The 144,179-nt window shown below is 39.2% G+C and overlaps 2 protein-coding genes and 1 long non-coding RNA gene across 30 annotated transcripts in view; all 3 read left to right on the top strand.

Annotated features, from left to right (window-relative positions):
• The window catches only part of vti1a (vesicle transport through interaction with t-SNAREs 1A), a 134,234-nt gene extending 129,019 nt beyond the window's left edge, over nt 1-5,215 (top strand). For all 4 annotated transcript variants that reach the window (XM_082151311.1, XM_082151309.1, XM_082151312.1 and 1 more), the window contains one exon: nt 4,256-5,215. Coding sequence is in view for 2 of the 4 variants with exons in the window: in XM_082151309.1 (XP_082007435.1) it covers nt 4,256-4,349 (94 nt within the window). In the remaining 2 variants the exon portion in view is untranslated. The remainder of the gene's footprint in view (nt 1-4,255) is intronic.
• Nucleotides 5,216-22,829: 17,614 nt separating this feature from the next.
• On the top strand, nt 22,830-33,496 carry LOC309484792. Of its 2 annotated transcripts, none has more exons than XR_014200969.1 (3): nt 22,830-23,027; nt 24,024-24,199; nt 32,774-33,496. It is a non-coding gene; the product is annotated as an uncharacterized lncRNA (long non-coding RNA). The 2 variants fall into 2 exon arrangements; XR_014200970.1 differs by lacking the exon at nt 32,774-33,496 and adding an exon at nt 26,543-26,624.
• A 5,108-nt stretch (nt 33,497-38,604) lies between these two features.
• tcf7l2 (transcription factor 7 like 2) lies at nt 38,605-125,240 on the top strand. 24 transcript variants are annotated; one of them, XM_082151292.1, is made up of 16 exons: nt 38,609-39,151; nt 39,293-39,359; nt 39,508-39,632; nt 67,722-67,823; nt 74,835-74,894; nt 108,489-108,621; nt 110,225-110,327; nt 111,514-111,600; nt 115,634-115,774; nt 115,860-116,022; nt 116,347-116,455; nt 117,491-117,553; nt 118,211-118,261; nt 119,341-119,413; nt 120,525-120,585; nt 122,802-122,963. In XM_082151292.1, exons 1-15 carry the CDS (start codon nt 38,963-38,965, stop codon nt 120,565-120,567), a joined length of 1,509 nt encoding a protein of 502 aa, XP_082007418.1. In that variant the 5' UTR covers nt 38,609-38,962; the 3' UTR covers nt 120,568-120,585; nt 122,802-122,963. The 24 variants fall into 24 exon arrangements, with proteins under 24 accessions (XP_082007416.1, XP_082007418.1, XP_082007420.1 ...); XM_082151303.1 differs by lacking the exon at nt 120,525-120,585 and having other exon boundaries at nt 38,613-39,151; nt 115,649-115,774; nt 116,347-116,454; nt 117,505-117,553; nt 122,802-125,240; XM_082151301.1 differs by lacking the exons at nt 119,341-119,413; nt 120,525-120,585 and adding an exon at nt 119,908-119,980 and having other exon boundaries at nt 38,613-39,151; nt 115,649-115,774; nt 122,802-125,240.
• The last annotated feature ends 18,939 nt before the right edge of the window (nt 125,241-144,179 follow it).

Raw genomic sequence — 144,179 nt, 5'->3', positions numbered from 1 at the left:
CAGTGACGTACAGTAAGCACGCGTGAGTCCGTTATATTGATGCGCAAACAAACTGTGTATGTGTGCGCTCTTGATGCAGTGATTGCACACTGGATCTATGCACAGACATATTTCAGTACATTCACATTGTTTCCACACACATTCAGGATAATGTTTTGATTTGTCATGTGCCATGTGTCATGTTGCTGTGTTTAGTATTTCTGAATGAATCCGTGTACTGTAGTTTTTTTTTTTTTTTTGCCATCTCCATGTGGTCCTGTTCGGTATCGCAACTTGACTTCTGTTGCACTGAACACATACTATACACTGTGAAGGTTTCTTTTTTTTTGTTTGTTTGTTTTTTCATGGGTGCTTTGGTGTGCATACATTTATGAATTATATGGATTCCTTATATCACTTGGTTATTTGGTGTCATTTTGGAGTCTCCAAGTGTCTTTTTTTGGAAAGACACCTAAATTTACCTTGAAAAAAGCGAGCAGAAAATACAGTTTTGTGAGAATCACCTTTCAATCTGATACAATAACAATACAATAAAAACAATAATATTATGAAATATTATTAATTTAAAATAGCTGTTTTCTATTTTAATTTATTTGAAAATGTAATTTATTCCTGTGATGGCAAAGCTGAATAATTTTTTTGCATCATTAGTCCAGTACTCAAGTTATTTAAATATACTGTATAATGAGGGGGGAAAAAAAGAGATATTTTATATATATATATATATATATATATATATATATATATATATATATATATATATATATATTCATTATACTGTATATTTATTCATAGTACATGATTACAATTAAATTCCTTTGAATGTCAAAAATGTGTTCTCAAAACTAAGATCAAGGAAACACAGACAGTATTGTGGCATGTTTGTTTGTGGACAGATTATTTAGTAACAGTCAGTTACATCATCATTTGGCTCTCAAGTATGCAGACTGGTTCTGAGAGAGGTGCAAAAGGTGTACAAGTAGTGTTTCGGTTCTTCTGTTCTTTGAGATCCATTCGTGGTTATATTTAGTTGAAGTTGAAAGGGACTGCCATAAGGCAAGATTTTAAAGTTAACAGACAAAAGTTCCCCTCCATCAGTGAGTATTTGAGCTCTCGTACATGACAGGATGAATTACTTCCCCAAACATGTTCCTCAAATTACAACGGTACTCAGTGAATAGATTTGTGCACTTTCCAGTGCTTTTTTCAGAGTGTTTTTAGGCCTGGTGTTGTTGAAGTGAAGGAAGCGTGGCTGCTCTCTGTGATGACTGGGCCACTCACTCACTCGCTCTGGATGTGGGGCTGCCCGGGGCCTCTCCGCCCACCCTCAAGGGCCTGTCAGAGCAGCCTTACCAAAGGCAGATTAATCTACATTACTGCTAACAGCTCAGCCTGGCCCCTGATCCACTCACACACACACACACACTGTATTTAATCTCTTGCACTTCAGTCAAAAATATACAGCTGGGGTTTTGGTCAGAAAATTAAGGTTAGTAGAAATTGATTTATGAGTCCATGAATTTTCTAGAGGTTGTGTGTTAAAATACACAGTAAATGACGATCCTGCCTAATCCCTTTTTACCAGGGTAGAATCATTGTGCAGAACAGCTTCAATTGGCTTATTGATTTTATAAATTCATTTCATGGTAACAATATGTCAAAAGACAGTAATGTTCATCAGTTTATATACAAAGTTTGTAGTCTTTTTAATGTTTTTGGAAGAAGTATTTAATGCTCACCAAGGCTCAATTTGTTGGATCAAAATAACTTTTTATATTTTAATATGTAGTTTATTCCTGTGATGGCAAAGCTTAATTTTTAGCATCATTACTTCATTACTTGTGATTTCAAGTATAATAATAACAGAAAGTATCACAATAACAGAAAAAGAGTAACAACAACAAAAATACCGTAAAAACAGTAACATTGTGAACTATTAATGCAATTTAAAATAACGGTTTTCTATTTTGATATACTTTAAAATGTAGTTTTTCCTGTGATGCCAAAGCTGAATTTTCAGCAGCATTACTCCAGTCTTCAGTGTCACATGGTCCTTCAGTAATCATTTTAATATGCTGATTTGCTGTTCAAGAAACATTTCTTATTATCATCTATGTTAAAAGCAGTAATGCTGCTTAATATTTTTGTGGAAACCATGGCACATTTATTTCCGGATTCTTTGATGAATAGAAGTTCAAAAGAACAGCATTTATTTGAAATTGAAATATTTTGTAGCATTAACAAATGTCTTTGTAGTCACTTTTGATCAATTTAATGTTTCCTTGCTGAAAGCATTATTATTATTTAATTTTTTTAAATGTACTGTCCTGAAACTTCTGAATAGTGTACTTTATCTTTATATTGATTAACAGGAATTGGAAAATACGTAAGGGTCACATGATCTTGACATAAGCTTACCTCCAGTAGCACTGAGCACAGAATCAGCCCTACCATCTTTTAACACACATTCTTTAAACAGACCCAAGAATTCCCATTCGTCCCTCTCCCACGGCTGTTTCCTGTCCCTCTAGGCACCAGCACATCTCTGAACATCATGAACAGTCTGTCCTCTTGCTTGGAGTTTGTTTGTTTGTGTTTGTGTGTGTGTTTGTGTGTGTGTTTGTTTGTGGGTGTGGGTGGGTGTGGGTTTAGGGATAGGGTTAGGGGATAGAATATACAGTTTGTACTGTATAAAAAACATAATGTCTATGGAAATTCCCCACTAAGATACCAAAACCTAACGTGTGTGTGTAGCCAGTGTAAATAATGAATGTTACTTAAAGAGACATGTGGGAGATCTGGCCTTGCTAAACATGCTCTGATTAATGTCCTCCGTCAAGCATGCACTCCCAATTATGAATTATGCCAGCCTAGCATCCAATCAGAGCTCACCTTTCGTCAGTGCAGTGAAAAAAGCCTCTGATGGTTTATCGTAACAAAATAAACATATCGGAGGATAAACATATGAATACTAGTCAGTTTTGTGCAGCAGCATTGAGGTGTGGATTGTAATGCTATTTTGCTTTCTTTACTGTGTGTGTGTGTGTGTGTGTGTGTGTGTGTGTGTGTGTGTGTGTGTGTGTGTGTGTGTGTGTGTGTGTGTGTGTGTGTGTGTGTTTGGATGGGGAAGAGTGCTGCTCGGCTGCAGTGGTGATGAATGGGTGTGTGTGAGTTATTCATCTCCTGCTTATAGGAGTGGACAGTGGTCCTGCTCTCTCCACATGTCAGCACATGGGATAATTCTGTCATTTATCAGGAATGACACTGGAGACAAAAACTCACCCCGAGAGATCATCCCAGGGTCTCAACTCCTGCTCTCACCCTCACTGTACTCATCCACACACCCACTTTGTCACTTTTCAAACAGTTTGTTTTTCTTAGTTCTGACCAGACAGACATTTTTCAGCATTTTCTGTTTTGGGGGAAAATTCTGGTGTATGATATGATATGGATGGTAAAGTGTATGAAATGTTTCTTGAGCAGCAGATCAGCATTTTATAATGATTTCTGAAGGATCATGTGACACTGAAGACTGGAGTAATGCTGCTGAAAATTCAGCTTTGGCATCACAGGAAGAAACTACATTTTAAAGTATATCAAAATAGAAAACCGTTATTTTAAATTGCAATAATATTTCACAATGTTACTGTTTTTACGGTATTTTTGTTGTTACTCTTTTTCTGTTATTGTGAATTTTACTTGAAATCACAATTAAATTGGGCATAATATGTTTAATAAATAAATATGCTACTGATTTGTAGAACTTTGTAAATTACTGAGTGAATCTATGGAGTCTTGCAGGCACGGATTGCCTTTTTTGTTTGGTCATGTGATAATAGGAAAGTGAGTTTTATGGAGAATTCCTTCAGTAAATATGTGAATTTTATTAGCTGGAGGAATGCCACAAGCTACTCTTTTTACTTTTTAGAGAGAAATAAATGCTCTGAGCGTGTCTGCAGACAGATGGTGAGGAAAAAGGCAAAGTTGTCATGCCGTTGTGACATGGTTTGCACAATAGTATGTTTTTTAGGTTTTTTTTTACAGATCTGACTGAAGTGAAATCTGTTTATCGAGTTCAGTCAGAAACATTTTTTTTTCATTTTTGATGCGAGGCATGTACTCGATCACATGCATGTTATTTTGTGTGAAGATGTTAAATCGTAGTTTTTACTACTGTCTCAATTAATGTCCTTAACATAAAATCTCTTTCTCTTGTCTTCTCTTTCTCTCCATCTCTCCCTCTCCTCACCCACAGGATCATTCAGAATCGTGTCCTGGTCTTCATCCTGGGAGCCATCATCCTCCTCACCATCGTCTTGGCCATCTATTTCAATTTGCGAGGGCACTGATCTCCACTGACTGGCCCTATGCGTGCATGTGTGAGTGTGTATGAGCGTGTGTGTAAGATTAATAGTGACAAAAGTGTTGGGCTGGAGTAATTAGGACAAATTGTTCACATGAATCATTCCTGGTGGGCAGTGACAGGGGGCCTCTCCTCGCTGCTCTCGAGCGGAGCGGGACCGTGTCTACCCTCTCTCTCCTTATATTTATGCTGCGTCCATTACTTTTAAAGCTTACTGACCCAGAGAGAAACCCGGCACGGATGTGTGGACACAAGGACCATGATGAGAACATCAGATGGATGAAGAACAGGAAGACGAACATCAACCTATGTCATAACCTGCTGTTTAATGTTTAGTTTTGGGGCGTTTTGTAGATGGGAAAAGGGCATGAGAGCCAAAAGGTACTGGAAAATCCTATCCATCAGGTATATGTATGTGTGTGTGTGTGTGTGAGCCGTACACAAGGCAAGGCCCCCGGAGCAGTACCATTTAGCACACGGTGCAGAATCACACACTACACACAGCCCAAAGGTCACACGCCCGTCTCTCAGTCCCCCTTCATCCAGGATTAGTAGCTTCTCACGCTGTTCCTCTAAGGTCAGCAAAGACCTCGCATGTGTTTAGTTAAACCAGCAGGACTGCTTTGAACAAGAAAATATCCATGTCCACTCTTACCTTTACTAATCAAATCTGACAGCATGATAGTAACTGTAGTCAGTCGTACTAATAAGAAATGTATTTCCTGTATTTATTTGTCATTTCAGATGAATTGTACTGTATTTTTCGCTGTATCTTTCTTTCAATTTATCTGGAATTTGTTTTAGCCATTAATGTTTGACATTAAAATCACATCATTTGTCTCTACTGTGCAATGTTGCAAATGTGCTTCATTATTCCTATAGGAGGACCAACTAGCAAGCATCAGTATGGAAATATGCGAAATTTGGGAGTCTGCTCCAGGCTTTCACCTGCTGTTTGCGTATTAGGGTAGAAGAAAGAAGGTAAAGATGACTATGTGCTAATAGTTCATTGCAGTTAGTTTGTTATTTATGTGAGGATTCCTTTGTTTACTTTTATATATTTATGTGTGTATCGCCATACACTCCGGCTCAGTTCCAAAATGCAGTGAGTTCCCTTGATGTCTGATGCCTACATAGGCAGCTGACGTCCAAAGCAGCATCACTAGCTGAAATTATACCTCATAAATAACTGATTTGGGACCCTTTACACTGTCAGCAACTTTGAAGAGACTACAAATTTGAAAGAGTTTGCTGTAAAGCTAATGATAAACGTTGTCGAATACACTTTTAGTGAATCGATTATATTTATAATCAACATTATTTTGTTCATCGGTTTATTTAACAAAAGAGTAAGCTGTCAGGGTATTGCTATGCTAATAACAATGTGTTAAGCATAAAAACAAATAATCAATGTTAGTGATTGTTAGTTGAATGTATTCGTAATCAACATTTCGCTTTGCTGTCTACGATCTATTATTTTAAAAACAAAAGTTAACTGTTAGCTTGTTTCTAAGCTAATGACAATATGTTAAACAGACAAATAATGGTTCAGTTCAACGATGCAGTCGAACAACATCAAGTCCCATCCTACGTCTTGTTCAAGAAGCCATTTCTCAACTTCCATTTAATGTCGACTTTAAAGAGTTAGCTGTTTGCATGTTGTGAAGCTAAAAGCATAATGTGTTAAACAGTCAAATAATAAATTTTATATTTATATTTGTATGTATATTGTTATATATTGTATATATTTTTATATTATGTTTATCAACATTTAATTTTGTTTGTCCTTTTTTAATAAATTGTTTTTTTAAAGTTCGCTATTAGCATGCTGTTAAACTAATTAAAATGCGAAGGATAAATAATCGATGTTTGTGAAGGCGCCGATTGCCTCGTGGGCAAGTGCTTATAGTGCCGTTGTGCTTCGGGCGACCCGAGTTCGAGTCCCAGCTCGTGGACCTTTCCCGATCCCGTCCCCCCTCTCTCTCTCTCTCTCTCTCTCTCTCTCTCTCTCTCTCTCTCTCTCTCCCACCTCACTTCCTGTCAAGCTACTGTCTTATCCTAATAAAAGGCAAAAATGCCCCTCCCCCCCAAAAAAACATTAGGCAAAATGAAATACATCTGTTTTTGGTGTTGAATCAGCTATATAATGGACATTTTTCTTAGTTCGTCTTGCATCTTAGTTTTATTTCTTTTAAATTTGCATTCTGTGAATTCTTTTTTCCCCACAAAGGATGCTTTCTTAAAATTTGGCCAAAGAAGGTGTCTTAAAAGGCAGCATATTATTAGGCCTTCACCTCTTGGCCTTCACACAGGGAGCGCTCCTGTGATGATGCCTACGTAGGCGACTCACTAGGTTTTGGAACTAGGTTTTAACACACGTGCCACAGCTCTTCCTATCACCTCACACTCAACAGCCCTGCCACACGTGACGCATGCGCACACACCTCTGCCAATCGAGGTGCCTGGTGGACAGACAGATGGACCGTCAGACAGACAGGCAGACGGCATTTGATATTCTGTTTCAGGCCGGTGGATTGTCTTATTTTGGAAGCAGCCTGGTGGGGGGTTTTCTCTGCCTCTACTTCACAGCTATGGCTTCAAAGCGCCAAATTAATGGCCAACAAAATAGTGCGGCTCCGCGTGTCCCATGTGGGGCCAACCTATTGAGAGTTATCATTAAGTTGAGGAAGGAAGAGAAAGGATGAGGGGGAGCTGAATCCCGCCAGTTTAACAAACCTCATCAGATAATGACCTCTGTGATTGGGTTTTGCATCAAATGGCGAAGAGAAAGAGAGTGTGCGTTTAAGTGCGATAGCAATGAGATTTGTTTGTCCTCGTTTTCCTCACATGCGTGTGCGGAGCCACGCGCTTGTTTCCCACACCTGCGAGTGTGTATGCGAGACATCAGTCGGCTGTACATGTAATGACTTGGATGTGTATTGGTGTCTTTTGCTGGCTCAGTATCTGTGTGTGTGCGTTATCTGTCTCTCGCTCTCTCTCTCTCTCTCTCTCTTTCTCTCTACTTGGGCCTGTCAGATCCTCTCAGCAGCGTGTGGCTGGTGGAAAAGCAGCGTGGCTGCGGCTCTATTTGAAGTTGTAATGGTGTCAAAAAGTCAGAGCTGACTGACAGCCGTCAGTCCCACTGGGGCTCATTAAATCATAACAACTTGACAAGGAAATAATTGAGCGCTGACGATAAGTTGGGGCCCATTTAGATGTTTTTATTTTCTTTCATTATTAGTTGTGGCTATTATGTTCATTAAGAAATTGCATTAAACAACCTTCGGGGGGGCTAATGATTTGTTTATATCCCCTTTTTTATTATTTAAACATTAGGTGTGTCACGTGACGCCTTCGGCTGGCTGGCGGTATCATCTGCTGCATCTATTTTTTCTCCTCTTTTTTTCTCTTCCTTTCTTTTCATCCTTTTTCACCCTCTATGTCTCCCTGTCTCCTTCCCTCCTTTCTCTCTCTCTCTCTCTCTCTCTCTCTCTCTCTCTCTCTCTCTCTCTCTTTCTCCAAGCAGCGGGTGCCTTTTGGAATATGAAATAGATTATTCATTACCCTGTTCTCTGTAGCTGATTTGGTTTGCGTGTAGTGTCTTCTATGTGAGGAGGATGAAAACTTGTCAAAAATGGGTTATATCTTATTCCGAGGGGCAACAATAGTGGCAGTTACAGACAGACTTTAATATTTCATTATGCCTGACGTTAACCCTGCTAAGTGACTTCAGCTACCAGGCCTTTAGTGAGAAAGAGATTCTGATTAGCTCCTATCACAGAACAGGCTACGAAGAGGCAGGAAAGACCCACTGCGGTCATGGCAGAGATGGGCGCTTGCTCTTGATTTACAGACATCTTGCTGGATAGATGCAGGATATATATATATATATATATATTATATTATATTATATTATATATATATAATATTATATTATATATATATATATATATATATACACACACACACACACATATACACTGAACAAAATTATAAACGCAACACTTTTGTTTTTGCCCCCATTTTTCATGAGCTGAACGCAAAGATCTAAGTCTTTTTCTATATACACAAAAGGCCTATTTCTCTGAAATATTGTTCACAAATCTGTCTAAATCTGTGTTAGTGAGCACTTCTCCTTTGCCGAGATAATCCATCCACCTCACAGGTGGGGCATATCAAGATGCTGATTAGACAGCATGGTTATTGCACAGGTGTGCCTTAGGCTGGCCACAATAAAAGGCCACTCTAAAATGTGCAAATGTGACCAGAGCCGTTGCCTGTGAATTGAATGTTCATTTCTCTACCATAAACCGTCTCCAAAGGCGTTTCAGAGAATTTGGCAGTACATCCAACTAGCCTCACAACCACAGACCATGTGTAACAACACCAGCCCAGGACCTCCCCATCCAGCATCTTCACCTCCAAGATCGTCTGAGACCAGCCACCTGGACAGCTGCTGCAACAATCGGTTTGCATAACCAAAGAATTTCTGCACAAACTGTCAGAAACCGTCTCAGGAAAGCTTATCTGCATGCTTGTCGTCCTCATCGAGGTCTCGACCTGACTGCAGTTCGTCGTCGTAACCGACTTGAGTGGGCAAATGCTCACATTCGATGGCGTCTGGCACTTTGGAGAGGTGTTCTCTTCACGGATGAATCTCGGTTTTCACTGTACAGGGCAGATGGCAGACAGCGTGTATAGCGTCGTGGGTGAGCGGTTTGTTGATGTCAACGTTGTGGATCGAGTGGCCCTGGTGGCGGTGAGGTTATGGTATGGGCAGGCGTATGTTATGGACAACGAACACAGGTGCATTTTATTGATGGCATTTTGAATGCACAGAGATACTGTGACGAGATCCTGAGGCCCATTGCTGTGCCGTTCATCCACGACCATCACCTCATGTTGCAGCATGATAATGCACGGCCCCATGTTGCAAGGATCTGTACACAATTCCTGGAAGCTGAAAACATCCCAGTTCTTGCATGGCCAGCATACTCACCGGACATGTCACCCATTGAGCATGTTTGGGATGCTCTGGATCGGTGTGTACGGCAGTGTGTTCCAGGTCCTGCCAATATCCAGCAACTTCTGGAGCCATTGAAGAGGAGTGGACCAACTTTCCACAGGCCAAAATCAACAACCTGATCAACTCTATGTGAAGGAGATGTGTTGCGCTGCTTGAGGCAAATGGTGGTCACACTAGATACTGACTGGTTTTCGGACCCCCCCAATACAGAAAAACTGCACATTTTAGAGTGGCCTTTTATTATGGCAAGCCTATGCCACACCTGTGAGGTGGATGGATTATCTTGGCAAAGGAGAAGTGCTTGCTAACACAGATTTAGACAGATTTGTGAACAATATTTGAGAGAAATGGGCCCTTTGTGTACATAGAAAAGTCTTAGATCTTTGAGTGAAAAATGGGGGGCAAAAGCAAAAGTGTTGCGTTTATAATTTTGTTCAGTGTATATGCATTAAAGGGGTCATATAATGCCATTTTTGTGCAAGTTAATATGATTCTTTAGTGTCTAAATGAAAAGTTTGTAATATACTTTAATTAAAAATTTTCATTAGTATTGTAAGAAAACACGAATTTTACCTGGTCAAAAACAGCTCTGTTTTCAGCACGCCATTTAAGTGCATGTGTCTTTAAATGATAATGAGCTTTGCTCACCCCGCCCCACAGAATAGAGGGGCGGGGTGAGCAAAGCTCATTATCATTTAAAGACACAACGTGTGTTGACACAACACACGTGGAGTGTTGCCTTGACAATAGTTGAAGGGTATATTTTGGAGAAAGAATGGCAGCGGGAGTCTCTGAGGACACATCTGTGCAACCGTATCAGTGTGAACTTGAGTCGGACCCGGAACAAGATGACGGCCCCAAAGAAGTTAGACAATTAAGGCTCGAACAGGACGTTTCTGAATGGTTGGTTAACGTAATGTCACTTTGATCTATCTTTGTATGTACTGGAAGGGTAGAGTAGTGAGATACGAACGCTATGTGTTTACTGATGTATACATTAGTTCATTGACAGATTGATGTTACAGCTAATGGTCATGAAAAACTTTTTACTTTAGCTTTATACTGACCCTCGTTCATAAAGCAGTCTGGTGAGAAATGATTCGCTCAAACATGAAAGCATTGACATTGATCGTGGGTAATATTCCCTTCGAAAACAAAACTCAGCCACTGCGTCTTCAGCGGTTCGGATTTAGGAACATCAAAATGACTGCTGTGTTCGTTATTACACCCAAGAACAGAACACCACAATCGCTTAGACGCCATTCTGCTCCAGCGTATCAACATTGGCGGACTATGATGACAGCTCGCTCATGGCGGGTGTGTGTTGAAACGCTGCTGTCAATTAACAGTCGTGGGAGGGGTGTCCGACCGTGTGACGTCACACGGTCAGACGGCTCGATTTGAGACGGGAAAACATATAAGGAGATTTTTTTTAAAAAAAACACACTGGATGGATTTTTATCATTATATGATGGTTGTGTACAGGCACTGCCAACACACATTTCAGTACAATCAACTTGTAAAACTGCATGTACCATTATATGACCCCTTTAAGCATCATCGTGATTTATTTTGAGTAACCCTGTAAGCTCCCTTGAGTAACTCTTGACAACGGTTGCTAAGTCAGAGGAGCTTTATAAAACATTCCATGGGAAAGAATTGGAGATTTATGTGAACAGTTAATTTTTATGTTCTGTACAATTTGCTCAAAGTGATAAAAAAAAAAAAACTCCTTAAAGTTTACAGTATTGTGACTTTAAAAGGCTGTGAATCTGAATCAGTGTAAAAATAAAAGTTAATATAAAGTTCTTTGCAACAAAGTTTTATCATATTTGAGTAATTTTTTTTTCTTTTTCTTAAATTCATCTAACTATCAAAGCACCCAGAACATCCATGGACTTGCATGAATAAGCTTGTCTAGTAATATGGTGAACAGCAAAAATTGCTGAGTACGTTTTTTTCAGTAACAGTTTCAAGGTGGGCTTAGTGAAAGAGTAATTCAAATTTGAATCTTCGTGTCTTTAAATTGACACTAAAACTGATGTCACATTAGCAGATGCAGCCTGCAGAAATGATCACCAGTGTTTGCTGACTGCACTTTTTCTGAGGTTGCTGGAGAGCATGATAGGAGGTCCACATTTAAACTGTGCATCTCTCTCTATTTTTACTCGTTCACACATCCAGGGATAATATTTCACCCTATAGATAATACAAGTGCGTGTGTGTGTGCGTGTTAGTATAGGGAGATCTTTGGCCTCTCTTAAGCACAGTGGGATAATAGATTTCCTTTTATTATTATTTTAATTTATTATCTGGGTAACTGTGTGCAATTGTACAAACTTGTTGCACAAATGCACATGACAATATCCTCATTCTCCTGTGAATAATGAATGCAGTTGATGTGACATGACATCCATCAATTATGTTTTCTTCTGGTGTGTCCCATTATGTGAGTGAATGCCCATCAGTGGGAACCACGGATCTGATACTGTGTTTGCACTGTGGACTATTGTGTGTCAGTGGGTGTGACTTTACATGTGGATGTTTGCTCCAGACCGGAGGCCTAGCAATGATCAGGACCCTCTGAATGCTTATGTGTGAATAATCTTATATTTGTTCAAATGGTGATTACTTTTCTACATAAAACACTATTTATACATGTTTGTCTAGTTTTAACACTGTCATTAAAGCAGTATTGCATTTCACCATGTAGCATGTCCTTGCTTTCATTAGGCATGTAGTGTTGAACACTTTTCTTGACATTTTGTCTTTTGAGCCCAGTTCACTGGCTGATGTCTTAAAGGATCCTTGTGGACGAATGGAGTAGAATCACGGTATATTTTACTTTTTAATCAGAGTCAAACCACCAGCCATGTGCTAGTCACTCTCTCCCTTTGTCTCATCTGTGCTGCTGTAGTGTAAGTATGTGTGTGAAGGCAGAAGTTACACCCTAAAAAAAAGGAGCAGGCCTGACCTATATCACATAATCTAAACTGCTCACCTCCACCCTGCACTTCTGCTACACTGACCTACTCTCACTTAAAAGCTTCTTTTTAGAGAAGAATAGAAAGATAGATAGAAGATAGACAGACAGGTAGATAGATAGAAAGATAGATAGGCAGATAGGCAGATAGATAGGCAGATAGATAGATAGATAGATAGATAGATAGATAGATAGATAGATAGATAGATAGATAGGCAGATAGATAGATAGATAGATAGATAGATAGATAGATAGATAGATAGATAGATAGATAGATAGATAGATAGATAGATAGATAGATAGATAGCACAGAAGGCACTCCCCTTTCCCAAATCTAACTAAATTGATTTGATCAAACTTAAATAAATGTCAAAGATGTCACTATTTAAATATTTTATGCTAGACTTATTAAATATAAATACATATTTCTCCTTATCAAAAATGTTTAAATAAAGTGAACAAAATTTAAATGTTACAGATCTGTGATGGGCCTAAATATTTTTTTTTCAAGATAGATAGATAGATATATGTATTTATTTTGATAAACCGTATAAATATAGGTATAGTATATGCATATATTGTGATGGATATAAACATCGTTTATATATTAAGATGGGTGTAGGTATGACAGATATGGCTAATTTTCATATAGTATGCCGAAATTGCTATATAGGCTACCTAACCATATAAATATTAGTGTGTATATTGTGGTATGTAAACACTATATACAGACAGACAGACAATGGACTATGAAAGTGTTTGAAAGAAGTAGAAAAAGAGATCAGTTATTATGTGATGGGTGCTTTGGCCTGACTGTTGGGTTGCATGGCATGACTTACTTTGCATATGGTGTCTTACCAGACAAGATTCTAAATTTCCAACTGGGAGGCATCAGTGGAAAATCACTGTCTTCAAAAGGCAGCCTGCCATTCATGTTCCCCATAGCAGGAGATCTGAGCGAGCGGTGATACCCTGCGACATCTCTCTGGAAAACGAGAGTCAATCAGCTTTGATGGAGCACATCCTCTATGACAGGCTACTGAAGAGCACACTAATGAACTGGGAAGGGGGGGGGCATCGCTTAGCACATCCGTATGTAGATGGCCCGGACTGAAGGGGGGAGCACTGGATTCTGTGGATGAAGCATGTGTGTGATGGTACTCTGTAAACACCCGGGTGGGGAGAGGCATGTGTTTGTGTGTGTGTGTGTGTGTGTGTGTTTCATTGTCTTGACGCGACGCCTGGAAAAGGGCATAGCGGTGGGCCCCCCCATGTCTGTCTCTCAGTCCCCCTCGGCGATACCTCCTCCTTAGCTGGGGGAATATATTAAATATTCATGAGCGTGCATCCAATGGCAGCGCTGGTCTGGCGTTTTTCTCCCAGGGCAGGAAATGGAGGCAGATTCATGCATGGGGGTCCCTGCAGGTTGGCATACAGGGTCAATTGAATAGATGGTTCAAAGGTTACAAAATCTGTATGATGTCCCTCTTCTCTTCCATGCTCGCCTGCCCCTGCATCAGAAGAGGAAAGATGACCAGAGAGTTTACCAACGGCTCCTTCAGAAACGAGAAGGTTAAAAACTGACTCTGCACCCAATTAGAAACTGTTGTTGTGTGGAACGCAAACACATCATATCCTGATGTGTAAATACACACTCACCCACCTGTCTCACCAGCTAGTTTATTTTTAAAGATGTTCTGAGAAAGATGTATGGTATTGGCAACAAATTTCACAACTTTTGTTCGTTTCAAGGATTCTGGATGGCCCAGGTGAATTGAGAGAAGTATTGATTTTCTTTTTTCCCATGCAGTGACTCTGGGATTACCGATTTTCTCATTTATTTTTAAAGACAAGCTCATGTGTTTTTTCCCCTTACCTCTTTTCTTTCCTTTCTTTTTTTTTTTTTTTTTTTTTTACAGCAATTGTTACCCATCCCTCACCGTATCAGAATCTTACTTGACCCTGAAAATTGTAATTCTGCTATAGATCACAGCTGCTGAATATTAGCTTTTACAAAAAATAAAATAAAATAATAAATAAAATATGGTCAAATCGCTGGATCCCCAAAGGCCAGGGCAGACTTTCAAATCAGTGTAGGGGGCAGGAGGAACGGACGAGAGAAAGGGAAATGCACCTGCCCAGAACTGAACAGATTCAAAGAAATAGCAGAAGGTGGATAAATGATCATCTGGAAAGTGGATTTTTGTCTAAACGGGAGAAAACCAGTAATTAGTCTAAAAATAATTCTGTGATTAAATGTTGGACTTTGTCAGATCTACCAGAATCCCAAAAGTTGGCTTCAGCTAAATACACAAAATCCTTTTAAAGCAGATGAATGACTTGACTCTAATTAAGTCTTTTGAAAAATCTAACAATTCGAGGAGGAGAAAAAAATGCTTCCTACTACTGTATGAACAGACAGGCTTTTAGCAAGACGATCCCTCAGTATTTGTTGTCAAAGGGAAGCTTGACAAAAGTCCCTCTGCATGGCGACCTTTCTGATATATGCCGTCCATAATTCATAAGGTTTAACTGTATAGCCCAGTAACAGAATTAGGTAATCAAATAATAAAAAATTAAAATAAAATTTTACTGAACAAATTGACTAAAACGGGCCTTTTATTAGAATTAAGTCTTAACCTTATGAGATGTTAGTTGCAATTTTGTAATAAAATCTAAATTGCCAGATTGAAGTTAAATCTTAATAAATATTTTTAAATATAAACTATGATAATATAATACTAAAGTAAATATCAGTATTAAGTTTATTCTCATAATTTTGACTTTATTCTCAAAATATTTACTAGTTTAATAAGTTAAGACCTTTTTCTTAAAATCTTCCGCAGTATAAACTGTGTTTCTAATGCTTGTTCTCTTTTCTAGCCTCCATCCAAAAGCTTTACAGAAGCCACCCACTTAAGAAACTACATTCAAGGCTGTCTCAGTGACCTGAGTGATTGTTGTTTTATTCCTGTGTGCTTTTAGGTGAGTGTTTTATGCTCAATCGCCCTCTCTAACACAAACCCAGAATTCACTGGCACCTCTCACAGGCATGACTGACAGAACACAGCCAATATTCACAGTTGGCAGCAACTCTCCAAAAGAACCATGCTGCTCTGGCTTACGTTTTATTTATAGCACATATCTGGTAATGAATATCTAACCACCGTGAATTACCTGTAATTATTTGCTAAACATGTAAAGTGAAGCTGCTGTAATTTTCTAGATGAAGTTATTTAGTTCGCTGCATTATTATTATTATTTTCTGAGTGGTTGTTTCAGTCACCATGTGGCCAATAAAGAGCAAGGCATCCATGGCAGGAAGCTAAACCTCCCATCATACCGTGCAAATATGAGCAGGAAGGAGGTGAAACCGCTTGACACATTTAGAGATTTTCTTCCAAGCCAAATTATCACATGTTTGCACCTTTAAACACCAAATTGAAAAGAGAATGATCTGGCAGAGCAGGACTTTACCTCCAGGGATTAGCTCTCTGCCTTGCTGCTAAAAGTTTAGCATTCGATCTTACTGATATCTGCATCCAATATGGACAACCAAAGCGACATTTAAAGTCTTCCTGTAATCAATAATCCCTTAAGACTCATCTTTGATCACCAAAATGACATATTTTCAAAAAAAAATCCTTCAAAAAATTGTAGCTTGAATGTAACTCTACACCCCTGCCTCATTTAGTATACGCAGTTCTATGAATATGCAAATTAGCCCTGCCTCCACTCACTCACACCAGCTCAGAGATCCATTCGTTGACGATCACGTTGACATAATTGGTTACAAGGTAGTTTGTGATGTCAGAAACACCAGCGTTTTCAAACCGTGTTTTTGAGACTGTCTTTGGTTCACTGCAGTTTTAAGGACTATACTCAGCAATGGTGTTGACTCGGTTTGTCCTAAAGCATATTAAAAACACCACATAGACATATAAACAACATTTAAAGCTTGATTTTCACCACAGTGGGGACTTTGTATCAAGGTGAATGAGTCAGTGGAGGATGTATATAGTTGTAAGAGGATGGTGTGCACAATTGAGGAAGCATATGAGAAGGATTGTGAGTTATTCCTTGCGAGCATCTTTTAAATGCTGTGAAAGTTTCACATACCTGGTTGAAGGACATAGCTCTTGAGAAATGTGTTTCGTTGAAACTTGACAGCCAGAATTATAAGGGTCATTTTCAGTGGTGTGTGTGTTTCTATGCAAGAAAAACATTCGTCAACTGACAACAGAGGAGAAGAAGGGAAGTAGATGAAAGTGAAAAGAATGGAGAACAATTTAAGCAGCAAGAAGTGCAGCTTTTAAAAAAAAAAAAAACATTAAACTTGCTTACTTTCTGCTTGTTGTATTTTTACAAACAACTCATAAGAAGAAAAAAATGCATTTGTGCTTCTCAGTTTAGCCTTGAGAATTCAATGCAATGAATGAAAGTGTTCCTAGTTTCAGGTTCAGTAAGTCTACCCATCATTTGTACTCTTGGGTGTCTGGCCATCGGTGTGATGAAGAGCATCTTCATGTGGTCAAAGGCAAGGTAATGGACTGATCTATTTGTATACGGTAAAAAAGTTATTTGTAACATGTAAGTTGTCTTCCACTATATTTGTCCCTTATGATTGAAATGGACTTATTATGTAGCTACTGTATACAGTGGGGATAACAAAGAACAAACCGATTTTGCAGGTTTTCCTACTTACAAAGCATGTAGAGGTCTGACATTTTTTTCATAGGTACACTTCAACTGTGAGAGATGGAATCTAAAACAAAAATCCAGAAAATCACATGTGATTTTTAAATAATTAATTTGCATTTTATTGCATGACATAAGTATTTGATCACCTACCAACCAATAAGAATTCCGTCTCTCACAGACCTGTTGGTTTTTCTTTAAGAAGCCCTCCTGTTCTCCACTCATTACCTGTATTAACTGCCCCTGTTTGAACTCGTTACCTGTATAAAAGACACCTGTCCACACACTCAATCAAACAGACTCCAACCTCTCCACAATGGCCAAGACCAGAGAGCTGTGTCAGGACATCAGGGATAAAATTGTAGACCTGCACAAGGCTGGGATGGGCTACAGGACAATAGGCAAGCAGCCTGGTGAGAAGGCAACAACTGTTGGCGCAATTATTAGAAAATAGAAGAAGTTCAAGATGACGGTCAATCTCCCTCGGTCTGGGGCACCATGCAAGATCTCACCTCGTGGGGCATCAATGATCATGAGGAAGGTGAGGGATCAGCCCAGAACTACACGGCAGGACCTGGTCAATGACCTGAAGAGAGCTGGGACCACAGTCTCAAAGAAAACCATTAGTAACACACTACGCCATCATGGATTAAAATCCTGCAGCGCACGCAAGGTCCCCCTGCCCAAGCCAGCGCATGTCCAGGCCCGTCTGAAGTTTGCCAATGACCATCTGGATGATCCAGAGGAGGAATGGGAGAAGGTCATGTGGTCTGATGAGACAAAAATAGAGCTTTTTGGTCTAAACTCCACTCGCCGTGTTTGGAGGAAGAAGAAGGATGAGTACAACCCCAAGAACACCATCCCAACCGCGAAGCATGGAGGTGGAAACACCATTCTTTGGGGATGCTTTTCTGCAAAGGGGACAGGACGACTGCACCGTATTGAGGGGAGGATGGATGGGGCCATGTATCGCGAGATCTTGGCCAACAACCTCCTTCCCTCAGTAAGAGCATTGAAGATGGGTCATGGCTGGGTCTTCCAGCATGACAACAACCCGAAACACACAGCCAGGGCAACTAAGGAGTGACTCCGTAAGAAGTATCTCAAGGTCCTGGAGTGGCCTAGCCAGTCTCCAGACCTGAACCCAATAGAAAATCTTTGGAGGGAGCTGAAAGTCCGTATTACCCAGCGACAGCCCCGAAACCTGAAGGATCTGGAGAAGGTCTGTATGGAGGAGTAGGCCAAAATCCCTGCTGCAGTGTGTGCAAACCTGGTCAAGAACTACAGGAAACGTATGGTCTCTGTAATTGCAAACAAAGGTTTCTGTGCCAAATATTAAGTTCTGCTTTTCTGATGTATCAAATACTTATGTCATGCAATAAAATGCAAATTATTTACTTAAAAATCATACAATGTGATTTTATGGATTTTAGTTTTAGATTCCGTCACTCACAGTTGAAGAGTACCTATGATAAAAAATTACAGACTTCTACATGCTTTGTAAGTGGGAAAACCTGCGAAATCGGCAGTGTATCAAATACTTGTTCTCCCCACTGTATGCGTATACCTTTAGAGCAAATAAACACACACAAATAAACGTGTGTGGATGGGTGGTCCAGATTAACTTTGTTATGAAGATAAAATGTCCACACAAAGATGACAATATCCGAAATCCTTGTCCTTGTGGGGACATTGTTGGTCCCCATGAGGAAAACAGCTTATAAATCATACTAAGTGATGTTTTTCTGAAAATGTAAAAATGCAGAAAGTTTTCTGTGATGGGTAGGTTCATGGGTAGGTTTAGTGTAAGGGGACATAATATACAGTTTGTACAGTATAAAAATGATTATGTCTATGGAAAGTCCCCATAAAACAGGAAAACACAACTGTGTTTGCGTGTAAGAGTATTATAATAAATAACATTTATACATTTACATTTGGCTACAGTAGTTCCTTCTGAATAACCAATTTATTTAGGCTAAATATGTGACCGTGTTTCAATTCTTCTGTAGTTTTATGTTTATTATTATTATTTTAAACATTCTCTATTTTCATGTTTAATTAGGGGCCAAACACTGAAAGTGCGTAGGCACCTCTTGAAATCGTTAGCGTTCTTATTATTATTCTTCCGTTTCTTCTTCTTCTTCTTCTTCTTCTTCTTCTTCTTCTTCTTCTTCTTCTTCTTCTTCTTCTTCTTCTTCTTCTTCTTCTTCTTCTTCTTCTTCTTCTTCTTCTTCTTCTTCTTCTTCTTCTTCTTCTTCTTCTTCTTCTTCTTCTTCTTCTTCTTCTTCTTCTTCTTCTTCTTCTTCTTCTTCTTCTTCTTCTTCTTCTTCTTCTTCTTCTTCTTCTTCTTCTTCTTCTTCCGTATGGAAGTCTATGGCAGCCAATAGAACCGCTTGCGGTAAAGTTATGAAATTTGGCACACTGATAGAAGGCAGTCTGAACAGTCACCAATCCAGCGGCACTAATTGTCCAAAGTTTCACTCATGTTTATGCAAATAACTTTTGAAGCGTAAAGAAAAAAACAAAACATAGTGTTTCCTCTGATTCCTTGGCTCAAGCCGATTCGATTGCACCGTATGACGTCATTTTCTGTCATGGAAATCTTTCCGCAATTTAGAATTCTCAGAAAAACCTATTTTTTCGAAATCGTCCTAGACGGTTGCTCCGATTTTCACGAAAATTGAAAGAGATCATCCTCAGACCATGCTGACAAAAAGTTATGGAATTCAAGTTGATTCGTCAAACCGTTCTCGAATACCGCGCAAACTAATTTTACGTAGTGCTTGCGAAAACAGACTTAAGGCTGTATCCCCGCAACACTTTATCGCATTCAGAGCAAACTTGGTACAAGTCATCACAAGCATGACTTGAGGCTACATGCTGTGTATCGGAGCAGTGCCACCTACTGGACCGGAGATACGAAAAATTGCTATTTTTGCTTATAACTTCTGAACGGTTTCGTTAGATTCAGGGTGTCATGCCGAGTCGACTGATATCCAATTTTCCCATATCGACCATTTTAGGCATCAGCCATTTTGAATTTTGGACAAAAAAAAATCTGTATTTTATGAACGCATGAACGTATCGTTACGAAACTCTGTATGGGTCACCAGTACGATGCCTTAAAGGAGCCTGAGAAGTTTCGAACCAGTGCCACCTAGTGGCAAAAATTATTTCAAATGCTTATAACTCTGGGTGTCGTTGACTTATTTTCACGGGAGTCATCTCCTTAGGTTTCTGAATCCTCTCCGAGTCCAACGATACTAAACATGCTAGGTTTGGCCTTACTGTTTGTGTAGCGTTGTGATTTAGCGCTTAAAAAAATATTTGCCAATATCTTCAAAACCGTAAGACCAATCAAGACGAAACCACCGTCAGAAGTTTGGAAACATAGGTCGTTGAATATATGTTAATACCCAAATGTCAACATTTTGATTGTAAGTGGCAAAAAAAATCCAATCAAAGTCGCCCATGGTTAATTTTTTATGCTCTCATACATATAAATGTCTATAACTTCAAAACGAAATGAGAAATTTTCACCTAATTTGACACACATATGTATGGGCTCTGAGAACACATAAAAAAAAGCGGTGGAACTGCACCCCTTGGTGGCGCTATAATAGAACAAAACAAGGACATTGCCATTAATTACAATATAATATCATAATATTAAATGCTACACTTTACGAATGCATTGTGGCCCTTCAGCTATCAGGTTAACCATAAACTACATTAGCATTAAGATAGCTTAGCATGCTTTTGTGTGCTGATTCTTACTCTGAAGCCTCTCCTCGGCAGTTTGGTAAATCAGTGTCAACTGAGTGGTGCAAGCTGCTAAATCACGTGCCATGAGGCCCCGTACCATTCAGGTCGTGGGTTCGAATATTGTGTGGCACATGCCCAGACTGCAATAGGTACTGTGGCCAGAAGTGGTGCAAAGATGCTTCAGTTCCAGACATGGTGTCTATCTGAGAAGCAACTCAATAAATAAGACATGTGGCATGTGATTCTCACTTGAATTATGGAGCATCTTGGTTAATGCACGTCTTCCCAGTGGCACAACAAGATAAGTGACAGGCATCTGATCCAGAGATAGTGGGTTCGAGTCCCGTGTCGGACGACTATAGAAAAGTTGTGTGGAATATTGTCTCATTTCAATTCCTTTATTATTCAAGCGTTGTACTAATCTTTCTTTCTCTTGGATTAGAAATATATATGTTTTTGTTCATTCTGTGTTCATTCTCATCTGAAATTCTGTTAATTTTGAGTTCATTTTCACCTTTACTTCTGAACCAGCTGTTTTTTCATGTATGTTCAATTTCTGCTGTTTTTGTTCTTCCTGCTCTGCTCTGCTCTTGCAGCTGCTTCAGGGGCTTGGCCTTGTATCGCTGCTTGCAGCTATATTTAATATTTATTTCAGTAACACTTTATTTTGATATTTCCCCAAAAAACATTCTACTGACTAGAAGTAACTTTGCAACTACATTTGAACTTATTCTACTAACCCTAACACCTAACCCTAACATTCTACTACAGTCTACCAATACTCTAATGAGAGTTAGTTGACATGTAGTTGAAAAGTTGTTTATAAAGTGGACCATCAACAAAGTGTAACCTTTACTTCTAGAAAATAAGAAAACCACAGAATTTGGGTTTTAAACTACTGTTCAAAAGTTGTGGTTTTTTTGTTGAAAGAAAGAGTTAATTTTTTAATTCACCAAGAATGCATTCAATTGATCAGTTATGTGTAAATTAAACTTTCTATTCATCAAAGAATCATGAATATGTCACAGTTTTCACAAAAATATTAAGCAGCGTAACTATGGACTTTGATAATAATAAGAAATGTTTCTTGAGCAGCAAACCAGCATATTAGAATGATTTTTGAAGTACCATGTGACACTGAAGACTGGAGTAATGATGCTGAAAAATCAGCTTTGCATCACAGGAATAAAATATATTAAAATAGAAAACAGTTATTTTAAACAATTTTACAGTTTTTACAATATTATTGTTTTTACTTTATTGTTTGTCAAATAAAAACAGCCTTCTTTCAAAAACATTAAAAACAAAACTTACTGACCCCAAACTTTTGAATGGTAGTATATATTAATAAAACATTTGGAAACAGAGTCCACAATAACATTTCAAAAAAAAGTTGACCTAAGTGTGCATAAAATAGTTCATATTATATTTAGTTTGACTTCCGAGGGTGACAATCAACATATTTTAAAGGTTAAGCACCTCTTTATACTGAGGATGACTTTTTTTTTTTTATGTTCAGGCTGTATTTTGTACTTTATAAACTGTGCCATAAATCTTTTTTACACACATCTCTGTCCAGGTACTCGCAAAGCCTGATGAAATCGGTCTGGCGGCGATGCGACTTTAAAGGTGTTCCTGTAGTAGCAAAAGGAGGATGCTGGGAATGGGAGGTCAGAGGTTCAGCCGTCAAAGAGGTTAACTAGTGATGGATGGCAGTCTGTGCTGTGCACAGCACATCTACTGTAGCTTTAACCGCCGAAAAGGCCTGCACACAACACAAATAAATAAATAAACATGCACATCAAAGGGATTTTCAAAAAGAAAAACAAAGCCAGAGCACGTTCGCAAACTCACACTTACACACACACACATACACACCCGTGCCAGAAAAAAAGCAAGCAGCCAAAGGCCTGAAAATGCACACATAGTTAACTGCCTGATAATGGCAGGCTTGAAGAACATGAGACAAAACAAAACAGAATGGCGAAAAGTATGTGTAATTCTGGATTCAGTTTGAAATGCTGTGATGCAATTTCTTGCTTTAACTGATTGATGCCATTCTCTCTTGAAGGATAAGTGGACCTTTTTGCATCCTCTTCCCAAAAAGTGTCTATCATTGCTGGGGTCGTGACTCGGGACACAAGGAATGAAACGGTTGAACCACAATTTGAATGCCATCATAGTGACGGGTAAATTTGATTTATTGAGTTACAGTACATTCGGTCACACTTTAGATTAGGGTCCAATTCTCACTATTAACTAACCATTAACTAAGATTTTTGTACTTAACATATTTATACATAATACATTTATATGTTATACATAATATTTAACTCCTAATTACTGCTTATTAATAGTTAGTAAGGTAGTTGTGTGTAGGTATTGGGTAGGATTAAGAGATGTAGAATATGGCCATGCAGAATATCGCATTAATATGTGCTTTATAAGTACTAATAAATCGCCAATATCCTAGTAATATACATGCTAATAAGCAACTAGTTAATAGTGAGAATTGGACCCTAAACTAAAGTTTTACCAAACATTCTCTTAATGCCTTCTTATTGAAAATTATTTCTGCTTTAGAGTAAAAAAAAAAGAGAGTTTAAAATAAATTCTTAGTCAGTTATGAAGCAATTACTTTTTTTATTGTCGGAAGAAACTGAATTACATACTTCTGTCTGTTTCAGTGTTTGTATTGTGATGTACAGGTATATGTCATGTTTACATTCTTTTCTCAGATTCTCCTTAATGAAATCATGCTGGGGAAAAAACATCCAGAGATTCTGTCTCGACCTGATCATAATGTCACACACACTTTTAGAGATAATGTTTCAATGAGTAGTGCATTATGGGATCACTATTGTCTCTTAGGAATAAACTGTGGTTCTGTGCGCTTTCCAGTTATCTTTCTAAAGCAACTGCAAAGCAAACAATTCCCTTATGGTTTGTAAATGGTGCTCCTGCATGTATTTGTTTTCCTTGACCAGAGAGAATCAAGGCCTGGCTAACAATCTCATGTAGCAGCATTTAATTTCTCACAGCATGTCATTTCTAAGCATAGCATGTTAAACTATAGCAGAGACAGAAAGTTTGCATACAAAACTTGCCGCCCAACATGTGTCGGCAGAGATGTTAGCTGCTAGATTACAGTCTATGTTTGGATAAAAGTGTTTTGATTTTGTCAGACCAGGTTGAGATGTGGTCTTCAGCAGCTCTGGCCTGCAGGACAGGATGAAATATTGAGTGTGTCCAGCGCCGTGGACGAAGGGCCCCGACTCTTTGTCCACACCGCAGCCGAAGGACCAAAGGTCTAACGTCCCTTCAACAACCACTTTGTGCTGAATCTCCAATGGATCAGTCGGTCAGTGCTTTATTTTTCATAATGCTTGCCTTTTCTTTTCTCAACTTCTCTCTCTCTCTCTCTTAATCAGGGCAGTCTAGGCCACACTTCTGTGACCTGGACTCAGTTTAGTACAGTTGAAAGAACACATCAGGTTGTGCTGCTCTCTCTGAGGGGCTGATATTATGGTACCTTTTACCTGTTAGGAGCTAGTGAGGCATCTTGCCCCTCTATAAATGAACTTCAGAGGGATGTGACTGACAGAAACACACAGTGAGCTCACCTATTTGACTGGCGGCTCTCTCAGACCCTTACCTCTCTTTTTTTTCCACTCACTGACTCTGGAGCTCTTTTTGGTCTTAATGGCGCGGTAATGGTTTAAGCAGACCGGCCTACGCCACACTCACATATTCACCGGCTGAATACAAACACACCAACACCTGGCTTGTTAAACGGGCTCTGGACTTGAAAGGTGGAAATCTTACATGCTTTTGCTCCATTTAATGAGTTATTAAATGAATACTTCACTGTAGACTGGTGTGGGTGAGAGGGTATGTTTGTGGGAAAGGGAAAGACAAAGAAATGGGGGCTCATGTGAATACTAAAGAAGGCTGAAGCACTGTTCAATTATTTTTTTTTTTATTGTTTATGTCTTCTAATTTTACTCCATACTTCTTATATTGATTGATTTTAGTCACTTTGACTATTTTATTTTGGTCGATAGATTTGAGAAAATTAAAACAGACGTGCAAACATTTAGCTATTCATTATCTGTTACAGAATTTACAACATGGCTTACACATTAGCATGTGCATTAGCATGTTAATGTCATGATGTGTTTGGGTGAGTTAATTAACCTGCTAGCAACGTGTTTCAGTTTAGTGGTGTGTTACGAAGCAGTCAATCTTGGCATTATTGACAATGATTGGATTATCATTGTTAGTGCGTTGTTAATATTTTTTGGTGTTATTTTTTTTCTTGTCATATTTTCATTAACAATATGTTGTAATAAAACATTTAAATAGTTTAAATAGTCATAATAGTGACAAGAAAAACTTAATTTCGTTGATGAGATTAGGGCCAGAAACATACTTTACAAGTACATGAACACAGGCCAACGCTCCGGCACTGTGCAGTCCAGTTGGTCCGGCAGTAACTGGTCTCAATATATATGACGAAACAGAGTAGTGCAGGTATGATGTCAAAACCCGGAAGTCGAATTACCATAAAGCCTGTGGTAAACATAAGTTGACAATACTTGACTTTTGTTCTACAATGTACACTGCACACACTCACACCCAAATCTAGTTCCTTATTAAAAACATACGTTTTCAGAAATGAACATAACTGCTGAACATTTGGGCTGAAAGAGAAATCTGACCATAAAATTACACATAGTTGTATGGAGTATGCTTCAGCTTTAACATGGTAGAAAAGTGAAGTAAGAGAGCGTTCCGCTCGTTTCTTGTGTTTCCCAGGCTTTTAATGGTAATGAGAGTCAGAGGGAGTCTTTCTCAGCTCTAATAACCTGTATGATGACACTTTATCTGTAGTTTGTGCATATAATCACTAAACTAAAGGGGGCGACCCCAGGGGCAGAGGTTCACTGCCTGACATTTGACATCTTCATAATTAACTGGGAAGGTCTGATCTCTTCCTTCAAATGACGTGCATATCTACTCCATTTAATATGCTTATAAGCACTATGTATTATTCAAACATGCAAATGAAGGCTGGTCAGAAAACAGACTTTTTGACACAGGTTTCACAGTTGTCGGCAGTAGTTACCCCAGCCTGATAATGAACGCTAGTCCATCTGGAATTACCCAACCACATAATGACTGAGGCAGTTTAACCCCTTTATAAAAGTCAAAACTGTCAATGAACTGACTCTTCCATCTTTTTTCCCCCTATTATAATAGAGGATTAGTAAATTATGTACACAGGTTAAGTGTTTTGACACTTTTGTTTACTTATGTTCAATGAATATTTTGGTACTTTGTTTGCTTGCTTCAGAGCCACTAAGGCGACATGATGATGGGAAAACATGAGATTGAGAATTAGATGAGAATTATTTTAATGCTTTTGCGTTTGCTTACAAAACTTTTGCGTTCTCCCAATAAACATTACATTCAATGTTTGTCGCAATGTCGCAAAACTATTGCGTTCCACAGTGAAACTTTCTGTTCTCTCGCAAAATATCTGCGTTCTCTTGCTAAAGTATTGTGTCCCCTGAGAAATATTTTGTTTCGCATGTAGTTTTTCTTCGCATATAGTTTTTTGATAGAGTGCAAAAGCACTGAAATATATTTGTTAACCCCCATCTCTTTCTTTAATTTTTTTACCATCACTATATCTCTTTAGGGGCTTCGTAGGTTGCCAATTGACATCCAATAAAAAATCTGGTTACTGAAGCGAAACCAGTTGAGAACCACTGCACTAGAGGTATGTTTATTTTGGATATAAAATACAATACATCTCTGCATGTGTGCCCTTACAATCTTTTTTAGTTGAACGTAGTCACTGTCCTCAGAGTGACTCCTCATTTAGAGTCCGAGCATGGAGATGGTCAACCACTTCTATGGTCTGAAGTGTTTGGAGGAGTCTGCAGTTGTTTTTTTTCTAAAGCCCAGCTTTTTTAAAGATGTGGTTTTGAGTCGGGGCAGAAAGAAAGACTCTTTAATGTGCTTTTTTTTGGGTTGCGTTAGTGTAAAGCACAGGCTGCTGGCTCGGCTTTGGCTTCACTGAGCCGGTAACCAGTACATGAGCCTCTTGTCCTCACCTCAGCCTTCTGAAAGCTGTCTGTCTCCTGCTCACACTCTAGAGGTGAAAAAGACACGGAGGGTTAGAACACAAGCACACGCTCTATTGCCTCTGCCAAAAGGGTCTTTCTGGGACAAATTATTGATGAAATATAATGTATTTAATTATTTATCTTTTCACTAACAACATTATTCATCTAATTCCATTCAAACTAAATAATTTGTTGATAATTGATCCTTATTGGGAAAGAGCATTACACTTCTACACATTGCTCATCCAGCGTAGTTTGTGCTGCAGATATAAATGAGACTATAGATCATTTGTTTACAGAAATTATTGTATGCATTATTAGGCATGATAACAACTTACTGCTAATTTCTGCGTAATTGTTGCTTAGTAATATATATATATATATATAGCTTTGCCAAATCAGCTTTCACAATAACTGTTTGGTAGTGTATAGTGTAGTATAGTGTGTGTGTGTGTGTGGCCTGGTAAACCCTTCATTATGGGGACAAAATGTCCCCACAAAGATGGCAATATCCGAAATCCTTGTCCTTGTGGGGACATCTTTTGGTCCCCATGAGGGAAAACGGCTTATGAACGTTTTCTGTGATGGGTAAGTTTAGGGTTAGTTTAAGGGGATCGTTTCTACAGTATAAAAATCATTATGTCTATGGAGAGTCCCCATAAAACATGAAAATGTGTGTGTGTCTCTAATAATACTATTAATGATGTCTAACAACAGCTGCAGTAAATATTATGTTTTTTAAACCATTGTTTTATGGTGATATTTCCTTTGGGCCGAACCAGCAACTGGTTTCTCCTTTTTTCAGTAGTTAGTCCATAAAAAGAACTACCACTTCATTGTCAGTGTCTTTAAGATATTGAGACAAGCCATTCTGTATTGAGTGAGTGCATCTCAATATCGGCTCATGTGACAAACTGAATAATTTACTTCCAGGGTCTTTTAAATAGGAAAAAAGGGGTGTAGATGGAGAATGATGGGGAAAAGAAGCAGGCCGTAGAAAAACCGTCCACATTTTGTTTACTTCTGGAGCTCATTGCAAATATCGAGCAGGATCGACAGCTTCTCCTCTTTTCCTTAAAGGATGTAAACATTTGTAAATTTGGGCTCACATGTGTCGAGGTGGATCAGTTTCCCCCGTCCACGGGGGTTTATTGAGTGTGCTATTGTTGATCTGCGAGTAAATCCCTGCATGCCCCCTCAATGCCTGGAGCCAGCCCCCAGCCCCTGATGCTCCCCGCTGCGCCCCCTCTCTCTTCCCTCTCTCTCTCTCTCCATGTACCTGGCCAGAGCTCCTCTGTCTCGATGCTTCCGCCCTTTTCTTTTTACGCTTCTGACGCTATCTGTCCGGCCACTCATTTGGTCGTATTTCCTATATCTGTAGCTCTGTCCCATAGTGCGAGATAGGCATAGCACATTTCAGATGTGAAGGCTGTTCCAAAAGGTAGGCACCTTCATTACGCTGCCTCCTGAGATACCTTGTCTAATCACGTTCATCCTTAACAAATGCAATCCCAGAATGCATAGCAACAAAGTAAGTGAAAATAATAAATCAAAGATGGCGGACAATGTGCGTGAATATAATTTATAATTATAATTACGAAGTTTATAAAATTTATAATAATAAAATATATTTAATTTATTATTTTTAATACACTAGAAAGCATTAATAAAAATATTTAAAAGCAAATGTATGTGTATGTTTATGATTTATTTGGATTGTAAAATAAGTTAATGAAATATATACACTACTGTTCAAAAGTAATATTTTGATATATTATTACAATTTGATTTTTTTTAAATACTTTTATATGTTTTAAAATGTAATTTATTCCTGTGATGCAAATATGAATTTTCAGCATCATTACTCCAGTCTTCAGTGTCACATGAGCCGAATATGCAGATTTGGTGCTCATGGAACATTTCCTATTATCATCAATGTTGAAAAAAGTTGTGCTGCTTAATATTTTTGTGGAAAAGTGATACATTTTTTCTTTGAATAATGAAATGTTCAAATGCATTAATTTGAAATAGAAATCTTTTGCAGCATTATAAATGTCTTTACTGTCACTTTTAATCCATTTAATGCATCCTTGCTGAATTGTTTTATTATGACTTTATTCCTCTCAAGTCTCCTGTATTGAAATCATTTGAGTCCCTCGTGCGATCCATATGAGAGGAGCGTTATTGAATGGCTCTCAAAGTTTCTGTCTTTATAGACTGTTCCGAATGAGTTGCTTATGATGTTCCGTTTCAGTTTGGAGGGAGTAAGGTTTTGGAACCGAGCTTATTCGTCTCAGTAGTGTTCTGTCTTTGTCTCCCCATCTTGAAGTGATCATTTCATACCGTTTGCGTGAATCTGTGAATCCCACACTGTTCTCATTGCTGCAGTATTTGGAGTTGTGATGACACAGTGCCCATGGGAACTGTGGGAAAGCTCATGCGGTGAGTATCATCACCATGATTGAAAGCTGTTACATTCGTAGCATGCCCAACACAACTATACATCATTTCGTCTGGTTTGGGCGGACCGTATTTTACTATCTTTTGTTATTTTACCAGGTGAACTGATTTTATCTCATTTAATCGAATTTCCTTTTAAGCCAGAGTTTTCTTTATATGTGCTTCACAAGGAGACGTCGTTCTGCGATAAGTATAATGTCATATTGCTATCTTCCCATTACATCTCACGTCTTCTGATCTTAATGCAAAAAACCCACTTGTGTTGTCATGAGTGAACGAGGCCATTTTGGTCTGGCAGTGTTCCATTAGACTTTTCCCCTCCTCTCTCCTTTGTCTTTGTCTTCTCCCATCTCTATTTGTGAGTCAAATCCCCCTCAGGTTTAGCCTAGGCTTTGTTATCCTGGATACTGTGCCCTCTCCCCATATATTTCAACTACAGGTTGGCAGAGACTCCAGTCACCCGAGGGAACTGCTGCGGCCAGTGGAGGTTCACTCGTAAAATAAAGGTTCTTAATTGCTGTTGATGGTTCATTGAAGAAGCCTTAACATCCATGGAACCTTTCCATTCCACAAAAGGTTCTTTATTGGGGATAATATTAAGACGTTGTACACACTAAGAAAAACATGGTTCAACTGTTCACTGAAACGTTCTTTGGGGAACCAAAAATGGTTCTTCTATGGCATCACTGCGAAAACACTCTTTTAGAACCTTTATGTTTAAGAGTGGGGCATATACCTCTTATTAGAGGAGTGACGATAAAGGAATAGTTCACACAATAAATAATATTATGTCATTATTTAATTACCATCAATTCTTTCTAAACCCATATGACTTTCTTTCTTTTGTAGAATACAAAAGTTTTTTTATTATTATTGTATTCTAAAAAAAATGGTTTTTTCTCATTAGCCTATAGCGTTGCTTGAGATGTATGGGGGTTTTAGTGTATGAGTTTTATTTGTTTTATTTGTTTTACTTCTGTGAGTCTGTTTTTTATTCTATTATACTTTGCTAATTTTATCTAATTCAGTTTTTTTCCCGTTTCTTTTACTGTATTTGTCTAATTGTACAGCACTTTGATACAACATTTGTTGTTTTTAAATGTGCTTTATAAATAAACTTGAATTAATGTTATGTTTTAGTCAGATCTGTTTAATGAATCAATTGATCTTTTTCATGAATCTGAACTGAATGATTTGTTTACAAATCAGACTGATTCAGTTCAAGTTCAAATCAATGACTCCAGTTGCAGTGGAGGGTAAGATTTTTAGTGAATACAAATTTAAATATCAGTGGTTTTTCTCACTCAACGCTATTATATAACTTCAGAAGACTTTGGGTATAGCACCTAGGTCTACTTTTATGGTGCTTTTGAATTCATTATAGCTGTAAGTAAAAAAAAAAAAAAAAAAAAGGATTAGTCCATTAATAAAAATGTCTTTCTCTGTGTTCCTTGAATACAGATTGGAAATGACATGAGAGTGAGTAAATGATGACAGAAATGTCATTATTTGGTTAAACCGATCCATTAAGGAGCTTGGTTTTAGGTCCCAGAATATGTGCTTGTTGTGACGTTACTATAGCAGTATGTGTTTTGGAACAGGAATGTGAAATTTGAGTCACATCGAACAAGCAAACCCCAAACCAGATTTGTTTTCCGTTAACACTCAGACCTGCCGGCCACTTTGGTCCAAGTTTGTTCTATTTTGAAACCCCGAACCTCTGCGGTATGGGAGCGCATGGGTTTTGCATCTGTTTGTTAGTACGTTCAGCTGGACACATTGTCTCGCCAACACCTTCCAACGTTACCAAAACACAAACAAGAGAACCATTCTTTCTCTGTTCCCCTTCCTCTATTCCTCTCTCCCTCACTATTTCTCCTCCCTTCCCTTTCTTTCCCGCCATTTCATCTTATTAAAGCGCATGGATTGTCACCGTTATTTACCAAATATAGTCTGACAAAGAAGAAGTGGGAATTTTTACTGATTGAAGATCAAAGTGGCAAAGTCTCCTCCTCAAATCCCACCCTTTCTATTAGAGCCCCTTAAGAACAGAGGAAAACATCAATTTCTCACACATCAATGGCGGCTTCATAATCAATTGAAAAAGACACTTGTATGGGGATGCAAATCTTATCTTTGTCTTATTAAAGCTTTTAGAAGATACATGCCAGGATTTAATGTTATTAAATAAAAGAGGTCGGTTTTTTAATCTAAAGATGCAGAGGCGTTAGTAATGGTCTAAATCAAAGCCTGGGGAGTCTCTTAATAACCAGTAGAGTTTTCCTATCCTTATTAATATTGATAAAATATACTGTGATGTGATCTCTGTGCTTATGATGCATTTTGGAGATGGTTAATGAACAAAAATAGGATGTGGGATTCATTTCCCAACTAGAGGACAGCACGGGCGACCCGGGTGGAAAATGAGTTTTTGCTCTGGACATTGAAATGAACAAAAGCTTTTGCTACTAATGTTGCTTTAAAGTGAGCACAAACCTCACTGCTTTTCAACAGCCGAGCTTCATTCTGGAGTGGTTTGTATATAAATATGCCTTTGTGTGTTTGTTCAAATATATAAAAAGACAACTGCTTTGCCCTCTGACTCGCCTTTTGTTTCGGGTCATGAATTGCTTTCTGGAAGTGTAATGAGTCGATTTTGTAAAAACTTGAGCTCAAGGTTGTTGCATGCAGAAAAATCATCATTAAAGATCCAAGGTTGACACGTTCTCATTAGTGAATCACACTCATGATGCTCCTAGCATTATGCGATTCTTTGAGACATTAAATTCACATGCACACATACACAAAAGCATCAAATGATGTAAGGAAATGCCATACAGAAATAATAAATAAATAAATAAAACGATCAGGGTCTTTACTGTTGTTCAAGTTCACAGTCACTGACATAAATACACTTAAAAGATAAAACACAATCTACTATTTAGATTGATGAGGTTTAGTATCCACCTGTACAATGGCACTGAAATGCATTTGAAAAAAAAAAACTTCAGTTATAGTATCAAAACAAAGCAATTGACGTGATTTTTGAATGGTATTTGTTTAAAGCTGTCTGAGCTAAAATGCTAGCCAGATTTTTTATTTTTTTGCATTAATTTCAAAATTAAGCCCTAGTATGAGGAACCCTGCTAGGTGTATCTATAGGGCTCAGCAGAGAACCACATTTGAGATTAAATGGACTACAGACTTTCCCATCCCTGTAAAAGAATCCCTGTAATCTCAAATGTGTCTCCTTTAGAGTTTCAGAAAAGATCTAGCCTGTTTTATCTACATTAATCTCTATACTATATGTCAACAATTGTCATATCTGTTTCTATTTGAAGGAGTTTCAGAAGACGAAGCTGAATACAACTGAACTGAGACCTCCATCAAGTCTCCTGAGGTATGAAAGAGCAACCTGTGTATATTTCATTATGGATTGTTTAAATGCATTTAGAGCATTTAATCTTGTTATTTAGAATGGAGCAGTTCATGATGTAAAACGCATCCTTCTGAGACTAATATCCATATACAGTTCAGACCCACATGCACTATGATCTATGATAGCTGTCAGCCATTGCCTCTACTACGTTGAAAACTTTTCCTGCTCTTTCTGCCTGGGAAACTGCCTGCTGTTTCCTGTATCTTGCTCAGGAAGAAGCTTTTCAGATGCGTCCTTGAACTTAAAAAATGAGAGGGCCTCTGCTAGAACAAATGTTCTGCAAATAATACACCCATATGAGGTCACCATCAGAAAATAGGTTTCAAATAACAGCATTTGTCTTTTATTTTAGGTTTCCTATCTTAAAACTAAAATTCTCACAATTGTAAAGCCCAGTTATATTTAATTTTCAGCATTCCGCTTTAGAAGAAGCGGAAATTGAGCTTGCAAGCCTTTCAATGTAGACTCCATCGACTGTGAGTGTGCCACTGTATAGTGGACCTTTCTTTACAAGAGCTAAAATCGATAGCATGTGCTTTGTTGTCAGCTCCGTTTAAAAAATTGGGCTGTGTGAGCGGACGGAAAATACATAATTCGGACTGGCCGCGAGTTCGAGCGGAACGTGAACAAGGGAAATATAGGCTGAAATATTCTCCATGTTGTCATTATCATGTGATCTAGTGTCAGTTGCGTCGTTTAACTGCTATTCATAAATCCTCTCCTGTGGCCTCATGGGATAGTAAAGTGTCCATAGTATTTTAAATGGTTCTAGGCTTCACATTTGGAACCCATAAAAGGATGAGTTCAATCAAATTCTTAAAAAAATTTTTTTTTTTAAACAAACATTTTAAGGGTTTCAAACATGGTGTTTTTGTTATCATTGCAATCAGATTTCATGCAAATGTGAATTAAATAGTTAATGTGATACTTTACTCAACAATATCCATAATACACAAATGTTATCTAACTGAACATAAAGAATTATTTCATATATTCAGTTTGTTAGTGTAAAAAACTTTTTGTGCCAATAATTTCTTTATTATTAATATAGGTTTTTTATACTTTCATTTTTATTATTGGAATAAAGTAATTTGGAGTTCTATATAGAACCCAAATGAACTTATTAAGAGTGCCAGCTGGTGTTTGGCCCCATTTTGCTCCAGTTTCTGTGCTTCTCTAAAGCCAAAAAAGATATCTACTCAACAAATTCAACTAATCTATTATAGAGAAGCACTCATAAATGGTAAATATTTGGATAACAGAGAGTACGGCAAGCTAAAACACAAGCATTGCAAAGATCACGATGACTTTATGTAATCATACAGCATTAAGGTTTTTGTCTTTACGACAAGCTGTTGTTGACATTAGTATAATTTATACAGACTTTATGAAAACTGTGGGCAGGAATCGACTGTCTGCTGAGAGAGAGAGAACATTTGATCCAGAGGCTGTACTCAAGAGATAACTCTAAGGTCATAGGTTCATTCTCTGAGTAATGTAGGTTTGGTGTGATGTCAGAGAGTTTCCTCTGTGTGTGCCTTGGCTCCAATATTCGACGTGACTGCCGAGTTTAAGAAATGTGAGCACATACATACACACTGATGCACTGCTTCAGGTGGATACATGTTTGTATTGCTCCAAACCCAAACCTTGATAAATGTCTGTCGCGTCCATGTATGAAAACGGCTGCTGTTTGTTTTGGAAAACAGATTCAGTGCTCCTCCTTTCCCAAATATTTCCCACTATGGAGTATCTGACAGACTCCAGGGGTGAGAGACATGTTCAGATGTAGTTAAAGCCATGGATGGGACTACAATGTTTTAATTTGCAAATGCATCATGTTTCCATCCACCTCTTTTTATGCAAAATTTGTGATATTGCATAAAATAACAACGGATGGAAACAGCAAGATGCGCATAACTTCTAAAAATACATACACACTCAGTTGAGTTGGATAATTTTATGATGGAAACACATTTACCAAATAAATCTCTCGATGAACAAAAAACTCACATGACTTTGCCTCAACAGAGGATGTGATAACTGGACTAACCAGTGGACCAATGTTGCCAGAGCCAAAGTCTGTCGTCAAAATGATTTGGTTTAATTCCCTCCCTGAACTGTTTCACATGATTGCGTTCACAAACACCTTGCTGAACGCAAGATAGCATGACAGCATTTCATCTGTGCGCTCTAAGGCACAAGTCATTTATGATGTAGGATAAAAGAGCCACAGTGGCTTCCTTTTTTATTATAGATATTTTGCGCCAATTTCCCAAGAAGTGATGATTTTGTTCTCTTGAACACATGGGATGGAAACTGGGTTTTATTCGCAAATGTTTTGTGCGATATTCCAATTTTGCGCATAAGTTATGGAAACACAATGGGATGGAAACATAGCTAGTGATGTTCTCTGGAATACAGGTTTATAAGACTAAATGTTAATGTGGCAATCCAAGATTCTCAGAGCCAAATAAATGACACATCTCTTAGTCAAATCCTGTGTTTCATAAAATAGAAAAGAAAAGAAAGATGCACTGTTTGACTTTGTTTGGAACTTTAATAATCTATTAACTTTTCCATTCCATCAAAACTGATTTACTCGCACACAAATGATCAGCGTGACTTTGTTCTGACTGTAATCTTTTCAAAATGCTGAGGATAACTCAATTAGCTTGATTCTGTTTTTCAGTCTGCCCTTAAAATATACATTATAAAATGAAACTTTGCATAATGTTGTAAAGAAAATAATTTCCCTATTGTTGGTCTGAGCCTGCAAAACATGAAGATCCATTAGAATCGCATAATTGTGGTTAACCAACTCATTATTCACAGGATAAAATTCAACTGAACTCCTACAGGAAAAAAATGCTAAAATGGTGCGCAGAGGCTCTCTCTCAATGGGGAAATTTGCAATTGACTAAATGCGAAAAGGTTAAATGCCAAGTTCCACTTGTAAAAACTAAAAAACTTTTTTTTTCTCTTCCTTTTTTGTTTTATTCAACTAGCTTAGAGGGGATCTGGCATAAATCAAGTTGTATTCACTATTAACCCAGCTTTTAAAATGCACATATTGTTACTCTGAAAACAACCGGGAAGACCATTAAGAGAGCCCATAATATGCTAATTAAGAACAGAGCCATTTCATCCAGTGCATGAACACACAGGCATTGTGGGTAATTAACTGCTTGCACAGACGCAAAATCCTACCAGGTAACATTTTGCACAGAACACAGTATAGAGATAAGGGCAATGCACATAAATCACATTTTGTACGGAACAAATTATTTTCTATTTTTGTTTACTTAAACCTGATAAAATATTGGCGCAGAGAGAATAGGTCAGTCTGAACCGTGTTTTAACACCTGGATTGACCATAGGTTTAGGTCCAGCAGGGGACTAAATAGAGCAAGGCTTGGCTTAGCAAGGCTGATAAAACGCACCCAATCTAAGTGAACTCTCAGTAACCTGCTGAGGCAATCCAGGGAGATGCTAGCTAGGAGCTCAGCTGCTTTGGTCTGGTATCTGCAGGCTCCAGACTTCTGAAGTCAAAAAGCAATGGGGCATCTTTCAGCTGCTGACAGCACATTTTAAATACTGAGCGTTATTGTTCAATCATATTGACACTATAAGGATGTCTATGCCATAGATCTTATATTTATAAATCATTTCAAAGAGTTTGAAGATGTGTCATGCTGCATTTTCTGCATTTTGGGGGATTATTATCCCAATTAATTCATATATAATCTGTGCTATGATTTGTGAAATGTGATATTATTTATATATTCTGTTGCCGGTTGTTATATTGCTGTTTTTGTAATATATGGTTGCTTATATTAAAATAAAATGCTCTTCTTGTACCGAGTGCAAATTTTATTTGCATACAATGTATATTTATATTCCAAAAAACAAAATGAATATACACTGTTTCTCCCCCAGTGTATTATATTATAAGGGCTACACTGCAAGGTCAGTTCAAATGACGTTTCTACATATTTCCACCAGTGAAATTCAGGTAGGAAAATGAATGAATCTTTCTATTCACATTATACTGTGTGACTGACATTGTTAAAATGGATGTAAGGAAATAGCTCATTTAAAAAATAAACCAATACGTAACCAAATAATGCTAAATGGGGGGAAATACTATGATGAGCACTACTAATCAAAACACAGAGGGATGTCTTATATATATATCTTTAAAAAAGGTTCAGTGAGGAACCCTAGGGTTCTTGACTCAATTTAAAAAAAAAAAAATGCTTTATGCCAAAAAGGTTCTATAAAAGAAATGTCTTAAATGATTGCATAATACATTCATGTTTAATGCGTTATTTACATTTTTTTTTTACGAGCTATATTATTAAACTCATACAATTAAATTAAAAGCGCCTGACAGAACCTTTTATGGTTCTAAATAGAACCTTTTCTTCCAAGAGTGTATTTCATTCAATTTTGGGAAGCCACTTTTACCATATAGTTTTGTTTTAATTTTATAATATTTTATTATTTGTATATATACTTATGTATGTATATGCTTTATTTCAATCCAAAACTTACAAAACATTAGCTAGAAATGCTAAAAAGTTTGCCCTCGCATTTTTGCTGAGAGGAGACGTGAGAGAAAGGATATTCAACCTACACCCCCCTTGTCTTTATTCATAATGAATACAGGTTATCTGGCCTCAATTAGCCCGTCTGCGCACACCCCAGCCTGTCTCAAAACCAACCCATTTCTAATACTGGTCTGGCCTATATATATATATATATATATATATATATATATATATATATATATATATACACATATATATACACACACACACACACACACACACACACACACACACACACACACACATTATATATTATATATACATATATATATATACACAATATGATACAATGCAGAAATAAATATTAGGTTTTTTGTGTCTACAATTACACAAACACACACACACACACACACACACACACACACACACACACACACACACACATATATATATATATATATATATATATATATATGCCCATTTTAGGCACACAAAGCTGTGTTTTTTGTGTGTGTAAAATCAAAGTGTCAAGCTGCAGTGACAGGTTACACTTGTTGACCATTTTCAGTTTAATCACTGGTGAAGTGCAAATGGATGGATGGATAGAAACAAAGATGTTGACATAAAGAAAACATTTCCGTGTAGGCTATATGATTATACTGTGTTGAATAATGTCAGCCTGTTCTGCAATTAATCACATTTTAAAACACCGATACAAACTACGTCATTTAAACGATTTCTTCATATTTTCCCTTGCACAGTAAATCTTTTTAAGTAAAATAGTTTTGAAGTGATTGTGATGTTAACATAAATAGGTTTGATTTCGAGCAGTGCAGAGTTTATTCTCATTTGAGTTGAAGTTTGATATTTCAGCCCACTAGCACCTCCTAAAAAAACTGCCGAAAATAAGGAAGCCGATATGATTCTAGCTGTGCACAGTTTCACTGCTCAGATACACACAGACTACCGCACAAGTGTCTTCCGCCTATTTTTCCATTCATTCCTGTACAAAAGCAAACAGGGGCGACTCGCTTTAACTGTCCTGCTCTTCACCAAAAGCTCTTTTCCTCTCCCTCTCTCTGTTTCTCGCGCGCGCGCTCTCTCTTTCGCTCTCGTTCAAGCCCTTTTCCCCCTCCAGTACTTTTTCCTGCCCCTCTCTATTTATGAAAACGTCACTTCAAGTCCCTCCCTGTTTGAATCTCATTAGTTTTTTTCTTGTGTGTTTCTCCCTGTCAATAATCCCGAATCCAGACTCTCTCTATTTCCATCCCTCTCTATCTGTCAATCAGCGCCGCCTTTGAACTGAAAACCACTCCGACCAACTTCAACTCCCTCAATCCGAGCGCCTCAGCTCCGTCTCCGGCTTCTGTTTCTGCCAAGATTGCCCTCTTCTTTTTGAGTTTTGAACACTCACCCAGCCAAACGCCACTGCGAGTCCCTAAACTTAAAACTCGGGATTCGGGGATCACACCAAGATCAAGGGTTTAAAAACTTTTGGGTGTTTTGGCCCCCCGCAAAATTAGCGCTCCTCGGGAAAAATGCCGCAGCTGAACGGCGGTGGAGGGGACGATCTGGGTGCGAACGATGAAATGATTTCCTTCAAAGACGAAGGCGAACAGGAGGAAAAGATTTCGGAGAACTCTTCAGCAGAAAGGGATTTAGCAGATGTCAAGTCTTCTCTTGTAAACGAGTCGGAAACGAATCAAAACAGCTCTTCGGATTCGGAGGTAAGTGACAAATAACCGCAAATCCGCGACTTGTCCAGAAGTTTTACTTGCACATTTCTTGTTTAAACACGCTGCTAACTAGCTAACGATCTCCTCGCTGTGATTATTCAATGCATTCCCTGTGTTTCGTTGCATTTCAAGGCGGAAAGACGGCCTCCGCCTAGATCTGAAAGTTTCAGAGACAAAACAAGAGAAAGTTTAGAGGAGGGTGAGTGCTTGTTTTCTCTAAATCATCTTTTTGCACAGGACAACAACACTGTGCATCGGTTCCGTTTGCCTCTGCACGTACGTACAAAGTTTTTGGGAATGTAACTTAAACTAAAAGTTTTCCTCTTTTTTCCCCCCCGCCATGTTAGCTGCGAAAAGGCAAGATGGAGGGCTGTTCAAGAGCCCACCGTACCCGGGCTATCCATTTATAATGATTCCCGACCTCACGAGCCCGTACCTCCCGAACGGATCGCTCTCTCCCACCGCGCGCACAGTAAGTGTTTTTAACGTGTTTCTGCAGCCACATGCACGTAGCTAAAGCACCACGTCCATGTTTAGGAATTGCTTTGGTAGGCTAGTGAACTTCTGCCACAATTCACTCTGAGTCTGAACTGTACAGTGGCATGCCGCTCGCGCGGATACACTGTCGCCCTGAACGAGCGCTGCCCGCGAGGCGCGAGCGCGTGGACAGACCCGCGCGAGCGGCAAGTACAGTGGAACGCATAATGTGCTTTCATGACGTGCACAAACACACAGCCACAGCTACTTTTAACTCCGTTGTTATTATTTCTTAAAATTTTCCTCGACTATATGTGCCTTCTCGCCAAGTAATCTTTGCTTTATATTCTGCAATTTTACAGTAGGCTATTATTAATTTTAATGGTCTGTGTAGCCCACTTGAATAACTAGTGGATTAGCTCGTTTGCTTTAAACGGTACATTTAATGTGCAGTAGCGTATGTTCCTGAATTTCTAAAACTGAAACGTACGAGAATGTTTGAACGATTTTATTAATAATAATAATAATAATATCATCTTCCCTGTTTTTGTTATTATTATAATCGTTGTTGTTGTTGTTAAAAAATAAGGCGTTTCTGATATTTAACATTTAACCCTACAAAAATGCAAAGCTTAATTTTAATTGAAGCTTTAATATTTTTTATATAAAATCAAAGTGATACCATAATTATGATCTGCGTTTTTTTTTTCTGCCACTTTGAATTGAAAATCGAGTAAAAATGATAAAGTATTGTCAGTTTAAATGATAGAAACAAAGATGCTGTTGTGACATGATGATGAAAACATGTCATGTGTTGTACAATGTGCCACATACAAACCACTTTTTTTTTTGTTGTCATTTATCTTAGCTAATTTATGAGTAATTTATCCTAGCTTAACAGAATGTCGATTTGTGTTATTTAAAGAAGTCAATGCACATAAATGTTAATGCCAAAGAGCATCGTGGGAAATGTTTATGGTAATTAGTGGAAGTCAGTCAATGGATTTGTGATCGTCAGAATGAAAGCACAATATTGCTCATACCACCCTTGACATGAGTGTAGTACAATATTAGACAGCAGTAATATTTAAAAATGAATAAACATTTGCATTAAATATAATATATTTTATGTTTGCAGTAACATTTTGTCATGGCATGATTGACTTTTTGTTTAGAGCATGCAATAGGTTGAATAACATGTAATGTGCATTGTACAATATTTCAGTGTAAATAGAGATTGTTGTTTATATCAGCTTTGCATGGTTGTCTGGCACTAGGAATAATTTTTGCTGATTTAGTAGGTACATTTTTTATTTTTTATTCACAATGGATTAAAAAAAAAAAATTTTAATGTCATTGTTGTAGAAATAACATAAGGACAGGGGAAATTGTGCAGTAGGTCATTCCTGATGTTCATAATCAGTTCTAGGTTTAATCTGAAACGTGAAGGTGCGCTTTATGACAATGACATGTGGTGTAACCTAAAATTAAGTAAATGACTACATTCAAAATGTACTGCTCTGAAATTTTGGATTCAGCTGTTAAAAAAAAGAAGGAAAAAAAGGCATTCTCCTGTTTCTAGCATCAGTGTGACATTTTTGAAGAAACATCTCTGACTGTTATCGCGTGCTTCTCGAAACATGCCTTTTTGCTGAATCTGTTTTTCACCTGCTGATAATTTCTTTACTGATGCACATTATAGAAACGTTCACATATAAACTAAAGCACAGAAAATTATCAAAGCATCAGTATGACCACCGCAAATGTGCATAAATTAGAAGGAATATGAAGAAAGTATTTGACACATAGCGTGTTAGGTCAGAATCTCAGAGATGCTTTTACCAGAGCTCATAGTCTGATAGTTCCTCTTCCTGCAGAGATGGAGCCCTGTCTAAATCGCTGGCTTATTCATTTTTGGCTACCAAGAATATATTTAGGAATCTCCCATGGAAGTAGGATCATTGTTTGATATCCTCCCCTATAGTATGTAGCTGGATGTACAGTGCAGGTCTGTTCTGGCCTTTTATCCAAAATATTTTACCCATAGATATAATGCATTTCTTTATAGTTGTATGTTGTAATGTTTGATCTCTTACTGTAACAAGGCCTACAGATCTCAGTCTTTGACATGGTGCTGTAGTCCTTCACCCCGCTTCTTTGCCATGAGGTCTGCTTCCTATGAGCTGCCTGGGCGTCCGACCCATGCCGCTTTGAAGTTGAATGCCGTTGTATTCATAAACGCATTTCTTAAGTAGAGGATAAATAATTCACCTGAGCATCGATTAGCTGTCGCTCCGTTTAACGAATTCGCAGGGCTTGTTGTGGTTTGCTGCCGATGATGTGCTTTTCAGGATTTGTTTGCTTTTTCCTTTTCTCTCTCTCTCTTTTAAAAAAAAAAAAATAAATCTCACTAGTATTAATCAAGCAGTTGATACAATCCAGTTTTATTGCATTTTAAATATTCAGATGTATTTCCTGAACCAGTGTTTTATTTTCAGGATAAATTTGCTACTGCCACATTATTTAAGCCTGATGCTTAATGGTTGATGTGACTTTTTTTATTTATTTTTTTATGTTATTTTATTTACATAGGCCTTGTGTCAGCTGAATTTCCCTGATGGCCCGCTCTTGCAATAGTGATGAAATGCTTTTCCCTTAAAGTGTGTTTGAGAGAGAGCCAGTTTAATTCGTCTGACCTCTGAGAGCTGTAATAATGAGGAGTCTGTATTTCCAACCACCTCAATCGGAGAAGCTTTATGATGATTTGGTAGCATTTAGCAATTTGATCATGCCTGTGCTTTCTTTTGTTTTCCACACTAAAAACTGCAGACAATAGCTACTCTTCCCCCTTTCAATGAGAGCAGTTTGCGTGGCGGATGCACGGCTGCGGACACACTCTACGTGTGTGTTGTGGTTGGAAAGGTGCTGGGTTAACTGGGTGGCTGTAGGCTAAAATCACACCTCAACAGGTCTGTGGAGGGGGGGAAAGCGAGGTAGAGCAGAGGTCTGGCCGGCTGAGTTCTGGCAGGGGGCTTTATGCCCGTAAATCCGCTGGGTTTATTTACTGCCTCTCTGACTTATGAATGTTAAGATATTTGACGCCACCCCTGGCCCCATAATTCCTTAGGCCTGCAGACTTTTGGCAGAGGTTTCAGGTTTCAACGTATAATTATGCGTAGTTTAAAAAAAGAACAAAATATAAAAAAAGACAAACTTGCAACACCCAAATGAACTCTCCGCTATTTGAAGCAAAGAAATAGAGATGCATGGAGGAGGCCTGGAATATTGCTTAGAATTTTTTTTTTTAATAGTGTATTTTAATATGAAATTGAATGTATCATTTAATATAAAATGTAATACATTGATTTTGTGTTTTAAATCAATTAATCTTTTTTTTTTCTTTTTTTACTCAAGATGCATTCATCCCTAGTGTAGCCATGTATGTACATATTTTAATAAACCATGGCTGAATCTTTTTAGGCTAACACGTCAGTAACAATGGTTTATCGTATGGATTATGTGTGCTGAATAGCCTGTCGTGTGAGGTGCAGGAGATAGTTTAATGCGGATTTACAGGGATAGACTCATACCTTATCAAATTGGCTTTACATGTTAATGGCCCCTAATTGCTATCCGCAGGGGGCTCACCGAGCTACGCGCTCGCGTTTTGTGCCGCTCTCCACAAAATACACTCCCAGTTTATTTAGAAGGTTGCCATCCTTTTGTTTTGCAAATCACTTTTGTTTACAAAGAATGGCGGAAGCAAAATTCTCTCTTTCTCTCCCTCCACCACTCTTTCCTTCTCCTTTTCCTTTTTTCCCTCCTCCTCCCATCCTCCACACACACACACACACACACAAAAAACCCAAACGGTTTCTGTTTGCAAGAGCTTGATAAACACCCATAAAAAAAAAGTGCAATCTGTTTTGGATTTGTGCGAGTTAAGTTGGGGAGCAAAGTTTGGCACCATTAAACTGAAAGCGGGGCCTGTGAGACATTAGCGGCGCACAGCACATTCTCAGGGCTTAATTAGTCCAAACTGTAATTGTTCATGGTCTGCCAATAGGAGTAATGCTCAGGAAGAGTGGAGTTGCACTAAATCGGCCCATGGTTTTTAAAACAATAAATCACTCGCATATTTGTGTCGTGATTCAGATAGAGTCCCGACCTCTCCCATCTCGACATGTGGTAAATTGTAAAGTCAATGAATCGCAGATGTGGGTGGGGGGGTCGGAGGGGGTGGGCCGTGAAAGAGTACAGTACGGTTTTGTTAGTGCTTGGTAAATGAATGGAAAAAGGTTTGTGCTGTAAATATTTACAGAGCCTGAGATGTTTTTTTGTTTTTTTTTCTTCTGCTTGCTGTGCTCAATTGTCTTGTGCTGATGATTTTGGCAAGGCTGCTCTCTATGATTGTGTGTGAAAATAACCTTTTTGTTTTTTTGTTTCTCTCTTTCTCCCTGTGTCACTCTGGTGTTTTTTAAGGCGGCATTGTGTATACACACAATGTTCTGCACTAGTTCAGTAGTTAATGAAGGTTTCTTGTTCGGATGTGGACTGTTAAGAATTTCATATTCGTGTCGCAAATAAATAGAAATAGTCCATTTTTTTAAAATCTTATCAGATGCCACCGCTGGGAATTATATTTTTGTCTTTTTCTTGATTTATTTCCGTCGCATTTGTTTTTAAAGCTGCAAACGCAATCCTGTCCTGTAATGCTGTTGTAAATTCTGTGTCTCATGGAGCTGCATTGGCTTAGCAGCTGTGTGTTGTTGACCCCACCCCTCACCTCTCTCCTCTTCACCATTTATTTCCATACACAAAGATCAACACAAAGATTGTACTGTACGTCTGGAATGCAACTTTTGTCATCTGTTAAATATAGTCCTGCTGCTGGCCTACACGCTGAGGGGCTCCTGAAACATGGAAATGAAATTACTCTTTCTGTGCACATGCACCCATGTGCTGGCCTGTGCAGCTGTATGATAGCTGCGTGTGAATTCTTATATGACAGGCAGATTTTACTGATGGGGGTGAGGACGCCAGTGTTGAGGCCTTTTGAGTCAAGGACTAAGTCCATTGATTTCAAGAAGTGCAAGTTTCCAAATGAAAATCTATGAAAGTACTTGTGCTGGTATTTGCATTCATATTTATACAATTTGGCAGATAATGTAATTTTTAGTCATAATACACAAATATATGGGTAAAGTTTAGTTGTTAAAAGAGCCCGAAAATTTTTTTGTTGTTGTTATGATTGTGGAACAAAATGATTACAAGTGTTTTGTTCAAAACTGAAATTTACATAGATGTATTTCATCTACAGTAAACATTATTAATTTCTTTTTAAGTATTCGGGAATGAGTTTGTTATAAAATTTTATAAACACAATCAGCTATTTCAGAAGACATTTTAAAAGTCATTAATGTGTATATATAATGGCATATGTAAATATGTAAGGGAGATTAGGGTTAATTGTTAATTTTTGTTCCAAGGATTTTTTGGAAATCATTTTCTTTATTGGCACATACCTTAAAATCTGGTGAAGCTACTGACCAATAGCCCTAAAAAGGCTACTGACCATTTCAAGTATAATTGCCCAGGTAGAAATAATAATAATAATGCAAATCATTAAACATTTTTTATTTTTAAATAGTGGGGCATGTTGTCACACTGTATGCAGACTACTAAAGACTTTTCTGGAAAGCTTTATAAAACAATTATGAAACAAAACAATTTGCGAAACAGGAAAAAATGGAAACATACATAGATGTTTTTGGCATCATAAATATTGTAATTTGTGCATTTTTACTGTGTGTACATTTGGAATATTTTTGACAGCTTGCTTGACCCAATAAAAATGTGACAACTTGCCCCAACAATTAATCTATTTTCACTATATACTATAGTTAATTTTTTCCCCGGAATGTATGCTAGTGCGGTTTCGTGTTCACAATACAATATGATTAAAAAAATCTCAATTTTATATTTATTATTAAGAACTTTTTTTGTAAATAAACCTTGTTCTGAAGGAATGTTTTCCTTTGCTTGTATGCTGGACTGGAGCGGGGGATTATGAAAAGCGGGAAAAAGCGGGGTCGATTTGCCCGCCATGGCATAGTGGGGGAGATGGAAGACGGAGAGGAGGGAGATGCACAAAGACAGTCTGAATAGGGTGCATAATTGCTGCTAATGTGGGGGCAATGAGAGTGGCGACAGTTCCTGGTTAGATTTCCAAACAATAGAGCCCCTAGGCATTTATCTACTAAGAAAAAAAAAATGAAGGAAAGAAAAAAACACAGCAGGGACTGAAAAACGACAAGGAGGAGGTGACAAGTTTATAGTCATGTTTGATGGACAGGCCTTGTGTGTGGCATTTTTTTCCCTTCTCCTTTAACTTTTTTTTTTTTTTAATGAATCAGGCTATTATTAATGTTATTAATGCTTCCTGATTCCCGCCTCGTCATCAAAATGTCGGCTGGAAGTTCTCCAGCGCAGAGGCTTGGGTGACGCTGGTGGAATTTGGTTGCACTGTGCTTTTGTTTGGATTGGAACATGCTCGGGTTGGGCCAAAGTGCACACACATGCTCTCTGGAGCTGCCATCTAACTTGTATGCTTAATGATAGGAGTGCACAAGTTTCCACTGAAAGAGCATGTGTGTGTCTTGTGCTCATCGGCACAAAGTCTTTTTTTTACTGTACATCATTCATTATCAGACTTTAAAACATTATGATTGACATTGTCAATATGTCATGTGAATCACTAGTACAGAAAACACAATGACATCAGAGTATGTGGTAAATATTATCCTCTGATAAAAAGCCTGATAAAGTGACCATCACTGTCTTTACACAGGAAGTCTGTCGCTGACATACATTTTCAGTGAAACTTCTACACAGAAAAACAAATAAAAACCTATCGGCATCTATTTTTAAACACAAAAGTAGGACAAATTTATCTTCATTAAGGCATGTTATTGAAGCTTCCAAAAAAAGATGAAGCCTGACCAGTCACTGTTTTGCTTCTGTATTTATTATTCCGTCCTGTGAAATGTTTCTCTTCTTTAATAAGGAAGTGAGCTAATTTAATGTGGCACCGACAAGTTTGTCTTCTAGCTCTGATTGCAAATTGAGATTCTATAACGTTGCATTGCAGAAGGTGAAATCCTGTTTACTTCGATAATCTGCATTAATTCCTGTAGATATGTTGTGATCGTTTTGTATGTGTAAAGCACATAATTGAGAAAGTAATAGGTGATAAAACTCAGCCCATGTATTTTTAATCTTCTAATTAAACTTTTAATTGCCAAGGGATAAGCTCTGAGCAGGGCCCAGAGTGTGTGTGCGTGTGGATGGGCGTGTGCTTGTCTGTTCACTAATGAGTTTATTGCATGCTTGTTTCTAGCAAAGATCTGCATTCTGAACTGAACAAAAGGTGAAGGAGATTTTCTACCAGGGTAGAAGGAAATTAATCCGCTAATCTGGGGTTTATATTAAGATTAGAGGTACAACAGGCCAATATTTGCATGCGTTAACAGATATAGGTGCTTTATGAACTTTATAAACCACGTTTTTGAGTTTTATATGGTACAGATCTTCCTGTATCTGAAGATAACAATACCTTGTGTTAAATAACAGGCATGCAATGATGTTCGTGGAACCTTGCATTATGCTATTTCATTGGCCATATTCTGCTCAATGGCTTTCACACAATATAGATAATATTTCAGCTGATTGGCATTGTGGTTGTCACATGGTTGTATACCAGTTTTGTCTTGTTGATGTGTCTGAGGAGAAAGCTCACATAGGGTCTCACATCAATTTAGAAGGAATTGTCTACACCTCCAGCGTACACATAAAATGTTTTTAGCACAGACTGTAGGAAATGTTGGTTTGTTTGTTTGTATGTTTCACCCTTAAGGATTAGCCTGGATCAACTGTCGCTAGCTACATCTCATTAGAGGATGGTGTGAACACTCAGTACAGTCGATTTCGCTGAACGAATTGTCAATTGCATTGTGAGCGAGGGGTGTAATTGAATGGAGGTGTATCTTTGGGCAGCTGCCCCTAGGGCTCTGTGAGTCTGATCAGTGTTATCCAGAGGTGGCAGATGTGGTGTCTGATTGCAACCAATGTCCTTTCACAGTGTTAAGATCTGAACGCTGACATAGAGGAGGTGTAATTCAGCAGCATAGAGATGATGACTACTTGCCAGTCATAGTGAATAGTGATCTCTCTCCACCAGCTATCTGGTGAACGGAAAGATTTAGCAATGAGTAGGAGTGATTTATAAGGAAAGAGAGTTTAATCCTGACCTGGAGCTGTTTTCTTTAGCCAGCAATCAGTTTAAGCGATGCTGGTATGGAATAAGCAAGCGACAGCGGCAGCGTGACGTTTGTCTAGATGCCCTTTAGAACCGGCAGTTTTTCTTTATCTTCAGCTTTACGGCTCCTGTATCTTTATGGGCCGTCGCGCTTTGCATTTTTCAAATATCAATAAAGATAAGTTGCCTGCTTTGTCATAGCATGGGGCGCCGAAGTGAAAGATTTCAGGTCACAGAGGGGTAAAATTATCCAGCGTTTGAGAACTGTGTTGAAAACCATGAAAGCTTAAATCTTAACAATGATCTGGTTTTTACATAGAAGCCTTAACTTCTCTCAGATTCATTCGTTATGTTGAATGATGTATGTAATGTTACTTAACTGTCTGTGCTGTCTTACAGTATGGAAGGTGAAGACGGGAGATGTTTGCTGGTAAGCAAGCGCAGGAATTCATATAGTGGGTCGTCTTAGTCCAGATCTTAAGGTCTGTGGGGAAGGAAGTCCCACAATGTTTACACAGCCCAATTGTCCTGTGGGCCATGGAGTGTCTAATGCACTACTGTTCAAACACTTGTGAGAGCACAGATGACCCCTGCAGCAGACTTCGACACAAGTGCTGTGTGCGTCTAACAGATTGTGTGTGTGTGTGTGTGTGTGTGTGTGTGTGTGTGTGTGTGAAATTCAGGGTTTGTAGTCGCAGGCCACATTTACTGGAGATGCTGTATGCAGACACCTAGTGGTGTGGATGAGCGGTACTAAAAAACAGTGGAGCTTAATTAATGTTGGTAAGCAGGAAGACTGAGAGATAGAGAGGGGGGGGGGGGGTTATTATGAGCGACAGAAGATCCCCTTGCTACAAACCCTGCATGTGGGGAAGCCAGACATTGACATACGGGGGAGTCATCGAACTAATTGTTGTTTGAATTACCTGTTATGATCCAAAGACAAATCTCCTCCTCTCCTGCCACTGAAGCAGAAAATGTAGCCTGGATTGGCATGATGTTAGCAAGTGTGTAAACCGCGCTTCAACAAGATGGATAAATGCAATTATTGGCTAGGCCAGGAGAGGGAAAATCCATTTAAAGCCTGAAACGCTAACCAGGGGCCGTGGTTAATTCATTTGTCCAATTTGTGGGTGATGTACGAGTGTCGTGGCACATTAGGCAAGGAGAGTGTGTGCATGGGTTTGCGTTTGTGTGTGTTTGTCTCAACCAGAGGGATTGTGGATGTTTCTTAGGAGCTGTCTCCTTGTGACTGACTCCCCGAAGCCCCTCCTTTTCCCCATCAACCCCCCTCCTCTTCCTCCGCCTGTCATTTCAGTGGATAATACAAATGGGGCATGAGCTCTCAAATGACAAAAAGATGCACTGAGAGCAAAAGAGCAGGATTGCAGTTCAAATGAGCCGAGAAGAGGGCCACACTCCGTAGGGTGGCTCACCGAACGTGGCTTAACACACGCATAGAGTCTTCAATCACGACTAGTCTACCAACTCAGAGTGTGAGGAAGACAGGTTGAAGATGCAGTACCTGGTCAGAAGCTTAGTCATGCTGAAGTAGGGCCCTCTGTGACCTAGTTTGACTCTGACATTCTCCCTGAACTCTCCTCGGTTTACAATTAAGTTACAATTACCATATAGAGTCTGCTATTTACTCAAGGCACGCAAAGCTGAGGCCACTGTCATGGGCGGTACGCCATCACCTCTGCATGCCCATTTTCATCCATCTCATTACCCTTCTGAAGGGCACACCAGTATTGACCAACCCTTTGAACAGATTTGTTGTCTTCCACTTTAGGTTTGCGAAGAGAACTTCCACTTTAGGATTGCGAAGAGAAGTCCCTCCATCTGTGGACTTTCTCTTTTTGTATCTTTACTTGGGTAAACAAGTGTTCTTCTCCCGAGGCATGTCAATCTGCCTGGCTTTCACACTATTGATTTAGAGCGGATAAATATCCTCTACTCCAGTAATGAAAAGTCCCGTTGGTGAGAAACCACTTGACGGTTACGCAAGATTTGTGGTATGCAAACATACGGTCAGAGCCAGGGGAAAAAGGCATCGGTTTACAGAGCTTGGCCACAGATTGACCCAAAATCTTTATCAGTATGGTGAACATAGTGAAGGTTTTGAAAGCAGAAAGGCGTTCATGTGCCCTTTGCCAAAGAGTCTGCGCTCTGGTCGAGGCGTTGAGGACACAAGGAAGGTTTTAGATCTGGTCACCTGACTGTGTACTTCTCAGGCTGTGAGGTCAGGAAATCGGAGCCGGCGAGGAAGCAGCTGGCCCTGTGCCGTTCTCACAGCTGCTGTGCGGCCTTACACACTCGACACACTCGCCTCTGGGATCGGACTCCAGGAGTGCAACCGCACACTTGAGGAGAACCACTCATGTTGCTTTTTGTGGTCAGATCTTACTGATGCTACTTAAGTCTGTGCAAATTTTATGTTGACAGTTATTTGGTTGCAAATTTCTACTGTCTTATTACAAAAGGGAGAACCAGAGATGCTTTGGCGGATGTGACTGTGTTCCCTGAAGCTCCCTGTGGCTATTTTCAAAAACCTCTCTTTTCAGTAGCATTTATGTTAGTAATTTCCGGCTTCCTCCCGACTGCCATCTTCTGATGAAAATTGATTAATCATGCTGTGCATGTCGAAGGAACACCCCATAATAACTAGTTGGTCCCCTTTGCAACACTCCTTTTCCAGTTTGGTATCTCCCACATCTTTTCATGCAAGAATAACTGCAGGCAGTAGCCTATTGACCGATAGTCAGGAAAGGATTAAAAAAACAGCTTGGAAGTTTTCTTGGCGCTTCTTGGATCACTTTACAGCAGCGGACATGCCTTTAGACGCAACTGCTCCGGTTTGTAGGGAATCTGCCTGTCTTTTCAGGGCCAAGCAGGGGACAATTATTTTTGAACAGCTATTCTATATGAACTCATTTGAGCTGGTCTTAAAGTAATTGGATTTAGTGACCGAGTTGTTGTCTTAAGCCATGACCCTGTGCCCTCTGCCTTATGGTAGCTAAGGAACAATAATTAAAACCGTAAGTCTGGGAGCACAAAGAAAAAATACTGCCTTTTGCCCCGTTGTGTTTTATGAAATGGAAAATGTTAGTGTTACATTATAGTGCGGCCTATCCCCCAATAGTTAAATGTAGATTTACTGCTCTAGTGTTGGGCTGAGGAACTGCTCCCATCTGCGGCACGAAGTCTAGCCACCCAGCATGGAATACTACACCCTGGGGCCCAGCCAGAACATGCACCAATCAGACTTATATTAACACCAAGCAACACGACAGGTGAGCAACCAGGCACTGCTGCTAGCCAAGAATATGGTCTCCAAATATTTTTATTGACTTTATTATGGCTCATATAGTCATGACTCCGACTGAGTTTGGAGTTTTGTATTCTGTCAAAAACAATTTTAATTGTTTGTTTATTGGCACCAAGGTACGTCTCTTTCCCAAACGATGTTGCAAGATGTAATTTATGTTGTGGGACTGATTGGGAGATTGCATAGTTTAACGCTCGGGGTGCTGTGGTCTGGGACTCTGGAAGAGGCGACCGCTAATTGTTGACAGAAGCCATGGGCAGAGGAAAAGAAGAGGGAGAGACAGACAAAAAGAAAGAGCGAGTGAGGGAACGAGCGAGAGAAAGAATGAATGGGCTCTGGCAGCAAGGTTGTGGACTGAAGCTCTGGGTTTTCAGGAAAGAGTGGATTCTTGGGATGTTCCCCAAAGACAAACGGCAGTGCCGAGCAAAGCTCATAAACCAAACACGCTCCTTTTTTTAAGAGAAGAACTCTCGTCACTTCTCAGTTGTGTTTATGTGGTTTACCAAACCAAGTTGTTTGGAAATGTCTTGTCCGGTAGAGGATTTTTATTTTTTTCCCCAACGGATAATAAGAGTCTGTATTTGCACGCACTGATATTATTAGAATTAGAATATTATTCATTTAAAACAGACCCAGCTTCCACTTCCCATCTTCACGCCTTCTTGATCTCTGTCACAGATGCTCGACAGGAGGGCACATCTGCTTTCGCTAGCTTCTCGTGAAAATCCCGCTCGGCAGTGTTGTTCAGTTTGGGTATAATTTAGCAAATAACATCAGTAATGATTCAATTGGGCATAAAGTCATTGGGTGATGTCTGTTTGCCATCTGTCTGATGGGATTACTGTTTCTGTGTAATTAAAAGTGTGACCCTGTGGGGAGGGTGGTGGAAGGCACAAGACTGAGTGGTACACCCACTAAAAGGAGGAGGAGGGGCGGCAAGGACCTTAGTTCAGCACTAAAGATAGCATGCGCAACAGAGCGCTGCAGAAGTGCCAAGCTCTTTACATGGATGTGCACGTGTGTCAAACCCCTGGCTCGTTTAACTTCAATTTAGTTGGGAAGAGCAGACACCCAAAGTCTGAGTGATCCCTGTGTGCAGGCAGTGTGTCGGAGGGAGGTGGGGATGTGGGCTCCTGCTTTTACTCTGATTTCACCTGGGGTTTTGTTTGGACTCTTGAGCCTCAGTTTCCCTTGGACTCTTTCCAGAGACTACAAGCCTGGCTTTTTTCAAGGCACCCTCAGAACCAAAGTGAAAGGCCCTGGTCAGGCCTGGAATTGGATTTCAGATTTGATCTTGTTGTGTGTAGTAAACAGAACATTAAAGGCAAGAACATGGTACCTAATGAGTGGATGTGTGTCTGTGTGTGTTTGAGTGATGCATCCCTGTCACTGCCCAAATCAACAACATCCTTGTTTCTCATTTTATCATATCTTTATACATATACTTACATATACTTTATTTTTATTTATTTATTTATTTATCTATTTATTTATTTGTATTATTAATAATAATCAATATTTTATTATATTATTGTGATATTGTTTCTAATAATAATAATAGTAGAAATATTACAGTAATGATATAAATAATTAATTGTTTATATATTTTATTGTTTGATATTTTTTCTACATCAGAAAAATAAAGTTTGTTGAAGAAAAATGCTCACACAAACCAAAATAACTGGTTTAATTAGCATGGCACGCTATGGCGCTGACTCGGTGTGGTTGACCGGGCATGACCGAGGTGGCAATGGCCATGGGCATGGGGCCAAACGTACAGGAAAATTACAGGGTGCTCAGGCAAGAAATAGAGCCTGCACTGCCTACTTCTCATATTTTGCCATATCTCTAACATGGCTGCATATTTTAGCATGCAATAACCCTTCTCCACATTCTCTGTCTGCTTTTCTCATTCAGCCTCTTTATTTCTGCCTTTTGGACCTCTTCTTACTTTCTCCTCCCCTGCAATTCTGTCTTTCTCTTTCCTCCCAGTGTGCACTCTGATTACCTCTCCAAACTGGCAATAAGTTGATTGCTTTACAGAGATGATGTAAGCCCCTGCCCTAGGGTACATCAGGTTGGCTTTCGCCTGCTTTATCTTGTAAAGCCTAAATTAACAGCTGGTTTGGTTTGAGTTCTTCTGGATCTGACTAAAGGATTAGGCTTCGTTCTCATGTGAGTCAATCTGGTTTGATTTATTGCAGGTCTATCAAAAAAGATCAATGGAGGCCCTTTTGAAAGTAAATCCTTAATCGCTCTTTGCACTTACGTGTCATCATTGTGAGTTTTCTCTCCCTCTCTCTCTCCCTCGTTCTCATTCCCTGCCTGTCTTCCTCCGGCTCTCTTTTCTCCTTGCCTTTTTTCTGTCTCATCTCGGGAACACTGCGATCGGTAGTGTCAGAGGTATTTTGTTGTTATACGGGATGGATTTTTTTGCTCTCATTAGCCGTCCATCACTGCAGCTCAAATTGAAGCCCAGCTTTGCCGGCGCAGGCCCCGATGTCGGCTCGCTGCATATTTTTATCGCAGCACAAATCTACCTGTACGTGTCTACACATCCCAATGCCCTAAAAACCTAGGGATTAATACCAGTATAATAGTTTTAAAAATACCGAAATATACCATAACGGTATTTTTCTTACTGTCATTTTCAGCTGTACATTGTGATGTGATTGGTCAGCAGTTTGCATCAACCCGTCGCTGAACATGGTGTGCAACTAAATGCGGTGTTACGTCACTAAAGAGGAGCATCATTTGGGTGAATCTGTTGATTCAGATGGTTCGTTTCAATGAACTTGAGTAAAAAATTAGTCATTAATTTGCATTGATTCAATTGCATTGTTCACAACTCGACATAGCATTTAAGTGAGAGGCGATGCAGTGGCCAAAAATGCCCAGCTGGCCCAAATTTACATAAATAATGGCAACAAGTTAAGTGGCAGCCCCAGGATGACCTGGAAAGTGAAACGAGATCTGCTTGTCTTTAATATTCCTCCCCTCTCATTCCCACTTTCTTTCTCTCCTCCATTCTTTTAACAACAGGCCTATTATCCACACTCATTTTTTTCCTCCCTCTCAAGGCCATGACTCTTAAAGAATCTGGTGCTGGAGCAGAGACACTGGTATGGCCTGCCTGACGGGCAGCCTCACACACACACTGACCTACTACGACTGATAACTGTGGTCAGACAGAATATGTGTGTTTTAAAAAAAGCATCACGTATATTGTTTTCAAACAAAGGTGAAGGGGAATGGGAAGCGGTCAGGATTGCGAAGCAGTAGAAATGATATTGTTGTGCAACTTAGTGAGTGATTGAGAATTCAAGGTCCAGAGAAAATGTATCTTTTTCTTTTCTACATGAAGTGTTATCTGTGGTGCTGTACCAAATGGCACACATGTGATTTCAAGGACTTAACAAAAGTCGCATTTAAAGTCTGTAGGGTGTCTTGTTTGTGATTATAGGTTTCAGAAGGATTATTTTATTTAATCAGTTCATTTGTTCGTTTCAATGAACCGGTTAAAAAAAAATATATTCATTGATTTTACATGCGTAACATGTAAAAGTTTTTGTAGTGAAATTAATATTTAGTTAAATGGCTCATTTGAGATGTTTTCAAGTAAATTAAAGACATTTCAGACATAAAAAAACGATTCATTGATTTGTTCGAGTCATCACTTGAGTGTTCACAAAAGTCCCTGCATCATTTTAATCTTTTTTTTTTATAGTAAAATGCAAATTTAGTTAAATACAACTCATTAAAGATGTTTTCAAAAAAAATTACTACATTTTAAATATAGATTTAGTCCAATGTTCATGTTTTTTTTTTTTTGCAAATCCGTTCAACCCAATCATTTGAAAGAACCCTTTCAAAAGAAAACCTTGTTTGCATATCAGACATCACTATTCCTTCAGTATTTTGTTTTCTGTTTTCAGTACGTCCCCCGCTCATTTTATACAGACACAGATATTGTTTATTGTGGCGTGTGTGATTATGCATGTGTGTGGTGCTGAGAAAAGCTCAGGAAGATCGATGTCAAGTTCAGGTGTGTCCTCCTCCCTAGCTGGCAGAGCAGGGCCGAGGGGCCGAGCAGGCAGGAGGGAGGGAGGGAATTGACAGGGTACGTGGGAAGGAAGGGCTCGCTGTCAGCCAGACAGACCTCTTAATCCTATAGCCCTGGGGAAAGGGTGTGTGTGCGTGCACGTGTAGACCTATATTTGTGCGTGTGTGCAAAATCTTCAAGCAGAGGTTAGTTGGTTTAAACTCACCTCAGCTGAGCCTATTGTATCCATATGTGTGAGTCTTGTTTTTGTCTCTGTGTCAGTTTGTGAAGGACAGCATTTTATACAGCCGGTGTTTGTGGAAGTCAGATGTCTTATTGTATATTTAGGTGAGTATGATACAGTGTGTGTGAGGGGAGGAGGGTGGAGTAGTGGATCTGTCGATGATGTATCATACACATTTTGCGCCCACAAGCCTTAGTGTTTCTCTTGGCACACCCTCATTGTTTTCAACACTTCACTGTAAAAGACCCAGAAAGGAGCGATTGCATCACCTCAGAGTTCATTAAAGCAAAGCACACTATTTAGCCACATTCCATACAAGCCTGCCGCTCTCTAGCTTGCATTCCCACCCTCTCTCACTCTCTCTCGCTCACTCTCTCTCTCTCTCTCTCTCTCTCTCTCTCTCTCTCTCTCTCTCTCTCTCTCTCTCTCTTTTGGCATAGACTTTTGCATATATCACGGCTGCCAGGCTAAGAGCCTGGGACTTCCCCACGCCACACTCCAAGCCTTTGATCCCTTGCTTTGGAGGTAACATCAAAAGCAGAGGCATAGAAAGGCAGCTACTACTGTGAAGTTCAATGTTCAACTTGATGGCTTGGCTGAGGGCTTTTTTTCTGTACTGCTTCCCCCAGCTGACAAAAAAACACACAGTTTGTAGCCAAGGGTTTTTTTTCCAGTGCATGTTAACCTTTATAGAACACATCTGTAAAAAAACAAAACCCACCCCCAAAACCATATAAATCTGCATGTCCGTGTCTTGCAGCCTTGCATGAAGGATGCATTGGAAACAGAGCCTAAGCATTGTTAACGCAGCGTTGCAATGAATTGCATCAAGTAAACGAGTAGCATGGAGAGAGAATATGAGGCAGAGAAGCCGGCTAGATGCAAGTTGAAGTGCCCACGTCATCAGCGACTCTCGGAGTCTGTTATAGAGTGAGACAAAATGTTGTGGGTTGCTTTATAGCACACTATTACTATGAAACAAATGCTTTTCAGATTCATGTCATAATTAAATCATTGGTGGTCATTAAGGTCCTAAAGCTGCTGTCACATTAGAATTTCACTTATTCATACAAATGCAAACACGGGGCACCCGAAACGCAAGTAACAATTTTTTTTCTTCTGCACACTGGAATGTGGGAAAGTGGTGTAGATGCTGTAATTTCACATTTTGAGTTTGTATTTGTTAATAATGAATATATTTCAACTATTATAATAATAATGAATATATTATAATGTTTATAATAAAAAAAATATATATTTCCGTTTTATTTTATATTATTTTTATATTATATGTTATATTAAAAACATTTATTAAAAATGGAAGCCCTGGAGCATGATATCATATCCTATTGTCCATATTCATTACATTGCCCAAAGAAATTTTGCATGCAGTTTAGTGTGACCATGGTTAAGATCTTTCCATGTTGGCACATTTCTATGTTCTATTTCTGGTTCCCATCAAATTAGGTCCTGGTCCCCAGCAAGGGATGCTGGTATGTTGGTGTTGGCTACTTAAACCACCAAGACTTCCTTGGTCAGCCAACTTAAAGGACAAGTTCGGTATTTTACACTTAAAGCCCTGTTTACAGATCGATAGAACGGTTAAGATAAAAATTTGGACACATACTGCTGTCCCGAGAATTTTAGGTTTATTTCGCTTCTAATAAACCTAAAATTCTCGGGACAGGAGCATGTGTCCAAATTTTAATCTTAACCGTTCTATTTCATCAGATACGATCTGTAAACAGGGCTTTAAGTGTAAAATACCGAACTTGTCCTTTAACCTTTTTTTTTAAAGTGCTTGACAATTCTGATCCACCAGAAATGAGAATAAACCAGCCTGTGTCAGAATAGTCACCAGGTTTGCTGTTTATTTGCTAGATTTGAATTATTGCATATATAACGATGTGTTCTTTCATTAGGAAAAGTCGCATGAACTTCACAATACAGCACAGGTGCATCTTATGCTTCCTCTAAACAGATCTTTTAGCGTGTTCAGACTTTCACATATCTGGAATGTGTTACTGTTTAGTTAAGGGTAGAGATTAGTTTTCAAGCTCATCCTGGATTAGTCCCAGCTGCATCCAGCTAGGAGCTTTGAAGACGTTCACCTGAAAAGATGCTTCTGCTGGGGCTTTTGGAGTTGAACAGAGCTTAAACACTGTCAATTTATTTGTGCTTTTTTTGCTTTTTCTTGTCCCAATGCCCCCATCACCCCCCTGTTTATGGTTCGGGAAGACAGGTCTGCGGTTTGCCCAAGAGAGAGACTGAGCTGGAGAGAGTTGCTTAAAGAGTGCATTAAAGATTCAGCAGTAATTGCTACGTGTGATGGTGTCTGTTGCCGCTGTTTGTGGATGGATGTCTGCAGTAATTAACAGAGAGGTGGAGGAGGGGTTATGTGTGTTCGTGAGGCTTTTTTTTGGGGGGGGGGGGGGCATTACTACAAAATCATTACTACAGTTTATTTGGAGGTGAAGGGTGCTCTTCGTGGGGTGCAGAGGAGAAGAGAGGGGTCGCATCATCACCCACAGTGCTTCGCTCGTAGCTCCCACCGCATGACCTTCCCTGGGTCTTATTGTCATCCGTGCCTCCTCCATTTTAATGAGCTTTATTAACCAGTCCTTTATTTATTTATTTCAGAGCAAAAGAACGGCCTTGTCCCTGAAGGTAGTCATGAGCTCATGGTCAGGTCGTTAGCATTGTTACTCCTTGCGTACCTTATGCCAGTAACCATCAGACGATTGCTAGTTTATTAGATACATTTCATTGATTCCAAAGAGAAATTTCAGTATCAAATAGAGCAAAAATTACACATCACAAACCAACAAAAGGTGCCATTGAAATTCATAGGTAGCTGAGAGTGAGCAAGATCGGTCTGTATAGTCCAGGTTTTAGTATTTGTGGTATACTGAACGTGTTTGATGTTCCCAGAGTATGGTTAGGGTTTGTATTGTGGTGTAAAATCTGAAGGGTGTCCTGCATAGACACATCTGACCTGCAACCATTTTGCATTTTGAGGCAGATAATGGTGTTCCGATACACTCAGGGACTAAACCTTATGAATATGGAGTTTGGAGTGCTTCAAGGTTTATTTGTGTGTGTGTGTGTGTGTGTGTGTAGGTTGAAACACGTTTGAAGGTTGTTGTTGCTGCAGGAGGTGAAAGGAGTTTTTATTTTGAACTTGAGAATGTATACTAGTGTGGTAATTACCTCCTCATAGTGGCCAGGGGTGACCCCTAACTGTACAGTAAAGCTGATCCATGGCAGAGCGCGTGTGTTTGTGTGTGTGTGTTTAAACGTGAGCTCCAAAGTCCAAACTCCATGCCAACCCAATGCTAACTCTATAGTACCTATGAGTAGGCACACCTAGCGCTAAACCCTGTGCCCAGACTGAAGATCTCATAGCTGGTAAGTAGGTTAGTGTATGAGATTCCACAGGGTAGGAATGAGACCTCTCTTGGTGTGGAAACACTGCAGGCTGTGTAAGTCTGCAGCTCTTGGGTGTGTTGCTAGGCCTTAGCTGCCTGTATGTCTCATTATGGGCCCTGCTGGAGGAGACACCAGCCACGAAGACTAGAGCCTGCAGGGCTATTTATAGAGCGTTCTTAAGGGGCCCATAATCACCCAGAAAAGAGAGCAAGAGGAAGAAAGAGTAGAAGCAGGGGGGGCACACTTTTTTTGGGAAGTAATCATTATATTTCAAGAGTCTCATTAAAAGAATTGTTGCCGACCATATAAAACGACAATTTTAAGGCCAAACACAAGCCTCTCCACAACGAATCAGGTAGGACTATTGGGCATGTCATGTCACGTGATTAATATTCATGATACAAACTGATATCCCCTCCATTTTTCAGATCATTTCTACGACCCTTGGGTCAAAGACAGGCAGTTTAAAAGAGACACATGAACTTAGTCCTGCTTAATGTAAACTAGGGCTGGGCGATATGTAAAAAATATCTTATCGATAATCGCTTTAAAAATATCATATCCAATTATCCTTTATCCCCGCCGAAGACAACACTGCTGTCATTGTTGATGTCACATAGCATTGTGTATTTTTTCATAAGGTCCGATGTTTCTTTCTTTTCTCTTTTTGGCGTTATTGCCCGAGTAGACACATTTCATGATGATAAGTTTAATTTCCTTAATTATGTCGTGTAGTGCTGTTTTTAAACTTGTAGTCAAAAATGTATTTATTTAAAACTAATTGGTTCATTCTGCATAAGAAAAAACGCTAAGGTTATTCTTTTTCTTTCTGGTTCTGGAGTTCTGAGGTCTCCTTACACCGCTTATAACGAAATAAAAATGTAGAAACAGAAGTAATTTAAATTTTTTTTTTTTTTTTTTTTTTTTTTTTACAGCAGAAGTATAACACTCTAAATATGTTACAACATAGCTGCCAACATTGGAAAATGTATGTATTCAAAGCACCATAAAAGCACCATAATTTTTGTTTGCAACAAAACCATTATATATATATACATATTATATATATACAATTATACATATGTATATGGTGCTTTGAATAACTACATTTTAATTATAAAATAATTTTAATTACATTATTATTTTTTTATATTCATTATGCACACAATTTAAATTAGTATTCGTGCAGTTACTTAGGCTGCTACCATTTATTTTTTCTGTTTAACTTTTATTAGACTGCACATCAAAACAAAAGAATAGGCCTACTTGATCATATTATTTTTAAAATGGGAGAAATCGCTGCCGCCTCCGAATTTATAGGATACAGTTTCTTTTTTCCGTCTGCAGAACAAAATTAATTGCATGAAAATGAATAGCAATGTTGAATTAGGAATAAAAAACATCAAATCAAGATGTGTAAACAGGAAAAGATATTTGACAAAATTACCAAAAATAAAGATAAATGATGTTTGACAGGGAATGCATCTCCAAAGCATATTCACACACACAGACAGATGTTGTTGTTCGCGCAGAAACAACAGGCAAATAAAATATAGATTAGAAAACAGCACAGAAAACAGCGCACAAGGACAGTGAGTTCTCTGTCCCGTCTTCTTGCACGAATGGTTTAAAATCACACTAAAATGCGCACACATGAATCAATAATCAAAAACAATTTTTTTATTTTATAACAAGGATTCCTGACGAGAAGTATCCGATTCCAGAATTGTAATCGATTTTCTATTCCCAACCTTACTAACTATATTGAAAATATTTAATTCATTCTATTCCATGTGAATAAATATGTGTATGGTTACTACAGGTCTATGTGAGATTATTTTTCATATTTTCCCGATATTGCCGATGATCATCTAGTAACTTTCTGTTATAATTGCTATCGTGATACTTGTGAGACATCGTCGATATACGATATCATCAAATTGTCCAGCCCTAATGGAAACATTAATGGATCAGCAATCTACACCGTGTTCCTCTGGTGTGCAAGCACCAAATGCAATGTCAGCCTTCATGGACTTTAATAGAGGAACCCTGTTACCATGAGAGACGGTTTGTTTGTTTGTTTGTTTAAGTGCCTCGTCATGCAAGGAGGATGGCTGCTTTTCAAGAGCTAGAACTTCTTAATGGCCTTTTTAGTAGTATGTGGTCACTGAAGTTTTTGCCTAACAGTCTGAGGGTTTCAGGTGAATCGCTGCTGTTTGGCTAATACACAAGCCAACACCTGCTAGGCAAACAGAGCACAAGTGCTGCCACATGTGTTTTGTGCTGTGTGTTTGAGGTATAGCTCGATATCTATGCTGGATCAGATTACAAGAGATTGGGAAGAAATGTTTCTTGGTCTGACTTTTATAGTTTTTGGGGGGGGAAAGAAAGAATGAAATTCTTCTAAATGATGACAGAATTTCAATTTAGTTATTCCTTTAAGGGGTTGTAGAATTAGCTTAAAAGGCCTGTGCTATTAAAATACACGTTTTTATTCATGTAGCTAGCAATACAAATATTTTTAATATCTAACACGCTCATTTTTGTCTTTAAAATGCTATTATGCACCTGTTGTAGTGCTCCTTGTGACAGTGCTGAGAATACAGTCTGCATTCATGCTGTTTAATTGCAATATAGACATTTCAGAACGATACATGAAATCAAGCTTACTTAGCTAGAAGCATCAGTGTACACATACTTTTGTAGAGTATGCATTAGTCCCAAGTTTTAAAAGATGCCTGGCCTGCTTCGAGGATTGTTTGGAGGATCAGAATTTGAAGCAATGTGAAAAAAAAAATGTCAGTGGGAGTTTGTGAAGAGGGCCAAGGTGATAGGTGAGGGGATGGAGGAGATCAGGCTGGGGTCTCTGGCTCTGTGCTGTCAGTGTGTTGAGAACCCCCCCCAGCGGTTCCAGCTTTGGAGTAAATACGGGCCCCGCGGACCCTCTTCAGCCCCGGGGCACACAAACCCCAGGCCTGCCCACATTCCTGCTTTATTTTCCTGGTTGCTGAACGCCTCAGGCAATCTTAGCTAGTGGGGTGTTCTTTTCTCTTTTTTTCTTTATTTACTCATAAAATGTGTATTAGAAGAACTAAGCAAGTGTGAAGAGCCTTCGTGTAGACTAACTTTCAGTTTCATCTAGTGTTGAGCTACTCCTCCTCCACTTCTATCCCTCCACCCCTACCCCCCATTTCCAGCATGCTTCCATCCATCCAAAATGAAGGCTATTTGAATGTTTCGAGTAAACATACGAAGACAGTCAGACACACACACACACACACCCAAACACATGCTTTCTCTCTCTTTTCACGTTCTCTCTACCTCTCTAGAGATGGGAGTCTCACAGATGGGCAGATCCCTTCTCTTTGGATCAGTGAATTTCAAAGAGCCTGTCTGGGTCATTATTATGTCCTTTCCACAAAAAAAAATCTCCTCTTGAGAGAGTGAGTGTATTAAGTGCGGGTCTGTATGTATCCATGCATGCCTTTTCCTCAGCACCTGTGAACAAAAACAATAGGCTTTTTATTGTTGCTTGTTCAATGGGAGTGATATCACAGTATGCAAACTTGTTTTTCTCTATCTAAACCTAGTAACAAGCACTTGTGAAATCCTCTTAAACATAATGGTTGAGCATCTTTAGTGGGAACCTGGCCCATCAAGTGCTTGCTGGACTCCAATTCCAGCCTTCTGTCTTCAGATTTCCTTATGCACATTGTTTATGTGGCTGGAATGTTTTCTGATGCATTGGTTCATCCCATGCCAGACAGCTGAAAATATATCCACATTCCCGATCCTCTCTGGCAATGTAAGCATCTGATTTGTCTGATTGTGGAAAAGCCTATGCTCTTAATCCAAAAACAAATCGAACATGCCATTTACATCGTTCAAATTTGGTTATGACATTTAGTTGTTATTGCTCTAGTTTACTTACTGTTACAAATGCTTCCATAATCTACAATGTAAAGTAGATGTCTGGTTTAAAAATATTTTTCCATGAATAATAAAGTTTTTCTGCATAGGTCAGGTTGCAAAATTCAGATTCAGTTTAGATGAAAAGATTTAGCCAGAAAACCTGATTAAGCAACTTGTGGTCTCTAGTGTTTTCTCTCTCTGTCATTCTGACTCCTCTCTCTCTTTCTCCCAGAAGTCTCTAGGCAATTGAGGGACAGAGCGAAAGTTCATCCCTTTAGGAAGATTTAGAAGGCTCCCTTGTCTTTCACTTCATCAGAGACAATTGAGTCATTCATTCCTATTGTAGCTGTGCTGAAGCAAGGCAGGAGAAGGCGAGGCAGGCCTTGAGGGTTTGCTGAAGGGTGGGGGAGGTGAAGGGGAGCCCCTGCTGTTGGGGCCCCAGGACAGAGTGAGCACTTTGGGTATGTCTGGGAGGGGGGTTCAGAGCAATTTGTCACATCAGGATAGCACTTGAGTTACGTGGAAGGGGCTCCTAGCTGGAGAGTTTTTAGAAGGTGGAGAAGAGGCATGGGGAGGTCAGAGGTCATGGCCTTCTCAAACCCAAGTGGTGCATCTATTAGCGGGCCAGGGGTGGTGGAGGGGCTTGGGCTGTGAGGGAACACTGCTGAGACTTCGGCACTGGTCTAAGCTCAGCTTTCCTTGGCATGCTTGTAAAATCTGCAGGAGGGATTAGGCCAAGGGAAAGGTCTAAAGTGGATACGCCTGTCAGAGTATGTGCACTCAGCTTTCAGCACCCACACTGGCCAAGGTGTCACCTTTCACCCCATCCAAACTAATTGGCACAGTGCCGGAGCACAGAGCATCACCTGGCACCTGGTCACACATCCATACATTTTTCTAAGTAAAGCTTACTTAAGAATGTTTCCACAACATTACACATCTTTGCATTAAACAAGCTAATTCCAATAGATTTTTATTATTTTTATTTGGCATCGTACCCATCAACAGTATTCTTTAGTATCCCAGCAATTGTTCAGCTAGTCGGAGGTGGGTCTGTTAGTCCAAAAGTCCCTCCAGACTGGACCACAGGACTGCACCCTGCTGTGAATCCACCATTAATTACCACTGAGCAGTGCAGTTTTTGAAGCCGCATACAGTTTACAACTACAGTTTCACTTCAAGGGTACTTGCTGAAATGGTGAGCCACAGAATTAGACATGTTTCCTTTGCTCTTTTTCTGTCTTTGGAAAAGTGGAGCTTGGAATGTCCTCCAGAAGAGTGAAATCTTAAAGGAGGCCCGGCAAGGTCAAACAAACTCCAGTGAAAGGCTGAAGGAAGGGAAAGCGTGAATCTGTTTGATTTGATGGAGGAGGACAGAGAGTAGGAGCCGAACGATTGATCCTGATTGGCCTGGCCTGGTCAGACACTGGGATGGATTTGATTCTGATTTTGTGAATCACTTGGGCCAAGTTTTTTCATTTGAATCAGAGCCCAGTGGTTCATGTCCTGACTGCATCGGAGGCCAAGTTACAAGGCCGACTGACTTGTCAGAAGTTTCCTTTGGGGATCTGATGAAGTATAGCACAGCATGGATTAGGCTTAAAAAAGAGCACTATTTTTTATGTGGAGTCTACTTTAAATTCATTTTTCATGTTATGGGCTAAGACTGCATCCAAAATTGCCCCCAATGTGAAGAAATTTAGCCCCAGCTGCTGTGCTGTTTTTCTTATCTTCCTACCTTCCTTGCTTCCTTCTTTCCATCCTTGCTTCCTTTCTTAAATGTTTTGACATCGGCCAAGCCCACATGCAAATCCACTCAACTCTCCTATTTAGCTACATAGATGGTTTGAATGCTTATTTGAATTTATTAGGTCAGTGAACAAAGCAGTGGTTTCCAAAGGTGTATGCTGCTGTTCAGGTTTCTCATAATAACAGCAATTAGGGCCCAGTTAACCCCTGACCTGCGTAATTCAGTGAATGGAAAGTCCACACTGGACCATCACACTTCTCCTGATGATACCACTCATAACTGTAACCATAATACCATCTAGTCCTGCCCTAGTCTAGGTCACATGTTCACAATCAGCTGGCTGTCTCTAAGCCTCTGTTGAAACAGGTTAAAAGTTCAGTTTTGGGACAGTAACAGCAGGTTTATAATGGGTCCCAGCATGTGATCTCAAATTGAGAGGAAGAGGTCATTCAGGCACATAGGGCCTGGTCGGCTAAGCAGATCCCGCAGTCCATGGGTGAGAATAGACATATCACCCCAGAAACTTTGTCCATCAGCAAGACTCCATGTCAGAGTTCAGGCCTGGGTGTGAGAATGGAGGTATTAAAGGCAGAAGAAAAATTAAATGCTGACTTCTGAGTGAACTGGATTGAAATCTCAGACTTTTACCTATCAGTTCTGTGTATGAATCTTGAAAATAAAATTTTATATATATATTGAGCCCTCAAAAATATTGGGTTTTACAGTTGAAGTATTTAAATGTCAAGGAGCTCTTTATGGTGATTATGGTGATTATTTCCATCTGCTGGCTTTAAGAGGGATGTAAGGGGTCATGAAAGGGCTGTTTGCGTGTGTACAGCTGTGATAAAGTCCTGGTCAATCATTCATGGGAAGTCGCGGCAATGACTCAATGCCACACCCTTATTATGTGAATTGGGAAAAATGCTGAAGTCCACCTGGAATTCCAGAGGCCAATAAAATATTTGGGCATGATTAATAAAGAAAGAAGAACAAACATATTCACCTGAAAGCATTTGTGTGTGGTTTAAAATGTGCTGTCATAGCAGCAGAATATGATTGTCTGTCCTGTACTTAATACGGTTACGTTCACACACAGTTCAGTTATTTATTGGAGTGACAATCGCATTCTACAACCGAACTCACACCCTAAATTTTCACCCTCACAACCGCAAACAGAACTGTTCACACATCTGTGAACAGACCCGGACTGGACAACTAGTTGTCTGTCATGTCATACAGTGCAAGAGAGCCGCTCAGGGGTGCGTTTCCTGTACAACTATATAGCTCGCTGCTTAACTACCATAGTACGATGCATCGTTGGAGAAATCAACTAGCTAGTCACGACTGTTTCCCGAAACCGTATGTCGCAAAGTATCGTTCAACCACGTTGGTTTATGATGTCTCGCACACGTGGTGGACTAATAACTTATTTTAATTAATCTGTTCGAGATCAAATTAACGCTAGATTTTGTCATATAAGTTACAGACATGGCATCTGAAGACCATTTCTAATTTTTCTCAGTTATTTTGCTTTATTACCAGACTCAATATTTGGCTCGTTCTTACATAGTAGAGCACGTTCGCATATGCGCAGTCTTCAAAAACGGTGCTTTAAATCTCGACAAACTAAAAGACGTAAATTACATTTGTATGTATTCTAAATAAATAACACGGGTTGTACTGAATGTCAGCTTGCTTATTTTGCTAAAGATAAGGATTTATTCAGTCTACATCTCATGTAAACTAGAAACTATGCTTCTAACCACAGCTCGAGAGCTGTCGTTCCAACTACACAAGTTTGCGATGCTGTTTGCGAACGTTCGTTGGAACGATGGTTTCGGGAAACACCAAATCGTTCAACTATGCTGATAACGACGGAACTTGCGACCATAGTTGGCTAACGATGCTTTCGGGAAACGCACCCCTGCACTGCACTGCACATGTCTGTTACCCCTTTTCCACCGGCTGGTGCCGGTTCGGAGCCGGTGCCTACCCGCGAACCAGTTCTTTGTGTTTCGACAGCCAAAGAACCGGTTCTTGGCCAGGAAAGTTGGTTCCAAAGCAGCACCAACTCTTTGCTGGACTAGAACCGTTACTTTACCACGTCATGCTTACGTCGGGGGCTGGGGGCGGGGTTATTGACGAACTTCTTCTCGAACGTATCCTCCGTCTATAGTAATCCAGGCGAGCAGCACAAATGTATTCTAAACGTCTTCTGATCCCAATATAGGATTGCAAAGCCAGGAGAAACATTTGCAGAAAGACTATGTAGTCCGCCATTGTAATTGTTATGCTTGAAGTTGGCGCAAGCGTTTCTGGGAAAGCTAAGACGTATGGCAACGTACACAGTGACGTAAAGACGTCGTTCGCTGGGCTCTCTAGTCAGTGGAAAAACAAACAGGTTCTGAGAAGGTTCTCAAGTTGAACCAACTTTGAACCAGCACCAGTTCCGAACTAGTTCTTTTTTGGTGGAAATGGGGTATGTGTGTTGCGGGTGTTCGGTAACTTACAGACTGTTCTCCACCAGGTTTGTCTATGTGTGTGTGTGCGACTCAAATGTTCCGCTCTCTACCCAGATATAAACGCTGCTGTCTGTAAGATTTGATTTTTTGCCGGTTCGATTTGACTCTTGACGTGATAAAAGTGATTAGACTTTTCAGTTTTATGCACATCACCATCTTAGATATTACTTTGGTCACTGTCACTATGGTTACTGGTAAGACAACACATTTATATATTCAAGATGCTACTGTGTGAACGGGACATTTCTAGAGTCACACCTGCATTAAGTAAATGCAGTTGTCAATACCAAAAACTGAAAGTGTGAATTGTTAATCTTAAAACTATTAGTTTCAATTTTCAAGTTCCACCTCATGCATCATTCGACCTTGGATCTTTTTGACATATTTTCTTTTTTTGTTTACTTTTACTTTCTATGTCACAGTCATTATTTAAAGAAATTTTTAGCTCTTATGTTGTGTTTCCCTTTGTCCCTTTGTTTTCTGCATTGTTAACATGTTTTTCTTTTGTTTTTCTCCATTTTTTTCCTTTCTGCCATCCAGTATCTACAGATGAAATGGCCCCTGCTAGATGTTCAAGCAGGAAGTCTTCAGAGTAGACAAGCACTTAAAGATGCCAGGTCACCTTCTCCAGCACACATCGTTGTAAGTAACACCCATGAGTCACATCATTTTCAAAGCTCTTTATTCTATTGCACAGCCCATGAAAACAAAAGTACTTTCTGTATCCTGTATTGTTTGGTCCTTTGGGACCTTAAACTCCTCTCCTTATCTACAGCTGTCATTTGGATTTCTAGTGACCTATAAGAAATGGAAGACCAGATTGTGTTGCAATATTATGTGTCAAATGGGTGCTTGTTTTGTAATATGGCTCCTTGGAATCAAATGGGTGAGATATCATTGTAGCTCAACAGAGGCTTTTTTCCCCGTTTGGATGCCGCAAAGTGGCAGAGGGCAAGACCGTCTTTTTACGCTGGAGACAGATAATTAATGCCCATGCTAAGTTTGGTTCAGGGAACGAGTGTCTGGAGTAGAGATGCTATGTTTATTTTGCATTGCGCTGGATCTGCGGGTGCTGTTATCCATGTGCTTAACTCTAAATTTATCATTCTTTTAAAATCTATAGGCGATAAGGGATTCAAGGTTAGCCTCGCTGCTGGGCTGAAGTAATGATACAGTGTTAAAACGTCACTATATTGATTCCCTTCCTTGGACAATAGACCAAATTTGATTTTGGCCTTTCCTTTGTGGTTCAGGAGTTTGGGGGCTTCACTGTGTTTCCATAGTTACTGGAAGCAACAGAGTGCCTCCAAGGTCATGTTTAGGAATCCAATATAACTATCCATTGAATTCAATACAGTATTTTGCAGAGAGATAAACAAATTCTGTTTTGGACATACTATACAAATTTTTTTCTATTTGTTCTTACTTTAAATAGGTGTGGGTTGTTTGTTTGTTTGTTTGTTTGTTTACCATGGTAATGTGATATATAATGTGATTTATACATTTCCAGCTGATTTTTTGTCTGTCTCTATTGTCTTTTTGAGATCACGCATGTGAGATTGCACTCCTAAAAGTTGACAAAATGACTTTTTAGCAAAAATACGCATTTAAAACATGCAATCTTTCTCTTCTGAACCGAAAGTATAAAATCATGGTTGGCTGTGACATTAATTAAACTATTGACTATTTAAAGGGTGTTTTATGCATTTTTTCCCTTCTTATCTAATGCGATTTTATATAGACTACCGTTCAAAAGTTTGGGGTCGGTAAGAGTTTAAAGGTTTTTTTTTTAAAGAAGTCTCTTTTGTTCAACAAGGCTGCATTTATTTAATAAAAAATACAGTAATATTGTGAACTATTATTAAAATTTTAAATAACAAAATAAAAATTTAACTTATTCCTGTGCAGACAAAGCTTTCGAATGGTAGTGTATATGCTGAATGCTACTTTACATTTTTTTTTTAAGCCTTAAAAGTCTTTAAAAGACCTGCTGTCTAATACTTCTACTGAACAGGTAGTAAACTATTTTTGCATTTAAATGTTGGGTAGCCACCCCATGTGCAGTTTATAAAAGAGAAAAGAGGAAAAGAAAAATGATTGTCCTCCCTCTCTGAATCATTAAAGGTGTGGGAGGTAGTTAAGAACAGGCTCAGGTAAATACTGCACTTGAGTTTTATCCCTCTGACTCATGGGGCTGTAAATGCTTATCAGCATAGAGCAGTTTTTTCTATTGCCTTTTAAAAAAGCCCTAAAGACCTGCAATGAGAGATTAGGATATTTTTCTCTGTATGGCATGTTTAGCTATTTAGCATTTGCAGTAATTTATTTATGCGTTCATTCGTACAATATGCAGTTTGTTTGATCAAGACCTGACCTATTAAGTTCAAATTAAACGCTGTATTTTGCATTGTTTCTTCACACTTCCATCTTTCTTCTCTCCTTCTCGATCTCCCATTCGTGCTGTTTCTCTTGTGCTGACGTGTGTTTGATTTGATGTTTCCTTGGTTTGCATCATGCCGTTGGTGAATCTATCTGGAGACAGTTGGTATTGTCAGGGAGAGATAACTGTGGAATGCTGTATTTTTTTTCTCTCAAGATGGACTATATGCTGCTGTACGTGAAGGCCTTATCAATAAATTGTACCGTAAACAGTAGTTTCTCTTCCCTGTCAAATTGGAAGAACACCTGCCCACTTTGACCCATTGCTCTGAAGACGCCTGTCTGCTGTGGACTGATAAGAGAGCGCCGATGGGTGTGAGATAAGGAACATAAGCCGAAGTTCAAGTGACCCAACAATCACCAATGAGAGAGATACAAAAGCACAGGTGGACAGCGGGAGAGAGGAGGCGATACCGTAAAAGGGCAGTGTGGCAATGAGGTAGATGAAGTGAGAGCAAAGAACGAGACACAGATAGAGAGAGACAACACGTATGTCTAAAATGTGCATTTATACGGCCAAAAGAGAGAGAAGTAGCAAGCATGAGGCAAATACTTCATAAGTTGTGTTCACACAGCAGCAGAATACAGTTCTCAGTCTGGCTTTTGAGTGCTAAATATGGTTATTTTCATCCACCGTTCTGTTATAAACTGCATTTTATAACTGAAGTGACGATTTAAAATTGTTATGGCTATCATGAGAATAGAAAAATGACTTGACGTTGATTATTTGTTTATATAGACAGAATTAAAGACGCTCCTCTAATGAGCAACAGCAATTGAGTCACACCTGTATGAATGCTTGTTTCTGCCTTTTAAATATTAAATAAAAAATATTAAATAAAAATATAAATCATAATTGTGAGAGAGTTGCAATTGAAGAGATATAAAGTCAAAGTTATGAGAGAGAGCTTGTTTTTACTTGTATTATTTACTCTGAGGTGAAAACAGGCATCCATACACTAGTTAGTAAGTACTATCGTCAATCCCAAACACTAACTGTGTGTGACTGTATCCATAGAAACAGTTCACGCGTAATCCATCAACCTTTTATGTGTCGCATGTGGCCATAGAGGTGCTACTCCACGCTGATCTATGAATAGAGCACAGGAAGTGACCCTCTCGTTTCTGTCCACGCCCATAGAAGGCAGTGCCAGGATGGTTGAAGTACTCAAGAGCCCCGCAGGCTTTTCAAAGCCTCTTAGTCCCACACATTCAGCACGCATTTACTACCTGTTCACAACTCATAAAGAACCCATCACTGAAAAGTACCGCAAGTCGTTTGTCCCACTGCCATCTACACTACATTTTAATGTGATTTGTAAAGCCCCTTTCTTTATATAGACTGTAATATAGACATGACAATTCAGACAGGTAGACTGCAAAACACATGTGGCGTGTATTTGGCATCAGACCGAGCCTGAACTCAAGGACGGTATGAGCGGAGATCATGCGATTGTAATTCCAGTGGGAAGCAGTTGGAAACAACGAGGCGAAAGGAGATTTCCCCACATCTGTGACACATTGGGCATTCGTTCCGGGATCAGTTTCCTGTTCTCTTTCTCTTTCTCGACTTGTATGCACAGCTGTCCGTCGGTGTTCTGTAGTGTTTCCCCATGTAGTGTTACTTGGTGTAGATAGATACCATATATCAGACTGGTATAGCCAGATGTTTGACTCACAGCATAAAGTCTGGTCCTTTCCAGTTTTTTGTTATGGCCAAGAACTGTCTACTTGCTCAGGAAATAACCATTTGAATGACATGTGGTTGTAAAAAAAAAAAAGAAAAGAAAAAAAAGTGAAAATGTGTGTAAACTTTGTGATCAGAATTTCAGTTTTTCCCAAATTAATAAGTACTGATTATTTCACAGACAGAAAAATAAGTGGCAACTAATTGCAGTGGTTATTACGGTATATTTTTATATCATATTATATTATATTATATTATTAGTGTTTTAACAATATGCCATGTTGTTACTGGATTGTGTGTGTATGTGTGTGTGGTACATTATTTTATCTAACCCATTTTATCAGATTCAAATAAAATAAATGAAATAAAAGTTTGCTGGCTAACAACCATTGAGAGGCATTTTAAGTTCATATTTTAATGCTACTCTCTAAAATAATGCTAAGGATACACTCGCACACACAACCTCATGCAGGCATATTACACACTGTCTAATACACACACACACACACACACACACACACACACACACACACACACACACACACACACACACACACACACACACACACATAGTCCTCTTGCTCCAAGTCTTGTTGAGACTGGACAATGTCTCCATTGTTTTCTGGGCTTTCACAGGCAGCAGGGGACGGCTGGAGTGTTAACTATTTCCCCACGAGGCCCCACAGCAGTGTGTGTATGCGTGCAACACTGTGTGCAAGTGAACCAACGGCAGGAAAACGCGGGAACAGATAGAACGCAGGGAAAGGGGGAAGAATAGGAGGGGTGGAGCTTGGAAGAATAGCTGGAGGAGTCCTGGTCTGTTCCTTTATGGTAATTAGTATTTAGGAAGTGATGGAATGTGTTGCGTTTTGACAGAGCGGGACCTCCCGCCTGAACCGCTGTACGATGAGGGCATGCTTGCTGTTTGCTGTCAAAACACGTCTGTTTAGTAGCTGAAGTTCAAACTGCACTTAAAGTGTATTGAAATCAATGTTTAAAAATAAAGTCAGAGTAAACTACATGAATAACACACATACAGTATGCAGGACATTTTCCCAGACTCCAGCTGAGTAGGAGTAGCGCCTCAAGCTAGCACGGGGTCTGTCGTTTTTGCCGGGTAATTTGCTTCCTTTTTTCGGACTGAATGGTGGTGCACCTGGACTGGCTTGACAATGGCTGGGAGGGCCAGAGGCATGCTGGGAAACCCCAGCCCCCTCGCTGTTAATGAGGACCCCAGTGTCACAGCCACAAGACACTGAACCAACTGTCTTTTTCTTCTCTCCTTCCCTTTCTACTATTTCTCACTTTTCTTGGTTCTAGAGCCTCCGCCTTTTCTTTCCCATCTTTTTTTAGTGCTGCTTGATGCATAGTGATGTAACCCCGGCCTGTTGTTGTCGCTTTTGACAGGACCTTGTGAAACCAGGAGATGTCTCTGGTCTGAGACCTTTGGCCAAAGCTTGGAGAACATCTCAGCACATGATCTAATGTAGTGCATGAAAGGCCTCCCTGGAGCATTTCCTCCACTTAAACTCAGGGAATGTTAACAAACTCTTTTACAAGGGACCTGGTGTCAAGGTCATCAGCCTTTGAAACTTTTGTATTGTTTTGTAACCTTAACCTCCAGGACACTCACAACTCTTGTGTGTGTTCCTATTAGCATGTCCATTTGCAGGGCAAAATATGTAATATCTTTAATATCTCTTAAATAATATTTTTTTAAATATCCAAATTTACCAAGAACAATAAATTAAAAGATATATAATATCGGCCAATAACTGATATACCATATTGTACACCCATAAAATGTTCTTTTCAGGTATTGTAGGAACATTTAAAATACATTACCGTTCAAAAGTTTGGGGTCAGTAAGATTAATTAGAAAAAAAAGAAATGAATAATTTTATTCAGCAAGGATGCATTCAATTGATTAAAAGGGACATTTATAATGTTACAAAATATTTCTATTTCAAATAAATGCTGTAAGCGCCGAAAAGCTTTATTAATATTAACGTGGGTCCTAAAGCTCTTTCCTGATCATAACCCTACTTTTTCCTGTGATATTCTTAAGAGCTTATGATATTCTTATTTCTCTCTTTTGTAATGTCTCTCAGCCATCTCTCTTTCTACAGTCTTTCCTCAAATCTCCCTCTTGCTCGGTCCCTCTGGAATCTGATATGTAACAATTATATTAGATCCGTGCATTAGGTCTTAATATAATAAACTAGCTTGTGTCTGTGTCATTAATGTTAATCAACAAAAGAAAAGAGGGAATCACTCCTGCTCTTGCATAAAATAATTGGATAAAAAGATGCATCGTAATGCATTGTGAATCGTTTTTATGATCGTATCCTTTTCCCTCTGAATTGTTGTCAAATTGAATCGTGAGTCAAGTGAAGATTCACCTCTAGTGGCACTGGAGAGTAAAATATTGGCTGCTGAAAATTCAGCTTTGCCATCACAGGAATAAATGATATTTTAAATGATAATAATATTTCACAATATTACTTTTTACTGTATTTTTTTATCAAATAAATGCTACTTTGGTGAGCATAAGAGAAACATTGAAAACGTCTTACAGACCCAATACTTTTGAATGGAAGTGTATTTAAGACAAACCTAGCTGATAATGCCATTTAGGGTCAGCGCAAACCCTCTTTTGGCATTAAAAATTACTGTCAGGGTTTACTGAAGACATGCGGTAAAAAAATAGCACTGAAAAGGCATGGACAGAGTTTTTTTGCGCCTGATCTTATTGCATATGCATTTGTAGGAGTTTCCCTTTCAGACGCAACATTTATTGGAGGGAGAGTATTTAAATGAATTATGCAAGGTGATTTACTAAGGTTTGCCCTTGTCACTTTGATGGCCATTATTTATCTTGGTAGATTGCGTTGTCATTATGGAAATGATGCACCCTGCGTCTGTGTTTTTTAATTTACTCGTCGTCAGTAGATCACGGTCAGAACTTTCCACTCCCATCTGCACTTTTTGGGGGTTTGCGCTCTTACGCTAATTTGCCCTGTTTAGTAAATCTGGCCCTTTGTCTCTTGAGCTATAAAACAGCAACATCTGACCAATATATTTTTCCTCTGTGAAGTATTTATACCATCGCTTGTCTCGCTTTTTCTCGAATGACATTGTGCAACAGGAATATGGTGTACAAACCCTCAATGTGCTTAAAGCCACATCAGTACTTGTTTTTTTGTTTTGTTTTTTCAGTCAGTTGATGTAGACACACTGCCAACATGCTAACAATATCACAACCTCAAATCACAGTAAACAAACATGCACTCATGTATTCTGCGTGTGTTGTATGTTGTATGCGAGATATGTTTGGGCTTGTACCTGGTAGCGGCCTGACACCGCAAGTCAGAGAGGAAACAGACAGGGAAGGAGAGGGGTGGCACACAGCTAGACATTTTTTTTGTGGTTTTAAAAGTCATGCCTTTTGCCTTCATGCCCTGGATGAGTGATGAGTGTACCATGTTCTCAATTTGTGACACGGGACGTGCGTCTTTGCCTTTCAGGGGCCCTTCTGCTGGGAATTCCCCGGACAGACTGATCTGAGTGTTCACCAATTACAGTTGGTGAGAATCCTGAATTCCAAGTTTCTTGCATCTGGCTTATTGATTGTTTAAATGAATTACCTGCTGGAAAATGCAGCTTCAGTTGCATGGTAACTGATTTTCCTGCTTGCCTTAATGGTTATTTCCTGGTCCACGCTGGTCATTATCTAGTCTGAGCTGGTACACCATCATTAACCCACGACAAACCAGCTAAAGGTGGTCGAGCTGGTTTTTGGAACATCGTGGGCTGGTAACTAGCTAATGACCTGCTTGGAGCAGCTTTGACCAGCTAGAAACCAGTAACCATGTTTTCCTGCTTAAGCTGGGTTTTCCAACAGGGTAAGTAAAAAATAAAATTATGAAATGAGAATATCAAAATCATTACAATTGGAGATTTCAATAACTATTTTGTTTTTGATAACAGTGTAATATTCTGCTGTATTTGATATTGTTTGTTGCTGTGTTCTTGCTCTTTTTTTTCTTCTTCTATAAAATGGGGTTGAATCTGCTTTGCATTTGTACATACACACACACACAAACACACATCCTCATGAGCAGACTTGGCTCAGTTTGTGTGGTAATTGTAAACTGTTGCTGTCCATTGACATGATGATTTTTCTCTAGCAGGATCCCTGTTACGATATACAGTATTTGCGTCTAACAGGAAAGCATCAGCGCCACTCCAGCAATGTAAAATTCAGCATTTCTGGATTCCTGGCAGCCCGAAATGCCTCTTGAGCTTCATCTTTGTCTGCTTGCAGGCCCCGTCTCAGCCTTAATTATTTTCCTGCATCTTCCGGAATGGTGGCGATTATTTCTCTCTGATTTCTTTTCCTTTTCTCTGAAGCAGCTGGCATGAAGAGGATGCTTTTCATTTGTAGCATCTGGGGTTGAACGTTTGCCAGCGAGAAGTTAGGAGGTGGAGTGGTTTGTGTTTTTGCTTGCACACGCGCACCCATGAGTGTGTAAATGTGTGCATGACTCAGTTTGCGTGGGTCAAGGTTAAGGATGTTTGGATGAGACGAGACCCTCTTCTAATTGTCTTCTTGTCCGTCGACATGAGGCGCAGAGAGAAAGTCTGGCACTGCTCTTCAGTTTTTGATGTGGCGCGGAGTGACGCAACACGGGGCCACTGCCGCTGAGTGTCTCAATTGCGCCTCGGCCCTCCTTGACGGACACAAACAGTGTGTGGAATTTGAAAGGGGGGGGCACGATGGGTAGCCTTGGTCTGCCAAATCTCAACAGCGGTGCGAGCTTGTTTAGCTCATCGCCTTGTGTTTAGGTCTATGAAGAAAGCTCTGGCATTGTGGGATATGCTTGTCTTATTTTTGTCTGCCCCTCAGGGTCATGTGGGTCACGTCGAGATGGTAACCCTCATTCTGTGAAGTCTTGTGAGATTTAAATTGGATAAATATCACAAAAGTTTAGCAGAACAAGGTTTACATCTAGAGAGAACTGTCACTCTTATACTTTAGTATTTAGGATGAAATAAGTGCAATTCTTGAAAAATTCTTAAATTCTCATATTTTTATACTTTTATTTTTCTTAAAGGGTTAGATCTCCCAAAATGTAAAATTGTCATCACTTACTCACCCTCATTGTGTTCCAAACCCATTAGACTTTTGTTCATCTTCAAAACACAAATGAAGATATTTTAATGAGACAGTTGATGGACCCCATTGACTTCCATAGTAGGAAAAAAAATACTATGGAAGTCAATGGGCTCCATCAACTGATTGGTTCAACATTCTTCAAATATCATCTTTTGTGTTCAGCAAATGAAAGAAATTCATACAGGTTTAAAATAACTTGAGTGTGAGTAAATTATGACAGAATTTTCATTTTTAAGTGAACTATTCCTTTAAGAAGTTGTGGCAGTTTATGAAAAAAATAAATTAAACAATGAATCTTCTTATGTTTTATTATCTGACACTAATTGCAGGGCCAGAAACGTTTTTGTGTTCATAAAGAGTTTCTGTCAGAACTTGTTAGACAGGGTTCACCAAGAGTTCCTTGAGTAGTGTATCTCTGTTTCAGATGTGTTTGTGAAAGACGGATATAACGCTTGTTTTAATGAAAAAAATTATTTAAAAATCCTTATGTTTGTCCATATGTCACCCTAATGCCTCCGTGTATGTGTTTCTGCTGTGTTTGTGTGTGTTGTGTCAGCTAACTGACAAGCAAATGTGCAGGTTCCATGTTGTCAGTTAAATCGGGGTTCGTTTTTCAAGCTTATTAGCACATGATTTCACACAAACCACAGCATGTTGCCATGTTAGCACTCTGACTTTACGTAGAGCACTCCTCATTTCGGTCTAAAATAGAGAGAGTGCAGAAGGAATTGTGGGCGGGGAGGGTGTCCAACAAGAACTGCAAGAATGTTTGAGATTTTTGTCGGGGCCAAAACTTCCACAAGGACTTCCTGTGGGCTTCCAGTGGAGCCAGACAGCATCGTGCTCCTCCTTCCTAAACTCCTGAGAATCTAAACTTTAATAGTGCCATTAACACTTCCCCTTCACACTGAACTTCTCTACAACTTTCTATAACACCTCCCCCACCCCACACACGCATTATATTCGTGCACGGCATTGAGTAAGACGGAGTTAGCTAGGACTCGTACTGTATTAGCACTTGAGGCTGTTTCACAGGGAAACTTGTTTTGACAGAACTCCAGGTGTCTCATTGTTGGGCGTGCTATGGTTCAACAGATTTACCAATTAGTGTCGGGATATGGGCAGACGAGGGGAGGGGGGCAGCTTTTAGATGGTGGTTTGGAAGACGTGAATGTGGGGGACTGCGAGCGAGAGAGAGTGTGATGGAATGACATGGGGCCTCGTGGGCTGCCGAAGGGGTCATATGGTCAGAGAGGGACGCTTGGTAAGTTGATATGTGACCTCCTTTCACAGGCCTGTTATAGAGTAGCTTGGGAAAGTAGATCAGAATTGAGAATAAGAGATAGGGGAAGAGGAGGGGGAAGAGATAAAGACGAAGCCAACTTTTTAAAGGATTGTTTTTAAGGAAAAATTTAATTTTTAAGAAAGCTTTTTGACCCCTGCCCTCCGACAACCTGTTTTATATGAAGAACTTTTCATGATCTGTTCAATTCCTATTGGATAAAAGCTATTATTTTATCGTATGTGACCCTGGACCACAAAACCAGTCACATGGGTCAATTTCTTTAAATTGAGAGTTAAACATCACATGAAGGCTGAATAAATAAGCGTTCCATTGATGAATGGGTTGTTAGGATAGGACAATTTTTGTCCGAGATACAACTATTTGAAAATCTGGAATCTGAGGGTGCAAAAAAATGTATATATATTAATTAATTCTAATTCTAATTCAATCTAATTATGTTCTTGTTGATGCTGTATCTATGTATGTATATGTGTGTATATATATATATATATATATATATTAGGATGCTCTGATCAATCGGCTGTAGAATGGTATCGGCCGATAATCATATTCTATGACTTGATCGGTAGCCACTAAATTTGACCAATCTCATGGACTGATCGCAATTTGATGACGTAAAACCATAAAAAGTTGCCTTGACGTGCATGTAAACAGTATACAGATTAGGCTTTTCTTTTCTTTTTCTTTGTAACTTTGTGAAACATTAGTAAATCGAACATCATTATTTAGAGCAGGTTGTCTTGATTCAAACGAGCCCCCACACAACATAACATGATGCGTATCTTAAGAGAATCCTCATGGAGTGACATGACATGCTGCTTGGAGCAGCACAGAAGAAACAGCGCTGGAAGATCATTACTCATCAACCAGGATCTTATTACTTGTTACTTATTCTTTGTAATTATAAATATTTTTATACTTTGTGTCGTTTAACATTTAAGTAGTCCTTATGTTCAGTAAAACACTGGTGGCTACCATGGTTCCAAATTCTATAGCTTTATTTTTGCTTTGAGATATCAACATAAAATCTGGCCCAGATGCTGTTGACATAATTGTGAACAAGCCCAAACTTTTTTTTTAAATGAATTTATGACCTGTCAAATATATTTTCTAATAGTCATCATGTGAAGCATGAATAATAACAATATAAATCAACAAATTGCATAACTTTTTCTGGGGATTTCTCAGCAGTGTTGTAACATAAGAACCTCCAAACTTGATCAAAATCAATTTTCTTAAAAATGTGAAAGTTTTTATATCAAATGAGACCATGTGCCTGATGATACTTTTTTTTATTTATTTTTTTATAAGCTTTTAAGTATGCCTCCTGAAATCAAAGGGGTTAACAGCTGACAGTCAACAGAGAGCTTACACTTATATTTATACATCACTACTATAAAGCTTGCATGATCGGTATCGGCCGAAATGCAAAATAATATAATATCGGTCACTTTTTGTATTTTTGCATTACTTAAAATACAGAATAATAAATCTGCTTACTAAATCATTATTGTGTTTACATAATCTGTTTAATTTTTAAAGCATTATTCTTAGACATAATCCCAGTTTACCAAAAGCATACTTGTAGACATATCTTTACATTTTGAGGCCTATTGGTCTCAATTCTGTCCATTTTTTTTTTTTTTTTTTTTTTTTATAATTACTGTTGTTTTTTTTACCAATTAACTCTCTTTATTTTCATTTAAGCATGCCTGTTGTGCTTCCAGGAAGTTTTAGGTGAACTTCCGAGAGGAAGTTGAAATGATTTAGACTCTGTCCCTCAGGGTGGCCTGTAGAATGAGGAGCTTTTTTTGGATGCAGTCTGGTTGTTTTAGTAAGCTTCTCGCTCACCACACTCCCTGAAATATCCATGGCATCATTTAATTGAAGTGAAAATTAATAGTATTTTCCGTCCAATGTGCGGTTAGAAAAATTCATGCTCTGTAATTCCATTGTGTGGAATCTGGCCCCCTGAGCGTGTGAAGGTAGTGGCGGTCGGGGTCTATTGAAATCACCTAAAGTCTTGCACGTTCCTTCACTAATCCTTTGTTTAGGTTGGACGAAATCTCCCCCGTGCTTCAGATGCAAACGCTGACTGCTTTATGGCCAGACTGTTTTGGCTTCATGATGTGGTGAGATTCAGAAGTTCTGTGTGTGTGCTGTGAGCTGTGTCGAAGTAAGTGAGAAAGGAGGAGGAGGCAAAGCATTGGGGAGGGGTGAAACTGACATTACCCAAGAAAAATTTATTGTTATGGCTGAATGTGCAGTGACAGTTAAAGTTGAACACCTTCCCTCTTTTAGTGATTCTGTGTGTGTATGTGTGCATTGGCCCCTAAAACGCACTTCTAGGGAGCACTTAAGCTGGCCGAAATCACATGTAGCCCTCACTAAGAGAGCAACAGGGTTTTTCTTTTTATTTCTTTTAGTTTTTTTATTAGGAAGTTAGTCAGTATCTTGATTTTGGAGTCGTTTTTGCATTGTCCTCTAGTTTTCTCTCTCTCTCTTCAGATTGTTTTCAGATGTGCTTCAGCTTTCCTTTTGTGAAACAAACTTCCAATTTATTTGATTTCGCTCCTCTCAGCAGTTTCTTTGCAAACATATTTTTACTGTTTATTTGCGTCTTTGTTTTTTTGATGTTTCTCTACAATAAGTGCAGTCAGAGCCAAGTTGTCTGTCTCCATTATGGCTTTAAAAAGAGAAAGATGACACGGGACTGTTTTTCACAGTCAGAAAATCTCTTTGTTTTTATTGTTTCTTTTTAGTTCAGCCTTTTTTTGAATGATTCAGTGAGTTAAAGTGGTCTTGTTCTGGCATGCTGTTGCAGGTGTGCACATGCTCTCTTTATCTTTTATTTAGCTTCATTTCAGATATGAGAGGAATGTCTACCTCTGCTCGTCTGCACGGCTCTGTGGTGAAAGCAGATGTGTTGTATTTAGGCTTAATTTATGACAGGCAGCTAACAGGGCAGCCCTGACAAGTCCAGGAGAATCTGTCACTACTCGGACCACAAGATACTAGACTGAAAGGAGGCTGGAGGCTAGGAAAAACAAAAAACAAATGAGAGGGATGGACCGGGAAAAGGTTACTTTTTTGTTTGCCGATGGAAAGCAAATTTTTTAACATTTATATTAAAGCTGATGTTGAGCACTTAGCACACATGCTCTGGGTTCTTTGAGCCTTGGTGCTCATGTGGGATTTATAGGTTCCAATCTGCCCTTTGTTGTGTCCCAATGGAGTTCATTTTTTTTAATAAAATGTTTTAATTATTTTATTTTATTTTATTTTACTTTTTATGTATTTAATTTATAATTGTAATTTAAGTTTAATACAAAATATTTTATTGTATTATTTTGACAATTTTGGCGATTGTCATACCATCCAGCCCTATTACGCCCAACAGTTTCCTGTCTCCTTAATAATGGCAAGCACTAGCTAAACATTATGTGTGTTTTTATTTGTTTATCAGTATTGTGAACTATCTTGAGTTCAGTAAAAATAATGAATAAAATGAATAAATAAAATGGTGGGTCATGATTGAAGTGAGACAGACAGCGGACAGCAGACAGGAGACGAGGCTTTATTGGGAGGCTCATTAAGGACAGTGCAGCGACGTGGAGAAAGAAGCGAGCGCTTCACTGGCCTGTATCCCTTTGAACACCGGCCTACTCTTATCTATGACATGCTCCGTTCCTCCATAACAAGACATTTTTCTTCACACAACGGATTTTTTTCCTTTCTCCTCTACCTCTGATGCGAACAGAGAAAAAGCTGAGATGTCACTACTATCCTTAAGATACAGAGGCTGCTCCTCGTGTGCCTTTTTATCCCATTTTTCCAAGCACCTGTTGGAAAGCTCGAAGAGCATCTCCATTTTATTTCCCCCTATTGTAAACGTAAACATTAATTGGAACTTTTTTTTACGCTGTCTCCACCTTGTGTTGAGATGCCACATAAGATCTGTTACGGCAGCACAGCTGTTTTCTGAGTGTTTTCGAGGAGCATTCCTTATTATAATGTCAGACAGACGGATGAATGCTCTGAGTGGGTTTTTATGCGCTCCGTAGTTTGCAGGTTATTGAAAAGACCACTGCCTCACCATGAACCACTCTTTGGCAATAGCACTGCGATACTATGTTATTTATGACATGCACATGCATGATGCCAAGAAATAATCCCTCTGGTAATTAAGACCAGTTTACGCTATATAAAGCTGATGTATTTTTATGCAGTGGTTATGAACTGATCTTGCAGAAGCATCATAAACAGTTTGTATTCAAGCATTGAAATACATGTTTTTTTTGTCAGCCATGGTATGGTTAGTGTCCAGATGGAAGCAAACCGATACCACATGGCTAATGTAATGTTAGTGGACGCCTCTCATCCAGATCAGCTGTAGGAAACTCTTGTCGTCTTATATATAAAAAAAGCAAAGAGTGCGGCACTGGTCCAGGAAGTGGAATTATGTTCCACCTTATGTGGCCGCACGTCTGGAGGCCCACCACAAACTAAAACATTAGATCATTTTAACATCGAAGCTTGTTCAAAATATTATGGCTGTGCTATAATTTTATAACTAGTTGTCTGTGTGTCTAATTACCCTATTAAATCGAGCCTGCCGCTGGGTGTTCCTTTATAAACGTTTGGTTCTTCTGGTTCCTCAGCTACGATTAGCTTGTACGCCTTTTGGAGGACTTCCAGTATGCTAATTTGAGCTCAGGATGTGCAGCCACGCTGGCTGTCTGTCTGCCCGCTGCTTTCTCCTTTAATTGTTATATCTTCTCACCATTAATATGAGCAAAAGGAGAGGTTTCTACCATGCGTGGCACATCAAAGACTACCACCCTCAGATCCACTAGTTGGCCGTCTCTTTGGAGCACAGGCTCTGGAGATGTGTGCCGATTCCCGGCTGGAATGGGTTTGATGGTCTAATTGTAGCCACCGGTGAACACAGCTGCATATCACAGAGAGCCTGGATCCAGTGTAATATGCCTCATAGAGCATCTTCAGATGGAGCAGAACAAACCTACTGTAGGTGTTCAAGTTCCTTCTGCGCTACCTGCCCATTTATCACAGGGTCAGCGCCATATATTATTGACAGTGCAGAGCAGACTGAGTCCATCCCACACATCACAGGGGTAAACTGCCATCTTCCTCTTCTCTCTGCTTCTGTCTTCTGCCCTTTTCCATCAACCTGTCATTCTCTTTTCTAGCCTGCGTTTCTCTCCCTTCACATCCACTACATTCCCCCTCACATCCTCCTGACAGGAATTCCACTTATTGATTCGGGTTTCTTCGATTCTATTGTTTATTAGGCCTAATTCTTTAAATGAAGCACCAAATAGTTAGTTGCATACCGGTACCGTATTGATTATTAGCAGATATTCAAGATTTAAATGTATCTCTATTGATCGATATTGCATATGAATATTTAATCATGCATGCGTATTTCCCCTATTCTTTTACATTTATATTATCTTTATCATCATCTAACTCTCAATTACGGTAGTTCATCTTTAAAATCTAATTAAAATCGATTTTTTTTTGTTTTTAAACACTTGATAAACAGATTTTCAAGAACTGTTAAAGGAACCAAACGTAAAAAAAAATCAATCAGTTGCTATTTCTTAAAAAAAAAAAAAAGAAAAAAAAAAAAGGTATATTCTACAAATTTAAATTCCCAACACGCTCTTCCCCGTAGTTTCTGAATAGCTCCTTATGTGACTGTGACTGCAGTTGTCTGCAGTTAACCACAGTGCGGTAGCCAAACATATTCTCTTTGTGTCCGGCATGGAGACGTATGAATGGGCAGCTCTGAATTTCTTCATGATCACCCCTCAGCACATTAATGTTGCGCCTCGCTAAAGACCTCGCTGACCACACCAGGTCAGGGTCCTTGCCACGGGGCTTCGGCCAGAACAAAGGAATCCATGCCGACACTTTCCGTATAGCACTGCTGCTTCCATGCCGACTACCAACACAGCTATTCTAGTGGTGATCAAAAAAAGATCTCCTCAGCTTTGAACTCCTTCCCTTTTTTTTCGGCTGCGCATCAAAAAGAAATCAATAGACGAAACTTTGGAGCGCATGTATCAGTTTTTCTGTTTCTTTCTTCCCCTCCGCCTTCATCGTTTGTACATTCCGCCACTAGAGTAAAAGCCAGTTAAAAGAGGACTGGCGGTAAAGATGACACTGTTGCGGATGCGGTCCGCACTGGGAAAGGCCTCGACTGGGAGAAATCAATTCGGTGGGGTGGGGGGTTGGGGTTGCTCACACTGAAGAGGGTGATGCAGATTCTGTTTTTAGACTGAAATGATAGATAGGTTCCTGGTACCTAGAGACAACACAATACGTTTGAGGGTGTAGAAAAAATATGAAGCGCTTTGGTGAGGCGTAGTTGTGCTGTTAAGATTTGTTTTATCCAGCTGTGAGGAAGTACATGTAGCTGTCTCTCTGAGCTTTTTGTGCCGCTGAACTGAAAGCGCTTCTCGTGGCATGTTGAAGGTCTCTGATGGGTTGGAGTTAGGGTCAGGTCAGGGATCCTCTGTAAAGGATGGCTGTGTTAAAGAAGCCAAAGAAAGTTAGATGCAGACTTTGTGTTGTGATAAAGTTGTTTGGAATATAGCATAAAGCACAATCTAAAATTACGAACAGGATATACACGCTACCGATCAAAAGGTTGTTTTTTTTTTTGGAAAGAAATGAAATACATTTACTCACCAAGGATGCATTAAATGGATCAAAAGTGACAGAAAAGACATTTATAATGTTACAGAATGTTACATTTATAATGTCTCTGTTTCAAATAAATTCTGTTCTTTTAAACTTTCTATTCATCAAAGTATCCTGAAAAACTGTATCACTTTTTTTAAAGCAGAACAGCTGTTTTCAACATTGATGATAAATAAGAATGTTTCTTGAGCGCCAAATCAGCATATTAGATTGAAATTCAGCATCGGATCACAGGAATAAATTACATTTAATAATATATTCTAATAGAAAACAGTTATTTTAATATTTTGCAATATTAAAAAGTATTTTTAAAAAGTATTTTTAAAAAGTATTTTGAAGTATTTTTGATCAAATAAATGCTGACTTGGTAAGCATAAAAGACAAAAAAAAGACAAATATATATTTTTTTTTTTTCTTTTTTTTCTTTTATGCTTACCAAGTCAGCATTTATTTGATCAAAAATACTTCGAAATAGTTTTTAAAAATACTTTTTAATACTTATATATATATATGCAAACTTATATATATATATATATATGCAAACTTAATACTTATATATATGCAAACTTATATATATATATATATATATATATATATATATATATATATATATATGCAAACTTAATACTTATATATATATATATATATATATATTTATATATATATATATATATATATATATATATATATATATATTTATATATATATATATATATATATATATATATATATATATATATATATATATATATATATATATATATATATATATATATATATAAATATAAATATATATATATATATATATATATATATATATATATATATATGCAAACATTTGACTGGTATTGTATATTACATTTATTCTGTGATTTACACAGGGCTTCTAATTTGTCAATAATATTTGTAAAATTTCTACATTTGCTGTAAATTCTTTAAAGATGAATTTAAGGATTCCGGACCATAATCTGTTAACAAAAGACACGGAAAACTGTCATCTATCAAAATGTTCAAACTTCTCCTTTCCATACAATGAAAGTTGTACAAGATACTTTTGTTTCTTTTTCTGTCCTTTTTTGGAGCTTAATAGCTGTAGTCACCATATACTTTTCTTGTGAGGAAAAGAGCAGTCTGGACATTTTTCTAGATAAATCCTTTAGTTTTCTATGAAGAAAATGTGAGGGTGAGTAGATCCCTTTAACATCTAACAAATTTATCTGCTGAGGGAGAATTAGTTATTTGTGTAACACACAGTCATTACATTAGAGAATCACACTAGACAGAATGAGGAATGTCTGAAGGTCAGTGTGTCAGTGTAACTGTGTGTGCTTGTCTGTTTGTGTGAGCGCGTGTGTATACGCCAGAGAGTGTGATGCCGTCGCGCTGCAAAATGGAAAAGATGTCTGCAGCGAGCATTCTCACTTTTCACTTTTATTGTTGTGCTTCCTGTTTTGAAAGCCATTAAGAAGACGGTTTCCTTACAGAAAGGGAGAAAAAAGACTCCCATCTTTTTGAAACGTGTCCAAGCGCAGTGCGGAGAAGAGGATGATAGCGATCAGCTAACAGCCCAATAACAGGAACACAAAGAGGAAAATGCTTCGCTCTCTCACCGCTCCCTGCGAACGACAGATTGATACAGGGCTGGTTTTTGATGCGCTGATGAATGCCGAAGGATGTGCTTGTTATTTGTTCCGTCACAGCTGTAGCTCACTTGTCATGCGCCCAAGTATCCCTAGTGCAAGGTCACGTGACCAAAACCCCAGAATGCTTTGTGACATCTGCCCCTGCCATTTTCGTGAAAAGGCCGGCCGCGCTATTGGTATTTTGGGTGTTTCCTTCATTTTTTTTCCGCTCGCTCTGTATCAGCGAAGTTGAATTGGGGTTGAGCTGTCTTTCATAAAGGATCTCGGTCATGATATTGATCAGATTTACGTATTCAGCACTAAAAGGGTCTTGTGCCCTGCGGTATCTAGCCGGAGGGAGAGTTCAGAGTACTTATCTCGCATCGCTCAAGTAAAGCCCTGCGTGCGGTGACCTCTAACTTTTCCATTCGCTTTCCTTTCATTTGTACCGTCCCTTTGTATGGGGATCGCAGGCTTACCCTGGTGACATCGCCGGGGTGTGTGAGGTCATCTGACCATTTGACCTGTCCCCGATTTCAGATGCTCGGGGTATGAAGAAGGCCTCTCACATAAAAATGTCATGCAGTCATTGTATCTCAATAATATCTCAATTATTATCTTACATTTTTTAAATGAAAATTCCCATAGTTGGAATATGACATTATATCAATATCTGGGTCACAATAATATATAATAATTGTATGATTTTTTTATTTTTTTTTAGCTATTCAAAACTTGCTGTGTTTCATGTTCTCATAAATGCCTCATTCTATTCATTCTATCTGATGTTCTTTTCCTTTCTGATAATTCTGTATGCTATTCATCTCTCATTTGTCATTTATTTAATTATTCTGGTTATTGTGCAATATGTAGCAATCTCTTTCTATTACCTTTATTGAACTTACAGAATAAGTCATTATGTATTCCTTTTATTGAGTCTGAATTGGTTTGATTTAGCAGTGCTGAACTCGACTTCTGTGCGTGTGTGCGCTTCGCTCACTGGCCCCGCAGCCTGGCCAGCTTGTAGCTCTTAATAAAAACCACAGCCTGTAATTGGACTTAATTGCACCCTTCGGGCGTCATAAGCTCAAGTGTTACTAAACAAACTGCAGGGTCTGGAGGCCGGCACGCTGCATTTGCCACGGCGTTCCACCATCTTGCCGTGTGGATAATGTGTAGCATGAGCCCAGAGAGTGTTTGTTTGTGGCGCTCAATGAGTTTGGACTTGCCGTGTGCCACTGCTACTGGAGGACGAGGATTATATTCTTCCTTTGCTGTCAGCCAGCAGAACAAGAGCGCACAGGTCTAAATATGATTCACACATTCACTTTCACATGTACTCACTCTGCTGGTGTGTCAACCATCGAGAAATCACCCACCGGTGAACCCGTTTCAGCCCTCTGCGGTTAAATATCGCCTGCCAGGAACATTTAAGGAGGGTGTTGATGATGTTTGCCATGCCAGGTGATGAAATACTTGTTGGTCTTAAGACTAAAGGCCCTAGCAGTTTTGGGGAAGCTACAAGCTACACATTGTTTTGAAGTAGTTAAACTTTAGTTAAACTACTCTTGAGTCTTGAAAAAGTAGCTAGCAGCGCTACAGGTTACCTACTTTTGAAGTTGCTTATTAAATTATATTATTTTCATATGATTTATACATATACAAATTATGTATATAATATTTTATGTTATACATATAATTGTATATAATTATATTATGCATTATATATAAAATAATGTTCTATTCTATAATTATTTTTTATATTTATAATATAATAATGTAAATATATTTATTGCATTGTGTGTATGTATATGTGTGTGTATATGTATGTATGTGTGTATATATATATATATATATATATATATACACACACACATACACTAGTATTTATTTGTAATATATTTGCCAAAAAGATAAACCGCAATTAACTAAATATTTCACTTTTAAAAACAAGACCTAAAATGCTGCACAAGGACTTGAGCATGTGTATATATATGTATATGTATGTGTGTGTGTGTGTATATATATATATATATATATATATATATATATGTATGTGTGTGTGTGTGTATATATGTGTATATATGTGTATATATGTGTATATATGTGTATATATATATATATATATATATATATATATATATATATATATATATATATATATATATATATATATACATACATACATACATACACATATATGTATATATATATTTTATATATATATATATATATATATATATAATGTATGTGTGTATATATCTATATATATGTATGTGTGTGTGTGTGTGTGTAGTAATTGATGATCCATTTGAACTGATTATCTCAATTTAATCAGGTCTACTTAGTTTTTGATCTACCACTAATGGTTGGTAAAAGTAGCTTGTTACTGGAAAAGCTATACTATTTTGAAAACCTTTAAGCTTCTGTTACAAATTCAGAAATCTGGTTAGTAGCGTCACGTCTTTCAGTTTGTCTTTTAGTTAGTACCTTTTCAACACAGGTCCCTAGTTTTCTTAGTTAGTGACATGAGTGTTAGAGTCTGTCTGCAAGTGAACCCATTAGTTGTGTTTGTTTGTATCTGTGAGTGTTACTGTGTGTTTGCGTACAGATGCTCTCCTCCAGGCCATGCGTGAGGTGCGGCGGGCCTTTCTCATGGGGGGCTTTCTGGGGTCACTGCACACAATCGATTGAGGGATCCAGACCAAATTCAATCATTGAAATGGCAAGGCCAGCCGTGTTTCAGAAGCACCGCTGACCCCAGAACCGGGAGCCAGAGGAGAGTGGGATAATCACTGTGAGAGTGCCATGTTCCTTTAGCTGTTCGATCGGCCGTGCCACGCGGCTATCGCACCCTGCCGACAACGTGCCGCCACAGAGTGTTCACCGTCTGTTATCAAGATTTCCCAGATTTACATGTGGACAAAGACTCCATCTGCCCGCACGAAATGCATATGCATTTCTCTGAAATGCAGATAATTAGAAGACGTCTTTGAGGTTGAGAATATGGTGGGCATTGTTAAAGAGATATTTTACCCCCAAATTCACTCCCCCTCATGCTGTTCCCAGATATTTTTTTAAGTGTTTCAACTGTTTTGGTCCATACAATGAAAGTCAGGGGGGTCCAAACAACATTGAACATTTTTCAAAATATCTTCTTTTTGTTTTACAGAAGAAAGCAAATCTTACAGGTTTGGAACGACATGAGGATGAGTAAATATATTTAGATTTTTGGTTGAACTATCCCTGTTACGCTACACTGGCTCACACAGTGGTGTAAATTTTAGGGCAAGAGTACCTGTTTGTCCAGCCAATGGCAGACAGATTCAGGAAATCTTTTGCATTTTGAATGCAACTTCATTCGGTGACACTAGCGGCACAGAAATGACACACATCAGCTTTCTTGAAGCTGAGAGCGAGGTGTGTAATCTCAAATGCTGTCGGCAAACACAAACCATAAAGTTTGCTAGGCTCTCATTTAAGGAGGCCTCGTACAGCAGCACTGGAGCCCGCGCCTCCCCTGTGGAGGGAAAAAACAGAACACATAATTAAAATATATAGCCCGGCTGGGTCAGAATATAGCCATAGACTTAAAATATAGTGAAGCAGACAAGTCTCCGTTAATCAGTGGTTTGTGGTTACTGTTTGAAAGCGACGTATATGAGACTGCTCAGAGTTTGTGTGCGTATGTGTGTGTGTGAGGGGGTGTCTTCTTGTTTTAAACAGTCTGCACAGCTATAAAAAGGTTTGGAGGAGAGCGCTGGCATGTGTGTGTGAGGAGTCCACTGTGAGACAGGCACTGTGTGCGTTTATGACTGGGCGCACAGCTCTATTTGCGTCTGCTTGTGTATGCGCTCTCCCAGGTTGCTCTACGGTCAGTGACCCGTAACTCTCCCTCTGTTCCGCCTCCTAGTCCAGACTCCCGCTGTAATGTATGATCTGGGCAGGTATGTGTGTGTGCGTGATAGCATCCTCCAGTGGCTCAGGAATTATCACATTTTCTTCTGCACACTCAACTCAGTGTTTTGTCACCCACTAATGATGACTATCCATCAATCAGAGGGGCGGAGCTGAGGAAATGAAGATGGATTGAATTAGTTTTTAGTGAAACGGTTGGCTATTGAGCAGCCCCGTAATTACTCTGTCAGGAGAATTGAACCGTATCAGTGAGAGGCTAACCTTAACACTTTCACCCTACTGTTAATTACGGGACTCTTATACGGGCAGATTCACCTCATGTCTCTCCTAATAATAAGTGAATAATACTGATGGCGTAACAAGAATTTGATGAGTCCTGGTGCCGTTTTTTTATATTATGCATCTTTCCTCTTCCAAAAAAATCCTCAGAATATTATTATTATTATTATTATTATTATTAATGTTGAGGAGTTAAAGTAATTATTCAGGGGAAGGGTCCATAATAATAATAATAATATGCACACACTACATAACTGCACAAATAATAATAATAATAATAATTATTATTATTATTATGGACCCTTCTCCTGAATGATTACTAATTCCTCAACATTAATAATAATAATAATAATAATAGGCTAAGAATTTAAAAACAATTTTGTTTGTAGTGTGGAAGGATTATGATGTGGTAGGATAATAATTATTATTAATATTGTTGTTGTTATTATTATTATTATTATTATTATTATTTATGTTTTTAATTATAATAATGTTGATGAATGAAATCAAGTGTTTGTAGTAGGCCTAAATACTTTTTTGACAGATTTATAAGCATTGATAGGTTGTTCATGCCAAATTCCCCCCCAAAATAATATTTTTTAGAGCTCAAGTCTTAAATTTTGTTTTTCCATATCATCTTTTTAATCATTATTGAGTAGTGTGCTATAGAGCATTTCATCAGTAACATTTGCCAATTACAATTAATAGCTACTTTGATAACTGTTAATAACTCGTCATATTTAATAACTGTTAATAAGTCGCTGTTAAATCGTCATCTTCGTTGCACCGTTGCCCCACTGAATTTGTGCAGTTATGTAGTGTGTGTTGACAAAGGGAAATTTCCAAAAAATGACTTTTATTCCCTTCACACATAACAAATAACAGTGTGTAGTAGCGTCATAGTGCCACAGCGGCCGAGAGAATGCTCTCATGTTAATTGTACATGCTGCACTCTTCAGATTAATTGTCCTTGACGAACAAATGCTTATTCAAAAGGAAGGAGGAAAAAAAAAAAACGTGAGAGGTCCCAATCCAAGCGTACTGCTTACTCTGTATACTGTGGGAAATGAAAATTGGGCTGAAGTGTTTTTAATTAAATAAGTCAGAGAAACTCTAGGAAATGGCTTAATTTCATATTGAGACACATGACTTGGGGATCTTAGCGAACCAATTAACCTCAGCGCAGCTCATTAAATAGCTGCTTTCATGGCCAGGAGCTGGAGACTTATCTACCAACATAGGACATGAAAGCAAATTTGTAAATCCCAAACTCTAAAAGTAATTGGAAAGGTGGATGCAAAGGGTAGTACCAAAGTGACATGGCTGTGCTAAAATTAACTAAAAAATTTGTTATTAGAAAATTAATGGTAGAAGAAAGCAGACCTGTTTTTTTAAGGTTAAATTAGCCAAGGGATGAGTAATAACTAAATGAGAATAGGATGCCTGGACAGGATGTTATTTAAAGCGCACATCTTGTGCTGTGGCTAAATGTTTCGTTCTCAGGGAACGGATGATTGTGCTAATACTAATTTGTGGCACGCCCCTATGAAGTCACTTAGCAGTTATGGGAAAAATGCTTTCTGTGCTTCGTTCCCATGGCAATAATCTGTAAAATGTGTATATTTTTTGTTATGTTAAATATGTTCTTATTTACAGACCGCAAAAGACTCTGTCGTACAGCTCACATTATGTTGGTTTAGCTGAACTAGTTGGTTAGCGGAATTAGGCCAGGGGTCACTGCCCTCACGGACCCCACTGAAACCTCTTTGGGACTGCAGTGAAAGGGTGTTCCTTGGATCCTCAACCCCTGTTTTGTTTAGTTTTTTTACCTCATTGAAAGTCCATTAGTGTCAGACTAGAGGACATTACCATCACCATTTTGATTGTTTAGATGTAGGCAAATAATTTTTAAAGCCCAGGCCGGTAGTCTGACCAAAATCAGACTCTTCTTTAGTACTCATTATTACAATTAATTATTTAATGGGTTAATGACATTTGAAGATTTTTAATGTAAGGTTTGTTTTTGTGAATGTATGCGTGTGTGTGTGTGTGTGTGTGTGTGTGTGTGTGTGTGTGTGTGTGTGTGTGTGTGTGTTTTAGCATGTCGATGGCATAAACGTGTCAAGAAAAACTCTGCATTTTGAAAATAATTTTTTTCTGTCAGAGTCGAAGGTCAAAATACTCTTTACATTTAGTTTCAGCACTTCCTTTGAAAGATCTTCTCACTGATCCCCTTTGGTGATCAGTCATTTGATAAATGTAACCTCCTAATACCCTGCTCCGAGGGGCAGACGACGGACGGGGAGTGCAGATGGGCACGGGACGTGTATAGGTTACATCGCCGCAGCTCCACTACGCGTTTGCTAGAAGGCAAATGGCATCCGAAATCTGATTAGGCCCCATTATAAAGAGTGATATTTTCATCCCGGCGATTCTCGGTACTGTGTCAGTACTCTCCACTGTTGTAGTGCCGGGAAGAGCCCAGTCCTTTGACAGATAGTAGATATCCCAACCGTCGCTTGTTTGGACATTGCTGTCTTTCACGACGTGGAAAAAACAGACAGCCGAGAAAATGGGAAGCAGCTAAATAATGTCAAAAGATCAGAAATCAATGGGCCGGAGGAATGTGATCCTACATCTCCTCTCTCATGCACTCCACCAGAGTGTTTTTCCAGGGCCACTGAAGTTGCTTGTATTCACCCCCTTGGAGATGTAACATAAGCACAGGGAAGCGGTGTAGTAATGTTTGGCTATCAGCAAAAATAACCTTTTACTTAAAGGTTACTATCAGAAGTTTATTGAGTTACATGCTTTTTATTTACAGGGAGAAAATAAAAGGATGGAAAGCTCAATTTATTAATGCGCAGGATTGGGTTTCTTTGAATTTTGAGATACAAAAGAATAACAGGAAACTGATCGATAGTATGAGAGAAAGACCAGGAAAAAAATTATATATATATTTATATGCATGTTATTTATTGCATTTTGGTAGTAGTTGTATTTTTTATCTGGAAAACGTAGTTATAGTCATACGTTCTGCATTGTAATCTGTTATAATGAGAGAGCGAGAATGCAGCACCATTACGCTTTTGTGTCGCCCGTCGGGGGCAGGAAACAGACACAGGATTACAACAAGAAAAAAAATCTGGACATTTATCGGAGATAAATTTAATTTCTTTGCTATTTGGAGGTCTTCTTTGAAAATTGTAATGAACACATTCAGAAACCGGAGAATAGATTTACTCTTAGCTTCAAATAAGTCTGTGTTATCGTACTCTGTCATTCGCTCCTTCCTATTTTCGAGCTGCTAATTGATGTTTTTGATGTCGGCGAGAAAATTGAAGAAAATGTCATGTGTGAACCAGCGCGGAAGTTAATAAGATTGACTTCGTTGACGGAATTCACAATGAGCAAAGGAAAACCGTATAATAGGGCCTTGCTGCATCGCCCATACATTTTCGGATGGGATGAAATCGACACCCGACGAAGCCCGGTGTGGAAAGATAGAACATTTGGGATGGCTATTCTTTTTTTTCTTTTTTCTTTTGCGGTTTGTTTTGTTTATCTCTGTGCACTCAGAGCATCTGACTGGTGTGCATAAGCAGCTGTGTATCCTGCAGGCTCCTGCCTCGAACCAGGCCCAACGATTCGAAGGAGTCTCCCAGGGATACCCTCCCACTCTAGACAATACTTATTCTTAATGCTGTTTTGAGTTTGAAAAGGCACAGGGCTTTAAGAAAGGTTAGATAAAGATATGTCTAAGAGATGCACTGATATCAGTTAGGGTCAATGCATATGCTTGGCCGATGTGGAAAAGAGCTTAAATTCAAATCCCCTTGAATAAAAGGATTGAAGCAGCACCACGGTCGCTCCATCTTTAGCCATTTATCGAACGCTGGCCGAAAGCCGAATGAAATCCATTGTTCGCGACATTTGGGCAAACGTTTCTGCCGTGTTTTCTTTATCAGCTGAATTTCGTCTGTGCATGAGAAATTACAAAAGTAGTTTCCTGTAATTTCAGTTTTTGTCTTTAGAAAATTGTTTTTCGTCAATTGGCAGTATGGCTAGGTGTAATGGGGTTCTGTGTTTTTAATTAGGGTGCGGATTAGCTGAGTTCGGTTCACTGGCTCTGATTATTTTTTTCCCCGCCCTTTAGGGGAATGAGCTAAAACCCTAATGCGGCCAGTACCCCCCAGCGGTCCTTTTTTTGAAGACACCGAACAAAAAAAAAAAAAATCGTAGACTCTGCTAGTGTTCAGCCCTCCAAGGACCCACAGTAAGGGACATTATTCTCGGAATAGCCAATTAATTCCACTGGCAATGATCGGTTAGCGCTTCTCCCGGCCCTCCTCGCCCCCCGCGCTCCACTCGGCATTTGAAATGCTAACACAATGAAATATTTTTCTATTGGTTGGTGTCCCTCGGCTAAGCCACCGCCGCGGGCAGAGAATTTCATCGACTGATGAGACCAGAGGCGGACCCGATAAAAAGGTTACCTGTACGTGACATACACTCAAAATGGCTAGCGCTACCTTGAACTCGAAAGTTCTGTAACTTTTATTTGACTTTTCATCGTTAGCGAGGCAGCACTTCTGCGCCCGTGGAGAGTCGAAATGAAGGACGGCTACTTGTTTGTGTCCACAGAAGCATGAAACATCCTTGCTCATTTTTTGAAAGCGTTTCATCACTTTTTTGTTTTGTACTTAATCCGATTTACGTTTTAGCTAGCTTTTTTGACATTCAGATAATAGCGATGTTTAGCTTATTTAGCCTTTTGTCGTGCCATCGACGATGTTGATCATAAAATAACCTTCCGAACTACCACATAGAAACACATTTTCCACACTGAAACAGTTGCGTTAAAGCTATTGTTGCCGATCGTTCGCCGTATTGCCATAGCCGGGGCTTTGTGTTGTGGTCTGGGTGCTAAGAAAAGAGCAGTAGTGCACCTGTCATCCCAACAGCTGAGGGATGGGGAGGGTGTCGAGGAGTAACGGGGAGGAGGTATGGAGTTTTTTCTCAAATTGTTAGTTGAAGTAAAAGTATGGTCTTGGAATCCCCCTCCCCCACCCCCACGACAGACACAAACACCATAAGCCCCTTTTTTTTTCTTTTTTTTTTTTTTAGCTCCCACACACACACATATTTTGCTGTCTACAAGGAGTGAGGCAGGTGGCTCCCCATGGCTGCAGCTTCATGACAACATGCCATTAGAAATAGCAGGCCTGTTGATCAATCCAGCCGACATGACAGCTTCGCCGCAAGGCCTGGCTCTTTGAGCACCATCTCTGCGGCAGCTCCCTCTCCTGTTTCTCCTCACTAATTGGTGAAAGTTCTCTTATATATGCTTGTGGCACAGGGCTCTTTTTCCCCTCCTCTTCTTTTTCTCTTTCTCCTTCTTTTGCTCTTGCCTCTCCTTCCACCCATCATCACCCCTTATGTATTTTTTCTTTTTGTCACAATGGAAGTGATAACTTTTAGTTAGATATTGCAAGTGGGTTAAAAATGATATGTGCGCCGTAGGCATTTTTTCACTCTGAATTTCTTATGTTTTTTTTTTAAGAGCAAGATGTGCAATAGGGCCATGGTTTGACAGTTGTTCATGGCAACAGAACAACAGATTTAAATGGAAAATAACAGCAAATTTTTTGCATACAGGCCGCTTTCATTTATTTTTAATTTAACAGTTTTTAATTATTTTTCTTCTCTGTATATGGCAATATAACAGCTCAATGAAATTGAATCTGTTTAAAAAAATAAATAAATACAAATGCATATATTTATTAAGAGCCATCAAACAAACATCAGGATTTTCATTCTGCTCTGTGCAAGCTGTCATGTTACTGAGCCGTGTTTAAACCGACTGTCATCTCCCGCTGAAGTGCTTAACACCCCCTCTTTGATTTCTCCTTTAACTAAATAAATTAGTGCGGAGAAGGAAAGAGAAACACACAGCAAATGTTTAAATATCTCCTATTTGTCATCTGTTTACGTTTTTAATTACACAGACCCAGCTTAACGCTAGTACTCCGAGCCAAGGCGCGCTCCTCTTGAGATTTGGAGCCAGAGTACAAACACTGTCCTTCCCATGATGAATTTAGTTGTTAATATTTAATATTTATTTTAGGCAAACCCTCTAGGCCAGGAACTTGTGTGCAAACCTGAGCTTTTTTTTAACCTCCTATGTTTAGAAAAAAAAAGCTTATTGAAATCCATTTAGTAAGACTTCTTTATAAAATAGAGGCTGCTGCCTAGAGTGAAATATAAATGCGTTATTTTTTTATCCACGAAACGGGACTTAAAAGGATCTTTTTCCCTATGTTATTTGTCAATGCTGGCTAATCGTTATCAAGTGAAATGGTAATATTAACTGCTATCTCCACCCAGTGGCACGAACATAGTGGTGATCAAAAGTGCAAGTAAGATGTGTAGATTTGCCAAAAGGGATGATATTTTATTATACAATAATGATGTTACCGGTGCATTTTTAACATTGTTAATACTCTCCCCTCCCTCAATACAGCACTGTCGCATCTTACTTTAATTTTAATGCCGTGAGATTTACGTGTCTTTATGTTCTGACTGAGCCGAGTGTGGTGTGTATGTTGACCCGTGTTGTAAAGCTCTGTGCATTTTGCTGCAATTTGGCAGGTTAGTATATGTAGTGGTGGTTGTTCTGGAGGAGACGGGGGTTGAGGATCACACTGGACTAGGGGTCCGCATAAGCGGATCGGCGACGAGTGGAACTGGGGGTTCCTCTGAAGCTCCCTCTCTTGCTTTGATCAAAGCAGGTTGTTTTATGTGGCTTGTGCGAGACTTTGAAGCCACCGCGTCACCTACAGCACTCACTTCATCAAGTTCACCGGTGTCTTAATAGCAGATCAATAAGTTTCAAAGTCTGAGAGTTAATTTAATACCAGTGCTGATGTGATCGTGCTGGGTCGACACTCTCGGGCTCACAGCGGCTCCCTCTCCGCGTCTCGCCGCTCCTCTTCCTCGCTCACACACACAGACACACACACGCATCGCACCTTCTTCTCCCTCTCTCTCGATGCGCATTAAGACACGGCGTCTATTCATCTCTGCCCGTTCTTCTCTACTTGACATTGATTCATGCAAACATCGCATTTTCAAGTGCTGCATTTTTTAATCTCTGCACACTGCCTGTGTCTTGATTTTGGATATTGTGGACTGTTGTGGATATTGCTGAAAATGTGTATTTTTTTTTTTTTATATATTAAAAATAAAACAATTACTAATAATTGCAATTATCAATGTTTTTTTTTTTCCATTTTTAATAATTAATACTATTTTATATTTTTCCTATTTTTTATATTTTAAATTGAGCAAGAATCTGATAAGAAAGTAACATTTTATTTTATTGTTTTTTTTAATGAAATGGTTCATTTAAAATCTAAATGTATGGTATACATTTTTTTTAAATGCAATTTAAATAAATATATACAATTATACATGCAATTAAATTGTAAGTTTGACAGTATTTGATATTTAACATACTCTGTCATAAATATTTTAAGGAACCTAAAAGTATCTAATTCTTAATTGACATCGATAAACAATTTGGCAAACATAAATGTTTAAATCAAGAAGAAAAATTTAAGAGAATTAAAGGAGAAAAAGTAATGTGCGGATCTCAACCACGGCGGCATTTGAACATTAAAGGAAAACGGCAAAAAATGTAAATGGTTCTTAAGCGGCTTTTCTTATTTTTGGTGAAGAAACTTGGATGTATGGACCACCCTTGGATAAAGGGGTCGGGGCAGCACTCCAGAACAAAAGCCCAATTTAAAATGTTCATCTAAGGGTTGCTAATGGTATTAGGGGACTGACCGATGGTCAGCGGTAGCCTGCCGTACCACAGCTTGACCCGAACCCACACTGAATCACTGGCCCGACAGAATTTGTATGCTCGCATCTGTCATTTTACAGCCCACATCAATACGTTTTTTACTCTGTTATTTTTATAAATAAAAGGGGAGAAAAGAATGTGACTGAGGAATGATCCTAGATTAAGTCATTGTTTTTTTTAGTTTTTAGTTTTTTCTGGTAGTAAAGCTGCTTAAAGCCGATAAAGCGAGTCCGAGCGAGAGGAAAAAAACATTTTCTTACTATCACAATTTCATGCTTATCGCAAAGAACACAGTCTGTTTTATATATGTATGTTTGTCTCTGTGATTTAATACAACGGATATGCCGTTTGCGATGGATCATAAAAGAGGAACTGATTTGCTTTAATTGACGTTGCAATTTATTTGATAACCGAAGGTAAGAATGATCTTGATCAAATCATTTTATTTGCAAAACGTTGTTTTTGAAATATTCGTTAGAATTTTTCTTTCTTATTTTGTTCAAATGATTGTCTTGATAATTGTTGGAGCCTTTTAGTGTTTTATTGGCAGCGAGTGTTTAGCAGTTTTAATATCTTGAGTGCGCGGCTGGGATTTAGCTGTGAAAAATCCGAGCTGTCTGTGTGGTCTGAGGCAGCCGGCTCTGCACCGCGGAGAGAGCGGCAGAACATGCTGTTAAATTATAATAATAATGATGTGCTCCAATTTCTGTTGTAAATTGATAAGTCTTCTAGTTGTTTTTATATTGCTTGGACTTTTTTTCTTGGACAATTTTTGATGGTGTTATATGGTGTCTAAAAATAGGAAAAACAGGATGGTTTTTTCATTTAAATTTGGAGCTTTGCATTGGATATTTGTTCTGTTGTTTCTTAATTGTTAAATTGCTTAGAAATTATGAATCTGATCACTGCATTTTCTGCTGTGTTTGCACGCACACAATGAAATCTTGCTTCATTAAAAGTGTATTAATCTAGTCTTGTCCCTGGGAGGCACCTTAAGATGGTATTGGGTCTTTTTCTTTAAATTGTTGAAAAAAAAAAACCTCGCAGATTTGGTCCCTGTCAGTCAGAAATAATTGTGTGCTTAATCTCGTCCCTGATGGATGACTTGGAGTTCAGCAACGGGCCAGCTCCAATGACAAATACAATATTAATATTCATTAACTGCTTTGACAATGCTAATTTTGATGCGGTAGTAAAGGGCTTTCCAAAGTTAGCGGCCAAAGCATCAGAGCTGCGCAAGGTGGCAAGATAATTTGTGCTGGTTTACTGAGCTGAAGGCTTTTAAAGTCTTAAGCGGAAAAAAAAGGGGGCTAGGTACCACAAACAAAATAAAAGAGAAAAGGAAAAAAGTTCAGACGCATTGGAAGCCAGGACTGCAGAAGTAATACGATCAAGAGGGTGCCACACAAATTTGACACCTCCGATGCTGAATCTTTGAGCAGATATTTTTCTTTTTCCTTTTCTTCTTTTTTTTTTTTTTAACAAAAAGTTGCAACAGAAAGAGGAACATAACATGGTAAGTCAGCACATTCTCCTTTTTGTTTAATCTTTTTGATCTTTTCAATTATCGCCATTTGAAGATCAATAGTGATTTTTTTTTCTGCTATGGTTTAAAGGCTCACAGCGGTGGTTTGGTGTATGGTCGGATCACGGCTTTAAGAGTGGGCTACTTCACGTCAAGCCATCAGTTGGCCATGCTTAATTTTCCTATTGCTCGTCTTGCAGAAAAGCAACTTGGCTTGTTTTAGAGTTTGTTCTGTTTTAGCAGTTGTTGTGGTTCATTTAGCCTTTATTTGTGTCACTTTTGAATTCGGGCACTTACTTTTTTCAGTGTGACGTCTCCAAAGATGCTCTCGCAAGTCGAAAAGCTCAGTGCCCTGCCAAGTACAGACCTCTTTAATTTATAAATGTCAGAGCCGTCTTTTAATTTTTTCCCTTTGCTTTCATCCGTCCGCCGTCGCTTGTTTTTCCACATCAAAATTTTTCGCGGGGCGCGACAGTCAGGACCGCGGGGTTGAGTGGAGCGCTGGCCATTGCTAGACTCTCCCCGGTCGGATCGGATTACTCGCTCTTTGGCTCCTTCTGCACTTCTTTTTATTTTTGCGTTTTATTTTCGCCGGCGCTGTGAATGGAGCGTGGCATTGGGGATTACTGACATGACGAGGGACACCCTGCTGCTTGAGTTTAGCCAAGTTAGGGCAACTCCTATAGAAGAGCCTCGAGTACCTTTATGTTTGCCAAGCCGCGCAAAGAGAGGAGAGGGAACGGAAAGCCTCGCACTCTTTCTCCCCCCTTTTTTTTTGGTTGTCCTTTCAACTTATCAAAAAAAAGAGATGGACTCAAAAGAGCTTAATAAAGAGGATATGAAGATGAGCAGGGGAAAGAGAGAGAGAGAGCGAGAGAGGGGTCTTTTTCCTTTCCCGCCGAGTGAGAGAAGGACTAAGCCGTCGTGTTTTGTTGAATGGCTGAAGGAGAGCAGCGAGTTTGGGCTCCTAGGACCTTGCTGAAGGTGTCCAGCACCGGCCTCCAGCGTCCGGGCTGTGGTTTGGGGAAGAGCGCCTGGCGTCTCTGGGTATTTTGTGTTATCGGCTCAGGCAATCAGGGCTGGAGGGCTGCTGTAGATGTGGTGCTGCCCTCCAGTGGATTAGTGGATGACATAGTGATGTGCATCTTGTTGTAGTCAAAGCACTACGGCGAGTGCCAGCATGCTTGTTTTAACCAGGAACCGAGCAGCATCAGGACCCTATTCCATATAGAGCCTATTTAAATGGTAAGATTTCACATTTTCATGTCACATTATTCTTCTTATTTCCATTTGGATTTGTTGAGGGGATTTATTATTATTTTTGGCAGCTACTTTTGGATTTTTGTTTTTTTTTGGTTTGTGTGTGTATGTGCCTGACATTTTGCAATTTATATCACTTAAGTTGTTAAGTGACAGCTTGACACAATTTGATAATGAAAGGATGTTGAGTTTGATTGCATTGTCTGACAGTCTCTCATACGTTTTTTTGAAAAGCAAAGACTTTTATAAATGTTTTACAAATTGAAATGGTTATTTTATTTATAAAACAATATTTAAAGAAACAATTTGATTTTAGATTCTTAAAATAACGATTTATCTTTGCAATTATGGTAATGTTAAAAGACACTAACAGCAAATAAATGTTGTGGTATTTATTTATAATTGCTTTTTCTAAATATAATTATTCTATTTATATAGAGAATTTTTAGTAATCATTATGTGTATTATTAATATCTCACTGAGAATTAAGCTCATTCTGCCTAATATTTTTTTTTTAAACCTGTCTTTAAATTACTTTTTATTTCAAAGAGATTTTATAATTGTAATATCAATTTATCTTTAAAATGCACATCTATTTTTTATTATATTGAATTGAAATTGTTCGTTTAATTTATTTGCCATCAAAATTAATTTTGCAGAAGCTCTTTTTAAAATAAGAATTTGTCTTATTGAATCAGCAGAAATAATTTGTATTGAATGATCTTTTATTCAATTATATATATTTCTCTTTTTTACAGATAGTGAGAATGACTTTAAATTTAGTCTCTTAACATAGTTGTTGATCTTTTCTGCCTGCGTTTGGGTTTGTCATCATTGTGCCGGGTGTTTGCAGGCTGTCGGTCAGCGGCGGCCGAACTCGTTTACTTAAGAAATTGCACGTGTGACAGAGGGGGGCCGTGGGAGCGTGGCGGCCCGGATGAATAGAGGGAGGGGAGGCAATTAGCTGCCACGTTGCCGGGGCTCTTTTACTTGTCAGGCTGGCTTTTGTGTGAGTCTTGTAGAGGACATTCCCAGGGTTTTGTTTTGGCATTTAGGGCCAAAGGACAGCAGCCGAAAAGCGGCGAGGAGAGAGGGAGGGAAAATTTAAGCGCTGAAAAAACAGCATGAGCACTTCCTCAGTTTCGTAAAAATGGAGGGAAAATGTTCTTTTAATTGTGGAAGAAAAAGAAGATTGTGCATGAAAAAAATTATTGAAGTAATGTCAGTCGGTTTTTAGAGTTTTGACAGTGCATTTTTACATTTTAAAATGGTTAAAAATAGTGGTGTGTTTTTGGCTATAAAAATTACGGTTAAAAAAACAAAAAACAAGGGAAAATAACATGGAATTTGATCAGATGTTTTTTTAGTTATTAGTAAGCATTCCGTCTTCCATTTTCTTATTTCATTTCCTTGTTTTATGTGAAGAATGGTTTGTTTGTGAAGAATTCATGTGAGGGAGAAAACAAATATTTTAGTAAAATTATTTTAAGACAGCAAAGTAAAATAAAACAAAAACAGAAACGAATAAGAGAAATTGTGGATGCACAAAAGGCCTTTGTAGATTTGTCAGGGCAAGGCCACTGAGAGTTAAATGTAGGATCTTCTTTATCCCCCTTAAAACAGAAGTAGAGAATAAAACAATAGAAACAAGACCCCACATTGATGTCACGTCCATGTCAAAACGCAGACAAATACCTTTCTCCCCTTTTCCTCCGTCCTCCCCCGGATGGTGGGCTTAGAGAGGGGACTGTCAGAATCACACAGCTAAGTGACTGCTTGCCACACTTTGCTGATCTTGCCCTCCCTTTATGGATGTTGTTTTCTCTTGTCTTTTCTCTCGCTCTCTCTCTCTTTCTGTCTCCTTCCCTTGCTCGCTTTACCTTGTTGTAGCCAAGGCTTTTCAAGCTGCTAGTTCGTCTTTGGGCATCCTGGAGGCACTGCAGAACCCACACAAACACACACACACACACACACACACACAAACTTGGACAGACACATGCACAAGAGTAATAAGCCTTTTTTCCTAGTGTTTTTTCATGTTTCTTTTGCTTGTGGGAAGACATCTCTGCAGCTCTGATAACTATCAAGTGAGATTTCTCTTCATCTTTAAAAAAACAAAAAACGTATATCTTTGAGCTGGACCGACTGACCGCTGAAGGAAAACCTCACGGAGAAGGAGAGATGAGTGATTATCTGCTGGCGGAGGACAGGCCTTGCCGGACGTCCTAAGACGCAGATCCCCCTGTGATCCGCAAGAAAAAAAAAGCAAAAAAAAAAAAAAAAAGCCCTGCGAACAATGGCGTGCACGTGAACTTCAGTGTGTGCGACCCTTTGGTGAGGGACACACACATGCGCCCGCTCAAACACAATAGCAGTTTTGGGAAAGAAGCTAAGGTTGAAAAAGAACAAGACGACAGGGAAGAAAGGAGAAAAAGTCTTATTCGTTGGCGGGAGTGAGAGGTGGAGGACAGGGGAGGGCTCATGTACCCGAGAGAAGGCCTTTCACTGGGGCTGGAGGACAGGGGAGGAAAGACTGGCTCTCTGGCCTCTGGGCTGTCTCTCCTACAGCAGGTTGGCTGCTGGCAATTGAGTCTTAATGCCTGGGTAAGTGCTCAGCGCTATTACACACGCTGTTTTCACACTCCTATGGCCTTTTTAAAATCATCTTTCTGCTTTTGTTAGACTGAGTAATGCACTGTCATTTTATCTGCCTCAGAGTGGCTTAAGAGATCTGTGTGTGTGTGCGTGTGTGTTTCATAAGGAAGAACTTAGAGATAGATTGATTAATATGGCATTTGAAGATGTGCATGATGCACCTAGTTAAAGTTGAGGGTTTGGAAAGGAAGGGAAGTAATAATGTATGCATTATATGAATATTTCATTAGTGTTCTGTGCTTAATTTTAGCCTGTTGGAGATTTGAAATTTGCACGTAAGAAAATTAGTTCTGTTGTAATTAAAAATTTCTTTGTTTTAAATTGACAGAAAATTGTCATTTGCTTCCATGTAAATTTTATAAATTGATTAAAATGCATAAATAGTTATTTGTTAAATAATCCTTTTTTATGCTGCTTTCGATTTCATTAGAAGCAATGTCATTTTTTCTAATTTTTTTAACCACTTGAGACATTTGATTTGTGATTTTCTTTATCATATTTGTTTTTAAATGAAGGAAGTAGAAAATTGGCACAATGTTCTTCAGTATTGAGAACAGAGGAGGGAAGTTGCTATTTATAATTTTATAGATGTTGTAGCGAGTCATTTGTTTTGATTGTGTGTGTGTGGTGGGTGGATGAGGGTTGTTATAGTGACGGTGACATCATCATAGTTCCACATTCTTTTGAAGTTCTTCTGTCTCATTTCGAGCGTTCTTTTACAAACAGCACACATTTGGCTGCATCTATTTCTTGCTCATTTGAACATTCTCATACATAAACAAGTGTGGATGTTTTCTGCATTGTGTCCACTATGTTTGGATGCGAGCCATTGGCACGTACACTTCTCGAGTTCAAGTCCTTGGCTGCTTTTTTTGCTTGCTCTGGAATTTCGCAGGCCTGAGAGCCCCTCTATCCATCATGAGGATGTCACACCCCCTGCGTCCCCCCGTCCCCCATCCCCCCCCCCCCCCCCCAGCCCCACTACAGCTCATTAGAGCCCACAAGCTCCAGTGACAACTCATCATATCATGCCGTAAAGCGGAGTGAGGCGCTCGGGCCCTCAGGGGCCACAAGGTCGCCACCTTCACATTTTGTCTTTAAATTGCTCTGCAAGGTGCCACCAAGCGGAAATGCAGCGCCAACAGCTTTTTCCTGCTGCTGTCCGGCCCTCTGTCTTTCTCTTTCTCCTTGTATCTCTTCCACAGGCATACCCAAATATCTCTTATTCCCCATTAGTCTTATCGACTCAACTGATGTAAAATTTACTTAATATCAGGGTGTTCATACATGGTTAAATTGTACAATTTAAATGATGGAATTGTGATTATTATGATTTAAATTACTAGGTTCTGCTCTTAAATATTTCATTGTCTAAGAAAACAATCTCCTTGAAATATATTTTTTTAAATGATTATGCAGTATTTTTGTTTACCCTTTAAAGCGGCCTATATGAGATAGGCACTATATAAATAATTATATATATATATGAAGAGTTCAGATGCAAAAGCCTCTAAGTGTCATCTGAAATTTTCTTCTAGAATGATCATTTTTATGACGCTTGTATATTTAAGTTCAGTAATTTTACTTAAATGGCAATGAGAATTACCTATTAATTGCCATTTAAGTGAAATTACTGAACTTAAATAAACAAGCTTGATAAAAATTATCATTCTAGAAGAAAATTTCAGATGGCACTTAGAGGCTTTTGCATCTGAACTCTTCATATATATATATATATATATATATATATATATATATATATATATATATATATATATATATATATATAATGATTCAAGTTTTCACAAAAAATTATAGAAAAGGATAAAAATGTGTTGCTTAAAAGGTGTGAGAACCCTGAGACATTATTTCTCTTAAGTAACCATGTGTATTTTGTGAGTTTTAAAAAGTTATGATTTTGTGATCATAATCACAAAAAAACTGTCTGAAGATGTCATAAGGGGTGTGTGTGTTTGTGTGTGCGTGCACATTACTTTGTGAACAAGACAGGAGAAGAGAGTGAAGGACAGGATTTGATAGGCGCTGAATTGAAACGAGTGTGACATGCTCTTCTAAGACAAACAGGCCTCTCCATTAAAACAGGCCAGGCTTTTGTAAGACCACCACTAGGGGTCACGACCCTAAGCAGCAACTGTCAATCTCATTGGTTTGGAGGGGGGTACGTATGTCTACAGATTTACTCTCACACTCAATGGGTATGCTGACAGATTTGTTGACACATATTTTATTTTATTTATTTACCTCGTCCAAAGGCATCTACAAACTGTCATTACAAATTTGCTTATTTTCTCAGGAAATAACCACATCTAGAGATCTAGGTTTATTATTATTATTTACCTGGTTATGTGAATTAGTCCTTTAGCCTTTTTTCTTCTATCTATTCATAATGGTTGTGGTGGGAGGTATTGGCAAACGATTAAACAGGAAGTAGCCTGCTTTCTTTGCACATAATAGGGAAAAAAGGCGCCCACATATTTTCTTTGTGTTCCTTGTGTGGGTTTATTGTGTGTCTCGCTGGACCTCCGTGTGTCAGTCTCCAAACTCAATGAGTTGTTTTAGAAGTGGGGTTTTAAAGAACGCGTATTCTGCGATTGTTAGCGTCCGACAGTATGCGGTTGTCCGCGGGTATGCACGGGCGTGTACGTAGGTGGTCTTCCTCACTCCCCTGAGTTGCTAGAGACAATTAGCCATGTCTGGAGGAACAGGGGAAAGCCATCATACAATAGCATTGGGGTCAATAGAGACAGATTTATTGTGAAGCTTTTCTTAAGACTGAAGACTTAATGGACTTGAATAGCACTCAGAAGGGGAATTGTTTGAAGAATGTTTTTTTGTATGCTGATTATCCATTGTGCCATGTTATTTTTGTCCTGCTGTGTGTCTTGTCCACAAGGCATCATGGGGGAAAAAAAGAAAGAAAAACCAACCAGAAAAGTGCTTGCATGTTTTAAAATGAGACCTTAACACAGGTCCACTTTTTTTATTTATTAGTCATTTAGCAGGCGCATTTCTCCCAATGAGAACAGTACAAGCTAAAGTAATTTCCATTTCCTGCTATTCCGGTCTACCTCTTTTATTCTCAGGGTTTTGCTGATCTGTTCAGGTAGAGAAGCGAGCAGAGACGCCACTGTAGCGAGCCGCGATAGCGTGCTGTGCTACCCAGAAGCCAGTTAAACGGGATGCCCAGCTATTATTCGTGGGGCTGTGTGGCATTTGAAAGGAGTTCTGTTAGGCCCAGTGACTGTGATGTAAATCATTTGGCTTGTCTCTGGGTGAATGTGGCCGCAGTGGACTGCCATTTGGAGCTGTCCCTCAATGGAGAGGCTCCGGACAAAAGAACTCATTTAAATGGCTACTAAAGCCTTTCAGCGCGGAGAGAATTGACAACATTCTTTCACATCATTACTGAGGGGGAGGTTATGGGGTAGCTTGCGGTGGAGGGGTGTGCGGCATCGTTCCCTTAATGGCAAACTCGTCAGCTGTTTGGCAACTGTCATCATCCCCGTCTGTTTTTCTTATGACAGGTCTTTCTTTTCTTTTCTTTTTTAAAATCAGTTTTTATATGTTATCTCTCCTCTCGTTGTTTTTCTCTGTGGCCGCGCGCTTTCCTTTTCCCATTTCTCTTTCTGTCTCCACACAGTTTTCTGCTCTCAGGGGCCCTGAAAACGTCCCCAGAGCCCCTTTTCTTTCCCCAAGCAGCTCTGTTCAGTTCATTAATCTTTCATTGGGAATATGGCAGAGCGGAACGCCCCCAGTGCTGAAAGTGGCCTCTCTCTGTGCCTCTTTCTCCCAGTTTAGAGGCCCTAGATGGACACTTCAACTTAGACTTGGGCCCTGGTGTCCTTCCCATTTTGAAAGCTCAGATATTTTAGTGCTGACAAAAGGATGGCTTGCCTCTGCTTTTATAAAACATGTTCTGATGTTCAGCACCATTGTTTTTTTAACAACATCTCGAGTGCTGGATTTAAATTTGGAACGTTTTAAATAAAGACACTGGCCCCTACGTGCCCTTTCCTTCCCCTCGAATTGGCTGCAGGACATCTACAGCTGTCAATCAGACACACGGACGCCTCAGAGCGGGCATATATGCGAACAACTCAGGGTGCTAGATGTTTTCCTGTCAGTCGGCTCGGTTTGCGTCGATTTATAGTGTCTAGCGGGAGCAAATCCCTTTCCACGTGTGGCCCGTCAAATCTACAGCACGGCAGTAATCTGGTTAGGTCGCGTGCACTGGGAATACACTAATGCCAGGCTATGCCTCAGCACCCCTCTGCTCGGCTGTAATCTTGGGTAATTGAAAATGGGGCCTGTGCCACTTAAGAACACAAAGAGCAGATTACATAGCTAAAACCAATTTGACCAAAATGCAGAAATGGATTTTCTCTCTTCCCCTCCCCTCCCAGCCCTCCTCTCCTATCTTTTATAATGCAAACCTTTTCCAAAAACCAGACCCTGAAGGAAAAGGAAGGGGTGGGAGCAAGAGATGTGGGAAACCCAGAGAAAAAGGAGGGAGAGTGCGCTTTGATTGGCTGTCATTTGGTATATTACGTGGTTTCTGCGAGTGCTTTTTGGGTCAGACACATAATGCAATCAGGCACTGCGTCTTTTATGTATCCAATGACTGTTTCAATCAATATCCTGCACCTCAGAAACTGTTTTTAATTACAAACCACACTGTTCTGAGAATTGGCTTGCGGATTATGATGGACGCATATTAGTCGAATTAGAGGCGCTGGTGTGTTTCTGCCCCGACCCAAACATGTATTAACGGCTTTTTCTTTTTCTTCCCACCCCCATCCCTCTGTTTTTCTTGCTAGTCTAATAAGGTCCCTGTGGTACAGCACCCTCACCATGTGCACCCGCTCACACCTCTGATCACCTACAGCAATGAGCACTTCACGCCCGGGAACCCCCCTCCACATCTACAGGGAGACGTGGACCCCAAAACAGGTACATATGCATGCACGTCTTCCATTACATTCATGAATATTAGAACAGGCAGGACGAAACCCAAGGCTATCCTTCAGGCCTGGTTAACTAACAGCGTTGTCCCGGTTGCACTGTATGATCTCGCCGATTGCTCAGTCTGTACTGCTGCATTCACAGCTACCTGGTAAGATGCATCAGAGCGTTTTGGGAGTCGTCGTGGCGCTGGGCCAAGGTTGCGCCCCTCCTTTTGTGTGCATGTTGAGATAGAGCTGTTGACCTGGGTCAGTTAAGCCTGTGGAGCCACTTGACTTTTGGGAGATGTAGTCAGGGACCTCTTATACTTAACTGCGGGATCCCGAAGCAACTCTTGTTCTGATTCTGAGAAACATCATTTAATTTCCCCCCTCTTTTGATGACATATAAATCAGACAATCGGGGAGTCTAGATTTCCCAACCAGGATGAAAACTGTATGAGCAGGAGGTTTACCAGGAAACTCGATTTGAAGGCTTATGTTGTTGTATCTGTCAGGATTCTCATCTCACAACAAAACGACTTCTGTTCAGGTGTGTGATAATGTCATTTGGTGGTATGTTTCGAAATCAGATTATCAAACCGAAAGGTATTTTGCTCCGCTGCAACACTATACAGTCAAGCAGCTGCTCTTCAAAGCTGTCAACAACCTGCATGTTGATTTTTAGAGGGCTTTTTCTGTTCTCATAACAGACCTCATCACTAAGGGCCTCTTTAAAGACTCAGAGACTGTTTAATGTGCTGCTTAATGGCTCGCTTAATTGAGTTTAGAGTTTAATTAATTAACAAATTGTATTAAGACCGCTGCATACAGTGCCAGTGTGCTGTGGAGGCATTGTTTTCCTCCTCCTGCACAGCTGCCATTAGCCACTAGTATTGAGCAGAATATTTTGTTTTTATTTGTATAAAACCAGATTTAGTAGATTTTGAAGCAAAACAGCATCAAGTAGACTAGATGGAAGTCGATCCAAAGTCAGCTAGCTTGCTAACATATGTTATTGTAAGCCAGGTGACTGTTTTTGTGGACTCTTCTTTTTTAGGAATTGTTTTAAACCTTCTACCCATCATGTGTGATGTTGATAATATAGTTAATTGGCCGTTAAACTCCAAAACCAATATTGAGGCACTTGAACAGACATCCGCTGCTAATATGTCATTCTCTCTTAACACGTGCCACAGTGTTTGCGTTGTTGACTTGTGAACCTCAATTATCGCCCGTTGTTAATCCTCTGATTCGATAGACAAATGTGACAGGGCTCTGTATTTTTTCTCCTCTCCCCCGTGTGCCATACAACATCGTGGCTGCCTCCACAAGCTTTGATCAGAACGTGTTATTTAGAGCTGTGCATGTGAGCTCAACCTCCTCCCTCTCCCACCTCCCTCTGATGTTGACTTTGTTCAATTGTGTATCTCACAGAGGATAAATTTAACACTTAAACTTCATCAGGGAATTTCTTTGTCAGGACAAGAGCAGAAACATTTTCATACCGTTCACACACACACACACATGCTCTCTCTCTCTCTCTCTCTCTCTCTCTATCTCTCTCACAATCACTCTTCATTCTTTTCTTTGCATTTATATTTCTCTTGCAGGAATCCCAAGGCCTCCACATCCTTCAGATATATCCCCCTACTACCCCCTGTCACCTGGCACTGTAGGCCAGATTCCCCATCCGCTAGGATGGTTAGTACCACAGTAAGCAGCCCAATTTTATTCTTCTTTGTTTTGTGCTGTTATAAAATAATGTACGGTGGGTTCCAAAAGTCTGAGGCCACAAAAATGCCTTTTAATATATATCGGATTTTTCTTACATACAAAAAAAATAAATTGTATCAAAGTTTGTTCTATTTTTTAAATCAAATTTGTTTTTAATATGTATTTTGAATATATATTAAAACTGTAAATATTAAATATAAAAAATATTGAATTAAGTATGTTATCAATCTTTATTTCTTGGGTTAAATTCAATTTTGAATCGCAGATCCCAGATTTTTATTATGAACTCTGACTTTTGGTTCCACTTTAAATATGACATAACATTTTTTTTTTAAGCTTTGTTCAAATATATTGCATTTTGTCATCATGTATTTTATATTTGTCAGACCTCTTGTCCACTTTGCCATGTGCTGGGTATTTAATATGCAGTTTGAAACTTTGGCCATCTTACAGCGCAAAAGCTAACTCATAACCTCTGTACAGTTTATACATTCTAGAAGGGCACCGCTGGGGCCCACAGTAATGCACCCATGGCTTTCTTCATCCCCTAAACTCTAAATTGCCTCTTTGTGGCAAATGCTATTTTGCATGTCTCTGTATTGTCCAATTAGAGTAATGAACTGTGATTGCCAGTATTTTACCCACAATTCCACACGGGGGCTCTCCCCTGGTAACTCTTGTCAACACTTGTTAATATGACAAAAGGCTACAAATTAAGCTCTGTTAATTTAATGTTTTCTCACCGCGATCTAAATACCGAGAGAGGCCCCAAGCGCAGCCACGGCCCTTTGATTCTCTGCACTTTATTTTGGTATAAATTTACATTCATTATTGTTTGTCTTTGGATGTGTAGACCTCAATTAGCGTGATGGCTCCATTAAAGGGGCCGGTGCTTCGTCTTTAATTAGCACAACAAAACACCTAGTTTCAGCTCAGGGAGAGGGGCCTCCATCGACACCAAGCGCGGGGTTATGAAATTTAATTAGCCATTCCTATCAGATTTGTGGCATTCAAATTGTTCAGAGTTTGCTTCCCTTTGATCTGCGCTCTGCAATCCCCTAGATTTTTGTTCTGATCAAATGAGAATAAAGCCGCCTGCATAGAGAGTGCTTTTTTCTCTTTTTTCATCCCTTCCTGTACCTCTCTTTCTTTCTTCTTTTCCTAGGCAAGGTCAACCAGTTTACCCAATCACGACGGGAGGTTTCAGACACCCCTACCCAACTGCCCTCACTGTCAATGCGTCCATGTCAAGGTGAGTTGAGCCTTGGGACGACCGACTCGCTGAGAATGCAAGTGTGATCTGTGAGCGTGTGTCAAACCCTCACAAACTTCTCCCTTAAGGAGAGACAGCTCTTGTCTCAGTGTTCAAAAAGAAGACAGTCCCATGCGATCCGCTACGTATTAAAATATTAATTGTTGTTATCATTTTATAATGAGACCCCTGAAGAACGTTTACCCCGACTGAATGGCAGAGAACGAGAGGCCTGTCAATGTCTTAACGTCATAAGTAAATGAATCTCTTCGTAAAAGTAAAAGTGCTGCAGATTTCAGGGGGCTGTCGTTGGACTCTGAGCGAGAGCTTTGTGTGCCCCTTTGGGGTCTGGTTTAAGTGGCGATTTGGACGCAAATGTCCCCAGGAGAGCAGTAATGGTTGAATGTGTGGGGGGATTGTGGGAAATGTGTGTGAGCGTATGTTTGTTTTAACTGTCATAGCGATTGCTCCCTTGTGACTGTTACTCATCTGTTATGTGAGAAGTGGGAGGTGTTTGCTTTAGATGACAAATCTCTGTTTGCTTTGTTGCTTTTATGTCATTCAAACATTAACGTGAGATCCAAGAGCTTCATATGGTGGTCACCTTCTTCTGCATTTACTCAGCCTTTCCCCCTAATCTGAAGCATATGATACTCTTTTCACAATGATGATGAATGTGAAAATGATGATGATGATGATGATGGTGGTGGCGAGACTAGCCAGAGAGGCACAGAGAAACATCTGGTTTATAGTTTCGAGAAATAGAGACCAACTCAAGCCCAGCCTGTGTCTCCAGACAGGGACAAACTCCTGTTTAATTGCAGCGTGATTGGAAAAGCAGCTCTGGAGGCCTGGTGAGCTTAGACCATAGGACGTTGATTGATAAATGTGAACAGGGAACCAAGAGAAGGAGGGAGAAACAGGGAAAGGGTCTGTGCACCCTGGCCTGGGTTTAAGCATGAAAAGCCTTGGAGAAGGTACTCCTGAGCTCACAGAATTGTCCTGTTCCATATTTCTGTTCAGCACATCAGGATGTTTAACATACACAAATATTGGGCCTCATTCATGAGAGAATTTTTCGCAAAACAATGCTTATGTGGAACAAGGCATTGATGCAGTGCATTTATGTAGTACAGTAAATGTAAATTTTTAGTTTACACAGTATATTTATAGTTGATTCATGAAATGTGAAAATTTCATCAAAACTAGCAGAATGAATTTTCATGTAAATCTATTTTACGTGAGAGTGTTTGAACAAAACATTTACATTCATTCTGTTTGCGTGAGTGAATGAGGCCCTATCTCTCACTTGCATCTAGTATATTTTCATCATCCTCACACAGTTTAAAGTGGTCAAGCCAAACATAATAGCTCTGAAACACAATATTTAGCTTCGCAGTGATGAGTGCATTGGCAGCTGCTCTGCTTATGAGCACAGGGTCTTTGCAGCTGGTCCTGACTCTTAAAGGTCCATTTTTATTAACAGCTGGCTTTGAAACCGAGGCCTCATACATTTGACACCAACAGCTTTCACTCTTGTGTGTGTTTTGAGTTCTCGGCTCCATAGAGAAGTCGTCTGTACCCTGCCAAAGGCCTGGAATGAGCCCATTCTGCCTACTCCGCTGTCAGGCGCCTGTGCAGGTCTGCAGCCTCTGCTCAGACACTGGACCTTCGCTTAAGTGACAGCTGATTCTGTTCTAATGAGGCCTTTATATTGTGATCATCCTATTTCCAGTGCAGGCTAATTGAATCTTCTGAATGGGGGCTAGGGGGATTGGTGATGTGCTGGGGAAGAGCTAATGCGTTTTGATAATCTGTAATTGAATTAGCATAGATTAATAAGTGGTGGTCTTGTGTCTCTGCGGAGGGAAGGTGCTTTAGCATGTTTGTGTCAAAATCGGTGGCGTCTGCTGTCACCAGCCTCCTGCGCAAAAATAATGAGCACCAGGAAAAGGTTTCATTAATTGTGTTTATGGTTTTTCTATGAATAAAGAGGGCAAGAGAGAGAGCGGGAAATCTTGCTTTGTCGTCTTTCTCTGTCAGTGGACAGCAACTCCAGAAGGCCTCGGGATTAAGAGAAGCCCATATGTTTCTCTCTGGTGCCTGTCTTCGGCTTAGAGAGATTCTGATGGCCCTATCTGCTGCCATTTATTATGCAGTTAGCACACAGGGCTTCATGTAGCGATCTGCTTTTCACCCAGGTAACGCTTCAGCCATCTAAAAAATACATTTCAGAGCACGAACGCCGCAGACTCGGATCCGGCAAATGAGCTACATTGTTTTGATAATGGGGTTGGAGTCGTACAGGTGTGTCGGCCGTCCCTGGTGACGGGGAGGAAGTGTAGGCCTCTCGGTCCCTGCCCGTGCCTGCCCTTTGATATGTTCCTCCATCCGCACCTCCGCTCCAATCCCTTCTTTTTCCACCGAGGAATAGAAAGCGGATGACAGACAGAGTACACCGTCGGGGTCATTATACATTAAACAGGTGCCGAGGCCATTGCTCCGATTGGCAATTAAATGGCACTCACTGACACTCGGCTGGTGTGGAAGAAGATTGAGACATTGGACCCTGCAGGGGCCCTTCTCTGCACACCTCTGTCTCGCTCTTCCCTCAGCAGGGCTAAATTGGTGGCAGACTCTGCTGCGTGCTGATGAGCCGAATGATGCCCTGTGCTTCAAAGGGATGGACGTCATGTTTAAACCATAACCTGGGCCTCGCTATGGCAACAGCGGCACGGGTGGGGGCGGTGCTGATGGGACAGTCAGGAAGAAAGAGGAGGGAAAAATTGGACGACGGAACAGAGGAAATTTTAACAAGTATGCAAGGACAGAAAGAGAAAGAAAAAGGTGGGGGCTAATGATCACGGCACTGCAGCCACAACGCCGGTCCCCACTCGGTAGGAGCGGGCGGGCGGCCTGGGTGACATGGCACAAACACATATGTGTCAGGGATAAAGGAAAGAGAGAATAGGAGAAGAGAGATTGGGGGGAAACACAGTCCCCAGAGAGAACCTTCAACAGAAACTAGTTGTTCCTTGTGAGTTTACGCTCATCATTATATTCTGGCTCCAAGCCATATAGCCACACTCAAGCAGATAATGAGCTGTTTGAAAAAAAGAATTATTCCTTCTCTGTTTTTTTTCATCATCCTCCATTCTTTCTCTCAGATTTGTGTACGGCCACGCACAGCTGGGACGCACTGCACACACACACACAGACACGGGCACAGATATGTTTATTTGTATGCTCAGGAATTTATTCTGCTTTCCTACAGATCTTTACACAATGCCTGGGGGATGATATTGTAGATAAGTCCTTCAATCAGGCAGGGCGACATTTTAGTGGATAATGCAAGAAATGAATCAATTAGTAAATAAATGAGAAGAAAATGACCACCCTAAATGCTCCCGAAAAATATTGATTTAAAAACAGTTTTTTTTTTACCCTGTTTACTTTATACATACATGGAATGTGATTCATCAGAACTCATTATTAGAAAGGGGGAAAAAAATCACTATATTTTATATTTTATCAAAATATAGTCTTTTGTCCACCTCTGAAATGACTTTTGTTGACGTAACTAAGGCTGTGTGGGTATTGACTAATATTATAGTTCATGGTTTACAATCCTTTCCAATGTTGATGTTAAAAACAACATTAAAAAAAATCTTATTTACTTAATATTTTGGTCATTATTATTCATTATTTGTTATTTTGAACAAATTATCAGTATTATTCTGAAGAAAAAAATCTGAATCAAAATTTTATCACTTTTTCCGCCTCTGAAATGACTCCTATTTTCCCTCTTTTATGATCAGAAAAAATCACTCCCTGCTATTTTGTTTGAGCTTGCAATGCATCATATTTCGGATTTGTCCCTTCCCTTCTCCCACATAACAGATGTATAAGGTGTTGCTTTGTGTTTATATCTGCTGTGATGTGTGAAGTCTTTAGCTCATATTCAGTGCTTTACTCTGTGAATGTGTGTATCCATCCATCATTTCACCCGTGTCCACTCTGACGATTTACACAGTCTTCTCTCCTCCAGGTTCCCACATCACATGGTGCCACCCCACCACAGTTTGCACGCCACAGGAATCCCCCACCCAGCCATCGTCACACCCAACGTCAAGCAGGAGTCCTCTCACAGTGACATCGGGTCCCTCAACAGCTCGTAAGTTCACTTTACGCTTTTCCATTCTCTATTAATTAATCAAGTTGGTATGCATATGCTAACATCTCATCCCTCCCATTCGCAGGAAACATCAGGATGCGAAAAAGGAGGAGGAAAAAAAGAAGCAGCCACACATAAAGAAACCTCTGAACGCGTTCATGCTTTACATGAAGGAAATGAGAGCCAAAGTGGTGGCAGAGTGCACACTGAAAGAGAGCGCAGCTATCAACCAGATCCTAGGCCGAAGGGTGAGCGTCACACACACAACAAGGCCAAAGCATTATGCGAAATGGCAGCAGACTGTCTCAACTACTAAGACCACAGATTGCAGTGTTGTCGGTGGTGGAAAAACACTGCTTATTCACTTTTCTATTTCTGTATAATTGTAATCTTGCTCAATGTTGCTAGAGTAAAAGTACAACACCATGGGAAGGGGAAATTTTAATCGCGGTGGTTGGACCGCTCATGGAAAAACTTCCGTGTTGTTTGAGCCTAAAATATCAGTGGTCTCTTTCTCTGAGTGTGATGGCTGCAGTTTTGATGGATGTGTGTGTGTGTTTCTCTATGTGCAGTGGCACGCTTTGTCTCGAGAGGAGCAGGCCAAATACTACGAGTTAGCCAGGAAAGAACGACAGCTTCACATGCAGCTGTACCCCGGCTGGTCGGCACGAGACAACTATGTAAGTTTTTAAGTTTTCAACAAGTAACAATGTTTATTCCTTCCCCAGGGGCCACACAGCAGTTTAAAGCCATCTAGATGTGTATTTTACAAATCATATGACAAACATCCAACATCCAACAGCCTCTGGAGGAAATTATAGCACTCACCACTCACAAAAAGAGCTTTAACTTGGGTAGTTGGCTGGTCTTATCTGGCTTAAGCTGGTTTATTTGCTCAAAACCATTTTAAGACCAGCAAAACAGACCAGCTTAGCCTAGCTGGAAGTATTTAGATTTATTTTAGATCTATTTGCTGTACATTTCCTCAGTAAGTCAGATCTGTTTTTTTCCCCGTGTACTGTGCGATTTTCCTCTGCTTTCATTAGTATTCCACTGGTTCACCTAAAAAGAGAAAGGCGAGCTGAGATCAGAGTAATTAAATAACCACAGGGCCTAAACGCCTCGCAGCTTTGATGAAAGAGGACATCTCTCTCCGCCGCCAGAAATAGGGAACGAGCGCACCGTTTACTGTTTCGCCGGATTTTCGCGCCTGACAAACGGCCCCACCGCCCAGCCTGTCATCTCCCCTTGGAGTCTGACCGTGTATCTCGACTCTCCTAGTCAAAGTTCCTCAACCGGAGCAAAAGAATCATTCCGCCTGGGCCTGACCTCAGCCTCAACGAAATCCGTGGTCATGGACTCGTCCGGCAGAAACATAGCTCGTTTTTGAGGACAAACGCAACAAAAGTTCTCTCGTTCTGCTCTTCCCCTCCAGTAAACTGATTCGCTCAAAGAAACCTCCAGAGAATCCAATCGTTTCACAATGAAAGGAAAACTAAGCAGCAGCGAGACAACAAGGAATAAACAAAAGGAGTGAAATAGGACGAGGGGAAAGAAAGGGAAAGTTCTGTTCTGTCCTGCAGTGGCAGTTTAAACCTTCAGGCTCTTACATGAATAAATAAATCAGTGAAAACATTGGCCTCTCTTGTTCATTTCATGTCTCGGTCTTTTCTGCAATATAATAACTAAGGTTCCTGTCTATTTCTCTTTTTCTGGCGGGTAACTATCAGGGGAAAAAGAAGAAGAGAAAAAGGGAAAAGCAGGCAGGAGAGGGCAATGGTAAGTGAGCTGCAATTATCTCTCATATTAAAGCAGACCCATCATCTGTCACAAGTGTGACATCTCAAAGATGAAAGTCCAGCCTTTTTTTGTCTTATCTCTTTTTTTTTGTGTATGCCTGCCTCATTTTGTATATAGCTATGCTACCCAATGCAATATTTACACGATAGACTGCTTGTTATCCCCCTCCCCTCCCCTTGCCCCATGTTGAGCATTAATAACATTGAATATGCATGACCCCCCCACCTCCCCTCTCACCAGCTGCCCAGCCCCCCTCCAGTATTTATCGTACTGTGATATGTATGTTTTGAGAGTGTGAGTTGATCACCCTTGTGACCGAGTGCCAGCCTCTGAATGTGCCGCCCATGCTTGTGCTTATGTGGTTTTGTGGACGTAACTTTGGGCTGTGCCTGCTGCATGCTTTTTTTGTATATATGTTTATTTAGTGATAGTAAAAGAAAATTGTTTGTTTTTTAAATTCAGCCACATCTTTCAATTAAGGAGGTTTGCTGATTACATTGATTTGAATTCACTTTACCGTTCTTCTTTATGATGCTGATTATTGTGAGATATTGTCCAGGAAGAATGTATTTGCGGTCTCTCTCCATCATGGACACCTTTTGAAGGCCTCTGTATCTTGTTCTTTTTTTTTTCCAGAACACAGAGAATATTTTCCAAACCCTTGCCTTTCACTCCCTCCGATTACAGGTGCTAATGTCATTTTGAGTCTTAAATTACTAACTTGCTTTTTCCCTTTTTTTGGTTCTTTATGTATTTATTTATTTGTGCTTGTGCAGTATATCAAATATTTAATGATCTTTCTTTAATGAATAATGCTACATATTTGCTTTATATATATATTTTATTTGCTAAGCTCAGTAATTCTCTTGAAGAATACATTGCTTTACTTTATTTTGCTCCTTTTCAGTTGTTTCCTTTGCTCCATTTTTCATTATACACATAATTTCATCAAAAGATGCTTCTATGTTAAAAGTCATGTATTACTATGTTAAAGATAAAAGATCCCAGATTTGGTCAACTCTACGCATGCAGCTGCAGTATGTTTATAGGAAAGACCTCTTTATGCTAAGAATAACCAGAGATGTTGTTATCAGGGTAAACCTCCTTAATCTACTGCCTTCAGTAGCTGCCCCTGCGCCTCTTCAGCATGAGTGCGGGTTATGCCCTGTCTCCTCTTGGCCTGCCTTCACCCTCCTCAAACACTCGTCTACCCATGTCCTTTACTCTGGTGCTCAGTTGGACTGTTTGAGGTGGATGAACGTGGGCCAGGCCTGTTTATGAAGCAGCTTTGTAGTGTTTCCCTGGCTTAAACTAATGCTCCACCTCCCTCCTATAGCTCCTCCCTGCTACTGCTGCCTCAACAACCTGTCCCTATCACCTCCTCTAGTCTAGATCAGACATTATATATGGCAGACATGTATCCATATCTGCTGCATCCCGCCCTGCTTACCTTTTAACAAACGAGCATTTATTCATAAAGAGCCTTGGTTATGAAAGGCATGCATTGTGTGCTGATTTGATTTCTGTCATTCATTTACTTTCATATTTATTTCTCACAGTTTGATTTTTAATTTAATTATTTGTATGACTAACAAAATATGGTCAAACATGTCTGTAAATGCATTACTGCACTATTTAAATTTATCTGTAGGAGAAATAGTAGTGCAAAGACTTTCATTGGATTCAATTTATCTCTCTTTCCGCTCTGTTTTCTGATTTCATCCCTCCTCTGCACTGGCTTCCTCTTCCCTTCTTCGTCACGTCAGATCTGAGCGCCCCAAAGAAGTGTCGCGCACGCTTCGGGCTCGACCAGCAGAATAACTGGTGTGGCCCATGCAGGTGTGTATCTGGTGTGGCGGCAGGTGTGCTAGAGCAGGTGACAGCTGGGGAACTCTCTCGTTGGTACCTCCTCCCACTTTTCTGGCTCTCTCAACCTCGCATTCTCTCCACGCCACTTCCTTTGCCAATCAGCTTCTGCAAATCTGGGAGATGGGGTTTGTTTTTCTCCTCTAGGTGGGGTGAAATGGCTGTTTGTGTGTTTATTTTTTTTGTGTGAGTGTGTGAAAAAGGAGTTCACATAGTAATCCTTTTTGAAATTGAAAAGAGGTGGGGTTAAATAAAAAGGCGGGGTTTATTTCCCTCTGTTAAGGGGGAGGGGTGTGGCCTGGGGGTTGAGATGGGCTGGTCATGGTAAGTTTTTGGGAAGGCACGGTACCAATGTCCACAGCTGAATCATTTGCTCTAGCTCCATGCCTTTTGTGTCCAATGACATGTGCTTTTTTTTTCTTTCTTTCTTTCTTTGTTGTGTTTTTATGTTCCTCTATGGATAACAGATGCAAATACCCCTAAGAAGTGTCGTGCCTTGTTCGGGCTTGACCAGCTGGGTTTATGGTGCAAACCCTGCAGGTATATTCCCAGCCCCACTCTTGGGGAGAACGTCTAAAATACGATGATGATGATGATTTTAAGATGACCAAAAAAATCATCTTTTCTTCTCTCGGCACTTTTTCCATGGATTATGCTTTCCTACTTCAATCTCCGAGGCCTTGTTTCAGTTTATATGTTTGCAAAGACTTCTTTCTTACTTGTTTCTGTCCTTTTCTGACTTTAGAAACACTTCAGACGAACTGAAACCCTTGGGCAGAAAATGACGAAACAAAAATAATTACAAAGGCATTGTGGATCAAATTTCAAGTCAAGCAAAATCTTTTTTTATTTAGAGAATTTTTATATCTGTATACTTCAATATTGCGGGTTTTTCTGCCCAAGGAACTAATCTGCTGTTTTGTACTGTTCTGCCCAGTCACTTCTATTAGAACTGTGTGATGTAGCCACTTGTTTTGTGGAGGGCAGGGTTGGGGTGATGCCATCTCATCCCCCCTCTCTCTTTTTTTCTTCCCCTTCTTCTTCTTCTTCCTTCTCCACCCCTCTCTTATAACCCTTTATTCAGTCCCAACCTCTTGTCTTTCTGTTCTAATACAAGCAGTCTTTGAATTGGGAATATGTGGATGGTAGGTATTTGTTTCTGCTAAGTAATACCCTTTTCTGTGTCATGCTTGTGCACTCTTTCCTTTTTCACCCTTTCCTCATCGTGGACATCAGACGTTGTGCTGTTGTGATACTCCACTGTCCGTTTTCTACTTGTCCTCCATAATCCTTTCTAGTTTAGAAATCCACCTGATTCTCCAAAATCCACTCTCTCTAGTCCAGGTTTGGTGAAAATCTTTCTGACAAAACTGTATTGTGTATAAAACAATGATAATAAATTAAAATGGCTTTAATGCAAAATTTTCAATTAGATGTTTAGGTAGAGTTAAATGTTGTCAGACACGCTGAGGGACGACAATAATTGGTATTTATTTAGTAGATTCTGGATTCTCTTTGATTTTATTCGCTCATGTCAGTTTTGTCAGAGGAAAAATAAATAAACGCTGGTGTTGTTCATACTTTTTCAGTTGAAACCACACAATATTTTTTCAATTTTCAAACTATCCTGCTAGCCAGTAACTGTTTTATTGCAGTCGATGCGCTGGTATTTTTTGTGGGGTAGTGCCGCTCATCAGCACTGCTTGTTATTCAGAGGAATAGCCTGTGCATTTTTGGGCTGTGCTGAGAGAAACGCTGGTAATTGCGTCTTGATTTAGGGAGCTGGAAGGTTAAAAGACCCCACTCAGCTCTGTTTCCTGAAAGATGCATCTGGAGAAATTCCCTCAGAGACCTATAAATCAATAAGGAACACAGGGAGATACTTAGAATCAATATGGCTCTTAAAAAATGGATATTAGTTTATTTGCCGCTGTTTGACAGGCAGTTAGCGCATTGACAGACCTGAAACGTTCATAAATTCACGACCGGCCTCCATGCAGAAGACGTTCTGTAGCTGTACAGTCATGTACGGTACAGGGTAGAGTAGCAGACGAATCAAACAAACACATCTCTGTCTCTTTCACCCATCTTTGACCCTGAAGTGCCATGTCTCCTCTGTATTAAGTCTGTTCTGTGCAGACCCCTCCACCGTACACCAAGTGGGTTTAAGTGGCCGTGACAAGATTTCCGCCCCAAAATCGCCCCCTTTTTGTCATTTTTCTTCATCATAGTGTGTATCTACCTCCCTGACTGTCTCACTCAGTGTCTTTTTTCGCACTTTCGTCTGAAACCAACACGCATAAGAGCAGGCAGGGGTATGACTTGAGAAACAATCCTTACCTGGCTGTTATTTTCATGACGAAACCACTAAGAAGTTGGTTTATTGAACCCGGTTCTCCCGCAACTCTCTGGCTCCCCCTGTCTTTGATTTAATTCCCTTTTATTTTACTCTCTTTCTTTTCTCTTTTGGAGTTAGCCTCGGCTGCATCACTGAGCTCGCCCTTTAGGCAGGATAAAGAGAGTTTTTGGGGAGGAAGGGGGAGGGTTGGTCAGGTCAGGTAGGGCAAGGTACACTGAGGTTTTCCCGCTCTCTCCGTTCCTCTCACTTTCTCTCACCCTATCACTTCTCGTCTCTCGCTCTCTCTCTCTCTCTCTCTCTTCCCCTACCTCACGGCGCGCTGGCTTGGCGCTGGTGAGATGTGGCTGGCTGGAATGGCTGGCCGTAGGCGTAGCAGACGAGAGAGGGTCTTGACCCGAGCAGAAATGCAAACATGGCACCACGACCTCTGTGCAGAGCGCTCACACACATGTCTTAGGGGCAAGCTGAGAGTAGCGCTTTCTCTCTAACCTCTTACCCCACCATCTGAACTTCCCCTGAAGGAATGCAAGGAAAAAGACAGGAAAAAAGAAGGGAGAAAGAGAAGTGTAATAATTCAAGCTGATGTGTAAACCGGATGGATCCCCTCGCGGTTTGTGAAACCGGGGTGGAGTTCTTTTGTTTGGAGTTGCGTTGTGCCGCCGAAGGAAAACAAAGAGAGTTGTAGGCCTCACCTCTTTCATCATCCTCATTCGGTCTGTTCATCTTCCTCTCGTCCTCCCACTGTCCTGTCCTCTCTGCATGTAATCGTGTGACACCATGTGAGAGCGAGACTGCTAATCTCGTCCAGCTCTAGCGTCCATTTTCATGCAGAGTCTGAAAGTGGGTCCGCCAAAAGTTGCTAATGAGATCAGCATGGGTGTCCCGACCTTAAGATATGTGCATTTAAATGGACGTTAGGGCTGTGTGATGTGTGATTCACTCTGCTGTTCGGACCAAGAAATTCAACATGTCCCCCCCCCCCCCCCCCCTTTTTTTTTTTAGGAGAAAAAAGAAGTGCATTCGCTACATTCAAGGTGAAGGCAGCTGTGCCAGTCCTCCTTCTTCGGACGGAAGCTTACTAGAGTCCCCCCCATCCTCCCCCTCCATGGTTTCTCCCTCCCCGTCCTCGAAAGAGTCCAAACCACAGACTGAACAAATGCAACCTCTCTCACTGACTATGAAACCGCCCCCCCTGCTTTCGTCGTCCCAACACCAACACCTCTCCATGGCTCCGCCTCCACCCTTAGCTCTGTTGGACAACTCCAGGGCGGGCAAAACATCCGGCTCGGCACACAACGGCTCCTTGGACCCCTCAGATGTGCCGTCGTCCCGACCCACAGGCTCCGCCTCCTCCAGGCCCACATCGGGCTGTCATTCCCACTCTCTGCTGCCCAGCTCCACCCCGACGCAACCCCTTTCACTCGTAACTAAGTCAATAGACTAGCTTGGTTGTTTTTTTAAACTGGCTTTCTCTGTTTGTTTGTCCGTCAGTCTTCTGTCTTTTTTCATTCTGTGTTCTGATTCTCTTGTTTTTTCTGTGCGATATGGCTTTGAAAATTTTGTTAATTCTTTATCAAAGTTCATTGGTCAATATTTGACCTGTCATTATCTAAAAAATGAAATTATTATGATTAAATATTGATAATTAAATACACTAAGTTGTAGAGTATAGCTTTGTGAATCTGCCAAATTTTTATGATTTTTTTTTTGGATTTTGTTTTTCGTGTTTTTTGTTTTTGTTTGTTTTTTTCAGCTGTACAACAGAAAAGTGCAAAATTGTTATGTAGTTTTACATAGACATGTTTAAAGACAGATATACAAAGTAGGCGAGGATTCTGTGAGCCCTTTTCTCAAAGAATTGGTTCTCCTTCATTATTTGTATTAAATACGAGCTTGTGAACCAATCATTTTACAGCTGTCCAAAACTCAGAGGGCACGAGGACTGTGGAGACACCTCTCCGCCTGAGGAACAACTTTAATTGTGATGTTACTTGTTCTTGTTTAAATGTACAGAAATTTGGGGGGTTACTGTGTTAATATGCATTGTTCCATTGCGTTGTCTGTTTTATCCTTCTTTTTTTGTCGTTGTTTACCAGGGGGAGGGAGGTTGACTCGGGTTGGGGTGGGTCGACTCGATTGGTGGGGTGGGACGGGGGGTGGGGAGGGTTTGGGATATTCAATACAAACTGTCACAATGCTAGGACCAGTAGTATTTATTGCTTTAGAGATTGCTTGTTGTATCTTGTATGTTGTCCCTTTTTGAAATCTTTTCGTTTTCTTAATACATTGTATAAATATTCTTTTTCTTAACGTAAGCAACTTATATATATATATAAATGATCCATTTTTACAAGGAGGTTTTGAAGTTTCAAATGTTTTATTGTTTTAACATGAATTTATTATTTTATTTTTTATTTTATTTTATTTTATTTTATTTTATTTTATTTTGTTGATAACCAGGATTCCACCTAAACTACAGTGTAGATTCTCAACAAAAAAAAAAAAACTAAAAAAGCAAAAATGCAAAAAAGCAAAAAAAACAACAACGAACAGATGTATGCACAACTTAATTTCTAGAAACATATCTATAAGCCATTTTACAATAGGTGAAAAGGAAACTTGAAACGGGGACGGTGGGTTCCATGTCTTCAATAGTCGAATTTCGTCTCAAGCCCTTCTTTTCTATTGCACATTCTCATCTCCGCCTAACTGTAGAATTGTGTACAGATTTTTTCCCGTGCCAAAATTTGTGATAATTTCCTCTCCACCTCTTATGACGCTGTAGGTTATTTCGTTGTCCAATGTTTGTTTTTTCTTTTCTTTTTCAACCATAATTTGCTGTGACGTTACATAGATTGCTATGTATGTAGTATAAATGTTGCTATAACAAATGTGTTTGGTAGCAGATTGTCAAATAATAAAATTTAAACTTAAAAGACGGACGTCATACTGTATAAACCCTCAAGGGCCAAATTATGTATATTAGGAGGTTCATAAAAAACTATTAAATACTACAAAAAAACACAAACTGCCACTTTTAAGTACACTACTACATATAGGTAGATAGAAAAAATAGGCATGTTGATGTTGCAAGAGGCTGTAAAAAAGCTACAAGAGAATCATTCATTCGGTGCCATTGTAGTTGACATGACGCAACTGTAACCCGTCGATTACTTCTCTGGTTTATTAAGATGCTAATGATGAATAGTTTGAATGTTTCCTTAACGGCTGTGATGTTCCTGTTCTCTTTTATGCTCTTATATTTTTATTTTGGTTTGTTTTATATCAATTTTTTTTTCTTTTTCTTTTTTTTTTCTTTGTTTTTTTTCCATTATTTGAAATGGTTCCCAAAAACCATGTTTTTGTAATGAATAAATGTTAATGCTGTACAGTCTCTGTAGCATGCAGTTCTGTATTAATAAAAATGAGTTAGTATGTGAACTTGCCTTCTGTCATCTTCTGCCCTTCGTTTGGATAAATGTAGCTGTAATGACCATAATCATGTAATATATGGTGTTTTATTAACAGTACTATAATACAAGTCAGAATTTTTTGGGGGGGACACCTTCCAACCAAACCTGGTTCTGTAAGAAATTGCATTGGACACATTCTGGTTTCTCAAGAGGCGTTATCTAAATGAAGGTTGCAAACTCTGACTCTGATAAGAATTACAGACAGCCGTAATGATGATTAATGCTAATGAAACAACCTGATGTTAGTCCACCATAACTCTCCTATCACACACCGCTGTCTGCAGCTGGTTTCATTCAGAGTAGAATTCAGCTGAAAGCCTCATGCCAGGATCTGATATTTTAACTAGGCAGAGTAAATCATTCAGTCACGTGTTTGTGGCTTAAGAGGTTATCAGCACTTTTTTTTTTTTTTTTTTTTTTTTTAAGGTAAACATTTCTACTTTATTATCCATTTTGATTATTCAGTTAACATGAAGACCTCCTAAGGAATCTTCTTGTGCATTATTTTCTCTGATTTGGTGAATAAAAAAATGACTGTTCAGTTAGTAGACAGAGATATTCTGGGTGATATTTTAAAATTGAACAAACAAGCGTGAACTATACGACACAACATCCAGACCTTGCTGCCTTAGACATTGCGACTTCTCGGATCCAGCGATGTCTATTAGAAGAAGAGTAGCGTACGTCTTGAGTCATTTAGTCCAAAATCCTAGTATATACGCTTTGAATCGCTATAGAAAAGAATAAACATATGTTATTTATTCTGGCACGTTCTGTTTGGTGCCTTAAATCCAAACATTGCCTGTTCAGTCCAGAAAAGCAATGTTTAACTTTTACCTCTCGGGGACATTCTGAATGTCTCCGTCTGAATGGATGTAAACAAACTTCATAAGACCCCAGTCGATTCAGATCACAACTGTTCAAAGCCTCTACAATGCTTTTCCTCACAAGAATATCAACAATCTTTCAGAATTGTTCCCGAAGGTCAAAGGATCAATTGAACAGCCACTATGTGATTATCCACCATGTTAAAGGAATCACAAATGCATCTAAAATACAGTATAGGTCCAAAGGATTTTTACTGAATCTTTCATTATCATTCTTTCTAGCATAATGTACTGTAGTATACCGGAAGGTCAATGATGGAAGAAAAAAAATTCCCTTCCTGAATGGTAACAAGGGTTCGCTTGGCCCTTTGAACCAAAATTATGAGTTACTTTTTCCTAATCATTCAGATCTTTGGGCACCCTTTTTTTTTTTTTTTTTTTTTTTAAGAATATTCAAGAGGAAAAACACTCAACACTCTGAATTATTCATGTTTTTGTATCCATATTTTATATGCAGTTGTATTTTGATGCAGCTTTTAGAAATATTTTTTTGTTGTCTAGTGTAAGCTGCCTGTGAAATAACATTTGGTGCGAGACCACACGTATCTATTCGTCTCAAAATCTGTATTATTGCAACAGGAATAACCATTTATTTATATATACATGGATTTTGTAATTACATTGTGGCTTGTGAAATTTTAACAGTGTATCATTAAAAAACTTTCAATTTAAATGATGCATTTTGCAATCCGTAATCCACACAGACATTGGGCTGTGGTTAGTTTGCCAGCCCAGTTCCCATCCACTTTCTTTTTAAGCACACTTCCTCTGAAAATATGCATTCTGCTTGTTCAAGGCTGATAAATAAGGCTTTTATTGCCACAGGGTGCACTCAGGGTGGGTCCATTTACCAAACTACCACTGCCTGCTCTGCTACACAACTCCACTCTGTTGTTGTGTGTTTTAGGATTCCCTCTTAACCTTGGAAGAACCATCAATTCACCTTTTGAATCCAGCAAATTTCCTTTCACTTCATAGGTACTCTGTCAGTGTGTTGTATTTTCTCTAAATTAGACGCTGTATTCTTCTCTCATCCCTGTGAATGACATCGATCTGTAGAAGATCTGTTCAAGAGGATGTCAAACAAATGAGTTATTACTTGTTTGTGTTCAAAGAAACATTTTCTGAGAGACCAAAGAGGTCAAATAGGTTTTGAACTGATTTACATTTAGTGTTGTTTATGTTCTCAGAAATCTTGATTTTAAATATAGAAATGTATACTTTATGTATATTGATTTACATATTGCCTACTGATATGTAGAATACAGTACTTCACCATTAAGACCCATTCACATAAAGGACGATAACTATAAAGATAACGATTAAGATAGGCTATCTAGTTCTAAAAATCTTTCTCAATATTAAAGAACAGCAGAGTTCACACCAAAGATATAACAATAACGGAACAGAGAAATAATATCGTTGGAATCACTTTCAGGATGATTTTATGCAGCTGATGAACGATAAAAACATGGACAGCCAATCAGAATCGATCCTGCTGTGACGAGCTCGAGCGTTTAAAGCGGCAGACAAGCAGACGCTGATATCGTCCGCCTGGTGTATCTTTATAGTTATTGTGTGAGTGGGCTTTAAACTTTTTTCTGGACTTAACTAGTTAACTAGACAGTTATTTCTTATGGCGTTTTTTAGTGAATTGAAGATTTAAAAATAAAATACACATTTAAAAATATCTAATTTCAGATATGGCATCTCAACAAAGTGTAAATTTATGACTTTCATATAGTACTTAATTAAGGAATAATTTATAATAATAAAAAAATATTTCCATCATTGTTAACTGACCCTCATGTTGTTAATAAAAGAATAATAATAATTTTACATTTTTGTACGGCAGATGTGATCAATGTGAACTGTTATTGTATGAAAAAAGGTGTTTCACTGTCATACAGATTTAGAACAACATAAGGGTGAATTTTTTATTTTATTTTTTTATTTTTTATTAATGGACCCTTTTCACAGACTATGTGATTTGTTTTAATTTGATTTTAAAATGATCATTAAAAATATTTATTTTTAAAAATGTATGTACATTTATAACACTATACTTTGTATTATGTTACCTTTGCATCAAAAAAAAAAAAAAAACTAGTGAGCTGTGAGGGTGTTTCTAATACAATGGCTGTGGGAGTAACAGTAAATGTGGTATCTTTATTACTTCTGAATGCCGTTATCAATCTTTTTGTATATTTTCCTCTTTTTGAAATTTGTGAAAACTCTATTGTGAAGTTTTTCTTTTGCTATTTGAGCAAATGGGAACACAAAAAATACATTTAATGGATTCTCTCACTCACCGTTATAGAAGTTTACCCAACTATGACGACTTTCGCTTCTGAGAAACCCTGAAATGTGAAAAAGGTCAATTGGCCATTTGATACATTGTGTGTTGTAGGGTCTGAAGTGATATGACTTAGTCACACGACCTTACTTCTTTGGTAAGCTTACATAACTTTGCAAATGTAGCCTGTGATGAACATGCCAAGCACATAAACTATAGGAAGAAAAAAAACCTCTTCCTCCATGCTTCATCAGTTCTGAAGGTTGGTTGTCAGTGCACACAAAAAACATACAATAGTAGAGAAAAGACAGTAGTGTATATTGTGTGGCATGAGAAATGGGAATGATGTTATGGAGTGGTCCGCTGCTCTCCTCTGTGGCTGGTGTGACATGGACGTGTTGGTTAATAAATCATGACCAGGTCAAGGGGGAAGTAGATCAAGCACAGGAGAGAGGAAAAAAGGTGGAAATGAAAAAGAGGAAAAGGAAAGAAATAGGAAGAGCTGATCATAATGAGTGCCTTCCTACTGTCACTTCATCCGGTTGTCGCCTCAAGCTGTCAGTACTTCCTGGGAGACTCGATACTTTTTAAGCTCATAAAAAAAAAAAAAAAAAACTACTTGAGTGTATATGTGTGTTTGAGAGAGGAGACAGAGACAGGGCCGGAATCCCACAGAGGCACTGTGTACTTTGGTAATGAGATGAGTGTTGCTGGTGGCCCGAATCTGCTGGATGACAGGACAGCTTTGGGTGAAGGAACAGATGAGAAATGGACTGACAGCAGAATGGTAATTCTGAGCTGAGGGGCTTATGATGGGGCCTTCACTGCTGCCGTGATTATGTGTCACACTTTACAATCAAATGAAAAACATCACAATGAGGGAAATACGCAGATGTATGAAGTATCAGCTGCAGGCTTCCATATTACACACCTCAGGCACTTATTAAAAAAAAAAAAAATCATATTTATATGATTGGGTGTCTGAGTTGTGTCTTACACAAAAATGACATCATTCTGACATCAGTGTCTCAACTTATGTCATTTTAAACCTGGATGACATTCTTAATAATATAATAATAATAATAATAACTTTATTCTTATATAGCGCCTTTAAAGCAGCTTCTCAAGGCGCTTTACATACTAGAACAAGCAAAATTAAAATACAGCACTACAATTTAGAACAACATAAGGTTGTTTGTTTCTTTGTTCTGTGAAACAAAAAGGAAGATGCTTTGAAGAATGTTCACGCTGCTCTTTTCATGCAATGAAAGTGAATGGGGACCAGGGGCTGAGAAGCTCCAAAAAATGACAAAAAGTTACCGTGAAATTATTTTAAAACTATATGACTGGAGCCCTGTATTCCAAGTCTTCTGAAGCCATTTAATAGCTTTGTGTAAGAAAGAGAAATTTAGGTTGTTATATGCTGGGAAAAAATAGCTTGACCACCATAGTCACCGTTCAACATTTCCATTCATTGTATGGTTCTTCTAGAAATAGGGCTGGTTGATATGGACAAAAATAATAATCACAGTATTTTTTCTACGTCATTTGATATCGATATTTATCACAGTATTTACTTAATACCATTAATGAATATAATCATAATATGTTTCTTTACAAGTAAACTATATAGAGTAAGCTTTCATTTAATTTAGTACCCCGTAAAATCGGTTTTATTATATTTATATTAATATTGATTTAAATCACCCAGCCTTAGCTATAAATGTCTCCTTTTGTGTTCCACAGAGGAAAGTCATTCAGGTTTGGTAAAAAAAAAAAAAAACTCCCTATAGAACTATGATCCCTTAAAGGGCACATATTATGCCCATTTTCACAATATGTAAAATAAGTCTATGTCCCCAGAGTGTGTTTGTGAAGTTTTAGCTCAAAATACTCAAACAGATTTTTTTACAGCATGTTTAAATTGTCACTTTTTGGGGCTGAGAAAAACGTGCCATTTTAGTGTGTATCCCTTTAAATGCAAATGAGCTGCCGCCCCAGAGGGCGGAGCCTCATGAGCTCGCTCTGTGGAAAATCTCATCTCACAGAATAATAATATCAAAACAGAAACTCTCCGGAGCGGTGTTCATTTCGACCCGGAGTCGGACAATAATGCCTACAGAGCCAGAGAATATGTGACCCTGGATCACAAAACCAGTCACAAGTCGCATGGGTATATTTGTGGCAAAAGCCAACAATACATTGTATGGGTCAAAATTATCGATTTTTCTTTTATGCCAAAAATCATTAGGATATTAAGTAAAGATCATGTTTTATGAAGATATTTTGTAAATTTCCTACCGTAAATATATAAAACATTTATTTTTTTTGGTGAATGCAGCACAATCGCGAACATAAATGAACAAATTTAAAGGCAATTTTCTCAATGTTTTGATTTTTTCGCACCCTCAGATTCCAGATTTTCAAATAGTTGTATCTCAGCCAAATATTGTCCTATCCTAACAAAACGCCATCAATGGGAAGCTTATTTATTCAGCTTTCATATGATGTATACATCTCAATTTCAAAAAAATTACCCATGTGACTGGTTTTGCGGTCCAGGGTCACATATATGCTGTATGGAGATAGAACAGGTATAGTTTAGTTTAATTACGGTTATAACTTATTTTTTATCATCCTTTTATTCACTATTAGTACAAGCCTGTTGTAGCGGACCGCGTCCAAATGATGGTCAAAAATTGTACTGACGAGTTTTATGAAGTTTATTGTAAATCACACAAAAGATGAAGTGTCAGTTTTACTCCAGAAAATCACCGTAAGAGCTGAATAAACACAGTTTGAAGGTCCCATTGCATGAAAATTTCACTTTATGAGGTTTTTTAACCTTAATATGAGTTTCCCTAGCCTGCCTATGGTCCCCCAGTGGCTAGACGTTTTGATAGATAGGTGTAAACCAAGCCCTGGGTATTTTTGAGAAAATGAAAGCTCAGACGGGCGAATCTAGAAATCTTCCCCTTATGTCGTCATAAGGGGAAAGGTTACCTCCCCTTTCTCTTCTTTGCCCGCAAAAAGAATTTGGCCCGCCCGTGAGAAAATGAGATGCACGAGCATCTCATTGGTTTTTCCTCGAGAGATATTATGGCTTGCAAACGAGCGAAGCATGGCAGTTGCTCAGTGATTGGATGTACAAATGGCAAAAAAAATTACAAAAACATTTTTTTTAGTTCCTTCATCCGAGCCTCTGAAGAACCAGTGGGTTATGTGAATTTCTAATGTGTAATTGTTCAAGTTCAGACAGATCATCTTTCTCTCAAAGTCGTTCAATACTGTTTATGCATCAGTAAATCAAGCCAGTGACTAAACGATCAACTTCACGTCGTTTCTCTTAGTAGGATGAAAATAATCTTACTTAAACTGTGATTAATATATATACAGAAAGTGATCAAAGAACAATCCCTTTCCAACCGCCCAAGCTGTCAATCACACAGCGCGAGTTTATCTGGACACTTGCCAAAGCTCGTTGTGAAATCAATGACGCTGTTACGCTGCACAACGAAGCTCTTACTGTACTTACCTCATGTTTGCATTGGTGAAATCATTAGTGAGAGTGCAGAAACTGTGTTGCAATGATAAGATCTTCATTCACGCGATCAACAGGCTGTCATCTGCTCAATGCTCATCACTGCAACCTTTTATGTGATGGGAATAGATCTAAATACTTAAAAACCTTCTCACTATTCGTTAATCCCGATAGCTGTAATAGTAAAAACGTATAATAGCTGTAATAGTAAAAGTTTTCGAGAGAGTTCCACATGTAATGCTAAATATTTAATATGCAAACATGTCAGCCAATCACAGCAGTGGGCGTTTACACTGAAGTCTCACAGCTGACACGTCCCTTCAAACAGAGTGTTCAATTCAGAGGCTAAAATCAGGCTAGGAAATAATGCCTTATTTTTATAAGGATTTTTATCATTATAGGGTGGTTGTGTACACACACAAAAATTAATTTTGCATAATAGCATAATAGGTGTATAATTCAGGTATCTACAGTCAAGTCACCTTCATTTATATAGTACTTTTAACAATATAGATTGTTTCAAAGCGGCTTTACAGTGATAATAGGAAATTAAAATAACAGAGATTGTTTTGGCTTTACAGCAGCTCTAGAATAAAGTTATTGTCCAGCTAAAGTTAGTTTTGATTGATTCACTTCTGTTGCAAAGATCATTATTAACTTAAGGGCCGCTTACGCGACACCGTTCTAACAGAAAACCCTTAAAGCGCTCAGGCCCTCTGATTTGCACAACAACAGTGCCTGGTGGCTCGAGAATGCAAACCTTGAAATAGGTTCCAAGGTGCAAGCCTTGAAGAAAAAATAAATAAATATATAAATAAATATATATAAGTTTTAAAAACTAAAACCTGTGAAAACGCTGATGGCGTGCACATGCGTATTACATGTTTAGTCTATAGGTATGTGCGTTTAAATATATATGTGCACAGGCGTGTAGTCTTTCTTTACAAATTGACCTAAACAAATTACTTGTCTGGCCTTAAACATTTATAATACAGAATTATTTATCGCTTCCGAGTAGCCATGTGAACCGGAACTATTTTGACCACGATACAGTCAGTTCTTCAAGCTGGTGCGACGGTCGTTTAAAGCAAGTCGTTTAAAAAAGTTGTGCGAACAAATGATACTGCGGTGGCTGTTGCTGACTATTTAAATCTAGCGGGTTTGGTGTCTTGTGTCGCAAATCCAATGACGCTGGTAGTGACGATTCTCTCTGACCAATCAGTGATCTATAGTGTTTACACGTCACATTTTAATATCGGTATGGCTCGCTTGGAACCTCAACCGAGGTGGTACTAAAAAAAGTACCAGGTGAGCCCTACCGAGCCGCACCATGCAGTGGAAAAGCACCTTATGATCATAATCATAAAAAATAAAAAAACTGCTAAAGTAAACTAGCGTGCGGTATAGAAGAAATAAAGAGATGCTTTGATAGTTAGAGGTAGGGGAGTCAGGCGAATGGGAGGTGGCATGTGTTGCTTGATACGCTGGGAGTTTTTGATAGGGCTGTGAGTGTGTGTGACTGCAGTGGCCCGTCTGCAGTCCTAATGATGGCAGTATGTTGTGAGCTAACTACCCTCACTGTGCTACGAGCCCTCGGGCTAATGCCACATCTCTCCGTCAAGGCCTTCCTTCATCCTGATTTACTCAACCTTTCCGAAGACACACACACACACACAGATGACAAATAATTCATATTATGTTGAGCTGAAAGTTTGCTATAGAGCCTCATTAGACGGGTATCGTAGAGGAGTGACATTCTTGGCTTCCGCTGCTTGGTCAGGGTTTTTAAAGCAGGCATCTTTAAAAAAAAAAAAAAAAAAAATATATATAAATACATGGTAAACCGCAGTTTCTCTTTTCCTCTATAGGGAATAGCTGATTTGATTCCAAGGTTGTACAATGGTACCTGAAGCTCCTCATTGTGGAGCACTGATGTCATGCTGAGGTAAGTTCCACCAACCTGATTTGAGTGAATGGAGTCTAAACATGGCTGAAGCCCAGTGTCCCAGCAGAAGATTGTTTGGGAGAAATTTTATGAATTAAGCAAAAAAAAAAACACCATAGCAGTTTTCTTAACAGCGAAAAGAGATGATGCAATCTATGTATAACATTACCATCCACTGTGAAACAAAAGACATCATAAAGGCCCTGAGATCGAAGAATGACCTGGTGGGACATCATTTCGAACAAAATCAAGCTAAAACAAAGTTTGTTTAGAGAACATGAGAACACTGGAGAGCTGATTTATACGCTGTAAAAAAAGTTGCTGCCTTTAGTTTTTAAGTACAATAAACTTGGATGTTTAAGTCATTGCAACTTAAATTACATTAAACTGACTTAAAATAATGAGTTGAATCTTGTATCACATAAAAAGTTAAAGCAATGTAAAAACACGTTGTCACAGCTTGTTGATCATATAATTTTTTAACAATGTAGTAGACATTGAAGCTGTAAATCTAATTGAAAGAGACACTGACACTGTTTTTTCATGTTTAATAGTGTAAAACTGCTTGCTTTAAACCAATATTGTTTCAAATTGTTCCAAGATAAATGCAAGAGTGCCGAATTGCAGAGCTTGTGCAAACATATCCACATCGCTATGATCAAATGCTTTCATAACTGCCATTTTCTCACCACTGTCATTTTTTGTGTGTTTAAACTTTATTTTGTTATAAAAGCACATATTTACATATATTTATCTAATCGCAGCATGGGCGGCATCGGAATGTTCACCAACAGCATCTATATTTAACGGAAGAGCAAGCGCAGCAATTTAGAAACTGAACTTTCTGGCTTCCAATGTCACTCGCTTAGTTATTTTTAGCTGTACAAAACAGCAGCTTGATATTGCAAACTGGTACTTTTTACTATATTATTTTAATGTATTGTGGTAATTATAAACACACTGGTTTATAGCGCAAATAGTTTTAATGTGTACTGCACTTTGTTATTCACCCATTATTTCACTATAGCAGCTATAGAATCAGAAGTCTCACACATTCACAGAAAATAGCTTACTTTTCCCCCCTAAGCCAAGAACGAAAAAGAACTATGGCTTAAGTAAAGGATGTTAATAATGCACTAATTTAATTTGAGCCCATTCACTGTAGCTCAAAACCATTAAAAATGACTTGAAAAGATTTCTTGGATGGGTTGAAATGTTATTCGACAGTTCCAAGCATGTCCCTCGTGCATCATTTGCTGATAGGTATGTTTGGCGTAATGAAGATACTGTCACTTGAATCCTAAACGTACATATCGAGTTTGATCTCTCACTTAGTCCGGATTGATTTTCCTCTTAGCACCATGGTCCAGCGCCTTGCTTCAAATGAAGAGGTGAAAATGAGGCTCTTTGATTTTATCTGCAAAATTAAAGAAGATTGAGGTAGGGGGGAACCGGTGCTGTGGGTCGAGAGAGAGTACGACCGCCTCCCTTTGATGTGTTACTCATTTATCTGTGTGTCAACAAAGAGTGAAACGGAGGAATAGTGAGAGTTTGGAGAATGGCAATCATGCATTTCAAACCAGCTCAGCTTAGAGCAAGCCCACCAGGCATGTGGCTAGGTGATTTCTGTCCTGCGGGCAAGAAGAGGGATTTTACAACTAGTTTGACTTTTTCAGGGCATGCAGAAAGAAAGGTAGAAAAGTTTTTAAAAGGGGAAGAAACTGAGGGCTTGTGTACATCAACTGTAGAGTTGCTCATGTTTGCTTCGTATAATGAAATATTTGCTTACCTGAGAGCTTTAACCACAGTAATTGTGTCCATGGCCATATGAGCACAGCCACCAAGATGCCTTCCTACATAGTCAGCCAGACATATTGTTCTGTTTTTCCTTGAAGACAAATGTACACTCACCTAAAGGATTATTAGGAACACCTTACTAATACTGTGTTTGACCCCCTTTCGCCTTCAGAACTGCCTTAATTCTACGTGGCATTGATTCAACAAGGTGCTGAAAGCATTCTTTAGAAATGTTGGCCCATATTGATAGGATAGCATCTTGCAGTTGATGGAGATTTGTAGGATGCATATCCAGGGCACAAAGCTCCCGTTCCACCACATCCCAAAGATGCTCTATTGGGTTGAGATCTGGTGACTGTGGGGGCCATTTTAGTACAGTGAACTCATTGTCATGTTCAAGAAACCAATTTGAAATGATTCGAGCTTTGTGACATGGTGCATTATCCTGCTAAGTAGCCATCAGAGGATGGATCGTACATGGTGGTCATAAAGGGATGGACATGGTCAGAAACAATGCTCAGGTAGGCCGTGGCATTTAAACGATGCCAAATTGGCACTAAGGGGCCTAAAGTGTGCCAAGAAAACATCCCCCACACCATTACACCACCACCACCACCAGCCTGCACAGTGGTAACAAGGCATGATGCGCCAAATTCTGACTCTACCATCTGAATGTCTCAACAGAAATCGAGACTCATCAGACCAGGCAACATTTTTCCAGTCTTCAACTGTCCAATTTTGGTGAGCTTGTGCAAATTGTAGCCTCTTTTTCCTATTTGTAGTGGAGATGAGTGGTACCCGGTGGGGTCTTCTGCTGTTGTAGCCCATCCACCTCAAGGTTGTGCGTGTTGTGGCTTCACAAATGCTTTGCTGCATACCTCGGTTGTAACGAGTGGTTATTTCAGTCAAAGTTGCTCTTCTATCAGCTTGAATCAGTCGGCCCATTCTCCTCTGACCTCTAGCATCAACAAGGCATTTTCGCCCACAGGACTGCCGCATACTGGGTGTTTTTCCCTTTTCACACCATTCTTTGTAAACCCTAGAAATGGTTGTGCGTGAAAATCCCAGTAACTGAGCAGATTGTGAAATACTCAGACCGGCCCGTCTGGCACCAACAACCATGCCACGCTCAAAATTGCTTAAATCACCTTTCTTTCCCATTCTGACATTCAGTTTGGAGTTCAGGAGATTGTCTTGACCAGGACCACACCCCTAAATGCATTGAAGCAACTGCCATGTGATTGGTTGATTAGATAATTGCATTAATGAGAAATTGAACAGGTGTTCCTAATAATCCTTTAGGTGAGTGTATGTGCTCATATCAATATGTATAATGAACTCCATATGAATAAAAAGGTTAAGACTAAGTATCATTTTAAAGGTCATACATTTCGTGGCAGGTTGTTTTGTGATAGGTAGGATTAAAACAAACAACTGCAAAAATATATTTAATAAAATAATAATGTAATGTACACAATTTGAAGTCTGATTTTTAAGTCTTTGCCCATTGAAACAGGAACAATTATGTCAATGCTTTTGCGTTCTCTCGCAAAACATTTTGTCCACAATGTTTCTCGGGGGAACCAAAACATTTTGCGAGTGAACGCAGTTTCTAGGGGGAACCAAAACATTTTACGAGTGAACGCAGTTTCTAGGGGGAACCAAAACCTTTTGCGAGTGAACGCAGTTTCTAGGAGGAACCAAAACATTTTGCGAGTGAACGCAGTTTCTAGGGGGAACCAAAACATTTTGCAAGTGAACGCAGTTTCTAGAGGGAACCAAAACATTTTTGCGAGTGAACGCAGTTTCTAGGGGGAACCAAAACATTTTGCGAGTGAATGCAGTTTTTAGGGGGAACACAAAACATTTTGTAGATGAATGCAAAGTTTCTCGGGGGAACGCAAAACCTTTTGCGAGAGAACACAGTTTCTCGGTATGCGAGTGAACACAGTTTCTCAGGGCGAACGCAAAACATTTTGTGAGCGAACGCAAAGTTTCTTACTGGGGAACGCAAAACATTTTGCGAGCGAACGCAATGTTTTTCGGGTGGAACGCCCAGTAATTTTTTTTTTTTTTCTCCCATCCCATATTTGTTTCCTTCACCATGTCCCTTTAGGGGCTCCCTATAGCTGCCAAATTATATGCACTATTTGTACATCATTTGTACTTTAATTTTAACATTATTTTGTGCCATTTTTCTATAACACTGTAAATTACACTTTAATATAATTTCTTCATATGTTGACAAATTGATGACACCAGTATACAAATAATCAGAGCCCCCGTACCCACACAATTGTTACGGCATTGATGTAGTTTTCTCATGTTCTTTGTAAAACAAAAGATTGAACTTTTTGTTTGCTGTCAAAAGCACAACAGTGATGGTTGAGCAGAATTGCATAAGGATTACTAAATCTTGCCTCACAGTAGAGACAATTGCTCTGCTGAGTTTGGGAGAGTTTCAGTGGGGTCTGATAAATTGCATTGGGTAAGAAGTCTGGCTGTTAGCCATGAAAGAAGAGCTAAGAGTGAAAGCATTAACAATAGTCCATTAATACTTACAAAAGACCAGCGACAGGCTGAATATCGGCAGGTTCCCATTGTGCCAAATTACTACTGTGCAGAAAGTGTGACAACATGCCCTGCCTTTATTTAACTTCATTTGATATGTTCTCATGCATTTGGCAGATGCGTTTATTCAATGTGACATATTTAATTTGATTTTTAAAAACTTTTTGATCAATTCTATTAAAATTCTGGCTGATAATGAATAATATTTATTCATATTTTTAAACCACTAAATTCTATACAATTTGCTCTAAATAAAAAAAAAACTATTTTTAAATGCTTACAATTAAATTTAGGGATTGCAACATTATGGTGTACAGTATGAAAGATGGATATTAATTTTGATTTGCTGCTCTATTAATTTTAGTTTGCTTTACAAATTTGATTTCACTTAACAGTCTGAAAATCATTTTCATCAAACCGAGCAAGTGAAAGAGAGAACGAGGGTGGGTAAGAGGGTGAGAGGGTTGGCCTGGGGGGCCCATTAAGCCCTGTAAGTGGTCAATAATGCCCACTTCTCTTCACACTCTACACATGACTGACAGAGGTAAAAAAAAAAAAAAAAAACCTACATGACTCCAGGGAATATGTTATTGACTCGTGCTCTTGGTAAAGAAGCTGTTGAGCGGCTAAATTAATTTCCAAAAGCCCTCTCAAGTCTGACAATGGTTGTGTGTTATAATAGTAAAGGGCATGTAGTTGTTAACCCCTGAGGTGTCACTCCTCACTATCTCCTCCTGCTGAGCTGCCCAATCTTCACACAAGCTAACTGAATTCCTCTACCAACTTGGATTCTGCTTTGAGTCCCGTAACAGAATGCATCATTTTCCTTTTTTGTCTGATTAGTCTGCTGAAGTGCCGTTTTGAATCGCGTAAGTCTGTACGCTAACTCAAACAACAATGTTTGCATGTGTTGTTTTTTTTTTCATTCAGAAACTGTAATTCTCTCAGTCAGGGGGCCTATATAAACAGACATCCCGGCTTTAATTTTGGGATCTAACAATTCCTCATTAGCTGCTTCTTGATCTCGCTAGAGTGGCTCTCGCCAGCCTCTGCCGTGTTCCTTCCCTCCCCTGATTCATTGTGGTGACAAAAGTCCTCCTCCACGTTGTAACAGGGTGTGATCGCTTTCACAGAGCTACACAGGAGCTGTCAGCAGGAATCTCTTTGCTCTGTCTGATTCCACACTCACCGTGCCGTGAACATCCAAATTGTCTCTCAGTGTCTGTCGCGCTGCGCTGCATGAAAGTAACTTGGCCATAAAGTTGAAAATGTCAGCAATTTAAAAAGTTACCCAAAAGTGAAAATAATTCAATAAAATAAAAAATCTGTGAATATCTTAACTTAAACATCATGTTTTTGTAGAAAATTAAACTTTTACAGCATTTTGTATACATACACTCTGTTGTTTTTCTCTGCATACGTTTTTTTACATTTGGAAATTGGTTAGTACACATTTTTTGTGTGAGAAATGAAAAATACCTGAAAAAAAAAAAAAAAAAAAACTGAATCTATAAAGCAATAATTTCTATCTTTTAAATACTATTAATTAATTAATTTGTGAATTATTATTTTAATGTATTTATAAAATTGTAATTTATATAATTAATATTGCATCATTTATGTCTTTAAATATATATATATATATTTGATTAAATACTTTTTATTTAATACATTTATGTAATTTACAACTTCTAAATTATATATATACTCATCAAGCCTGCATTTATTTGATAAAAAATACAGCAAAAACTATAATATTGTGAAATATTATTACAATTTAAAATAATGCTTTTCTATTTTAATTTAATACATTAAAATATAATTTATTTCTGTGATGCAAAGCTGAATTTTCATCAGCCATTACTCTAGTCTTCAGTGTCACATGATCCTTAATGATCCACAATATCACAGTTTTTTTCTGTATTTTATTTTGTATCAAATAAAAGCAGCCTTAGTGAGCATAAGATTCTTCTTAAAAAAAAAAAAAAAAACATTAAAAATACTGTATTATTGTTTCCAAACTTTTTGGTGTTTCTTCTTATTTGGAGGGCTCTTAAAAGAAGTGGACAGAAAAAGGTCCAAGAGGAGGTCTAAAAGGGCATTCTTCATGCCATAATTTTTACACACTAGGGAGGACTTGCTTATATTTGTATGTGACAGGTTTTGAACATAATGCATTGTCAAATAATTCTCAATATGGGATGGGTGACACAGACACGCTCTCAATATTCAAATGTAGCTTGGCTCATAAACCTGGCCACCTCGACAGTCTGTTCTCCATCAATCAGCAGCTGTCCCCATCGCTGGCACCCCATATGAATATATGAACGCATGACTGCCACAAACTCTCATAGTGACACAAAAGCAAGCAGAACTCAATTCTTTTTTCTTTTGGAATGCATATTTTATAGATGTAATGGTAATGCCAGTTTAAATATAGGCCTATAAGAATTTGGAAATGTCTCTTACTGGATTCACAGATTCCGTCGCCCTCCTGCTGTTTCATTACACACAAAAACTAATGGCATGAAACAAATACTCACATCACCCTAGTGAAATGTACAGAATGGAGGACATTGGTTCATATTGAAAGAATGAAGAATATTTAGATGAAATGACAGGTGTGTGTCAGGGGGAATGTTTATTTATCATGCCCAGCGCTCTTCAGATAGAGATGGATGGTGTGGAGCAGAGGCTGATGGGTAGAGACGGGGTCTCACCATGTGGTCCTTTCCATGAATTAGATTCAAAGGGAAAGGGAGCATAACAAGCTGGGAAAATCAATGGTAAACAAAGCGAGGAGGAAAAAGGAGACTCAACTTTTAGGCATACATGATCAGCACATTGGCCAAATGATGTCATCCATCAGACTGGACACAGCAATTTGCCATCTATTTCCTCATCCATCAAACCTGATGTGTGTGAATCTGTGCATGTTTGCGGACGTGGGTGCTTGCACAGGGCAAGGAAGCTGTTTTGGGAGTGAAACAGAGGATACTCCCAGGTATCTATAGGTTTGATAGACATATTAAAAATGGTCTATTTTTTTTATGTAAACAATAAAGGAGTAATATTTTCTGATGTCAATACATGTTGCTTGATGTGCTTCAGCCCACACTGCAAAAAAGGATTACAGAGAATTCATATCATATATTCCACAATCCTGTTTTCACAAACACTGCAAAATAGCCTACATAGTCGTACATTCTTGTTTAATCTTCTTAAATGCTTCATTGTTTGAACATGGTGTCTGCACTAAAGCCAATAAGATTTATTAATGATGACTCTCAGTACAAACAATCTGTCAGCTTATCAGCAGTTAACCTTTACTTTCAATCTTTATTTCAACAAGCACTACATACAATCATTGTCAAGCTTCTGGTTTCAGTGCTATTGATTGTCTTTGTTTCAATTCTGTAGCCATAACAAGACTTGATCAATATCTGCAGCAGATAAATAGTTCCTGTTTGTGGTATAATTTTGTGACAAATTGGTCCAGGTCCATGCTCATGAATTTTAATTAGTTAATGTGACGTCCACATAAATAATACAAATAAATTATTTATACTTTAATTATTATATAACTAATTATTGTTTGTTAAAGCTACACTGTGTAATTTTTTTAGTTGATTCTTAGCAAAAAACACTTAGTTCTTTCAAAAATATATGTGCTCATTAATGTATATTTACTTCTTTCAAGTAATAAAGTATTCTCGTAAGTTTATAATCTGCCATTGAAAGTACATACGGGTGAGGGGTTCGAATGCCGGTCGCCATGTTGCCCCTCCATCTTGAAACTACATTAGCCAAAGAGGGACATACCTGTTAAGGCCAATTTATACTTCTGCGTCGAGTGTACGCCGTAGTGTACGTCGTAGGGTACGCACGTAGGCGACGCCGTCGTGAGCATTTATACTTCTGCGAATGTCTGTGTTGCTCTGCAGTTACACCGCCGAAACGCTAGTTGGCGCGGGTGGGTTTTAATGTTCCAGTTCCACTGTGTTTACATTCCTCGCGGCTGTTTTGAGTTTAGGTTTCTACGAGCAATGGCGACTGAAGGAGTCATACAGATGGCTGTATTTCCGCACTTCTTCAAGCAATCTCTCGGTCACTTGGTTTATTTCCATGGCTCTTCACTGATCTTCGGAATTTAAAAATGGCGGGCGGGCGGTGCAGAGTGCAGAAGATCATTCCGGAAATGGGTAGGAGGAAACGCGATGCTATCCAGCCGACCAATCACAGATCTTGCGGTCCGCGTCGCGTAGTTACATTTTTGAGGAGGTGCGCGTCAGGGTACGGCGAAGGGTACGACGTATGGTACACGTCAATGCGTATGCTACGCCGTACCTTCTACGCGAACCCAACGCAGAAGTATAAATTGGCCTTAAATTCAAGCGCCTTTCGCGCTTTATACTCAGTGACACAGAGACGAATGCGAGGGGGAGATTACTCGCGACTGCCGGCAGATTTGAAAGATTGCTGATGGAGGATCACGCCTATTTTCGAGGACATAGAGCAGAGTCGCCAAGGAAGCGAAAGAGAGAATTAAAACGTCAACTCGACAGGCAAATCAGCAAGACCAAAGTCAATACTGGAGTAACTTTTCCCAGATGGAAAGAGCTCGAGGAGCAAAGCTTTTAAACGGACGCCGAAGTTGCCTGCTTTCTTCTCGACAGGTAATTCAGCCTATTTGTGTAAATTCAAAGTTTTATAGTTGCTTGTCTAACCATAGCATGGTTGTGCATAACGCCAGAACGACCTCTAGTATAACTTGCATTACTTTTCCTCACGTCAATGGTGCAAAAGTATTGTTTACCTTGTAACATAAATCTGTGCTGCGACGGATCACAGGTGATAGTTTTAAAGGCGCAATTGGACGAAGTCGAACTGGAAGCCATGTTAATCTTGGAATAATACGGCCACCGTAGGAGTTAAAACGCCCTCGAAATTGAAAGGAACAGAAACTAATATTCACTGGGAAATCATATACAATTTCACCGCTAGATGGGGGAAAATATCACACAGTGTAGCTTTAATTTAACTAAAGTAATGTTAGCGTGAGTGTGAGCCAGCCAGGACGCGGGGATGGCCTAAAACTAATAGACTGCTGGTGTGACGACGAGAAAACTAGCCTGCATTTGATTGATACACGTCGAATTTAAAAAATAAAAAATCTTTTTATCTTTGCCTTAAATTCAACGTAACCTCTGTTATTCGTTGAAACTTGATATCCCAGAAGTGAAGATGTGACACATTTCAAACAAGATATTCGTCTGGCCCGCAAGCGAAATCATGAATCCTACTATGGTGAAGGATTATTTTATGAATATTAATCAGGTCGCGCTCACGTTGCTACGTCGATGCGCAACACAACCTAATTAATATTATCCCCCTTGTAGACTCGGTAATTTTAAAGCTGTATTTTAATCTAAAAGCTTCTCTTTATTACATTTAATCAACAATAGGCTATGCATCGTGGTATTAAAAATATGTTGTGCTTCTTCCAAAGATGGTTAATATTATATTATGGATATGGGTCATAGTGTAGCCTATATAGCCTATTGCATACATATCACACATACTGTATCACACATACAGTAGTCAATAAATCAGTGTGTTTTCTAACATGTAATTTTTAAATTTTTCTTATAGCTTTAACAAAACATGAATAATAAAATAAATAAATATAGGCCTATGGCCAAAAAACACACAGTTGGGAACCACTAGCATACACTATTATATTACACAAAGTAGCAAGCAAGATATGGTTAAGTCTGATCCATTCCAACGCAACCACAAACAAAACAGCTATCTTTGCCATAATTTATGAATTTCAATAGTTTAAATAATTCTTCTAATCCTTTTTATAC

Source organism: Leuciscus leuciscus (genome assembly GCF_965113295.1).
Source record: "Leuciscus leuciscus genome assembly, chromosome: 21".
In the NCBI taxonomy this organism is placed as follows: domain Eukaryota; kingdom Metazoa; phylum Chordata; class Actinopteri; order Cypriniformes; family Leuciscidae; genus Leuciscus; species Leuciscus leuciscus.
This window is presented reverse-complemented; position numbering and strand designations above follow the sequence as displayed.

Excerpts from the sequence above, each read along its gene's own strand:
- tcf7l2 (XM_082151293.1), top strand. The coding sequence starts at position 38,963 with ATGCCGCAGCTGAACGGCGGTGGAGGGGACGATCTGGGTGCGAACGAT. Across the intron at positions 67,824-74,834 it reads CTTCTCCAGCACACATCGTT|GGGCCCTTCTGCTGGGAATT; the intron begins GTAAGTAACACC and ends TTTGCCTTTCAG. Across the intron at positions 111,601-115,633 it reads GTCAATGCGTCCATGTCAAG|TCTTCTCTCCTCCAGGTTCC; the intron begins GTGAGTTGAGCC and ends CGATTTACACAG.